At 44.2% G+C, this 144179-nt stretch overlaps 1 long non-coding RNA gene across 1 annotated transcript; it reads left to right on the forward strand.

Annotated features, from left to right (window-relative positions):
* Window positions 1-3409: 3409 nt before the first annotated feature.
* Window positions 3410-81613, forward strand: LOC144767488 (uncharacterized). Its single transcript, XR_013598231.1, has 4 exons — window positions 3410-6918; window positions 51550-51636; window positions 51932-51952; window positions 81533-81613. It is a non-coding gene; the product is annotated as an uncharacterized LOC144767488 (long non-coding RNA).
* Window positions 81614-144179: the final 62566 nt, after the last annotated feature.

The raw sequence follows: 144179 nt of genomic DNA on the forward strand, positions 1-144179 counted from the left end.
AAGAGGCATGGAGACCACCTTCTTCTCAGACTATGCCAGCAAGGAATACGTTGGGCTAATTGGTGAGGGAAAACAGCTTGGAATTTATAATCTAGGTTTATAGAAGGGGTCCCTGCATGCACTGATACATATTAGTAATAGTAGACGTCATCTCCTCCTTTATAAAGTAGATGGTTCAAACAGGCAGGCCTAGAGAGGTCTTAAGAAGCACCTTTACTCCACCCAAAGATACTCCGCCACCCAGCTGTCACAGAATACAGACAGTTACCCACCCATCAATTCACAACCTTGTATATCAAGCTCCAGAGAGCAGTCTTGCCGTGAGTAGCCATACCACACAGACAGACCAAGTATACGCACACATCAGAACTAGGATTAGATGGAACACACATGTTTTGTTTTTCTTGAACGATGGATGAAAACATTTTTTAAAACAAAAAAACTATTCAGTTTCCTGCATTTTTCCACTAAAATATTTTCTTTTTTTTTAAAGGTGAGGCTATTCTTTTAACAGGTCGTAACATTGAATTTGAACTAAAATGTCTCCCTAAATTTCAACTAACAATTCAAGTTTTGATCAAACTTCAGAAATAAGTGTGGATCTTTGTAAGTTATCAATCACACTTGTTTTAAAATCCTGAATAACGTCGTACATTATGAAATCTCCACTTACAGAAAACGGAAACTGCACATTTGTAAGTAACAAGTTGAAGAGTAAATAGTAATGGGCAATATCTACTGTAGAGTGAAAGTAGGAGGGGCACCTAGAGGGACATGCAAATAAAAAAACACACCCACAAAAGAGTAAGTTGCAATTCATTAAAGTTATACCCACATCTCTCCAGGTCCTACAACATCCCTAATAGATTCCAATCTACCCCAGCCAAGTCTGGAAGTAAATTGCATACCACACATGGCCACTCACAGAAAGCACAATAGAATAACATAACAATTCATGAAGGCAGTGAATGAAACTACCAGCAAAATGAGAAACATGAAAATAAAATGAAAAAGACAAATATGCTTTGGACATTACTGGCACTAGTGCAAATCACATGTTGACATTTTTAAAGAAATAACATTTCCTCAATTTTTTTTTCTTCATTTTATTTTACAAAAATCAACTACCTTTTGACAATGCAGACCCCATACACATCACATTGTAAACATGGAAAGAATAACTGACCTGTCATTTTAAACGTCAAACGCCAGAAAAGAGAGTGTTTGTGTCAATATGGTGCCCTACAACCACACTTGTCAAAGCAAATAGCATTTTACATCCATAGTTTAGCGCAATAAATGCTTAAGGCTTTTCCTTATTCCAATTAAAATGATCCGACGGTTTAATGATTGTGCGAAAGGATTGTGGGTATGCAGGTATCCCACAAAGGGTTATTTGGATGTCCAAACTGTTGACACTTGTGTACGTTCACATCCATTGCTACCCGTCTGTTCCCAGGGTGCCCCACGCTTTCTTTCAATCTGAACATGATCCTTTAGAAAGATTTATTAGTATATCTAATCACTGCCTGCAGTGACTCGGCCGGTATACATTCCGAAACAGGGTCATATAGTGCATCTGGGTACATGCAATGCATGCATTCTTGCATGCCTATAGTGTAAAGTGTGCTACAGTTGTGGACGGTTAATGCACTGTGATGTAATGTTCTTTAGAGATAAGTCTTCAACCCTTTTCTAAATGGAGCATCGTTGGGGCAGTCCTGATTGATACAGGGATGTTGTTCCAGATCCTGGATACGTAGACGGAAAAGGCCTGTTGTTTATTTTTTTTATTTTTTTTTGCACTTCCTGGTCTGCAGTCTGATGGTGTCCTGGCTCCGGGTGTGCCGAGATCCACCATGGGTGAGGAGCTTCCCTGCAAGATAAAAGGGGGGTGCTGGTTGTGATGGCTTTGTAAACAATGCAACTAGTTTTGAATTTGGTGCAGACTGGCAAGGGGAGCTAATGGAGTTCCATCAGGGTGTGGGTAATGTGATCATATTTCCTCTGACTCTGGATGAGACGTGCTACGCAATGAAGGAAGCCCTTTAAGGTTACCAAACTTCAGCAGTGCATGTACAAATTCACCCATTTATCTTTCTATGAACTCATTCATCCATGCACTCACCCTCTCATCCATCCAATCTTTGATTCATTATTATATTCACCCACTAACCCGCCACATAACCGCATCCACAAATGCATGAATCAATAAAGAATCAATTCCACAGGAGTGCTTCCTTTCTGAAGTGTTCGTACAAACAAAGGGATTTTGTTCTACACGTTGACTATAGGCTAGAAGATCTCAAGATTACTTGTGATTCAGTATTTCTGTTTCATTCTCCAAAATGTCATCTATGTATGTGAATTAGGAGACGCAGGAGTTGCAGCTACTACCCAAGTTTGCTATTTTTGATCCCTGGAACTACTCCTGCTCACCATGGCCCGAGGGGTCATGAGGAACTTTCCTTGCTACCTAAAGTTTCATGAGTCATGAAGGCAGCAACAGGGGCAAAAAATAACCAAACTTCCCGGAACAAGCACACCATATGCACACATAAATAAACATAGATATACCAACACCCTCGACAACCTCTCCAATCTGGAAGCACTCCATTCAGCATACAACTCTCTTATCACCGCAACCAAAGCCTCTTTCTACAAGACTACGATTAATGAAGTGAATGATAGAAACAAAACACTCTTCAATGCCGTCAGACACATCAGTCCAACGCAGAACTCCCAATTTCACACTCAGATGACAAATTCAAAAACATCAATCATTTCTCCCCAGACCAGTCCGACCCCACTATGGGTGGGGACTCACTGAGAGAGGTAGCCTCATTAAGTGGTTTCAGGGGTTGGCAGATGGGAGGTATCGAACACCAAGGGGACGTTTGGAGGTGCGGGCCCCTTTCCCCTTTGAAGACTTACAACAGGAGTATACCTTCAATCCAGTGCAGAGATACCACTACTTGAGGCTGACGCGCACCCTACAGGGACACATCTCGCTAGGTACTTCTGTCCCTGATTATTCCCCCTTGGAAGATAGACTGTTAATAGATCCCATTGCTGAAAAGGCGATCTCCACGATATACCGCAAACCAATAAATAACATACCAGACCCCTTGGTGACCCTGTGCGCGACATGGATTGATGACCTCGGGAATACAGAGGACGAGGAGCGGCTGGAGGCCATACAGAGCCCCAGAGAAATCGCAATCCAGACAAGATTTTGTCTGGTTCTGCTTAAAATACTCCATCGCTCCTATTATCCCCACACACACCTACACAAATGGGGCAGGGCACAGACAGCACTATCTGTAAGGGGATGCCAGAGGGAGGGGACTTTCTTCCACATTATATGGGAGTGCCAGATGGTTGTCCGGTTGTGGCGGAAAGTCACAGATGTAATGTCCAAAGTCTCCGGTGTGACATTTCCAATGGACACTAAATGGCTCCTCTTGATGATCAAGGGAAGTATTGACCGCTCCAGAAACATCAGTCTATGGTTGGCCCTTGAAGCACGGATCGCAAAGAGAAACATTGCAAGGCGGTGGGGGGTGCCCCAACCACCATCGATGATGGAATGGGAAAGAGACCTAGACTGGTGTCAACGAGCTGAAGAGACAGTATATAAAAGCAGGGGGTGCACTAAAAAGTGGGAAAAGATATGGGCATCATGGCGCAAATACAGAACGACTATGGGGGAAATGTGAATCACACCAGCCACATTCAGGTGAGATAGGGCGGGGGACTTATAAATTATATCCTTATTTGTATTTGGGGATTGGGCTCTGTTGCGATTCCGCGCCCTTGTGAACCACGGGAAATGGAACGTCTCAAACCTCCCTCGAACGATATTAATGTGATGATGAAACTTAATGTATATGTATATGTGACTTTTGTATTGTATGGTCTTCTGAGCAAAGTTAATAAAAAGAGTTTTAAAAAACATTCTTCACCGGAACATAAAATTTGATTCCATATAGCCAAACAGAACAGGCGTGGGGAATCTGCCTCCAATCACCCAGCTTTTATCCTAAAGTAAACATATTTCAATACCCCCTAAAAATCACCAGCATTCCAGACTGCCCCAAGATTACCTCCTACAATCACTTCATACCATCATTAATCAGGAAGACTTTTCAATGAGATGACCCTACCACCCTTTTCAACATTATTCAGTTCTCTGTCGGTGAAGGAACCTTCCTCGTGGACGTCAAACTAGGACAGATCATCCAACCTCTACTGGACTCAGACTTCATTAACAACTGTACTATCATCCACTTATCTTTCATCAGACAGTCCCTGAAAACGTAGTCTCCACTCAACTGCAGGATTACATCCACAAGAATAATTTTCTATAATACAACCAATCTGACACCCAGCTGATGACAGCACTTTGTAGCTATACAGCCCTTGTAAAAATATATAAATATTAAAAAATAAAATTGAAATTGAAACAAAGTGGGTAAAGGAGCAGGTTAGGACTAGGAAAAGAGAGAGAGAGGGAGAACAGGAAGGAGCTCACAAGGAAAGAGGAACAAGTGGGGGAGAGCAAACAAACGTGCACCTTCTAGGAGAGTTGGATGATAAATAAGCACTCCCAAGTTAGCAGTGGACGGATGCAACTCATCCAGTCGGAACACTATGAGACGGGCATGCTCAATGGTGGGACAAAAACAGGAATCATGAGGAAAGCCACTCAATCAAGAGCTGAGACCTGGGACAAGCTACAAAGTCATCCATTCATAAAGAAGGGGCTCACCTAATGCCCGTTCTAAGTATATTTATAGACTGGATATAATACGGCTGGATACTGAAAGGTAAAGTTGTCTGTGGCTAAGCCCTAAACGTTTAGACTTTCAGTGAATGTGAATGTAGGAGACGTCAGCTCTTCCTCGCAGCCCATACGTGTTAAGCCGGTCACCCCAGAATCATTGCAACTGAAGGTTACTGGAAGCCCTTCACAGTAACTCTATGTAGGACAGCATAGGGTAGGCAAACATAGCTTTTTTTATGCAAAGAAAGGGGTTGGTTTCACCTCCTTCAGTTGCATGTGCACTTTATTATGCTATTGGAAACCTCCTTGTTCACTTATACTTCCATGCATCATGCTTTTCTGCATAAAAAAAACTTTTTTTTCCGAACACGTCATGAGTGCGAGGGCCTAACTTCGCTGTTATAACAGCCCAAGGCCAAGCACCTTAGTCTTCTGCGATTAGGCTTACACAAACACAGGTTTATCAATTGAGGCATAGATTTCCATCTGCAGAAGTCACAGAGGGCTAATGGGTGACGTCAGAGTCTTTATTTGTATACTTTTACTTTTAACACAGAGACCTCCTAAGAAGCGATCGGAGCACCTCACAGCTGTCTTTTAATACACTGACAGCTGTTCTTAACCTATGGTCCTATTCTGGTGGTCCACAGACTCATTAACCTCTATCCTTAATTCTATCCCAGTATTCTCAAGCATTTTGAGCTAAATAATTGTATAAAGTTGGTTTCTCTCTGAAGGATTATAGTTTCATTAAGTAACAATAATACTTTGAGTCTAATGTATTGACTTCCTAATATATTTGATATGTTTATTATTAAAACCAATAAATATATGTTTAAAAAATAATTATAAGCATTGTAAACCTGCTTTCTTTAAGTCAGACACTAATTGTTAGTTCAGGACAAAGCATATGTGAAGGTGCAAAGTCAATGTTCGCATTCAAAAATGCTCTTCTGACTAAAAATACTTTTCGTTTTGCTTATGAGTTTCTAGAAAACCATATGCATCTGCACAACAGAAGAGATAGTTGTTTAAGGGTTCAGTGGTCTCTGCGATGTACAGACTGCCAAAAATGCCCATCCAGGCTACCTGTTCTCCCATCCAGCTGGCAGCTGCAGACTCCAAGCACCCACACTTCTTGTAATGGACGGGGGGGGGGGCGTATCTTCACTTTCCAGCAGCACTAAAATAACCCCACTGACACTTCCCAGTAAGCAGCACCTATTCTGGAATAATAAGCATCTGGTGTTGTTATGCAATCACTGTCTTTTTCAACTTTTGACATAAAGAATCAACATAACCCCTAGTTTTATCCATGCCAAGCTCACTTGTGCCCTGTGTTGGTCCAATATCAATCCAATGACTCCTCCTGTCCCACCACTTCTGCTCAGAGCCCTAATTTCACATGATTACCAATTGATTTGTGAATGCAACATGGGTCTTATACTAGTGTGTGGCCACTCACATATTTAAACATGCAGTTGCAGAGGAAATTTGATGTGCTGTGTTCTGATAATGTGTTCTTGTGTGTGTCTATTTTATGTGTATTAATGTTGAGTTACAAATCCTAAAAATGGCTTGGGGATCCTTGGCTTCCAGTCGTGAATGAATGGGATCTGCAGAAGTCAACAGGTTAAGAACCATTGCATTATGCTACTTCTAGAGGTAACAACAGGAACCATGGACATGTAGTGAACTAGGCATTTAAGTCTTTTCTAAGGTAATTTGCACGGTTTGGTACCTAGATTGACTGGCAAGTCACCACCAAATAAGCGTGCCTTTCTTTATTCATTCTGGTTCCCTTAACAACATGCCTGTAGTTGCTTTTGTATTATGCAAGGTGTTTTATGTGGACAGACTTACATTTCATTCTTGCTTTCTAGGTAACTGTGCAGTTTGTTTAGGCTGGGTGACTAGCCGGGCTGTAGTTTTGGATAAGGAGGTTTCTGAAACATCTAATGAAGAAACATGGAGAGTGGGCGATGGACTTCAGTACGTAAATCATGCCCACCTTTTGCATGGCTTGTTGTAATCTTCCTCTTTGTCTCATTCCACAGAGACCAATGACTTTGCAGATGTTGCAGAAGAAGCTAAAATGAAAACAAAAGCCCTTCAGAATAAGCCATCCTCAGGTGAGAGCATACCCTTCATCTTCTCACCATTAATATCCTGGTCACACACAACCTTCTTCATCATGAGTCTTTTATATGGGTTACCTCATGCTGGAGGTGTGGTCTACTCATTAAGGTGTACATTTTGGAACTGGTACACCTGAGTTCTGGTGACAGCTTCACTACTTTTGTGATCCTAGGAGACTCACTTATTCTGTTTATGGCTTGGTTCTCTTGTGTGGCAAAATTTGCAGAACCTAGAAATAGGCTAAAAGGGAGTATCAGATTCTTTTAAATGAAAGGGACATTTTTACCCCAGATGTAGTGATCCTGTGATAGAAGAAGGATACTGCAATAAAAAATATTTCTGATTCGGTCAGTTGTAGAGAAAGCTTTAGATATCTGCTAGAGGCCGTGACAAAGCACACACGCATATGGATATACCCATATATACAGAGAAGCTGAGCCCCCTTCAGACGTTGGTGGCTGGAAGACTCATTCATGTTTGGGAACAACCCACAATTTCACACATTTGTAAGTGTTGGTCAATGACATTTGCCCCTTAGCTGGTTTAAAGGCCGGTCTGTTGGTGGGATAGTTGTTTTATCTGATTTGGAAAAGGCGAGCACTGCATGGCAAGTGAGTCTTGTTCCAACCATAGCATTTCATGTGCTAAAGATGTTGTATGACCGAGGCATGCACGGCTAAACCATGCATGCCTCTTCCACGCAGCCGAAACCACAAATGCGTCTTAACCACGCATTCCTTTACCATGCATGCCTTTCCCACGCAATTTTGTTGTAAAGGCATGTTTGGTAAGGGATATGCATGGACGAAATCGCCACTACTTCAACCCCTCCCCAATATTCTATTCCCCTACCCCGCCCCCCTGCCCTGAGGACGAAAACCTACTTTGCCCCGCACTTTAAACTACACCACCCCGCCCTGAAACTTATCCCAGAGATGCCCTTCAAATTACCACAACACCCTTCCACTTCCCTGAGTCCTAAAACCCCCCCCTGCCCTGAACCCTATATCCGACCCTCAACTTTAAAATATAAAATGCCCAACCCACCCGGTAGTTCACCCCCTCGCTGACCTTAAAATTACCCTAATCCCCTCCCCCAACCTGAGCCCTAAAACCCTGCCCCCTTTAAAAAAAATGGCTTGCCCCCCCAGATTGGAACCCTAAATCCGACCCCAACCTTTGAAAAAACTACCCACAGAATGAAACGTATTCCCGCACTGTTGGGAAAATTACCCCAAACCCCTCCAGCCTGTATGAGCCCTAAAACCCTGACCCCTTAAAATAAAACTGCCCGACTCCTCCCCCCCTGAAGCCTAAAACCGACCCCCAACCCTTAAAAACTACTCCCCACAAACCCGGCCCTATCCCCATTTACTTGTCTGGACCTTCCTCTTCAGAAGCTTTCTCTTCCTCTCCCCGTCCATCCGGACACTAGACTGTGCTATCTGCCTTAACCATGCATATGAGTGGTTAAGGTAGATGTGGGGTTCAGGCAAGCATAGTTGTGCTTGCGAAGGAACGGCACACGTGGTTCTCCCACTTTGTTCTGGCCATTCCCGCCTAAAGCAGGGACGCTTTAGTGGTAGTTGCAGATCTGTAGAGCACACTATCACCCAGTCTAGCCAAAACTAGGGTCTAGTGGAACTGATCGAAAAGCCAGATTTTCAGCATCTTGCACAATTCAAGAAGTGGGGAGGAAGCTCTTTTGTGTAGTGGCAAGTCGTTCCATACTTTAGGAGTGATGTAAGGAGAATGCTCGACTCCCGGATTTGTTTTTTCGTATGCGTGGGATATGTGCAAGTAGAAGTCCGGGTGAGTGAAGGGGTCTGGAATGTTTGGGAAACAGGATGTGATTCTTGAGGTATGCTCGACAAGTATTATGTAGCTCCTCGAAAGTGTGGGTGAGCAGTTGGTATTGTGCTCCTTTGTATATGGGGAGCCAGTTGAGCTGCTTCCGGTGTGGTGTGATGTGAGCAAAGGGAGGGAGGTTGACAGTGATTCTGGCCATGAGTTCTGAGTGGGCCATCCGGTGAGCTTTTTGTTGATCCTGGCATAGAGCGTGTTACAGTAGTCCAGCTTGCTTGTGACCAGGGTATGCACAACAGTTTTGTGGATGCTGATTGGGAGCGGAGCCATTTGAAAAACTGTTAGAAGACAATTTGCAACTCACCCTGATTTTATAATGAAATGTTAGCTTCAGTGGGCCTCGGGTACCTGGCATTTTTTGTAATTGTGAAGTATGAACCTCTCTCTAAAGATCAGAACTTATGTCTTATTGAAATTGAGCTTCAAGCAGTTTGATCTTATCCGGTCAGCTACCAGGGTCATGCAGGTGGTGAATTTAGACCTGGAAGTTGTTGTGATGTCTGTCAGGGAGAGGATAAGTTGGGTGTTATCGGCATACAAGATGATGACAATGCCTTGGGATCGGATGGTGTTGGCTAGTGGGGACATGTAGATGTTGAACAGGGTGGGGCTGAGGGAAGATCCTTGGTGGACTCCTCAGATCAGACTCTTCATCTCTGATGTGAATGGTGACATTAAAAAGTTTTGGCTTCTTCCTGTGAGGATGGAGCAGATTAATTGGAGTGTGGGCCCTTGAATTCCTCTGTTGTGGAGTCTTCTGAGCAGAGAGTTGTAAGAGACAGTGATAAAGGCCACGGATAGGTCTCCGTAGTCTAGGATGGTCCTGATGTTGTCGGTGTCTGCATTGAGTACTGTTTTGGTGCTGTAGTTCTTTCTGAAACCTGATTGGGTGTTGTCCAGTAGGTGGTGAAGCTCGAGGTGGGCTGATAGTTGCTAGTTTATAGCCTTTCCCATCACTTTGGATGGGTACGGGAGCAGGGATATTGGCCGGAAGTTGAACAGTTGGTTTGGGTCAGCTGATGTTTATGGATTGAGATATGCATTCTCTGGATAAAAATATATAGCAGTACTGCTATGATATTATCCCTGCTCAATGGCCTACACAGTGAAGGAATTTCAGAACAAAGTTTTTATTTTGTAATAAATAAGAAGTCGAATTAAGGATGAAAGTGTTTTTATAATTTATCATCATTATAAATATCATCTTTGGCATTATACTTGCATAGGATGGAGAATGACAGGCTCATCCAGGCTTTTACAAGAAAGAAGAACAAGCATTCACAAGTGTGTATTGGGTGAATGCAAGATTAAGTCAATGGTTGTATCAATAGGTGGGTGAGAGGGTGCATGAATTAATGAATGGGTGAATGGCTGAGTTGATGGATGGATGAATGGACAAGTGACTGAGTGCAGGCAAAGATTAACAGATTAGCAAATAACAGCATGAGTGATGTAGCAATGGATGGTGCATGGGAGTGTGAGAACACAGATGGAGGGCTTAGTGGATGGGAACGTTACTTAGTGTGTGCATTGATGGATGAATGCTACTTGTGATGAATTGGGTTATTGGTTGAGGGGATAATAACCCCACTCAAGCAACAACCACAATCCTTGTCAGGTTGAAACACAAAAGTCACTAAATTAACCTGTTCAAACTGTAAAAGGCAAATTGTAAAGTATTATTTAGCACACAAACAGCAATAAACTGACAACACAACACCTGAAAAATCTCTAACCACTTCAGACAAATATAGACAATTTTAATAAATAAAATGATTCCAGAAAGACAAGAATCCAGTCAGTAGAAGCAGAGATATTCAATTTTAAAGTTTTATGTAAAAATAACGCCTAGAAGCACGTAGCCCCGCTCACGGTCTTCTGGTTAAACTAAAATGGGGGAAAGTCACCAGTTCAAGCCAACTGCAATGGAGCACAGGTCAGATACAGGGACCAGGTTAGACCTGCTTAAGAGGGACCTTCTGAGTCCAACTTGAAGAATTCCGTTCACGGGTAAAGGGGCTGGGCATCTTGGACTGTTGTTGGTGTACCAAAAGTACAGTTCCTTGTCGCTGTGGACTGTCATTTTCAGCACAAAGAGCTGGTCTCACTAGTACTTCGCATTGGCAGTCGTCGTGGGCAGAAGAGTTTTGGCGTGTTATCGGTCGTGAGGACCCCAAACGTCCGGATTCTTAAAGTTCCTTTAGGAGGTGTACACTCTGATGCCAGCCAAGGGTCCAGGACCTGTCCAGCAGGGCAAAGGCAGGTCCAGTGGCAGCAGGTGAGATAGGCAGTCGCATGGAGGCCTCTATAGCTTGTTGTGTCCCTGTAGCTCACACAAGAGGTCAGCCATATGACCCTAGGAGCCAATCTGGTTAGCCTAACATGAAAGCAAGCAGGTTCAGCCTTTCTTCTCAGACAGTAAGGTAGTCCTTCAAGCAGCAGGGTAGTCCTCTGGCAGCATGGTAGTTCTTCTTGTATAACAGGTCCAGGAGTGTTCTGAATGGTTGCACTGGAGGTCCAATCTTTATACTTGGCTCAAGCCAATGTGTAGGGGGACTCCCTGTCCTACCCCCACATTTGATCCTGGAAGGTACTCTCCCTGTGTAGGCTCCAAACTGTCTGGGTGTGACAAAAAAGAGGGCAGGCCTGCTGTAAGGTTCCTTTGTGTGCAGAAGGTAAAACTCTTTGAAGTGTAAGTTTGGCTGATTACAGACCCTACCCAGACCCTCCCCAGCTAAGCACCCTTTATCTTACTCTCTGGACCCCAACCCCAACAGTAGAGCTATTCAGTCATGTGACTCTGGACACATCACTGAGTTAACTTATTACATTTAATAAGTGAAAACTTACCAGAAGGCACAAATGGGTGGGACAAGAAAATTCCAACTTTTTAAAAGTGGCATTTCAAAATTATGTATTAGAATCCAACTTTACAGTTAAAGAGGATTTAAAATTACAATAATTTGTGTGTAAACAGCATATCTTTGTCTGATCCCAATCCAAAGTTATCACTTATTAAATGTAATAAGTTAACTCAGTGATAGTCCATGGGAGATATAGGCCCTGCAACAGTAAAAAAATAACCTTAGGAGTTTTCCACTGTTAGAACATATAAAACGTAAACACACATATCCTACTTTTTAAATACAATACAGCCTGTTCTATGAGCCTTTAGGGCTTACCTTAGGGTTGACTTTTAAATATTAAAGGCTTGTGCCTTTTATGCCTTGCGAAAGGGTTTTTTGCCAGATGAAATGGCAGTTTAAAACTGCACTATGGGTTGTGTGGCAGGACAGAGTCATGTTTTAAAAGGCTACTTTTAGTGGGCGGCACGAGTGCTGCAGGTCCACTAGTAACATTTAGTTTATAGGCCCAGGGTACAAGTAATACTTTTTACCAGGGACTTGCAAGTAAATTAAATGCACCAATTAGGTGTAGACCAATTTTACCAGCTGTGAAGGTGAGAGTGCAAGCACGTTAGCACTAGTTAGCAGTAGTAAAGTTCATAGTCCCAATGCCTACAAAAACGAATTCAGCAAAACAGGAGGTGTGAAGGCACAATGTTTGCGGAGATACCACACCTAGGATGTCAAGTCTAACATTACTTGTTAGAAATATGTACATAAATTGCATGCTTAATGATACAGAAGCATATAGAAACTATGTCACTAGTGGAAGGAGCCAATCCAGGAACATGAATAAGCTGAAGCCAAAACGCTAATTGAGCGATAGAGTTAAAACACACGGCAGGGGGTAAAAACATACTTAAATATCTTGTTAATTGCCATAATAAATAATCAAGGAAGGCAAGGAAGGATGGATTTTATAGCCTGGGATAAGCCTTCAAAGCTCTCAAACCCCTAGTGCAACCAAAATCCCTTGGAACAAGTTTTCGTGTGCATTTGCTCAGGGACCCATGAGGAGGCTGTGTCCCAGATTTGCATTATATGAAAACATGGTGACAAGCTTGCTTATCCTCTCATGAACTTCTACCATTGAGAACTTGCAGCAGTTTTGGAGAAAAGGCTGCCACAGGTAAACTGGCTGCAGTTGCAATATGACTTCCAAACCACATTCATTTATTTATGTGCACATTCTTATCGAGAGCATTCAGCTCAAAAGGTATCAGGATACTGTACAGCAGAACAACAGAATACATAGCATCATTACATATAACCAAAGTAAGCAACCATGTAACTGGCAACAATTATGTACATCTAAGCATCAACACCACACCATGACACATCTGGAGGGGGTGAAACAGGACACAAGAGATAAAGATGTGTAAACTGGTTTTGGCAGGCCAGGGGCGAAACCTTAGATCGAAAGATGCAGAGGTGATCAATAAATAGAATATCCATAGCTATAGAGACCAAACAATACTCTAGATATAGTTCGAACAAGAACATATTAAAATTTGTATTTTAAATTGGAGTTGTGTTTTTGCCCATCTCAATTAACTCGCGAGAGAGTTATATTGTATTCCAGAGTAACCCTTGCAGTAATTCCATCTTTGCCCCAAGAAAAACAGCTGGTATTACAGAATGAAATGCAGAAAGCAGTATGATAAAACATATTTCTGCATATTAATGTTTTTCCATTGTGAGCTATAAGGGATACCTTGTATTCCCCGGTTATTATTGTAACCGAGAATGGAGGCCAGGGTGCTGATGGCAACCTGCCGAGAGACCATCCAAAAAGTAATATGGCACTATTGGCAACCGAGCAGTGGCCTTTTTCTGTAGCTCAAGCAGAAGGGGAGGTAGAATTTCCCATAATATTCATTCATATCTATACATCCATCGAGCCACCTGGGTCCTTGACTATGACTACTGGTAACTCAGATTAAACCTACGGAAAGAGTAGAAGTCTGGAAAAAACATACAGGCAGACATCCCAAACCAAATAGAAAGGAGCATATCAAGGGGGTTACAGACTAAGGGCCAGATGTACGACCCTTTCATTTAGCGCCTTGCAATTTGCGACTCATTGCAAGTCGCAAATTGTGAGGTGCTAAATGAAATATACAACAGTGTTATTACACTGTTTTGCGATTCCCAATGAGGTCGCAAATTGAGAGGCTCATTAATATTAATGAGCCTCTTGCAATTTACAAACCCATTGGGAATGCCAGCCCTCCCATGGATGGTGGACTGCTGGGCTCAGTAGACCACAATGTCTGGGACTGCTTTTTAATAAAGCAGTTTTTTTTAATCCAGCCCGTTTTCCTTAAAATAAAACGGGATGCATTTAAAAAAAAAAAAAAGTAAACTTTTTCGTTTCATTTTTTTAAGGGCAGGCAGTGGTTCCCCCTCTCCTTAAAAATTATTTATAGAGACAGTCACAAAATGGAAGGGATCCCCTGGGGAACCCTTCCAAATTGCAACTGCATTACCACCCTCTTGAAGAGGGTGGTCATTTGCGACTGTTTTCCGACCGCAATTACGGTCACACAACATACACACATAGTTTTGCAGACACAATTAGGAAGGGAAAGCCCTTTCCTAATTGCAACTCGCAGTTCCTAAATAGCGAGTCGCAAATGAATTGTGACTCTATATCTAGGAATTGTACATAGCCAACAGTGATTTTGCATAGGCAAACGGATCTGAAAACTCATTTGCACATGAAAAATCACGTTGTACATCTGGCCCCTAGTGAATGTAAAACAATTAAACCACAAGCAAAGTATACCCATTCTGATAAGTGCTGTTCTCATTATCCACAGGACTAAGGCCCACATGCATCAAGCTATTTTGCATTCGCAAACGGTGCAAATCGCAAAATTCGGCCGTTTGCGAATGCAAAAACCTTTTTTGGGATGCATCATTTTTTTTCATTTTTCGCAATTTAAGAAATCGCAATTTTTTGCAATTTCTTGAATTGCTATAGCATTTAAGAAATCGCAAATTTTGCGATTTCTTAAATGCTATGCATGATTTTTTTTAAATTGCAAATTCGCAATTAGGAAGGGGAAAATTATCATGAAGTAAACCTTCATGGTAATTTGTGAAAAGTTTCAAAAATGCACAAAAGTGCATTTTTGAAACTTATATTTTACACATACACATGCCCTTGGGACATGTGTGTGAGTAAAATGTACTTGCGTGACATTTCAGGGGTGCAGGGGGGGTCCTTTGGACCCCCCCTGCACCCTTGAAATTGCATTCTCATTTTGCGATTCCTTAATTGCGAATTCGCAAAATGAGAATGCCTTCCCATTGATTCCTATGGGCCTGTAGGCCCATAGGAATCAATGTAAAGCGATTCCTTAATTGCGATTCGCAATTAAGGAATCCCAATTAAGGAAAATTAAGAAATCGCAAAAACTTTTGCAATTTCTTGATGCATTGGAATTTGCGATTCCTAAATTGCGATTCCTTAATTTTCGCAATTTAGGAATCGCAAATTACTACAATGATGCATGTGGCCCTAAGGCCACAGCAGATGTTGAGACCGATACTTTGAAGATAGGAGGAGAATCAAGCAGACTACCACATGAGTGAGCTCACTTCGGAGGAGAACCTCTGGTGAGGGACAAGTCTGATAATGGGACTTGAAACCTACTGGTAAAAGGGAAGAAAGGGAAGAGATAAAAAGATTTTTTTTTAAAAACATATCAATAAGAAACTTGAAGGGCCACTGAAAAGTGACGTTCTTTCGACAGTTGAAACATGGGGGATGGGCCTGCTAGGCTTCTCGGCTGAAACTATAATAGCCATGAGGGTCTCCAAGCCCTTCCACAAATAATTCCAGCCATTGAATATATTGAAGCAGAGACTCCTAATAAGAACACAAATGTACGAGAACAGATATATACCACACTTAGACAAACAGGAAACAATGCACATAAGTGATATTCCAAATTCATTGGTCAAAAGCATATGAAATAATATTAGAGGAGGAGGGCTGGACTCTGCAGTTTATCATAGATATTCCTAATGGTGAAGATGTTTTAGTTGAAGCTTTTTCTCCAGTAGAACCCAATGTACTTCTGTATAGGTGAGTGGATTAGGAAGCAAACCCTAAATCAAGAAAAATTGAACAGGTTGGGATAAAGAAGGTACTTTACAGAAATGTGTCATCAGGGATGAACGAAAGATTGAGGCACACAATTTCCTTAAACTTAGACTCAGCAGTGTAATTAATGTACTAACTGAGCTCCAGTGATTGTTTCTTTGTTTCACTGTTTTTCGAAAACTGTATTTTTTCCAGTAGTCAAACCCACAGCTATACCTCTTCCCATGCTGTACAGAATACAAATAAAATTGGACTCGTGGCCAGTCTTGCACACAAAAAATCTAAAGCATCTCTTGGCATCACTAATATTTTTTCAGCCAAAGTAAAGTGCCAGAACTACAATACTTGACCACCTCTTCACCTGTCCCCAATTTGTGTTTATGTGTTTATGTATATCCCACAAAGATATAAGAAATAGTTCATATGTGTTTGCCTCAAGAACGACAGAACTCTTATCAGAGGACTCAGGTGTAGGGCCTGATTTTGATCTTGGCAGACAGGTTACTTCATCACAAAAGTGACAGATATCCCGTCTGCCAAAATAAACATCCCATAGGATAGAATGAGATTCATTTTTTGGCGGACAGATAACCGTCACCGATGTAACAGAGTGACTCCTCCACCAAGATCTAAATCAGGCCTGTAGTCTAGTAATTTGATGGACTTTGTGTCACAGATGATTTAAAAGAGTACTTGCAATAGGTAGGCAAGGTACCTACCATTGCTGCCTACGCTGATGATAAATTTCAATCTAGAAAATCTAAACTTGCATTCCCAGGTATCTTTTTCTTGGGCTATCTACTGCCAAAATGTCCGGGAAATATGCTACACTCAGCAAGTATAATAAAGATTGCTGATTATATAATTGTGGTAGTCATTTACTTCTAAGAACCAAAGTGGTGTATCTAAGTATAAATACTACCATGCAAGAGGTTTTAGTAGGTCTCCAGCAGTCCCAATAATAATGACTGTCTCTTTGTTTAGCAAGACTACTCTCTGTTTTCCAAGCCCTGAGGACCTATAGGCTTTCCACACAAGTTCAAGGGGCATGCAAAATCCAATTGAGGGAGCAGAGGACAACATTCCTTTTGGTTCATAAAAGCCCAGGAACCTCTTAGTCACAGACAGGTAAATATAAGCTTATGGGAAACCATCTTAAATATTTTATTGCAAACCAATACCATTGTGTATGTAAACAATAGCTTACACATCGATCTACCTAAATAGGACCTTTCTCCCATTGACAAAGTCTTTAAGTTTGCAATCTGAGTGCTTTCCATTATTCCTTATTACTCCATACTACCCAAAAGCTTATTGACTCCATCAGCATACTGGCCCAATTTAAATCCCTTAGCCTTGACTTCAAAGCAACCATTTGCAACCCTCCCTTTACCTCACTGTTAGACTTGGCATCTTTGGTGTGATTTCCCCAGACCTTTTGCCTCTACCTCCTGTATTTTTGATGCTGTGCTGGATTTCGTGTTTGCTGGCTTAGATGCTTTGGGCACCTTGCCACTGCTGATCAGTGTCAAAGTGCAAGTGCTCCCTGTGTAAATTATTATTATGATTGGTTCTCCCTGATTGGTATATTTGATTTACTGGTCAGTCCCTAGTAGAGTGCACTGAGTGTGCCAGGGCTGGTAAATCAACTACTACTAGTGGGCCTGCAGCACTGATTGTGCCACCACACGAGTAGTCCTGAAACGGTAACTTAGACTTGCCACCAGTGTCTGTGCGCAGTTGTTAACTGCCATGTCGACTGTGGAGTGGTGTGGCTCACTGGTTAGAGGCGGCAGACCCGGAAGCAGAGGACGGCCCGGGACCAGGGTTCAATTCCCGACGCGGCAGGGTCGTGGACCAGGGTCAGCGGACTCGATAATTCTCGCTTCGGTGGCTACTCTAACCAGGGATCACAATCGGCAACTCTGGGCATTAGCTTGCCTCATCTCCACAACGGCCCCCCACATACACCGGGGATGCCTGGTTTCACCTTGGAGATACCCAGCAGGGATCATCTCACAGGGAAAGCCAGGGCGGGTTCCCCAGTGGTCTACAGCGCTGGGACGCCCCATTTCTGGGGTAGCCATGCGCTTTACAAGACAACATAACATAACAAGTGCACCCACTTGCCAGGCCCTAACCTTCCCTTTTCTTACATGTCAGTCACCCCTAAAGTAGGCCCAAGGTACCCCTGTGGGCAGGCTGCGGTGTATGTGAAAGGTAGGACATGCCCTAATGTGTGTGGCATGTCCTAACAGTCAAATGCTGCCAATTTTGTTTTTCACTATTGTGAGGCTATCTGTCCCCATAGGAAAGCATGGGAGTCAATTTATAACACCTTATAAATATAAAGTACCACTGGGACCAGATAGGAAAATACAGTTTAGCATGCCTGAACTCAGAATCCAAAGCTGCATCTTTTAGGAAAGTTGATTTTTACATTTTGAATTTGAAAATACCACTTTTAGAAAGTGGCTATTTTCTTGTTCAACCATCCTGTGTGCCTCTGCCTTTTTGTGGATTGCCATTGTAGCAGGGTTTCTGTTCTCCCACAGAACTGTGCACAGAGGATTGGAACCTCAGCGAATTAGGGTGACCCAAAACTCACCTTAGTACCCAACAAACCCCTTACCGAGCTAGCTACAGTGTCTCATTGGTCATAACCTATTCCCAATGTTTAGACAAACCAGAACATGAACTCACCAACCTCAGGTTACGTGGAACACATGAGCACTCTTTCGTTATACAATCATTACAAACCAGAACATGGAGTAAAGAAGAACACGTGAGCATTTGAAATGTTTATTTACTAATGCCGTCTTCTCAGGCGCAGTATCTTAGATAATACAAGTAAACATATTATCAACAACAAAGCTACAAGCATAGTTACTAGTCCATAGAAAGCGAATGGTGACAGCATGTTACCATGCTGTAAATCAATAAGGGTATAACAACACTTATTTATCACCCTCCCTAACTCGCATATTATATTAATAGCTAAGAAGGTCTCTTTGGGTTGAATTAGGGCGGGCCCATACCTCAGTGTCCTAGTATGAATAGATCACATCAGCATACACCAGCTCTCTCTGCATGCGAACAGCATCAAGTCTCTTTGTGCCTCCAGCAAAGCAATATAAAAACCCGCCTCAAGCCCAAAGTTTGAGTAATAAAGGGGTAGGCCCTTATAACTCAAGGACCTGGGTCCATGTAGCAGTACAAATAAAATGTGGTCCGAGTTACCATATAACTAATATAATAAATCAATGTTATATCACATAGTAATTCACCATATATACATTTGTCAAGGATTTAAACACAATTATCGAGAAAAAAATCATGGAAATTACATTTATTAGTGCAATATTTGTTTAGGCGCAATATTGATATTTGCGTATATAAATCCGCCTATTGTATCCAATTTTTCAGAACAAACAAAACTTGAATGCAATTGTAAAATCATTACATTTGAAGTGCTCTCAGTGAAAGGGAGGGGGAAGTGTGGAGGTTGTGAGGGACCGGGTAAAGGTGGTGTGACTTTTTCAAGACATCACGTTAAAATCAAAACGCCTTTACAAGAAATGTACAGAAGGTTCCAGAATAGCATCACACATAGGTTAAATTAATAGTTTTTCTTTATGTCCTATGGTGTGTTCAAATGGCGTAGTCTACGTTTCGACCCCCAGTGTACGCTAGAAGGGTAATTAATGCCTCATGTTGGGGTCTTCATCAGGACAGTGGTGTGGAGAGCCTGAAAAAATTAATGGAGAGGCTGGAATTTAATTTGAAATGGTGAACAAACTAAGTGGCAATGAAATTGCAGGAATGATTTACATACATCAATAGACGGTCGACATCTGCGCCGTCTTAGCGTGGGCCTGGGCAGGGCTCCTATTAATTCTGTGAATACATAATGGATGGAGATAATGTTTCAGTGGGTTGTGTGGCAAAATTGCCCGAGGAAATAAATAGAATGGAGCGGGGAACTTACTTGGACTCCTTTCCTTAATGACGTCTGAGCATCGTGTCAGGGAAAAATCTTGGTGTTCTCACAAAAGTTTGACGCACTTTGAAAGAGATTCCCAGAGAGCGCCGATTAGAGAGATTGTGACTCGAAAGTATATCAGTTTAGGGCGAGAGAAGTTAAGAACAATAGGCAATTAAGAGAGGTGCATTCTGGTCCCATGGGTTCCGAGTGCACATTGAAGTTTAATGGCATTGCTCGTGAAACCTTACATGAAAGCATTTTGTGCACGAGCGTCACATGGGATTAAAAACGGGACTGTGGCATGTTAAAAATCCCTATGGCTCGTAAAGCAGGGTACTGGGCTCGATTCCCAAAGTTCATGCCATCACTTACTTGGGCTTTTCAAGGGCCGAGAATGCTCCTTGCTCGCTCGAGGTGCAGACGCCGAGTGCTGACAGGAAAAATGGGCTTGTCAGTGTAGACCAATCGCATTCCACCTCTTTGGACAGACTCTGGCACCGCGCGAAGCGAGAGCAGGGGAGCGTCTAAAAAGTAGAGATTGACTAACTCAGGGTTAAGGGAGTGTATGGAGGCTAGCGCATAACACCTCAATGGTTGCTTGGAAAATACCGATAGTATGTACGGATACCATATGCGTGTGATATAAGTTGGAACATTTATGTGTCTCATACCTGGATGGATTTGGACTGATAACCACATACAAAATGTCTTTGATCAAATATCATACATGTCATAACTGTATTGGAAGGAGAAAAAATACAAACATAATCATCATATGGTATTTATATACAATACAAGCACGGGTATCACTGGACATCTATGCATGATAGTATAATCTGTATGCTATAAGTGTGTAAGCAGCATCATTATTGGTGTCCATTGTATAATGTCAAACTGCAGTTTTAAATGTTAAGGGATCAGGTTACTGCATGCAGGATGTTCATTCTGGGTTTATGCCAGCCATTTGGGCAAAGTTGGCATCTAGTTCATTGAGCCCACGGGTGATGGTTTTGAGTAAATACATCCATTTACATTCCCTGATATTTAGTATGGTGTTCAAATTTCCACCACGTGGTCCCAATGAGATCTTTTCCAGTACTAACCATCTGATGGACTCTGGAGTGTGGTTTTGTTCACTGAAGTGTTCCACTAAGGGGGCTCCCACCGTGGAACAGCGAATTTTGCTGCAGTGTTGAAATATCCGATTTTTTATTTTCTGCTTTGTCTGCCCAACATACATCAAGTTGCATGGGCACATGATGGCGTAGATAACACCACTCGTGTTACAATTTGTGAAAGATTTCAAGTCTATAGTGAGATCATTATACACTAGTTGTTTTGTTTCCCAGCATGTGAGACATGCTTTGCATGTTGTGCATTTGAAGTGGCCGACCACCTCGGGTAGATTCCATAGTCGTTGAATGGTTGGAGCCTGTGGAATGTCCAGCATTGAATGTACCACATGATCCCTTACGCTTTTGGCCTTTCTGAAGGCATGCATCGGTGGGTCCGGGCTCTCAAGGGTGTCTGCAACCAACCCCCAGTGTTTGTTGACTATTTTGCGTATTTCGTTGCTCTTAGTGCAAAATGTTGTGACACAGATCATGCGTTCCAGAGAGGTAGTACGTGTTTTGGGTTCTAGTAGAGTTGATCTGTCTTGGAACCAGGCTCGCTTGCGTGATCTTTTTACCAAACGCTTAGGGTATCCTCTGTCTATTAAGCGATTGATCAGGTCCTCAGATTCCTTGAAGAAATCCTCCTTCAGGGAGCAGTTTTTCCGTGTGCGGAGAAACTGGCCGAAGGGTAAATTGTCCCTTAAACCCCTCGTGTGGTGGCTTGTGTATCTCAAAAGAGAATTTCTTTCCGACGGTTTTCTAAAGAGAGTGGTGTGAAGGTGGCCATCATCCGCTTTGATAGTAATATCCAGGAAGTCGATGGACTCTTTGCTCATGTTCATTGTGAATTTTATATCTTCCGATTGGTTGTTCAGCCAATTCATAAAGGCGTGGAGTGCTTCTTCGTCACCTGTCCATATCACAAGGACGTCATCTATATAGCGATGCCAGGTGGAAATCATGTTACGGTATGGGTTCTCCTCTGTCAGTATGCAGTGATGTTCATATTCAGACATATAGAGGATGGCCAGGTCTGGAGCAAATGCAGCGCCCATAGCAACTCCTTTGCTTTGGATGAAGAATTTGTTCTGGAACATAAAGAAGTTCTTTGACATCGCAATTTCTAGTAGATCCACTATAAATTCTGTGGGAACTCCCGCTGGTTGTTCACGTCTGTTGAGAACTCTTTTGATACACTCTAATGCTGGTCTCTGGGGGATGCTTGTGTATAATGAGACAATGTCCATCGTGACCAAGATTTGACTATTTTTATTGAAGGGAGTTTGTTCTATGAGGTTGATGACCTGCATAGTGTCTCTGAGGTACGTCGGTGTGGCTTCTGCAAGTGGTTTCAAGAAGACATCAACATATTTACATAGTGGTTCTAGAAGTGAACCACAACCTGAAATGATCGGGCGTCCCGGTGGCTTTGTTGGATTCTTATGTACTTTGGGTAGTACATATATGGTAGGTGTCCTGGGTTGTTCAACGTTAAGGTATTGTTGCTCCTTGGTCGTCAGGAACCCCATCTCCAGGGCTTTGCGAGTAAGGGATACAATCTCCTTCCGTATCTCATGTGTGGGATCTCGTGCCACTGGTCTATAACTGATGCCATCCGTTAGTTGCGAATAGATCTCTTTCTTGTAGTCTTCTACGTTCAGCATGACAATGGATCCCCCCTTGTCCGCTGGTTTAATAACCACCAATTTGTTATTTTTGAGCGAATTCAAAGCTGCCCTTTCTCCTGCTGATATATTATGTTTCACATAAGACCTGTTTCCAAGTGTTTTGAGAACATCCCGTAGCACCACACTTTTGTAGGTTAGTATTTTATGGGAGACAGATGCCATGGTCGGCATGAAAGTAGAAGGAGGTCGTAGATTAGTAAAAGCCGTCATAGTTGTTGGTGGCTTGTTGGTGAAAAAGTTTTTTAGTCTTAACTTTCTGAAGAACCTGGTGAGTTCAGCTTGTATGTTGAATCTGTTGGGTTGGGAAGTGGGTACGAATGATAATCCTTTGCAGAGTATGCTTGTCTCATCCGGTGTGAGTGTGTGATTGGACAGATTTATAATTGGGCTAGTATTTGGCCTTGTTCTCGGGGGTTCCCCTGTTACCATCTGTAGGTCTTCCTCCTGGTACTCCTCTCTCCATGATCCTCTGGTTGGAATCGGACCTGTTTCGGATTATTATTATTATTATTATGTTTCTTATATAGCGCCTGAATCGACCCCCGAAGGGGTATCTCCGCGCTTGCCTTGGGAACCCGTCCTGGCTTTTCCCTGTGAGATAGCCCCTACAGGGCATCCCCAAGGTGAAAGCCAGGCATCCCGCCGCGGGGGGCCGTTGTGGAGATTAAGCAAGCTTAATGCCCAGAGTTGCAGAGTGTGAACCCATGATTAGGTCAGGCACCGAAGCGAGAATTATCGAGTCCATGGACATTTGAGCTCAAGACCCTGCCGCGTCGGGAATTGAACCCTGGTCCCGGGTCTGACCTGTGCTTCAGGGTCTGCCTGCTCTAACCAGTGAGCCACACTTCTCCACCTGGCCTTGTTGTCTGCCGCCATCCCAATTCTGCTGATTCTGACCTCGATTGGGGCGGCCGCTCCAGGAACCTCCTCTGCCTCGTCCTCTCGGTGGTCTCCATTGGGTATCCCCTAAAAAAGGCGATTGGGGTCCGCTCATATGTTGGTTCGATGGTTGGTACCATTGGTCTGGTTGTTGATAACTGCCACCCGGTATGTTCTGTTCGTTCTCACTTTCTCCGCTGTAGGAGGAATCTGAGAAGTTGGTATATCTACGTGCACATCTATAGCCGCCTCTCCCTCTGTTGGAGAACCGGCCCTGGTTGTCTTGTCTGTAGTAGTCTGGTTGTAAGTAGGGATAAGTCTTCTTTCTGTCGTAGTACTGAATGTCTCTCGCTAATTTGTCCAATTTTTTGGTTTGGGTTTCGACATCAAAGTCTTTCAGAGTTTTTTTCAGCTTATCCAAGGTATCCCTGGCATCTGCAAAAGCCGAATGACTTGCAATCTCAGCCTTGAGTTCATCAATTTCCTTGGTAAGCTGTTCGACCTGATCTTTAGCTGTCTCCACTCCCAGCACCATCCAGTGCCGGGAGCAGTTGTTTGCCACAAAACTAAAACCCTCTTTGAATTTAGGATTGTCAACAAAAATGGCAGGTTCGTTGTGTACTTGTAGTCCAGTGGGGATGATATTGGATCTCAAGTACCCTGTTAACAAATGTCCATGTAATTTGGTTCTTACCAATTTTTTCTCTAAACGTTCGAGTTTATTTATTTTCTCATTTAGGGAATAGTCTACACTGACACTGTTGGTTGTAAGGAAAGCAGTCCCTGTGTCCCCTTCAATCAAATTCTTTATATAATCTTCTTTATAGGAAAGGGTCTCAAGTTCCATCCTGGTGAAACCCTGACTATACACAAATAGAATTAATCAAACATGTAAAACTAAATTGGAAAAGGAAAGAAAAACCCTCGCAAGAGTGCTCTTGCTCAGAGAGTATGAGTAATAAAGGGGTAGGCCCTTATAACTCAAGGACCTGGGTCCATGTAGCAGTACAAATAAAATGTGGTCCGAGTTACCATATAACTAATATAATAAATCAATGTTATATCACATAGAAATTCACCATATATACATTTGTCAAGGATTTAAACACAATTATCGAGAAAAAAATCATGGAAATTGCATTTATTAGTGAAATATTTGTTTAGGCGCAATATTGATATTTGCGTATATAAATCCGCCTATTGTATCCAATTTTTCAAAACAAACAAAACTTGAATGCAATTGTAAAATCATTACATTTGAAGTGCTCTCAGTGAAAGGGAGGGGGAAGTGCCCAAAGTTGGCAGAAGCTGCACTTATGTTATGTCTATAAAGGCGCGAAGATCAGACCTCATAACAATTCTGTATCGTGTTGTTCCTGAGGCTTCAGCACTCTATGTGCAGACATAGTTTATTAAGCAAAGCTGATATCAGAGTAATAACATATTATTCTCATGTAAACCACAACTAACTACTAGGTTGAAAGCTAAATCAACAATTAAGTGTCGTGTGCAGAAGCAGCAAAAGGAAAAATGGCGTTTAAACATTTAATGAGCATATGCTAACTTAACAAATTATAAAGATATACAGTAGCTATATGACACCCCCCCATGATCCGACGACGGATAAGATAAGATAAGATAAGGGCAACTTCATGAAAGCAGAGTTCAAGAACTGTGAGCCATGAATGTACAGTAAAAAATGGCAAACATTCGCTCAAGTCAATAGGACTGGGAAATTGTTCGATGTACGAAAAATCGCAAAAAATGCAAGCTGAAAGTCAAATATCCGGAAAGAAATTATGGAAAAGTATTTAGGGCAAGACCGTATAAGCAAAATATGCAGCAACAGCCTCCAGCATGAAATCACCGTCTTCATCAGAAAACAGTTCAGCCATCCAATTCAAAAGTGGAAAAGAACAGACGTGTTCCCCAAGTATCGGAGTCTCTATTACCATCAGAGGACAACTCGGTGGGTTCTCCAGAAAGCTCAGTTCCAAGAAATCCTGCGCTGCCGTGAATATATCCCAGGGACCCATTCGTCCATGCACCGCTGCTATGGCCATAATCCTTTCGTCAGAACAAACCAACTCGTGAGTAGTGATAGGACTCATCAGCTGATTAAAATCGACGCCAGGAGAAACCGGTCCGCAGAGACACAAATCAATGGCCCAATCAAAATCACAGCTCAGGCAGTGAAACACAGGCTGGACACAGGTGAAGTAGGAAAATCGAAACGATAATCCATATGCCGTGCTTAAAATCGCAAGCGGCAGTGTGCCAAAATATTCAAGCATTCGGTTGCGAAACAGCGGCAGCAGAGGCTGGGCCGCTTCTTCCACACGTGGGGCATCCATATTTAAGGAAGCAGAGAACAACTAGGACGCCTGCCGCTAGTGCCAGTAAAACCGGGAATCCACCAAACAGACTCGAGAAAATGGAATGAAAGAAACTAGGGATTACTCCAAATATTTTTTCAAATGAAGTCACAAGGCCGCTGCTAACTGCTTTAAAAAAATGCGCTAGCCCAGATGTCGAGGACGCGTTAAAGATAGCATGTATCATTTCGCCAAAATGCAACGGCAAATCAGTATTTAAAAGGGCCTGAACCTCGGTCCGGGTGTTAGCAATGTGAAGCACGAAAGTTTCCCGAGCCGAACTCAAGGCCACTTCTTTCTGGGACAATAGAGCCCTCAGTCTAGTCATGCCGTTGAACTCTGCCTTCAAGGTTGGTATGCGTGGCCAAATGGAAACCTCCCTATTTTCATGTGTGGGTGGGTATAAGACATTTCTGCAGCAAACGACACGTTCACTTACTGTTACCACATAAGCTACACCTTTAATTAACCCGCAACAATCTTCATTATTCAAAAGTAAATAACTTCCATTCCCTAACAAGGTAAAAGTCGGGATAATTGCTGGTACAGGAGTGCCTTTTAAAACACAGGCTAAGTTTGGTCGGTCCTGATTGCAAGAACTGTGTAATTGTATGTGTCTACACATTAACGAATGATCTGGAGTTTCTGTACATTCCTCCCCATTAAGATAAACTTCTTGGCCATCCCTCAAACATCTATAAGTGAAAGGAAGGGACCATACTTCATGGAGAAAACCACTACCCAAAGGCTCATAGCGACCTATGGCAACATATTTCATACAGTTAGTAAATTTATACAAAGCAAAAGGTAATGTTAGCAGACCGTGGATAAGCCACGTTGCAGCTGAGGCTTCCGCCACAGAAAAAGGCAAGGATTCCAATTTTTCAATATGTAACATAGAAAAAGAAGCATCACGCATAGAAAGCAAGCGTTGTTTGTCAGTCAAATTAAAGGGTGCAAAAAGAGAGGACACGTTCATGTATCCCCATGGCACCTTGCCAGATTTAAGTGTTTGCAGGGTCCATGCAAACTGCATGATAGAACGCAATTGATTCTGACCATGGTACAACACAGATACCTCATCATGCACAATATCCACTACAGAAGACACAATGTTATCTAAAGTGTAAATGCGTGAAGAAAGCATGTTAATACTATTGTCCACCACTGCAAGTACCTTCTCTAGATTTGCCTGATCTATAGCCCTAAGTCGTGTTGCAGCCTCAATCTGCGATGTTTTCCAAATTTCATTGTACACAGCATATATCCACCTTTTCGACCTACCACTAGCCGGGCCTTTTACGAAATCATTTAAATCTACATCATCATTTAGTTTTGCAAGATGTAATTTAACTGCAGACAATTTAGAATGTTTCAGCCAGGTTTGACATAATTTACCCACAGAGTAAGTTGTGACAGAATGCTCATTTTCAAAACGTGAATCAGGTTTAAGCTGAGCAAAGCCGTCAGACAAACCTAAAAGACGGCGCTGGCAAGAATCAGCACTCCTGTGCCACACCAGCCAACCTTTTGGGTCTATACTGGAGATGTTAAAGGAAGAATTCAGCAACAGGGCCTGTAATTCTCTAATCGAAAATTGAGTATGATTACTCCAGCCTGAATATTCCTCTAACTCAGGGATAGAAGGAACATTTAGTTTTTTAGCAGTAGCCAATCCAAAGCATGTTGTTTGTGAAATAGTAGAATTAAAAAAAAAATGTGATTAGGGATGAGACATGCACGGTGCAAAGCCTCAGTGCCTTGTACCTGCCAGTCCTTAGAACCCCAAACTGATTTTAAGTCAATTAATTCCTTCCAGACTTCATAACCGCCAATAGCCAGCTGATCTAGAAAGGACTTCGAATACAATAGTTTGGTATCGGTAAGTCTAACCTTGGACATAGGCTTCTGTGTCATTTTAAAATAAAAGGACTCGGGATTAGACTGATTGAAGTCAGTAAAATAAGTGTATTTTTTCAAAAAAGTACTAGAACTGCCTTGTATAGGAGCTGGGCAATGCTCCCATTGTGTATAATTCACAGTATTCCTTCTGGATGTTGTTTTATGTAAGAAGTGATTGCCAAAATGTTGAAAGCAAAATAAATCACCATAATTAGCAGATTCTAAATATAAATCTTCAGCATCAAAGGCAGCATAATATTTCAAATCAGAAAATAAAGACTCTACGGCCTGAACATCCCAATCATCAGAACGTATGTTCTGTTTCACCACATCCCCCATATTAACTCTAAGCACGTTAGGGACATTAACAACTTCCGTAGGGCCATGAATTTGAAATCGAACGGCATCCCACACGATCCCATCAAGGACAGGCCAAGCAGTGATGTTAACAAATGTCAAGTCTCTTTTCAGTCTGTGTGCAGAATGTGATGAGGAAAGGGGAGCCATAGTTCCATTGAGATGGCGAATGCATGTTCTTTCCTCGACATAGTGTCCATTTACCAATCGGAAAAAATAAAACACAAAACCAATTGACATAAAAAGATATATCGAAAAAAGCACCAGCCAGATATATGTCCAAGGGGGAATCAAAAAATGTTTTTTAAATAAGGTAGCATAAACTGCAAAACGAGAGGGTTTCTTCGAGGCAAGGGAAACAGAGTCAAATGAAAATCTGGATTCCGTGGCTAAACGTGCTTGCAGGTCAGGCATGGACAAATCAGTGGGATATGCATAGTCTATTTCATTTTGATCGGCACCTGGCAAAGTACTCAATAAAGGACTGGAAATTGCAGGTAATTCAATGGCCACTTCTGAATCATGATTAAAAGCAGTGGGCACAACCGAATGTCTCACAATGGAAGGACAGGAAACTGCTGGTGTCATACTAAGAAGAATCGGCCACTCTGTGTATCTTGACATTGTCAATTGAAATAAACCTGTTTTCCTTACGACCAGGAAGCGGTGGTAAAATGACTGTTCTCGTGCCCTTCATTCCAAGGACTGGAACCGGAGCTCGATAGGACGGACCAAATTCTTTCTTGTTATCGATCTTCTCTCGAACCAGTTCTCCAACTTGTGGTAGCCAGCCGACTACCGGGATCTGCAACGCAACATCCGACGTGGAGGGCAAATGTTCCCTTGCAAGACCGTCTCTGGTCTTTTGTAGATTCTGTAAAACATTGCAATGTTCATCTGCGTCAAAGGAAGTGGCGCGAACCACACAGTCTAGACCGTCAAGGTCAGGGACGTACATCTTGATGCCAAAGAGCATTTCGTATGGGGTCCGCCCACCCAGAGACCTTCTAGGGAGATTATTAAGAGCACGCTGCATGCCATAGAGGTGGGCTAGCCAGCTTCTGCCAGTGCCTATAACTCGAGCTGTCAAAGATTGCTTTAAATCACGGTTCATTCGTACCACTACACTGTTACCCTCAGGTCTGTAGGGAGACGAAAACTTGACTTGGACCCCCATCGAATGCATGGCATCCTTATACGCCTTAGAGGCGAAAGCCGGACCCTGATCCGAATGGAAGGTACCACAGGCAAAAATCCCTACAAAGATGCGCAAATCTCTAATGACAGTCCGTGAATCAGCGCTGCGATGGGGCCAGACCCACACAAAGCGTGTGCATGAATCAACTGCAACTAAGATGTACTTATATGCAGTATCAGAAGAAAAGGGACCGCAGTGATCTAAGTAAACACAACCAAGTGGTTTATTAGAAATGTACAACTGAGTCTGTGGCGGACGCGCAGCAGTCGAAGGTTTAATCTGCTGACATATGTCACAAAGAAGGACATAATCACGCGTCTGTTTGTACAGTCCCCGCCACCAGAAACGTTGTTGTAATTGAGTTACAGTGGCTGAGACGCCCGCATGCGCAGACGCCACACCTTCATGAGCGGCTGTAATCAAGTCAGCTCTGCGATCCGAGTTGGGAATCAAACGTTCACCAACATCAGGTATTTTCACAAAAGGAACCTTTTCGGGACTTAAGTGGTATGTGTACTTCGAAGGGAATCCCGAAGGATGTTTACCTCCCTTCTCAGTGGCAGCAACAGCTGCCAAGATGTCACTATCAATCTTACTTTTGGACCGTGTAACTGCTGCAACTAAGTATGTAGACACTGCTGATTTCGCTGCTTCATCAGCAAGCGAGTTACCGACAGCGTGGACTCCCACACGCTGATGGCCAAGAGTATGAATTACAAAAACGAGCGGCAACGAAGCCTTAAGCTCTGCCACTCGAACCCAGATCAATTTATGTTTTATTGTGCTACCCTTGGAATCACGAAAGTCATTCTGAATCCAAAAGAACAAGTTTTCATTGTAAGACTGGACACAGTAGAAAGAATCACTTACAATAAGAGTAGTAACACTAGGATCTGCGTACTCCAACGCAAGTAAAAGAGCACGAAGCTCTGCCAATTGTGCGGTGCAATCACCAAGCGGCAACGTGTGCACTTCCCTTGATATGAACTCATCGTTCAACATAGCACCGACCACAATGGCGCATGCGGAAACGTAGGCATGTTTAGAGCCATGCGCAACCTGCGCCGAACCATCAGTGTAAATGATGCAATGGAAGTCCTCCAAAGGTCGCATAGCTAGAGGAGCAGGGTGAACAAACTCATACTGCAAGTACTCCTGCGACCGCAACGAGGCGTCAAAAATAAACGTGACATCCGTGGACGTCAAGGACGCAGCCCACTGAATCCACCGAGGGTGCAAAGCTTTTGAATTTGGTACACTGGCTTTCGTGACTGCCTCCAAGTGAGGACAGGGTGTTACATCCAACATGCGTTTCCCTTGTGACAGAGCCCGTTCTTTAAGAATAGCCATCTGTACAGCTGTTAAAACCTTTTCCACAGTGGGAAACCGCATCTCAGCCGAAGTGTACAAGTGTGACTTGTAAGCAATAGGTACTGTGTCTCCTTCATTAAAAGTGAGGTACGTGAAACCCACTGTCCCTGGTATTATTCTTATCACCAGGTTGGTATGGTTGTCACGAGTCAGTAAGAACTTAGAAGTGAGCAAATCAGCCTGCAAGGATTGCAAAATGGCTGAGTGCTCAGGCAGCCAGCATGATTTCGAAAAATTTGGTTGTATCAAAGCATACAAAGGCTTGATACGCTGGGCATATTCCGGAATGTATGTTCTTCCGAAATTTAAGAAACCCAGCAAGGACTGTAATTTTTTCAGTGTAGTAGGAGCGCGCAACTGTGCGCACTTCTCTAAGAAGTGAGGAGCCAAACCTCTACCTTCATTGTTGAGCTCATAGCCCAAAAACAACACTGTGTGTTCAGCAATGTGCGATTTTGCAAAGTTAAATTTGTAACCCATGTCAGCAAAGTTACAAATAACAGAATTTACACGACACAGATGCTCCCAAATATCGTCGTCTGTGAGATATATGTCATCCACATACGAACAAGCATCTGGGTCGAGTGCCTCCAGAATAGAGACAATGCGAGCGGTAAATATACCAGGACTATTCTTATAGCCCATTGGGAGACGCCGGAATTGTTTTTGGACCCCAGCGCACCTAAAACTGGTCCATTGGGAGCTAAAGCTGTCCAATCTGTGGGCATAAAAACCGTTGGATATGTCAAGCGTTGTCTTGAAACGCTTTTGCACGAGACTATCCACAAGGGCAGAGCCGTGAGTATTCTGTACTGCACAGTTACGGCAATGCGAGTTCAAATGCCGGTAATCCAATACCAAACGATATGATCCGTCAGGCTTGGTCACAGTAAAAAGAGGATTATTCATTGGTGACACACAAGTTTCTATAACTCCCTGATATTCTAATTGTTCAAGGATTTCCGCGACGGAAGTTTTGGCTTCACGCCGAATGGGATATTGAGGTTGAGGCTGAGGCTGAGACCGCAACGGAATTTCGTGGCAAGGCGACAATTTATCCCAACCACATTGGTTACGGTACAGAGCCGGTGCGAGAGCCCGAGCCCACTCTTCTGCAAAATGCTGCGCATGCTCTTTCGAGACAGTGTTCGTGAAACTGGGGAGGATTACCTCCTCCCCTCGCGGCGCCGCGAGCACAAAAGGTGGGGGCCAGTCAGCCTCCGAAAGCAAAATATCATACGTAGAAGACAGATTTTCCCCAAATACCCCTTTAACGGTACGCTGTATGTCACCTTCAATTAACAGGACAATTTCATAAAGTCTTTCAGGGGGAGCAAGTCTCGTATCTGCTGTTTCAATTACAACGTAGACATCAGTCGCTGTCACCCTCAGTAGTGGACGCAGCGCCTCTCTGACTATGGTAATCTCCGCCGCGCTGTCCAGCAAGGTCAGAGCCCACGTCAGATTCCGAAGCCGCGTTCTCACTATCTGTGGCATATCTATGCGCTGTTAAGGCCGCGACTTTCTTTTTCGCAAACTGTGGTCTTTTTGGCATAGAATCCTCCTGCTTCGCCGCGCCGTCTGTCTGGCGGGACTGGCCACGTCCCTGTTGGCCACCACGTCCCCTACCGCCTCCTCCTCCACCGGTTTTCGGGGCCGATGAGTCCTGAAAGGAACGAGGAGAGCGTTGATCAGAAACCTGAAAACGATCAGGCGATTTAATCATCTCGAGATCGCGCAAATCATAAACTTTTTCAGTCGGCGCAGGAACCTGTGTTGTAGGAAAAGAATCCTGAGTCTGCATTTGTTGCTTCCCCTGTGTCTGTTTTTTAGGCCAATTTTGTTTTTTGGACTTGGGCTGGACATCTGCCGCAGCAGACTGTCCTTTTGGTTGTTTTTTCTCCTTGACAGGAAAATATTTCAGACCTCTACTTGTGCGGCCAATCGTCTTATAGGCGGCCACAACTATCTTCGCTAACTGTCGGGGTTTATCGGCATCGGGCAGAGCAGCCAAAGCATTCGACACCTGAAAGTTCACCGCATCTCCTTTAATATTGGAGAGTATGAGATCACTTACTATCTCAAACGAACCACACAGGCGCATACCCAATTCAACCGCTGCCTCCGGTCCGTGATCATCCTGAACACGTTTAACGATCTCAGGCAGTGCGGTCATAGACGGGGTGCCGAAACACCTCGTATAAACGGCCGCAAACGTTTTTCCCCAGCTTTCACAGTCAACAAGCTCAGGAGTTAAATCCTTTGGTAAAGTAATCGTCAACATTCTATGTTTATCAGCAGGAGTAGAATTCGGAAACACAGCCTCCAGTTGGTCAAACTTCTCGGCAAGCCAGAAAGGGAAGTCATCATTATCAACGGGACGCTGACCAAAAACTGAATTTACCATAACCGGATTCAGGCGTAAACCGCCACGTTCCGTTTGAACGGCCGCACCCCCGGGTGGACCACCCGGGAGATGACGACCTATGTATTGCACTAATGCACGAATCACAGCAATCGAGACAACGTGTAGTCTGCGAATATCAGCAAGGGGACAAGCGCCGTGATTCGGGTGCGGGGTAAATCCACCCAAAGCAGGCCAATTTGTACCTGGAATGGAAAGTGGACCTAACCTCGCAGCTGACAAAGAGTGGGGGAGGGCGCCATCAAACCAAACGCGATGCTGCCAATGATCAATAGGTATTTCCAGTGCCCTGTACGGTGTATACTCAGCCGGTACAGGGGAGGGTGTGTAGTGGAGGAACACTTGAGAATTCGCGTCCACCTCCGGAAATGTGACCCACGAGTAAAAGAGCTCGAAAGGGTACGCCGGATCTGCACACACCACCAAAATCACCGCCATGCCTTCCAAAGGGACTTGGTAAGTTTGTAAATGGTTGCGCACCGCAATGCGACTATGCTGCGCAATGGCTACAGCCATGATTTCACCGGAACCACAGAAAAACAAAGTCAACTTTGTAGCACAACTGGGTAGTAAGTCAAGGAAACCGTTTTAGATAGATTCAAGCTTGAAAAGACCTATTTAAAAAAAATAGGTAGGTTTCACCGACACCCCCGTTTTCCGGAAACGACAGTGAAGGGGTTAAGGTTTGAATGATATACTACTCGAGTGTCATGATATAAGGCCTCCAACGTACGGGTGCCATGTAGCAGGGTTTCTGTTTTCCCACAGAACTGTGCACAGAGGATTGGAACCTCAGCGAATTAGGGTGACCCAAAACTCACCTTAGTACCCAACAAACCCCTTACCAAGCTAGCTACAGTGTCTCATTGGTCATAACCTATTCCCAATGTTTAGATAAACCAGAACATGAACTCACCAACCTCAGGTTACGTGGAACACATGAGCACTCTTTCGTTATACAATCATTACAAACCAGAACATGGAGTAAAGAAGAACACGTGAGCATTTGAAATGTTTATTTACTAATGCCGTCTTCTCGGGCGCAGTATCTTAGATAATACAAGTAAACATATTATCAACAACAAAGCTACAAGCATAGTTACTAGTCCATAGAAAGCGAATGGTGACAGCATGTTACCATGCTGTAAATCAATAAGGGTATAACAACACTTATTTATCACCCTCCCTAACTCGCATATTATATTAATAGCTAAGAAGTTCTCTTTGGGTTGAATTAGGGCGGGCCCATACCTCAGTGTCCTAGTATGAAGGGATCACATCAGCATACACCAGCTCTCTCTGCATGCGAACAGCATCAAGTGTCTTTGTGCCTCCAGCAAAGCAATATAAAAACCCGCCTCAAGCCCAAAGTTGGCAGAAGCTGCACTTATGTTATGTCTATAAAGGCGCGAAGATCAGACCTCATAACAATTCTGTATCGTGTTGTTCCTGAGGCTTCAGCACTCTATGTGCAGACATAGTTTATTAAGCAAAGCTGATATCAGAGTAATAACATATTATTCTCATGTAAACCACAACGAACTACTAGGTTGAAAGCTAAATCAACAATTAAGTGTCGTGTGCAGAAGCAGCAAAAGGAAAAATGGCGTTTAAACATTTAATGAGCCTATGCTAACTTAACACATTATAAAGATATACAGTAGCTATATGACACCATTCTGGCTTTGGAGTGACAGGGTCTGGGGAGGTGCCGTGGCTCCAGGAGTCTGGATGAGTCAGCACTAGGTTGAATAGGCCTGATCGGCATTTGGAGTGGTGGGAGGAGTAGCACCTGTACCTGAATAGAGTTGTGCCTGCCTTACACAATTCTGGCTCCGCCCCCATGTGGTGGTTCTGGAGCCAAGGCTCACACTGACAATGGATGTTGTTGTGCACTTGCAGAGTGCCCCCCAGAATTGGTTTGAACTGGGCTCAGAGCCCGTTGCACAAAGAGAATAAAGATATTTTGTGGTATAAGTATCCGACCCAAAACCCCAGACTTTTAGACTACTTCTGGAATCAAGAGGAACCTTTGCTGATGAGAAGAGCTGTATAAACTGAGGAAAAGTACTGCCCTTGCTGTGTGTCTGGGATTGGCCTGCAGTTGCTGTTTCTACCAAAGAAAGGAGAAGGACTTTGCTGTGTGTTGTGTCCCTTGCTTGAGGAAAGTCTCCAAAGGCTTGAGTAGAGCTTGCCTCCTGTTTTGAAGTCTCAGGAACACAAAGACTTCACCCCAGCTCCCCTGAACTTCCTTGCTGGAAGTTCTGATCTGCCAGGAGTGCCTGTGACTGTGTGTGGCCTCTGGAGGTTGTTTCTGCTGCTGGAAAGCAACGCAACATCCCGAAAATTGATGCATCGCTCTTCTTGCGACAGTTTTTCCGATGCAACACCATGGTGTGAGAAGAATCTCCCCGCACCACCGCGCAGCTGCTGAAACTGACGCAGCCCCTGTCGCCGCTGCAAGAATTGACGCATCGAGGGATTGTGGCTGAGGAAATCGACGCAGCGCCACTCGACGCCGCCGCATCGTTTGCCGACACATCCTGGATTTCCTAGCATCGTCCCTGTGCGGCAAGCATCACCCTCGGATCATAGTCGTCTCAGAATCGACTCATTGCTTCCCCCTACAGAACGGACCCGAGGCACCGCTCCCGTGTCCAGCGGAACTGTTGCATCGCATTCACAAAGGTATCAGGAATCAACACATGTCTTTGTTTTTCTACGCTTCTCATTGCTGCGGCTGTTTGGTTTGGTGAATTTTGTCGCAACAACAGGTACTTTGTAACAAATCACGCATATATATTTTTCTATGGACTCAGTTGCTAAAACCTTAGGAAAGTCATTTTCTTAATACTTGTTTGTTGGATTTTTGTCATTTGGGTCTTGTTAAGTTTAGATAAAAATACTTTATTTTTCTAAACCAGTTTGTGATGTTATCACTGTGTTACTGGGAATGTTGGTACAAATACTTTACACATTGCCTTTGGGATAAGCCTGTCTGCTCGTGCCAAGCTACCAAGGGGGTGAGCAGGGGTTATCTAAAGTGTGTACCCCCCTTACCCTGACTAGAATCAAGGGTCCCTATTTGGACAAAGGTACCTACCTATGCCACTAGAGACCCCCATTTCTCACACTCCCCAATACCCTATCCTGGCACACTATAATCAATACTCTGAGATCTTCTAACAGACCTAGTTACTGTACACAATGCCACTCAGCTGTGCCCAATCCTGCCTTCACTCATTCACCATACTGGGAACCTTCTAATGGAACCACGTCTCTTGATCATAGGGTCATTCCTTTGGTACCAACTCTTAAGACAACCTTAAACCACCTCTTAAATCAAGAATCTCACTGGCATTCCTTAGCAGCAAACCTCCATGAAGCTACTGCTAACATACATTTTGTTGATGTTGTGTTGATATGTATATTAGTAATGTGCATAATCAATCCATCGATTTCACACTTTTGGTTTGTGTTAGCACTGGAACTATATCTTGTATTCAATGTACTGGAAATCATGTAGCTGTGAAATGAATAAACAGAATATTGATTCTGTTTATTGGGCACCGCTATGCTAGGTAACAATATATATATATATATATATATATATATATATATATATATATATATATATATATATACATATATCGATATCTCCACTCCTCTCTGCGGTGCCCAGCCGGAACACCACCAAAGGATGAATGACAGACTCCAAATGTCGTGGAAAATGCAGGTCTTTTTTATTTTCTCAAAAGGTCAGACGCGTTTCGAATACCTCCGTATTCTTTCTCCCTTTTTTATTTTCTCAAAAGGTCAGACGCGTTTCGAATACCTCCGTATTCTATATATATGTTATCTGTGAATACCATAAGGAGACCTCTACAAATACATCATCTTAAAGTATGTTATGTTATATCTAGTTATTGTTAATTCCTACCACATTAATTATAAATGACTCCAAATATGTGGCATAATGAAAAACAAATAAATAATCAACTATGAAACTTATAGTCAAGAAGTTTATCATTGTCTACCGAAGCTCAAGATGGCATTGTAGGTTAAACTGACCACCACTTCCCCATGGCTTTAATTTTACCAAAGAAGGGGTTCTGCACTCTTTAAAGTGGGAGGGGGCCATGTTGCCCCCTCCCTGGGCCAATTTGGGGCCTGGAGACCCCATCCCTGGGGCCCGACCTCTTCATTGTGGGTGCCCCGGAGCCCACCCAGGGCACCCAGTCACCACCGTTGGGGACTGCGGTGGGAGCTTCAAGGCCCCCACGGTCCCTGCCGGCTCCCCGTCTCCAGCGGGAGCTGGCATTGCTCTCACAGTCAGGGAGCTACTAATTATGAAGCTCCCTGTCTCTGAGAGCAATCCTTTTGTCTGTGTCCCTGCCAGCAGGGAAACAGATGAAAACTCTGCTCTCACCAAGGGAGAGCGGTTTCACAGCTCTTGCTTGCTGAGTGCAGCGTTCATGTTTGCTCTGACTTGGCGAGAGCTGTTAAATCTCCTGTCAAGTCAGAGGAAACAGTTATGTCCCTGGAGTTGGCACCTCAGGACTTAGCAGGAGCTGGCTCTTGGGGGGTGGCAGTCCCCAGGGCCATATATGGCTCTAGAAGCTTGGCTCAGTGGCCCCCCTCCTTCTCTGAGCACGGACTAGCCCCGGGGCGGTGGTGGTCCCCAGGGCCGTATATGGCCTGGGAGGCGGCCACTCAGCCCCCAACCAGTAGTTTGTATTGTGTAGGCCCCTGGGTAGGTGGTGGTTGCCGGGGCTCAGGTGGGTGTGAGCGCCCCCGCAAATTAGTATTATTGCCCCTGGGAGGTTGTGGTCCTACAAGCTCAGTAAGGGGTTCCATGTGGTCCACCTCCTTTATTTAAAACAAAACCTCAGGGCTTATACAAGTCCAAAAGGGGCGTGCTTGTGGCCCCCCTTCTTTATTCAAAACAAAGCTCCGGGCAGGTGGTGGTCCCCAGGGCTTCTAAGAGCCCAGGAGAGGGTCCACGTGGCCCTTCTCCTTTATTTAAAATAAAGTCCCGGGGAAGTGGTGATCCCAGGGCTCTAAGAGCCTTAGGAGAGGGGCCCATGCTCCCCCCTCCTTTTAATTTTTTTTTTATAAAATGCTCTTGGGACCTGGCCATTCCGGGGGCCCTTTTGAAAACACGCATGGGAGCCCTTGGTTTCTTTAATTAATTTTGCTGTGATTTTCATGAATTTGTGGCCAACATACATATTACTATCCTGCCCACTTTACTTTTTTTGTTTTTTGGGTCTTGGATGAAACCGAGTCCCAATATGGCTGCCAACAATTCCTCTTTGAAGTGTTTGCAGCCAATCAGAGCTCTGCAGATTTCTGCACAAGCTTATTATTGTTCACAAATTAGCCACAATCGCAGATATCCAAATTTGAATTTCCTTATATTTCTCAATGATTACTGAAAAGATTTACACCAAAGAACTGAAAGCGTGATCTGGGACACAAAAACATACCTTTCTGCCAAATTCAGTGTAATTCCGTCCAGCGGTTCAGGCCGTACTCGTGTCTAAAGTTCCTATAGAATTTAACATGGGAAACACACTTTTTTGACCCCCACTTTTTCTTGGACACCACTTGACGGAACACCCCGAAACTTTCCAAATGCAACAAGAATCACCAGCACATTTATGGGGAAAATTTTGTGAAGATTTGTCAAGCGATGCTAAAGATATAGACAAGTAAAAAAAAAACTTTTCCTACATACTTGTGACCGCCAGTAGGTTATATATATCCTATAGCTTTTTCCCCCATGCTATGTTTTCACCAGTTTATTGAAGAAAAACTAGGGGTTGACGGAGTTTGGAAAAGAATCTTTCTGAGTTGCTGTACTTCTAGGAGGTTACATCGTTGGCAAGTACCACGCATCAGGGGTTAGACAGACGCATTTTATTGATGGTGTCCGCTTTACTGCTCTAAAATGCATTAGTCATGAATTCTAGCCCCCCTGAATCACCCCACGAGGTGTTCTCTTCGAGGAGCTGCATTTAAGCAGTGAGCGTATTCGCAGTGAGTGCACAGTGCTCACCCAGAGAAGAGCATGCCCTATCTCGCAAATACATTACTGTCTTTCTCTTATTTACTTCTTTAATAAAACTTCACACAACAACAAACTCTGCATGTTCTGCAAGACCAGGAAGGATTGTCATCAAGCCAAGCCCGGGCTCCGTGAGTGAACAAATATACCATGTGATCTTCTACCATTCTCAACCCAGCAGACATTGTGAATCTGGGGGCGGTGTCTTTATTTGTCTGGCCTTGGGTTAATATCTTGATGCTCGGTGTTGGGCCATTTCTTCCTCTATTTCATATTTCGAGCGAACTCAGTCCGAAGCAATTGGCGCCCTGCTTTGAAAACAGATGAGCCTCTAAAGCACGCTCACTGAAGGCTGTATTTCATCTTGTACAATTTTAAGTTGAATTGTTGGACATCGGATTGATTAGAAAGAAGCTACTCACAAATCGGAAGCAGGAGTACTTGTAGCTCTTTTCCCAAAAAGCTTTCTTCAAGCTGGGGATTGAGTGCTCAGAATGCCCATCTCCGAGAAAAGGGTAGGTTGTTTTTAGGGTGAGCCTAGACAGTGCTTGCGCAGCGTTTCCAATACATGTTGTACATACTTTATGAGCTTTCCCCCCACCCAATGCTTTTCATTTATTTCTTTCAGTGTCCTTTAAAAATCCTTGCTTCCAAGTGGGTAATCTTTTCTATTTGTCCCTCCTTTTCATCTATTGTTCACTCCCAAGGAGCCTTCCACCTGTTTCCATTTTAACAACCGTAAAAGGGACTACTTTTTCCTTTGCCCACCTTCTGCTCCTGGTGTACCCAATTGATACCAAAAAGGGTGCACGTTGCCTGGAAGATGGTCTCCTTGGGAGTCTGTAATGTTTGAGCTGAAGGATGCGCTGTTGCAGGGGCCGTGTTCTGCTTCTCATTTCTTCCCTGAAAAAGCTGAGAGGGAGCCAGCGTGGCATTCCTGGGTGTTCAGACCACAGCCCAGTTCCTGAGCTTTCTGCTTCAGACTAATTAAGCCCCCACCTACTCCTCTCCATGAACCTTGTCAGCAGCACTCACAGGCCTGGGCCGAGTCTCAGCATTGAGGCTCCAGTTGTGATGACCTCGCACTGCATCTTCTTCCTAATTATCGTCCTCCTGTACTGCACACTGTGAACCACGTAGAATAAAAGAGAGGTTTTTACAGCACAAGCACTCCCTCCCGACATGCCCACACTCAGGAACTAGGCCCTGGGCCACAGCTCTTACCATGCAATCTATCACTCACAAAGCAAATTTTTATTCTTTCTTCCTTCCCAGCCTGTATGTTATTGCATAGCTGTAAAGCACGGTAGTAAAAGGCATGTTTCCGCTGTTTTATACAGTCTCAACTGAGGGCACTAACAGCGAAACTGTTCAGTGCAATCCAGCACCACATTTAGGGAAATAATTGGCGTTTCTATGTGTAAATATGCTTGGAGGCAATGAAAGCCTGCGCTTTCCCCCAGGTCACCACTGAGGTTAACCTCTACCGCGCTACCGCGTTTTCCCGCTGTGCGCTGATTTTTGAAAATCGCGCGGTTTATGACACAGCCAGCTCGTCATCCGCGTAGCGCAGGTAACGCCAATGACGAGCTGGCTTTGTCATTAGCATCAAAGGGGTTAAAAAAAACTTGTAATTCACAGAACGGCGTGGTCCACTGTCATCATTGATATATGTGATCTGTATTTATGGGCATTGAGGGAATGAAATAGGCTGTGGCAGAGTTCGCTAAATACCCGCGGACACACCGCACTTAAATCCCCATCTGTCTAAAGGTGTCGCTCGGATATTACTGGGACGACAGAGCTGTTTAACCAGAGTCTGCTTAATTTGCACTAAATGTGCCCGCACTTTATGGGATACTGCAAAAATGTTTAATTTCCTTTTTGCTTGTTCAAGATATTTAAAACAATTATTTGAGTTTAAATGTTGAAGAACTTGCCTTGATTGGAAAGACTTCCAGCCTTGTAAAAAGAATTCAGAAGCTGTCAGAGGGGTTCTGAAAACACGCACAAGCTTGCCCCAACAGATATTGCCCATCCTGGACACGAACCAAAAACTGTGCTGACAGCAAAGTTAATATTCAGCTCTATTTGCTCAAGATATTTAATTGTCTTTGAAAACTGTGTCAAAACATTGAATGTATATGCAGTACATTAAATTGAATCCTAAAAAATGAAGCAGGCATTTTTTTCTTAAAATGTAAGTGGCTATAAAGTCAGCACCAAAAAATGAGCCCTATTTCTCACTCTGCGGCTTCTACCCATAAGCATTTTGTGTCAGAGTGTTATTGCTTGCAAAATTTCTTTACTATTGGCGATCAAATATCGCAAGTTTTTTCTTCATGCAGTGTTTGCATCATTATATAAATTCATTGTTTTAATGGCTATAGATAAAAAATAATTGGTCGACTTTATTTCCAAGCATTTTATAAGCATTAATTCCAAGCAAACTCTGGTCATGGAAAAATGAACCGTAATGTGCAGTCAAAATAAACCTGTGCCCATAGTAAAAGAGAGTTCCTCTGTTTGCCAGTTCCATGCATGAGTAGTACAGTGATAGAGCGCGCAGGTCACCCGACTATAATTTTTTTCACCAATAAGCATACCTGGGCCCATAAATTCAATTTACCATATTTATAAATCGTGGTAACCTACACGCTACTACCAGTAACCCTTGTTCATTCCTATTTATTTCCAATGTACCTGACTTACCAATCCTTGTCACAGGTACCTATGATCACAATGGATCAGGGAGCTAGCTGTAAAAGATAAGCAGTCACCAAAATGCAATAACTTTTATTATATTTGCACTCTTTATAATAACCACAGACTCAGGAAGTTTTGAAAACCTTTATCTAGTTCTCATTATCATCAGAAAGCATAAAATTCACAGTGAGTAAGCTATCAATAACTAAAATCATAAAAATAGTGTAGCCATGAAGGAAATAGATTAGGCCAACCATTTAGAACGATAAAGGGAAGGTAAGAACAGGGAACACGTTAATGATTCAGAGCAATCACTTTAATTCGGCTAAAAGGAGGGTAAAGAAAAGGAACATCTATATTTCATGAACGATATGTCATAATTCGCTCAAGGGATGGGGAAAAATGGAACATGCTAATAAACAGCTAAAGAGTAAAACTTTATAATTGGTCAGCACAGGGAAGGTAAGAAAAGGAATACATTGCAAATAAGACTTTTAGCAGTTTCGGAAAGCAAGAAAGCACGTAAGTGTATTTCCCGTCACAGATGTATATTTACCTAGAACAGTGTGGAGACCAACCCTGGCCACGGGTCAGTTAAGGACAATAGGAACCCCAAGGAATGCAGTCACCAGTAGGCCAGCAGGTGCAGAATGGAAACCCAGGACAGGAAAACCAGATTAGGATCAGGACAGGACCACCAAGGTAAGACCTGCACCCGCAGTTCAGTTGCAAAACCTGCGCTACACCTTCTCTGCAGCTATCAGTCAGAACCCAGATTGGGTTATCGAATTCCCCAGCAAAGCGCTTCGCCAGCACTTAAGGTTCTCAAAACCCCGAATGGGTCTGTGAGTCGGTCGGACAGAGTGCTCCGCAGCACCTCTGTTTCTGGATCAGCTATTGAGTGCGTTGGGTCAGTGACAGGTCAGCTATTCGGACAAGTCGGACAAATTTTCTAGCTAAACTAGGCTAGTTATACTGTTTTCAGGTCAGTGTACCACCCCCCAAATGTTGCAAGTGTAAGGATCCCCAATTTCGATTGGACAAAAGAAAGGACAGGTCGTCACACCTCCTAGGATTTGACTTCCTCAAGCCCCTCATTTGAATCTTTCATACCCGCCCATTGAATTTCGGGTTCCCATGACATGTTCCATACATATAACAATGGTGAATTTGATAATTATTACAATGTAATACATTTAGTACAAATCAGCATCTTCTACTAGGTGAAGGTGCCTCTTTCCCAGGCGCATCTTGGCTGGGACTTCTGTGTTGGCACGTATTCTGGCGGAAGACTGTCATGCGCAGAAAGGGTTTTCAAGATGGAGTATCCCCGTCCCTCATGCCCAAGGTTTACGATACATGAAAAGTAAATAGAAACAGTTTTAGAACACAGAATAAACGTATGCACTGTATACCATGAATCCCTACATTACTTCCCTTATTTCATAATAATTATAGCATTAGGGTTAATGCAAAACAAACAGCATAGTTAAAACAGCGAGGCAAGCTTCGAGCATGTAGGAACACAAAGCAGCCATTTTATATTGACTGCGCAAGTGCCAAAGGATTCCCACCAGAACTGCGAGTACGTCACATCACATGGGTATCACCGACGCATGCGCAGAAGAAATTCCCGTGTAGCAGCAGCCATTTTAGTAGCAAGCGTATTAGACTTAGTAAACACATAGGCAAGCGTCTCTGGGACACCCAAAATGTCAGAATAAGGGCAAATTAGTAAGACAAACAGGTTGATTATTACTATTAGGGTTATTCGAGGTTCATGAGTTCAAGCAAGTCGCTGTACGTGCGAATCCTTGCTCCATCAACAGCAAGGATGAAATGTGTCCCTCCTCGTGATGTCACAGATTGTCCCCTGTAGAACTAAGCTTGACCAAATTTTATTTTGTGTGTTTGATAAAGCACGAGTGTAGAGATGCAAAAGAACAGTGTATGTAGGTAATAAGGAGGAATACGGTAGAAAGGTGAATTTCCAGGTTTAGCATTGTAAACAGGAGTTTTGCATTATTGAGAAAGGGAGGGATGAGGGTTACGATTTTGGGAGTATGATTTGAGGTAACTCCCAACCTTTGCATGTATGCGTACACTTATCCGTTTATCTTGCGTTCCCTCCCTAACAGTATTGGTGGGCGGGGCTGGGCTGCTCTGCTCACAGAGCAAGGGGAGAAGTGGTGGGCACTCTGTAAGTGCGCATGACGGTTTGGCCTGCCTGCTTGGGCCGGCCAAACAGTCATGCACACCTAGCATGTTCTCCAGCCTGGACAAGAACATGCACAGGGTCATAGTCTCCGTCTGTGCGCTGAACCACGGAGCTCAGACCAATTACGATGCTGCTGACATCATCATCATGATTGCCTTAGGCGAGCCTGTATGCCTCCTGCTTATGTTTTGGCCAGACGCAGAGAGACGACAGAGGACAGACGGGGTGACGAGGTACATTTAGTTTTAGTTTTCTACACCCATCACCACCCCTGATCCGTGCTTCTCTCTTGTGCTCTTTTCTCCATATCATTATATTCAATCCTTTGGTGATTTTATAATGACATTAAGGTCTTCTCTAAATTGTTGGGTTGACATTCTCTCTAGTTATTTTGTCTTTGTTCCCAAATCTCATCTTAGCGTTGATATTGACTGACAGATGAGAACTGATACAAAATAATTGAAAAGCTGTACATACAAACTAGTATTCGATCGCAGAGAGAAACATATATTATTTAAACCTAATTCAAAAATGTAATTAAAAAGATTTTAATTATATTGAATCATTGGAAACTAAGATTGCCGCCATGCAAATGTGAAGTATTTATTTCATGTCCATGGATAGGTGCTATTACGTGACAATATAACATGACATGCAAAATAACTCTGTTTTGAGAAAAAAATGTAAATATATTAACCCGCTATTTCTTCAAGAAATTGGTGAAAGCAATTGAGCCGTGTTGCAGGTCAGTTATTATAGAACGATAGCTGGTCTTCACTGCTGTGCCAACGCTTCATGGGCATTGATCTCCATTGAAGTTAAGCGCAAAAAGAAAGGAAGATTATGTAAAAACTTTTTTCCAGACTTCACACTTCATTCATCCAGTCCGCAATTCACATTTTCCATCCCCCCCATCCAAACGTACAGCATGGGGAGCAGGGTCAGTCCACACTAGCCATGTGTTACGTTCACTGTGAGAGATGGCATTGTAATCATGCACACTGATTGGGTTATTTACGAGCCCATTGCACCGCCGGTGCGTCACTTTTTTTGGTGCACCAGCAGTGCTGTTTGCCTGCCCATATTTACAAACCGGTCTCCGGAAGCTTGTTTCCTTCCCAGTGTAAGAATTGGCTTTTGTAGTCTGGTCTGCCCTGTTCCCATGATGCACTGGGCCAGGGACAGACTAATTTGCATACAGCCAGGTTCTGAAACTGGGATGGTGCAATGAGCTAAAAAACGGTGTTGGATCTAGCCCTGATCTCTTGACTGGGTGAGAGTACTCTGCTTAATTCAGAGACTCTGTCCATCACCACCCCTTGTTGTAAATTATTTTGTCCACCCTAAGCGTGGAAGGGTATACTCAGATGTGAGTCCCTTGCTCATTGCACCATCAGGATTCAAGCAAGCCGGGCCGAAGACGCCTGAAATGGCAGAAACCGGTCCCCGGAAGCTTGTTTCCTTCCCAGTGTAAGAATTGGCTTTTGTAGTCTGGTCTGCCCTGTTCCCATGATGCACTGGGCCAGGGACAGACTAATTTGCATACAGCCAGGTTCTGAAACTGGGATGGTGCAATGAGCTAAAAAACGGTGTTGGATCTAGCCCTGATCTCTTGACTGGGTGAGAGTACTCTGCTTAATTCAGAGACTCTGTCCATCACCACCCCTTGTTGTAAATTATTTTGTCCACCCTAAGCGTGGAAGGGTATACTCAGATGTGAGTCCCTTGCTCATTGCACCATCAGGATTCAAGCAAGCCGGGCCGAAGACGCCTGAAATGGCAGAAACCGGTCCCCGGAAGCTTGTTTCCTTCCCAGTGTAAGAATTGGCTTTTGTAGTCTGGTCTGCCCTGTTCCCATGATGCACTGGGCCAGGGACAGACTAATTTGCATACAGCCAGGTTCTGAAACTGGGATGGTGCAATGAGCTAAAAAACGGTGTTGGATCTAGCCCTGATCTCTTGACTGGGTGAGAGTACTCTGCTTAATTCAGAGACTCTGTCCATCACCACCCCTTGTTGTAAATTATTTTGTCCACCCTAAGCGTGGAAGGGTATACTCAGATGTGAGTCCCTTGCTCATTGCACCATCAGGATTCAAGCAAGCCGGGCCGAAGACGCCTGAAATGGCAGAAACCGGTCCCCGGAAGCTTGTTTCCTTCCCAGTGTAAGAATTGGCTTTTGTAGTCTGGTCTGCCCTGTTCCCATGAGGCACTGGGCCAGGGACAGACTAATTTGCATACAGCCAGGTTCTGAAACTGGGATGGTGCAATGAGCTAAAAAACGGTGTTGGATCTAGCCCTGATCTCTTGACTGGGTGAGAGTACTCTGCTTAATTCAGAGACTCTGTCCATCACCACCCCTTGTTGTAAATTATTTTGTCCACCCTACGTGTGGAAGGGTATACTCAGATGTGAGTCCCTTGCTCATTGCACCATCAGGATTCAAGCAAGCCGGGCCGAAGACGCCTGAAATGGCAGAAACCGGTCCCCGGAAGCTTGTTTCCTTCCCAGTGTAAGAATTGGCTTTTGTAGTCTGGTCTGCCCTGTTCCCATGATGCACTGGGCCAGGGACAGACTAATTTGCATACAGCCAGGTTCTGAAACTGGGATGGTGCAATGAGCTAAAAAACGGTGTTGGATCTAGCCCTGATCTCTTGACTGGGTGAGAGTACTCTGCTTAATTCAGAGACTCTGTCCATCACCACCCCTTGTTGTAAATTATTTTGTCCACCCTAAGCGTGGAAGGGTATACTCAGATGTGAGTCCCTTGCTCATTGCACCATCAGGATTCAAGCAAGCCGGGCCGAAGACGCCTGAAATGGCAGAAACCGGTCCCCGGAAGCTTGTTTCCTTCCCAGTGTAAGAATTGGCTTTTGTAGTCTGGTCTGCCCTGTTCCCATGATGCACTGGGCCAGGGACAGACTAATTTGCATACAGCCAGGTTCTGAAACTGGGATGGTGCAATGAGCTAAAAAACGGTGTTGGATCTAGCCCTGATCTCTTGACTGGGTGAGAGTACTCTGCTTAATTCAGAGACTCTGTCCATCACCACCCCTTGTTGTAAATTATTTTGCCCATATTTACAAGGCCACGTAAAGACACCCTGTGTGGCTTTTCATTCGCTTGTAAAGATGTGCCCCTTTCACGCATTGCTCTGCGGGCGTTCCCACGCAACATCTATGGAACTTAATTCATTCCCAGATTTACAGCATTTTGTAAAACTGGGAATACTTCAGAATTCTACCTCTTCCCAGGGGAGTCTTAGGAATGGTGCTATGAGGAGAATTACTTTTATTTCTCCTTGTTTTTTACTCTTTATATGTGTGCTGCATTTTGCAGCACGCATAGAAAGAGGAAAATGCCATTCATTGTTTTTGTGCAGGAAGGTGTCCCGTCTTGCATAACAACAAGCCTCCCCGCAGCGCAGGCACTCTTGCAAAATGACGCAACGGTGCCTGCTCTGGTGCATGGCAGCCAATTGTGCGCCAGCAAAGGGTAAAGCACAGGGATGCGTCATATTGTTAATACGATGCATCACTGTGTTTAAAAATGATAGAGCACGGTACAGCTAAATGGCTTGCGGCCCCGTGCTGCATCATTTTCTTGTATCTGAGGCCCTGAGTACTTCCACAGACAAGTCCTATTCACTCCCAAGTACTGGTTCATCAAGTGCATATTCATTTGTATTTTGTTTTGATTTTTAATGTTTTTTAAATAATACTTTGTAGGAGGGCCGGGCCACCGCTGAGGCACCCAAGACAAGGAAAAATAACAATTAAAGGTAAACTGTGTTACATAGGTAATCTAGAATCAACACCTAAGGGTGTACAGCTTTCTTGTTTCGACATCCACCAAGCCTGTGTGAATCAGCCAAGCAGCAGGCAAAGTTTTCAATGCGATTTGGGAGTGATTGTTCCCCAACTATTTGGCGTTGTTTTTTAAATGTGTTCACATTAATTTCGTATCACCTACTGGCTTCTAAATTTGAAATTCATTTGAGTTGCCTTTCTTAAAAATGCATTACATAGTATCATACCATACATAACAATTTGTAGTGGTTTGGGAGGTTACAATGAGTGATAAGTGTGCTATTTGATGGGTGGTGAGCGGGACAATAAGAAGACCTACTTAGGCACAGATTAGAGATATGCATATTGATGAATATTCATAACATGGGTAGGGTGGGCAAATATAGTCAGGAGTACTCATGCAACCTCCAATCAGATTTCAAGACTGTTTCGTATGCTAATAGAGAGCAGCGGCAGGATGTCCATTGGGGCTGAGGGGCCATGCCCCTTCACCTTTTGCCCCTCATGAACAGTGTCTGACAGCCTGAGCAAATACTGTTCATTTTCAGGTCCGGCAGCCAGGAGATAGACATGCACTTAAAGCACAAACTCCTGGCAACCTGAGCTGAACTTTGCTGGACTGAGGAGGTCACAGCTCCTGTGGTCATCACCTACTCAGCTCAGCAAAGGTCCCTAAGGCCCTACCCTTAGTGACGAGGGGTAGCGTCACTGATTCCCTCGCACCTGGGTGCTTCAGTTTTAAGCCCTGAAGCGCCCAAAGTCAAGTGTCAATTAGTGACACTTGGTCACAGAATGGGGTGGGGTCAGCAGTCTCACTGACCTCATCCTACTCTGTGGCGACGTTGGGACTGCGGCCGTCCCACATTGGAAGTAGTCCCAAGCCTCCTGGGACATCCTGTGACCTCATTGGAAGAGCGGCAGGTGTGATTTTGTTTTTTGTATTAATATTTGGTGCATGCGTGTATGTTTGAATATCTAGTAATGAGTGTTGCGAATGGATGTGTGTGTGTGCGCGCACACATGCGTGGTTGGGAGTTTGTATGTGGTCCGGCTGCCCCCCTCCCTCCTACAATTACCGGCCATCACTGATAGAGAGGTCTTTCTACATCCATGGAAAGGGGTTTCAGTGTAGGGGGCCGAGCAGAATGGTTGAGCGAAATCTAAATGAAGTGCACGTGGTTTTTGGGTAACCAAAGTTACATTTGATGACCTCAGGTTGCAAGAGCAAGTGTATTTGGCCAAAGTTTGTGATAGGTATGGAGGGTAGAAACCAATACTGATTTGACGACTGAAATGGGTTGTTTGCCAGGGGCCAGGGGTTTCTTGAAAAAACAGAGGACTTAGACTCTGTAGGGCAGTAATGTGCCTTGGAAAATTGAATAATGTGCGTGTGGCAAACATTAGGGGGCTTATTTACAAGCCTATAGAACCACCAGTGCATCCTTCATTTTGATGCACCAGTGGTACAATTGGCTTGTCCATATTTACAAGGCCATGTAAAATCACCCTGTATGACTTTTTATGGCATTGTAAATTGGGCCTCTTTCACTCATTTCTCTGCATGAAAGGAGCATTCCATGGGTGTTGCTGTGATTTTTCCCATGCAACATCCATGGAACTCGACGCATTCCCAGTTTGACAACATCCTGTAAAACTGGGTATGCGTCAGAATCCTACGCCTCCCCAGAGGAGGCGTAGGAATGGCGCAACGAGGAGAAATACTTTTATTACTCCTTGTTTTTTGCTTATTCTATCTGTGCTGGATTCCTGTGCTTTACAAATGATGCAGCATGGCGCAGCTAAATGGCTTGCGGAGATGCGCTGCATCAATTTCTTCCGCAAATTCCTGTCTGCCACTGGATCAGCAGAACCACCAGGCACAGACCTCGAGCACTCCAAAAAAATAAGATTTAAAATGTGATGTTGGTGGAGAGAGCAGTGAATTTAATCTTAAACAGTCCACAAAAATCCAACAAGTATAATGCCTGCCATTGTTGGGAGTGTGTCTGTGTGTCCCGGCTGCCCCCCGTTCCGCCTACAATTACCGGCCATCACTGAGAGAGAGGTATTTCTACATCCATGAAAAGGAGTTTTAGTGTAGGGGGCCGAGCAGAATGGTTGAGCGAAATCTAAATGAAGTGCACGTGGTTTTTGGGTAACCAAAGTTACGTTTGATGACCTCAGGTTGCAAGAGCAAGTGTATTTGGCCAATGTTTGTGATAGGTAAGGAGGGCAGAAACCAATACTGATTTGACGACTGAAATGGGTTGTTTGTCGGGGTCCATGGGTTTCTTGAAAAACCAGAGGACTTGGACTCTGTAAGACAGTAATGTGCCTTGGAAAATTGAATGATGTGCGTGTGGCAAACATTAGGGGGGCTTATTTACAAGCCTATAGCACCGCCAGTGCATCCTTCATTTTGACGCACCGGTGGTGCAATGGGCTTGCCCATATTTACAAGGCCATGTAAAGTCACCCTGTATGACTTTTTATGGCATTGTAAATATGGGCCCCTTTCACTCAATACTCTGCATGAAAGGAGCATTCCATGGGTGTTGCTGTGAGTGTTCCCATGCAACATCCATGGAACTCGACGCATTCCCAGTTTGACAACATCCTGCAAAACTGGGTATGCATCAGAATCCTACGCCTCCCCAGAGGAGGCGTAGGAATGGCGCAACGAGGAGAAATACTTTTATTACTGCTTGTTTTGTCCTTATTCTATGCGTGCTGGATTCCTGTGCTTTACAAATGATGCAGCATGGCGCAGCTAAATGGCCTGTGGAAATGCGCTGCATCAATTTCTTGTAGATGAGGCCCTGTGACTTCATCGAGAGATGAGAGAGTATTTTAGAAATCCCATGTGTTGACTGTTGTGTATTACATTATGCTGGAGACAAGGCTAGTAAGGAAGTGGGATGTGTGAAATGTTCAATAGTTCAAAGTGCTCACCAGGTGCTGAACGGATCTGGATCAGTCCAAGTGCATGTTAGAGTTAAAGTCCATGCCAGTGGTTCTGCAGGTGGAAGATAGAGTTAAGGTATAAGGAGGAAGTGGTTGTGCCCAGGTAAAGTGGTGCATGCTGATGATGCTGGGCAGTAGTTTATCTCAACAAGATTGGGTAGCCTTCAGACATCTAGCAGCAGGGTACAAGAGGGAAGGAGTGATAAAAATGACCAAGCTGTGTCATCGGACTATAAATGATATGAAAAACCGGAGGAGGATAGTGTCCCCAAAGGGTATGCATATAGGAAGAAATGGTGGTGGATAAGGACGGCACCTAGGAGGATGTGCATAGACATGAATCTAGTAGCAGGTAATAATGCCAAGGGGAGAGAGAAAGAACAGAAGGAGCCATTCCAAGGCTGGAAATTACAAAACAAGACCAATGAGAAACCTTCAGGTTTTTACATTTAAAAATCTATTTTTAAATATTTTATTGAAGAATAGAGTTCATTAAACAATAGCATTAATAGACAATACAGTAGGGTTAATATGCAATTGCAGATTGTTTTTATTTAACTGAAACACCATTCATTTAAACATTCTCAATTTCCTTTAATTATGGATACCCTCCATATTTTCTTTCAAATATCTAATAATTACTTTCATGCTTCCCTAACTCTCTCCTCTTATTTTAGGTGAAACTCTCTTAGATGCCCTTGTAAGCCTCAGGGGATCCCTTATTCGACTACTGGAGACAGGTCTGAAAGCTTACAAGGCGAAAGGTACTGTAATTTATCTCATTTATGAATTGGTGTCTTTTTGTCCTTTTTCCTTTCAGTTTTTTCTTTGCTTCACTCTTTTGGGCCTTTTTTGGAAGTTTATACTTTTGTGTTTGTTGCTGTAAAAATATTGAGGCCCATATTTACAAACGATTTGCATTGGATTTAGATTACTTTTCTAACGTAAACTTGTTTTTCCGACTTTCGATAAGAAAGAATGCTTGTTTGCCTGCGTTGTCTTCAATTTCAAATGCACCTCTCTCAGTAAGGTCCAAACATATCTTCTTTTTCTTTGCAGCCTGTTCTCCAGCAAAGTGTGGTAAGTGACTGCCTTTCGAACACTACAATATAACACAAGTTACAGAAAACATAGGAAAGGTGTGAACATCTCTGTTGTCTAACTACTTAAGCTGCCTACAGTTAAAACATGTAGAAATAAAGGCATCATTGTACATGGTACCTGAAAATGTATTAAAGCTACGTGTATTGAAGTCGATGGGTCAACTGATTCCACCCATACCCTCTACCCTACTTCTAGAAGCATACCTTGCATGCCTCACCACTAAGTTTCTTAAACATTAGCAACCAGCACCTATCTTTAACCCCTTCGGCGCTGATGACGAGCTGAGCTCGTCATCAGTTGCGCCGCTCGCACGCTGATGACGAGCTGAGCTCGTCATCTAACGTGGCTTATTGAAAAAAGCCGCGTAGCGCGAAAATCGCCGCAGCGCGCATGCGGTTATCTTTGCCAGGTCTGTGAGGACACACAATGGCTCTCTGTTTAAAAATAAAATCAGGGGGGCGTGGCTGGCCGGGCAGCGAGATGGCCGCTTAGACAGCGAGCTCTGCTGCCCGCACCGTTAATCCTGTCTAAATCCTACCTGCTCCCGCTCGCACAGGCTCGTGGACGACACGATCTGACACCGGATGATCTGGGGCATGATTGACGGCAACTCCGGTGTCCTGGCATAATCGGGAACCCGTCTTGGACTCCTCACTGCCCGGCCGTGACGGAGTCGGGCTGCGTGCGGAGATGCTGGAGGTCGGCGCCGGCTACCGCTGCTAATTGAGGACGTGGCTGTGTGGGCCGGGTCGATTGCCGGATGGAACTGCGGGGGACGACACAGTACCCGCGCTGGTGGAGGTGGGATGAGAGCGCTGTCCCGGCCACGGCTGACATACTTCAGGAATCCCTCGTTGCGAGCCCGCACGATTTTATCCTGTTTTTGATCCTGCTGGTGTGGATCGGTGGAGAAAGGGGCCGCCATATTGGGCTGGGCACGGCACCACCGTTCATGTCGGAATTGGAACAGACCTGTGAACCCTGCTTCTCCAGTTGTCAGTGCAGCGGAGGTTGCTGATTTACACGCGCTTGGAGGGTTCACAACTGAAACAGTCTCCTGTGTCACACAGCGCCACTTTTGCCAGCGCCTCGCACAAGGCATCAGAGACTGCGTGGTCTGTGCACGTTCATGGTGGCTATGGCGGCTTGCCCTTATTTATTGAGGATAATGATGGCCCCTGCCTAGTGGATCTACCACAGCTCTTCTACCAGCTACAATTGACCGGGCTTCTGATGCCGTTCTGAGTGAGGAGCTGCATCCCGAGAGACAGAGATTGGCCCAGAAACACATGACGGAGCCCACGGTTCGGGACCTCTTTGTTGCTCTTGGCTCCCTCCATGCTGCCTGGGTGGGAGGAGTCAGAGGGCTTGGACTGAAGCTGGACGCCATTGTTGCCCCTCCGACGGGTGGGAGTCACGTTGATCCTGTGATTATTAGCGCCGCTCACGGCTCTGCGCCAGCACCAGTGTTTACTGTTGCACGCCTAGAGATGGTCAATTGTGGGGCTCCGTCAGGTGTGGAGTATAAGTCCCGCACGGCCGATCACATGAGTAGCGCAGGGGGGCCTGGAACTCCACTGCGGGCGGAACACTTCCACAGAACAGCGCCTTTGCCCATTCGAGTTGCACCGCCTTTGCGCCCGGCTGACATGGCCTTCTCTTCTTTATTGCCCTGGCGGCGTCGTGATCTGGAAGGCTGGCTTGGTACTTTGTTGCTGAACTCAGACGATCGTTGGTTGTGTCTTGATGGTTCCCTGTTGCAGGAATCTCGCATGGTGTTGGCTTTGCCTTGCTTTCCTGTTAACTCTGATCATTGGACATGGTACTGTGGGGCGAATGTTCGGTCGTCACGCACCAACGGGCGTGTTAAAGCGGGGCAGGGTTGAATTTTTCCGTATGATGTGGGACGGATTCCCCGGCCAGCTACTGATAGGGAGTTGCTTTAATGCTCTGTCTTTCTAATGCCACATTCGTTTGTCAGTACGTGGACCTGTTTGTATTCGATTTTGTGTTGCTTAGTGCGAGCGGGGCAGGGGAAGTTGCATTCTCCTCCATCTTTTTCCCTTCCTTGGGGTGTAGTTTAGGGGGCGACAGACACGCTGCTAGTGGGGTTGGGTCGTAGCCATCGGCAGGGATGTAGGGTGGGGGGGGGTTTATTTTTCTTTGTTATTTTCTATGACCTTCTATTCCCCTTTCCTCTCTTCACAAGAGCTGTGGCGTACTCTCCTGATTCTTATTTATAGCATATTCGGGTGTCCATGTTTGCTCCGTGTATCCTGTACTTCTGGTGGGCGGGTGTAGGTGGGAGGTGATTGCTGTCATTACTCTCTACTTACTTACTTTTGGTTCACGCTTCATTTGAACCACTGTGGCTTATGCTGTGTATTGTTTCGTCACTTATTTGCCCGTCCACGAAAGTTTTCAAAAAAAAAAATATATAAAATCAGGACAAGAAGCACGGAGGGACAGATTTTTCCAAGGAATGCATTGCCCTTGCGTCACGCAGGGAGTTGCACTAGCAGCGCAATCCTTAAGTCAAATTTACCAAGTGGCACCATGGACACCCTGCGTGGCCCTGCGTTGCTTGGTAAATCTGGAGTAATGCAAGGCAGTGTAAGTTGTGGCCTGGTGTTGCGCTGAGCCGTGAGGCTTTACGTGGATGGAGCGTGGGTGTTCCCACGCATCCACTCTTGCTTCTTGCCTCATTCACAGATTTACCATAACCAATAAACCTGGGGATGCGTCAAAATGGTACACCTTCCCGATAGAGGCGCAACAAGGAGAAATATTTTTTATTTCTCCTCGTTGTGTCCTCTTTCTGCGTGTGCTGCTTTGTGCAACACACATAGAAAGAGGAAAAAGACTCTAAGGATTGCTTATGTTTTTATAGAATTTTATGTATAGGGTATACTTTTAAGGTTGTAACTAACCAAATAAAGTTTTCTTACTGACTGCTTTTATGAATTAAGGTGTCCCTTTCTGCACAAAAACAATCCTGCCTAAAACGCAGGTACCCTTGCACCATGGCATAAGAGGGCCTGCCTTGGCGGTAGGCAGCACATTGTGCGCCAGCACTGGGAGATGACAGGAATGCACCGTATAATGTTAAGTACGGCACATTGCTGCCCTGGCAATTTGACGCTGCGCAGAAAGTTATCTTGCTGCATTGTGCTACGTCCAATAATTATAAATCTGCAATTTCATACCCACGTGAGTAACATTTTCATACACCTCTCCCCATTCGTAATATGTGGAAAGATTTTAAATCAAAAACCAAATGGAAGGATAGCAGCAGGGACAACAAGCAAGGACCCATGCAAAGAGAATCCTGATAATTAATTGGCCACAATTCTTGCTTGGCTTGTAATTTCCATTCTAGAAAGTGAACCGGTCTGGAATGAAAGCAAGGGAAACCCGCCATAGTAGCCATTCCCTCCACGAGCAACAACTGCATGATGCATTAGTAAAAACTAAGGCTTTTTTCCGTGACAAAATAGCTTGGACCAGATACACAGATTTTTTTACTTGTAAAAAGTAGTCGCAAATTGCAAACTGACTTTTTACGATTGTAAATGAATGTTACTACTTGACCTGTTTGGTAATAGGTCAGTTCAGAAACCTCTGACTCACAGTGGGTAGCAATTTGACCTACCTCATTAATATGTATGTGGCAGGTGGGAAATTGCGACATACTACCATTGGCTCGAGTCACGGACACGGTGGCCTGCTGAGGTCAGCAGACCACGATGTCTGTGATTGCTTTTAATTAAAACATTTTTTTTAATGCAGCTCGTTTTCCTAAAAGGAAAGCAGGATGCATAAAAACAATAAAATGAAAAGTTAAACAAACCTTTTTTAACAGAAGGTAGGGGTCCCATGGACCACTGCCTACTCCTAAAAAACGATTTTGTCAACATTGTCAGAGAGGAAGGGCTCCCTTGGGGACCCCTCCCTGTTTGTGAATGGCTTACCATCAACTTTTGGTTGGTGATAAAATAGACATCTTTTTCAACCAGGTTTTGGTTGCAAAATATTAACATATCTCTTAAGAAATCCTTATAGGAAATAGATGCCCTTAACAAACCGCTTCCAAATGGTGGTTCCCTAATGTTTACTTAGCAATTCAGAATTCCTTTTCTGAACGTTAATTGTGTTTAGTAAATTACAAAATGCATTTAAGTGGCCGCAAGCCCTCGGATTTCCTCACTCTGAGGGTTTGCAACCATTAAAACATTTAGTAAATCTGACACCTTGAGTGGTAAATTACCCCTCTGCCAGGTGGTAAATTTGACTTTATTAATATTAGGGTGGTGTCCATATTCCTCTGTCAAACCCTGAATGTATAATAATCATACCTAGTCTACAGTTCAGGTACTAGTAGCTGGTGATTATTTCAGCACAATTTAAGAACAGCTCAAATCTAGTCTTTTATGGTATATACTGTAATTTATTAACAATCTTATGGCCTATTTTCTTTTCCAAACCAAGGATATGCAATTTGCACACAGACTAACTGGTGAATGGGATGGCAATATGGCATATGTCATGTGACCAAGTTCTAGTAAGTCTCACTGAAAATTACCCAATCGCTTGGGGCTGCAAATTGATCTGTCTAATGAATATTAACTAGGCAGGTTGCAGTTTCTGACCCACTGTTATTAAATGAGATTGCGGGAATGAGAGCCCCATGACTGACTGGACTGATATTCACAAAAGGGAACAATTTTTTTTTAAGTAGCCCAAAACAAGGACTCTACCGCACTACACAACATTCTACTCTATGACCCTTTACTCAACTCTCACCCCTCCAATCTGCACCCCTCCAGTCTAAGCCCGCCACTCTATGGCACTCTGCTCCACTCTACTCCACTTTATGCTATGACACTCTACGACACTCTATTCCACTCTGTCCCTCCACTCTATGCATCTCCATGCTATACATCTCCACAATGCACCCCTCCACACTACTTCACTTCACCCTACTCAACGACACTCCACTCTCCGGCACTCCACTCTACGAGCCTCCATGCCACTCCACCACACTGCACACTACGCCACTGCACTCCACGCCACTCCACGCTACTCGTTGCCACTCCCTGCCACTCTTCGCCACTCCACTCTACTCCACTCCCCTCCATGCCACTCCACGCCACTCTCATTTACGCCACTAACTATTAACAATGCCGAACTGCAGCCACGCTGGTGTACAACATAGCTAAAACGCATTGGCAAAGCCATCGGTTCTTGCATAGGTGAGAACTACTGACTTTGCCAAGGCTTGTTTACATTTGTCCTGCAGTTCCTTTAATAATGTTAATGGTAATGACTTTACTGCTATCTGTTATTTTACTACAGATGGTAACCTTGTAAAGTGTAAAGTTTTAACAGCAGGCAGTACCTTCGCCGTCTGCCATGGGCATTATTCTACTGTTGTCAGTATTTACTATTTACTTCCTTGAGAACTTTTATCACTATTTATAGATTGAGGCTCCTGAGCTCTTCGGATATCTGAGTTGTGAAATACCTTTAAGACCCTTAGTGCATGAGGTCGAGGGAAAAAGATTTGGGGGTTTATCTCTTTGTTAAATTGTAAATCAGAAAGAATGTTAAAGAAAGGGTTTCAAGTACCACGTTACCTTTAATAAAAACACTCCATATGGCTCAAATGTTAAAAGAAAATGCAGCGCATCAACTCAACAAGTTGTGGTGCTTATTTAATTAAACAACTGTTTCCCGTATAATCGATTCAGTGTTGTTGAGTGCTACTGTTTTTATTTTTTATTTTTTTATTTTGCTTTTACAATAAAAAATAATGTCTGAAATTCACTGTATGTCGTTCCCTTATGGGGAAATAGTTAGGTGATTTGTTGACCATTTCAGATAGAGCAGCCCTGCTGCAGCAAGTTGATTTCATATGATTTACCTTGAATACTGGTTAAAAAACAAGCATACACATGAAAGAGTTGGCAATGTTCCTCCCAAGTAACATAAGCTAACCCCCCCATCTCTTCCCTAATGGAGTTTTATCTGGTCGCTCTGATAACAGTAATGTTGACATTGTCTAACTGTAAAATTGTACCTTTGGAAATAAGGGCTTAAATTCTGCAATGGAGATGAAAGATAGGGTATTAAATTGTTTTGAAATCGAATTTACATAGCGTTTACTGCCTCTGGTGTGTCATTGAAGCACTTTATGGCAAATAGCACACTACTCCAGAGCCTAAAGTTAGTGGTCAGCCCAGTAGTTATTGGTTATTGTTGGTTACTGGGATTATTCTTGCGGACTCTACGAAACCATTTCATGCATTTTCTCTAATTTCTTTGTGGTAATTAATACATTAAATGAGCTAGGTGTAATCAGTAGGGGTTTATGTGAGAAGCAAATGGTTGACGGAATTTATAGTTAACTTGTTAGGTTGAAGGGATATGGTTTAAAAAAGGAGAGATTAAGACAGACAGTAATCCGATTTAGAGCAGTCTATATACGTAGGAGGCTTGCAGGAGGTGGAAGAGAAGGAAAGGATCATTCAAATGAAATTACGATGTGGACATTGAAACTGTTTGTCAAGGTCAATTTTTTCATACAGGGTTTTAGCTCGAGGAGGTTTTTTTTTTTTTCTTTTTAAAAGACCTTTATTGTACAATTGAAAATCTGTTTTTATTGGCATATTTCACATAAGAAGACGCATTATATATTATGCAACTTTTCATAAACATTTTGCATGTCTTGTACATAAATGTATCCTAACGATAGTAAACATTTTCTTTTTGAATCGAACATCCCCATGAACAATCCCTCCTCCCCGTCTCCGACCTCTTCCGGCACTTATATCCCCGCACTTCAACCATTATTAAACAAATTAGAAAGAAAACCTGGTCCAGCCGGCAATGGTCAACATACAGTTCGTACCTGCCGCATCCTTACTGTGAACTACACATAATTCTCATCAAGTATTAACGTCCCACTGTGCACCTAGCATTGCATACGTCCTCCGACGCATGAGGTAGTACCATCCAGAATGCGCTCCACCCCCACCCATTATGACACATCACATCCTAAGTAGCAGTTATCGAAGCATTAGATGTGGAGTCTTCACCGGACTCAAATGACCCCAGTAGTGTGTTCCACTCCAAAGATATCGGGGTCTTCCTAATTCCCTTACGTTCTTCGCGCTGCAATGTCGTGCTTTCCGCCTTCCCCCACCGTACCACCTCCGCCCTCCACGCCTCCGGGTCTGGTGGTCTAGCTGATTTCCATTTCATTGTGATGGTGCGTTTAGCAAGTAGCAGGGCCAGGTCAGTGAAACATATGGCCACGCTTTTTTTACGTTCCACAGGTCCCAGCCCCAGTATTACATATTCCAATGCAGTGTATGGTTTGGATGGGGCCAGCCTAGTTAGGGTATCCTGCACTGACTTCCAATAATATCCTAATTTTGGGCACCCCCACACCATATGTATGAAGCGCGCGTCATCCGCGCCACAACGGGGGCATGTGTCAACCGTGTCGGGGAACATGGCGTGTAGTCGGTGAGGTGTTAGATACGCTCTATGCAATAGCATAAGCTGTATACATTTAAATTTTGGGTTTCTCGACACTGCCTTCGGGAACCTAAGAATCCTCTCCCATTCCTTGTCCCTGATTTGTCTCCCCAGGTCTTCCTCCCACTTATATCGCAATGGCCGTAATGTTATCGCTCTCCCTTCTCTAATGCCACTCGTGAGCCACCTAGTCGGGTGACTGCCAGTTCACATCAGGTATTGCATTGTTAGTAGCGGGTTCGTAACAGGCTCTTCTCCATGCGGTGCCCAGGTCTGCGCTATATAACGGCATATCCTTGCATGTGTTAAGAATGTTCCCCTTGAGGTGTGGTGTGTGTTTCTAAAGTCCTCGAAAGACAGAACTCGGCCCTCTACGAAGAAGTCCCCTATGTGTGACACACCCGCTTCGTGCCATGTGGCGAGTGCCCGATTCAATAGTGTTCCCGATCTCAGAGGAAGTCCCAGTAGCGGTATCATGGGGGCATAGGAAGTCGCAGACGAAGTGTATTTCACTGCTCTCCTCCAATAAGTAACCGCCAATTTCAACAGTGGGGGTGCCGTGTCTGGCACCTCCGCCCTCGGCAGCAACAGAGTATGAACCTTCCCCTTATTCCATTCCGCCTCTGACATGTCAATTTCATGCAAGTTGCGGCCCGCCAGCCAGTAGGCCAACCACTGTATTTGGCAAGCGTAGCTGTACGCCCGTAAGTCCGGGACCCCCATTCCGCCCGCCGTCGTGGGAAGCTGCAGTTTTGACAGGCTAATTCGTCGTCTCCCCGTCCCCCACACCAGTTCCGTTAGCAAAGTATTCAACCTCTTGAACAATGGGGCAGGGATTAGGAATGGCAAGCTCGTGAAGTAATAAATAAGGCGGGGGAGGACCACCATTTTAGAGATGGCCACTCTGCCCGCTACCGTCAATGGCAACGCAGTCCAGAATTGTACTTACGATTTCAGCACCGAAACTGCCCTACCCAGGTTGCCATCTAGCATGTCCCTCGCCTCCCTGTACACTTGGATGCCCAGGTAGCGGAATGTCATCTCCGCCATCTGAAAGGCGTGTGGCGCAAAGGGCAGTTGGGTGTTCGCTCCAGAGGCGGCGAAACAGAACCCGTATGATTTATTTTCATTAATGGTGAGACCCGACAGTGCTCTAAAGTTTTCAAAGATTGCAGGGATGGGGTTCAGCTCCCCCCTTAAATCATGTAGGTATAGAATGATATCATCTGCATACGCCGATACCACGTGACTTGTCCCAGCCCTTCGTATGCCTCTATGGCGTGCTGATCTACGGAGCTTGCAGAGCAGAGCCTCCAGTGCTAGAATAAACAATAGAGGGGATAGTGGGCATCCTTGTCTCGTCCCCTTCGCTATGTCCAGCGGCGCTGAAATGCATCTGTTCGTGCGGACCCGGGCCGACGGTCGGGTATATAATAACTGGACCCATGCAATATATTCGGGCGGGATCCCGAATTTCCGGAATGTTGCTAACATATAGTCCCATCTGAGGGAATCAAATGCCTGCTTCAAATCCAGAGAAATACATCCCTCCGTTCCCATCAGTACTTGTTCGCCGAGCATGAGTTGGCCAAGCCTCCGCAGGTTCATAGCCGTACTCCTGCCGGGTACAAAGCCACATTGGTCAGGGTGGATCAGTTGTGGGATATACAGGGCCAGTCTCATCGCAAGAATTTTACTCAATATCTTATAATCCGTATTTAGTAATGACAGAGGCCTATAGTTAGCAAGGTGTAAGCCGTTTCTTCCCGGCTTCAACAGTGAGACTATCAGTGCTTGAAATGAAGATTGTGGTAACCCCCTCGTCTTCAGCGCTTCCTGATACATTACTTGTAAACTTGGGGCCAGCAAATCGGGAAAGGCCCCATAGAACTCTGCCGGTACCTTTATTGTACAATTATGTAAATATACATCTCAAAGCCTACAACCCCAAGGCCGGCCACGTTGCGGATAGTTTCTGTCTCACAATTTTTAGAATAACACAGCCTTTCTGCCGACAACCCTGGGGCCTGGCGGCGTGGTTTGATAAGATGTACACCGTTCAATCAGTGCGTGTCCCGGATAAGTCACAGGTCTAAGGTTTTATACTTTTTATTCCTAAAACTTGAGAACCGTTTTCATTAACTATTCTAAATAATAAACATATACGGTAGGCACACCTTTAGGCAATCACGGCAGCGTGTCCATAACAACAGTTCGATTATGCAAATAGTGTAGATCCAGTGTTTCCAGACACGCATTTGGTCACCCCATCACTCATCTGTATTGTCTAAAGAAATCTCCCCCCACCCCCCCTAGACATCATCATCCTCTTCGTCGTCTGAGTGTACAGTCTCATCCTCCGGTAGAGGGTCACATATCTCCCCCCTGTATACGTTTCACAGGGTCCATATCTTATTCCACCTACGTGGACTAGCCCTAGCTGTGCGCGCTCAATAATCATCACCATATCCATATTTCTACACCATTGTGCTAATGTGGGGGTTTCTGCTGCCCCCCATTTCTGTGCAATATCTCTCTTTGCTACTTTTATGCCGACAGTGGCCCATGTCAGCCCATGTCTGGACATGTCATTGGGGTCCCATATGTTCAGTAGACATTTGCTCGGCTCGGGTACCAAAGATATCTCCAGCGTCTGTGAGATGGTTCGCATGACCTGTCTCCAGTAGTCAGTTATGAGTGGGCATTCCCAGATAGTGTGGAGAAATGTGCCCTCCTCCCCACAGTGGCGGAGACAGTAGGGGGTCTGCGCCCGATGAATTTTATGAAGTATAGTTCTGGTGTAGTATACCCTGTGTAGGATTTTAAGTTGCACTAGGCGGAGTTTGGCCGAGATACCCACTTCTTTCGGGGACGCTAATGCTTCGTTCCAGTCTGAGTAGTCCATGTCGCCTAATTCTTCCACCCATGTTTCTCTTAGTTTTAGTGTAGGGTCTGCTAACTTGTTTATCAGTTTCCGATACGTAAGGGAAGTGGCGCTACATTGCATGTAATCTGTGAGAAGTCGGTCCTCCAACGGAGAGGCCTCTGGGACTACTGAATCCGTCGGTATCGCCGTCAATAGCGTGTGACGAATTTGTATGTATCTATAGGTCTCGGTCGCTCCCAACTCATACTGTTGCTGGAGTTGGGTGAATGGAATCACTGTTCTCTTATCCCATAAGTCACCCACCGTAGATATACCAATGTTATCCCACTGTGTGAAGCCCTTGCAGCTTCTCAGATGTCCTAACACCTTGGTGTCCCATAATGGGGTTAGTTTAGTGATTTTGTCTTTCCAACCCAGTTTAGCCTGAGCTGTGTGCCATAGTGTGGTCGTGTGTTTTGTGGGTCCTACCAGTTTTGCTGCCAGTCTTCTGTCATAGAGCATTGCAAGCATATTGTCCGAGTTCATCTGTTCCCTATCGGCCTTATAGGCTGGGTCATCCTGGGGTGCGTGTAGCCATTGATTAATGGTCTTAAGTTGTGCCGCCCAATAGTACATTTGTAAATTCGGCAGCGCTATCTCCCCCTCATACCAACTTCTGTTCATCTTGGTGTGTGCTATTCGCGCCGGACGATTGTTCCATAGCAGATTAGACACCAGTGCCGTTACTTGCCGGAAGTACCTCAGCGGTACCGGATATGGTGTGTTGTCAAGGGCATAAAGAAATCTCGGCAGGGCCATCATTTTATATAGGGCTACTCTGCCTAGGAGTGTCAGGGGCAGTGTCGCCCAGTGTTTTACATCGTGTCTCAGGCGATCTAGTGGCGGTTTTAGGTTTTTATCAAAGAAGTCGGACGGGTTCCTCGTGATGTGGATGCCCAGGTATTTGAAGGAGTCGTCTGCAAGTCTGAGGGGGCACTCAGCGTGAAGTGAGGGAGTAGGACCCCGTATGATAAACAGTACTGACTTAGTCCAGTTTATTGTGTACCCTGAGGTCTTCCCATTTGAGGAGGTTTTTGAGATATCAAACAATCTGTGGATTTAAAACAGTAGAAAAAACAACAAACCAGCAATCGAGAGACCCATCTACAGTTTGAATTTTGAAGGAACGAATGTGACTTACAGCATTATTACAAAAGACAATTTATATTTCAAAAAGGTGTCAGATACTTACCTCGCCATGAAAAGCAACCCCCTTGTTTGTTGACATATCCCTTTATGATCGATCAACAAGAAGTGTGACATTTAAGCACACCCCACTTCATGCAATTACCATTTGACAACACCGTCAAGATAGTTAAGGCCTAAAGTAACTCAAGGCGTGTGGTATGTTACTTGTAGTCCTTGTGCACATTGTGCCACTAAATAGAATGCTTTCTATACTTAAAGGCCCACAAAGGACCCGTGTGTAATTTTATTTGGGTAAACTAAACATAGAAACATGTTAAAAAAATTAAACACCACCAACTTGAAATATATCAAGGCAATCGGCAAATACATCACAGTAATCATCATTAGTAAATTCGGGGCATGTTTATCTGCCCTTTTCATTACATGGTCGGAAGGGCCCCTTCAATACAGGCAGGCGGTGTCCTTTGTCTCTGAAAAATAGATGTGTCTAAGTTCACCCTAACACTACAGTATCCATATTATCTCGTTGTGGTAGATGGATGGTACATGCGTATGAGGTTAGAGATAAAGATGTCCCACTAGTTTCCGAACATAGAGTCTGCCCGGCTGGCCATGAAGTTGTTGCTCATCACTGACCCCTTCTCAGGTGAAATGCGCATCTGGGTAGTTTTATTCATGGATTTTTGGGGCACCCAAAGTGTGGATAATCTAGATTGAATATCAGGATATCTTTTGCCATTCTCAAGGAGTCTGATGCGGTATGTCTGCTGGCATGATTTGCAATCCACCAGGTAGGCGATCTCATGGCTAGCCAAAATAGAGGGGATCTGTTGCCCCCTGATTATATAGTATGACTTTGCATTAGTGTTGTTGATGTTAATGGTATACCTAGACTTGACTCAGATTTTTGAAGGGTAACATAGAATGAGGGTCTCATGGGAAGGATCCTAAAATAAGATATTATGATAATTAACTGCTGATTAACAGTACTCTCCCCTCTGATAACAATTAACATTAATCTCCATGTTCCTGTTCCTTTTGCATGGAGCTGTAGACTGAAGTCTACCCAGATTTAGGGTGTAGTTATGAATCTTTTCGCTTTGCCTACTTTATACCTAACTTCTTTCATACATTTTTGGTGGTATTGCTCTTGTTATAATGTGATAATTGAAGAACCGGGTTTTCTTAGAACCCAGCGGTGCCAGGGACACACCCGAAGTCTTCGGATTCTCCTGTCTTGGAATACAGAGACACGGAATACTTCTGGATGGCGTCAGAGATCAAATTTATTAGCTGCAGCTAGTAACAGTAAACCAAGCAATACAACACGGTGTACAACTCAGGAAACTGCTCAATTTTCATAGAGCAAGACATCGCTTTTTATACACCATATTCTCATTATAAATGTACACCCACTGCGCAAAATTCTGACCAATAGGACACATTTTCTAACTGAGTATCACATTAACAAAAACCCAATTTACAGTAACCCAACCCAAAAGTTAATTATTAGGACTGTCCCAAATTCAAGCCGGACAAACCCATAATTGAAAGCACTACCCATGTAATGAACAGTCGTAAGGAAAGAAACAATTCAGATGCTGATTAGGATAAGATATGTGCAAGGAAACTAAAAGTTAACGATATCCTGAACATTGATTGGCAATTTTAGACAAGAATCAAACCAAGGGAAATTGGCCTCACGAAGGGTCAGTTTCAGGTGAAGAGGTCAGCGTCCTGCAGTTCACTCACAAGTCGGAAAAGGGCCTGTTAATGCATACATGAATAATGAGGCCCATGCAACTTTGTTCGTTCGGTTACCTCCACGGCCTACGTGAGGGCAACACAAAAATGGCGTCACGAACAACTCAAACAAAATGGAGTCTGGTTCGAAATCACAGAACCTCAGACCCTTAAAGAAGTCTCCAGCTTCTTGTGCGACAGTATCTTTGGCATCGATAACACCTCTACCATATCTTGTCTTATGGTAATTGAAAGCAGCTGTATACATAGGGGGAAGCAAAAATGCCACATAACATGTGCCTGAAAAATCAGAAGGCAACCATGTATATGCTCTGTCGTAACAAACAAAATACGTGCCTTTAGTTGGCACGAACGGTGGAGATTTCTGGGATGTCTAGACATAGGTGTGAACACACACACTCTTACCAAGCTGAGCTCTCGGATTCTGACCATTACTTTGCAGACAAAAATGACCTCGGTGGGGTACAATCCAAATAGGAGGAGACCTTTTCTGTCTCTCCTTTTCTGTCAGACTGATACTATATCTCGTCTTGTTCCAACCAACATATGCTCGTACCTCATCTTTAGGGATAGCATTATACGCATCAATATCTCTGATCATATCTACTATTCCCTGTATCAAGGCATTATTACTCGCATTATCTTTAACGGAACGTACAGGAGATGCTTCATTCGCATAGATAAACATTGCTTGGAGTGCCCATACTGACCCATTAGGCGAAAAAGGCAAAACCAAATATGGCATCCCCTTATCTGTCGTATATGGCATAAGACCACAAACCCAGCAGTTCGTAGTATTTACGACTAACTGATGCTGATGCAACATCTGTATAAACAAATTATTAACAAATTCTGATCTTCGTGTCTGCTCATGTTCAGGCAATGTATAAAATTCATGTGGAGAAACAGTAGAAAAAGAAAGAGTAGGTTGGGACGTAGATGCAAACGTCTGTTGTATGGCATAAACAATCCAACCCACACATCCCAATATAATATTCAAAAGCATCAAGAAACACAATATTAAAAAACATTTGCTACGGACCAATGTACACATTTTCATTTTAAAATCAACTTTCTCAACACTCTTATCAGACCCGAAAGACTCCATCCTCTAACGTGCTGCTCACGGCAATCTTCCTTCTTCACTCAAGTGTGCGTCAAGATCGTACTAACGAACATGAACCACAGACCTTTCGTCAATTCGCGGCTCACCCCTTAAGAACTTATACCGTGACCCTGCAGCTCAGTCCGGATGGTGACTCGAAAAAGAAAAAAGTAAAAAAGTCTCTTGATCTGACAAGGTGTAATTCACTATATAAAAAAATTCAGATTTTATTTGTCCATGAGAACAGTCTTTCTTGGTCTCAAATTGTAGCGTTCTTTACCAAGCACAGTTGGGTCTTTAAAAAGGAGCTCCGGATTCGTCGTGTCGAGCTTCAGGTGTGGAGGCACAGCAGCTTGCAGAACATCATCATCCTCGCGTTCTGACTGAGTCTATATCAAATGTGCATTACTAAAAGGTACAAATCTAGGAATCCTTTCACATTCGGAATCAGCTATTCCATCCTTCACCCACTTATCATACGGTAAAGGCAAAGGAACTTTTTTAGTATGGGTGACATGCACCCAATTTTTTTTTACCAGCTACTCTAACAGCAGTTCTAGTGGCCAAGAGGACCAAATGTGGTCCAGTCCATCTCGGCTCCAAGTTTTTGGTTCGTTGAAAATTCTTCGTCAAGACAAAATCACCAGGTTGAATCGTATGGCCTGGATCTGCAGTAGCTGTCGGCAAACTGTCATAGACCTGTTGGTGGAGAACACGTAATTTAGCAGTCAAGTCATGTAAGTAATCCACCAACATAGGGTACTCAATCTCGCTGTATTTCTTAGGACGAGGCACATCAGAACATTCGCTGGACGACCAAAAACTATTTCGTATGGGCTAAGTCCCACACGAGAATGCACTGTCGTCCTTGTTGACAAAAGAGCCAACGGCAAGGCATTCGGCCATGTAAGACCAGTGCTCGCTTGTATCTTAGCTAATTTCAGCTTCAAAGTGCCGTTATAGCACTCGACAAGTCCAGCAGACTGGGGGTGATTCGCAGCATGTAATTTCTGTTTTATTCCCAAACCAGCACATACTTTCTTCATGATTTGACCCACAAATTCACTCCCATTGTCGCTCTATACAATTCTCGGCAATCCATACCTAGTGAAATACTCTTTGAGCAAAACCTTGGCTGAAGACAAGGCAGTATTATCCTTTAGGGGGTAGGCCTCTATCCATCTGGAAAAGGCACAAACAACCACAAGGACATACTTCAGATTGTTGCATCACTCCATGTGAATGTAATCTAGCTGTATCACTTCAAACGGATAAGTTGGGGGAGCAAAATGACCAGCTGGAGTTGGGGTTCCCTTGCCAGGATTATGCATCAAGCAAATCATACAATGCTTCACCAAATTCTCAGCACATTTAGGAATTCCAGCATTCTGCCATACTGGAGCCAACAACTTGCATATTCCTTTCGAACTAATGTGAGCTATTCCATGAGCCATAGTAACCACTGGGAGCACATACGCGTCAGGCAACAACCATCGCTGGTGTTCCGACAACTCAACCCAACTGCCCGTCGAATCCAACATACCCGTACTTTCTCTCCACGTACTCACTTCCTTTTCCGTAGCTTCAGCCTGAATTGACTTCACACTTTCTATTGTGTCTTCACACGTTCCACCAGCCATAACCCAATTAGCAGGGCCTGCAACATACATACGGCTCATCATGTCAACTTCATCCGCAAACGCATTTCCTCGACCTACATCATCCACAACCTTCTTATGCGCACTACCCTTCACAATTGCAATCTGCTTTGGGAGAGTAAGTGATTCCAGAAGTTCATTCACTAACTGCCCATGCTGAATTTTCGCACCATGAGAAGTAAGGAATCCTCTTTCTCTCCATAAACGTCCAAAACTATGGGCAACACCAAACACATACTGGCTATCAGTATAGACATTCACTCGCTTTCCTTCTGACAACACACACGCTCTAGTCAATGCAATCAATTCTGCTGCTTGTGCAGAATTCTGTGCTATGCGTGCTGTTTCAACAACTGTATGTAAAGTTGTGACAGCATACGCCGCAGTCGTCTCACCATTCGGAAGCTTGAAACACGAACCATCTACCCATAAGGTACCATCAACTTTCGTGAGAGGAGTATCTTTTAAATCAACTCTAGCCTTTGTTTCCTCCTCTGTCCAGAGAACACAATCATGCTGTTCCTGAGCATCTGTCTCTACAGAAATCGGCAACAACGTAGCTGGATTCAACACATTACATCTTTTGATGTGGACATGGCTAGCCAAAAGTGTCAGCTCATAACCTGACAGACGTGCACTAGTAAGGTGCTGAGTCTTAGTCCTATTCAATAAGGTATCCACTGCATGTGGGACCATCACAATCAACGTATTATCCAATACCAAACCAGCAGACTGTCGGATAGAAACAGCCGCTGCCGCTGTAGCTCTCAAACAGCTCAGCAACGCTTTAGCTACCGGATCTAACGTAGCTGAAAAATACGCACATGGGCGTTGCTTGTCTCGAAACTGTTGAGTCAACACTGACAATGCACAACCTTCTCTCTCGTGAACATACAACGTGAAAGGTTTACTGTAGTCAGGAGTACCCAACACCGGAGCAGAACACAATGCATCACGTAATTCAGAAAAACTTTTCTGACAATAATCAGACCAAGGGAGAGGATACGGAGTATCTTTAAGAGTCAATGCCAACAGAGGTTTCGCTAGCAAGGAAAAGTTGGGGATCCATTGCCTACAATACGAGGTGATACCTAAGAAAGCACGCACTTCTCTCTGTGTGGATGGTACACTCATTTGCGCAATCGCTTGAATTCGTTCTGGGGTCAACCTTCTTCCCTCCTTCGCCAAGAGATGACCTAAATAGGTTACTTCTTGTCGGCAATACTGTAACTTGGAAGGTGACACTTTATGATGAAGGTCAGACAAATGTCGTAACAAAGAAAGAGTAGCCTCTTTACAAATCTCTTCGTCATCAGCAGTAATCAACAGATCATCAACGTACTGAATAAGAGTAGCACCAGAAGGCAACACAAAATCATCAAGCTGAGTTTTCAACGCCTGACTATAGATGGAGGGACTTTCACAATAACCTTGAGGAGCTCTCTTAAACCGGAAGCTGCGGCCTCCTAAAGCGAAGCCGAAAATATCTCTACTCTCCTCGGCAATCGGAATACTGAAGAAAGCATTCTTCAAGTCGATAACAGAAAACCAGGCTGCTGAAGCAGGAATCAGAGTCAACAAAGCAGTGATATCAGGGACAACAGGAAACTGTGGCACCACAATCTTATTCACTTCTCGAAGATCGATCACAAACCAATACACAGGTGGCTGAGAAGCATCAGTACGCTCAAGGACAGGCAAAACAGGACTGTTGCACAAGTTACCTCACGTTTCTTCAATTACACCCTTCTCAACTAAAATCATAAATAATTGCTAGAAGAGCTCTCTCGCCATCGTTCGATATTTTATATTGCGGAATACGAGGTAGCCTAGCATTCGACTTAAGGGTAACAACATAGGGTGGAATCTGCAAAAGACCAACATCATTGGGACCTGTAGCCCAAAGTGTATCAGGAAGAGAACGCAATTCCAGTGGAAGACAATCTTTGGACAAATACATCGGAGAAATCACTTTCTTACCCAAGGTAAGATGTACTCCCGCAGGAGAGCAATGTAATGTCGCATGCAGTCTTTTCAGCAAGTCCAAACCCAACAGATTCTCACCACAACCAGTGGTCAGAATAAGTGGAGCTTCCAATGCACAAGGACCAATAGAAAGGGACAAAGGGCTAGAAACTGGATTACGAACTGTGGCGCCTGAAAATCCTACGGAAACATTGGTCAAGCCAGACAAAGGTGCGTCAGGAAGTTTAGAGTGCATAATAGAACTCTTCGTCGCACCAGTATCCAAAAGAAAAGGTTCTGCCACACCTGATCTAATCACTTCAACATAAGGTCCACTCTGGTCTACTGGAACTGACACTACTCCCTTTCTTTGCCCATGGCTGTCCTAACTGTCATCATAACCAGCACTTTCACTCTCGACATAGTAATCATCAACATAGTACTGTGCAGACTGACCACTCGGAACATTCTGTCTGTCAAAATAATTCGCAGAATTCTGAAGGGAAGAGGAACGCTCATTCTGGGGTAACACATCACGTCCCCTACCCCTAGGAGCTTGCTGGAAACCACCACGACCTCTCTGACCAGATACGCCATTCGCACGCTGTAACAAAGCCGGGCAACTATTCTTAAAATGACCTTCCTCTCTACAGTAAGCACACTGATTAGGACCATGAAAGAATTGCGGAGCATAAGGCTCAGGCTCCTGTAACAATCTCTGAAACTTTGCCCACAAAGGTTGAGGAACTACATTACCCATCAACATACCTATGTCAGCTAAATTCATAATACACGCTTCAACTGTCTGAGACAACTCCTTGTAATAACCGGCAGGATTCTTACGGGGGTCAGGTAAGGTGTGCTTAAGAGCCAAGACCTCTGCTCTTTTCCAAGGGACATGTACCCATACTCGCTGAAAATGTGCCAGTACACCCTGAATACCCTGATTAACATTAGCAACAACTTCCTCTCTCCATACAGGGGGAACCTCTCTCATAGGATACTGCTTCACTTTCCCCCTAACAGAGGGATCAGGTTCATACAATGGCTGAGGCGGTAGTCTAGACCTGCAAGCAAGTATTGTCTGTACGGCATCTGTAACATCAGATTCCACTATCGTCCCTTTAGCTAATTCGGACTGAACATCAAGCACTTCCTGCGGAATCGGACCCAACTCATTATCTTCCCATTCCTGACAGAGAAAAGTACACATTACATCAAAAACATACCTTTGCTTAGGCGGCTCCCACTGAAAGAAAACATCCATAACTGCTGGCAAATTATACCTGAAAGCATTTAAAATCCATCTACGAGCCAACAAATCCAACACTGTCCGTTCCTCGGAACTAGGAAGCTGACTACGACTCTGCTTACGTTCCGAAACAGGGGTCATATTTAGTGACCCAAACAATGGAGACAACAGATTAGCAACAGTCTCAGTCGTTCGTTTTCGAGCAGAAGGGGAAGAAGTAGGCGTAAAAACAGGAAAATGAATATCTTGAGGCAAAGTAGGAACAAGAGCAGTAGGAGTCGGAGATACAGAAGTAGAAGGCAAAGGAGTTTAAAGCAAAGCTGGTAGCAAAGCTTGCGACCCTAGAGTGGGTTGCGCAGTAGGAGGCAAAACCATCTGTGGAGCACCGGGTGCCTGAACAACAGCAGGAGGTTGAACAACAAAGGGTGGAACAACCGGGGGTAATGGAGGCACAGTAGCACCCTGCACATAAGGGGGTGGCAATCTCAGTAGATGAGAGATCAAAGGATATTTTTCAGAATCTTCAATCACTTTTGGAGGAGAAGACGGCATGGCCGGATAACATTTATCGATGGCCATGCAACGTTGTCTATCTGAGACTTCACTCGCACGCTCTTCTCCATCTTCCTTAAACTGCCTAGCAGCTTGTAGTACTGACATATTCTTATCTTTCCTATCTCTCTTTGCTTGCTTAATTTCTCGCTGTTTGGCTTCCTTTCGCCAAAGGCGGAAAGAGTCAAACATTGTCGGCCGGGCATTCTTCCTAAATAGCGCAACTTCCAGATTATCTAAAATATTTAATTTGAAGCTACCATGTTGGGGCCATCGTAAAACACCATATTTCCTTGTATAGCGGACCTACACTTCATTATACACTTCATTATAAGTGATAGGACCCACTCCTTGTTTTGAATAGAGCTCATAAGTTGGAGTTCCAACCGGAGGTATCGGACACGAATCCTCCAATCGGGAATCCCTGTTACAACCACAACTAAAACATTTCCTAATTCTGCTAAGACCAGGCATCTTATAGCTCACTAATCTAGCTTCAAACTTCAAGGGGTTATCAGCTATCGATACACTCGCAAATATACGAGCCCCTCGGCTTCGATTGTTGCAGCAACCGAATCAAACAAAACCAAGAACCAAAACAAAATCGTGGGAGCGACCAACTTATACTTAACCAAAATATCTGTCACGCCACCAGAAGACCGTCTATCGTCTCGCTTTACAAAGGATCAATCAAGGGTCCAAGACAGGGCGACAGTCAGGTCAGCAGTCCTTCGTAGCCGTTGGAAAGCGGGAAGCCTCGCAGAAAAGACCTTCGGTCCACGTCGACATGCAGGGGTCAATGAAGTGGCGGCCTTCCTCCAGAATTTCCTCACGTGGCTCCTCACGATCCTCAGGCTTGGACCGGTACCGCTGAAGTCGCCCCACCGTTGGGCGCCAACTGAAGAACCGGGTTTTCTTAGAACCCAGCGGTGCCAGGGACACACACGAAGTCTTCGGGTTCTCCTGTCTTGGAATACAGGGACACGGAATACTTCTGGATGGCGCCAGAGACCAAATTTATTAGCTGCAGCTAATAACAGTAAACCAAGCAATACAACACGGTGTACAACTCAGGAAACTGCTCAATTTTCATACAGCAAGACATCGCTTTTTATACACCATATTCTCATTATAAATGTACACCCACTGCGCAAAATTCTGACCAATAGGACACATTTTCTAACTGAGTATCACATTAACAAAAACCCAATTTACAGTAACCCAACCCAAAAGTTAATTATTAGGACTGTCCCAAATTCAATTTCCACAAGCCGGACAAACCCATAATTGAAAGCACTACCCATGTAATGAAAAGTCGTAAGGAAAGAAACAATTCAGATGCTGATTAGGATAAGATATGTGCAAGGAAACTAAAAGTTAACGATATCCTGAACATTGATTGGCAATTTTAGACAAGAATCAAACCAAGGGAAATTGGCCTCATGAAGGGTCAGTTTCAGGTGAAGAGGTCAGCGTCCTGCAGTTCACTCACAAGTCAGAAAAGGGCCTGTTAATGCATACATGAATAATGAGGCCCATGCAACTTTGTTCGTTCGGTTCCCTCCACGGCCTACATGAGGGCAACACAAAACTGGCGTCACGAACAACTCAAACAAAATGGAGTCTGGTTCAAAATCACGGAACCTCATAATGCACACTAATTGCAGGTCAGTTTCGCTCCAACAGATTGCATGATGTTTTTACAAACTTTTATATAGCGCGAACTTGACCCGGTACCGGGTATCAGAGCGCTTTACATAGCACCAGTTGCGTTACATGAGGACACATTCATTCTTGTTAGGCACAGGGAGATTAAGTGATTTGCCCAGAATCACAGGATTTTCAGCATCATTGCCGAGACTCGAACCCTGTTCCCCAGATTCTAGGTTGACCGCCCTAGCCGTTAGGCCAACTCCTCCTCACAATTTCTTCTATTTTTGTCAAGAGGATTTTCTGTTTATTAAAGAAGGTTAAAGATTATACTACATTACCTGGGCTCAAATCCGAGTAATTTACATTTGTGATAATCTATCAATCATAATTGCACTTACTCCTGCATGATCACAGAACAGAGTAATAATAAGCAGGAGTAAATGCCAACCAATAGGTGGGAGGGTAAAGGCATGTTCAGGCTTGAACAGTGGCGTAGCTAGGGGCTCGGGTGGCACTCTTTTTGGGGGTTGCGGAGGGGAGCAAGTCATCTGTCGACTACCACCACCCCTCCCCTGTGAACAAGTTATATGTCGACAGCCCATCCCCCCATTTTCCCCAGGGACAAGTCGTCTGTCGACCAACATCCCCCCGCGCTCTTACGTGCACCAGGTGGCAAACTCGGGTATCATCCCGGTCAGCAACAATAGGTCTAGCTATGCCACTGGCTTTGGAAGTTTTTGAAAGCTAACAAACATGTTTGTTTGTGGCCAAACACAAACCTTTCTCCAACGCTTTCCCGCCATGGAAATGGTTGGTTGGGAATTTGTTCCGTCCCACAGTTGGAAGGGGAATGGAGTATTCCTACTTAAATTGCAGTATTGCACACAAATATAGACCTTTGGCAGTGCGTGCACAGCTAAGCCCTGTGCAACAACTATTTAATTGACAGCCTCTCTGATCAAAACAGAATTCAAAAACATTCCCAGATATTGAACCAAGCGTCTAGTGACCAACTGACCGCAACATTGTGGGAAACGGCAGTGGTGGACCTTAGAGAAAACGTAGCCACAAATACGACTAAAAGGCCTTATAAATCCACTTCAAACACACTCCAATTTAGTGAGCACAATCAAACTACAATGAACATCAAATACAAATGAAACAACTTATTGCGCAGGCGTGCCTACAACGATACTGAACATAAATTCCTATGAGAGAAAACACTCACAAGGAGTACAGGAAGGCTAGATTCACCTCCCAAAGGATGAAAGAACATCGCTGGGCAATCGCTCACGAAATTATAAAATCAAAGGATCAAAGGAGATTCTGGAAGTGGGTAAACAAGGGTGCCAGACCTGCCCAACTACCAACTGTAACAAACATTTATCCTGCCGAATGGGAGGCCCACATTGTAGCACTCTACGTAGAGCCCAATAGAAACAACTGGCCTAGCCATCACAGCTCTTGCCATATTAACTCCTACATCGGACTGGAGCCCACCGTCAAGAGCACACCAACCCAAGTCGCACTTATTATCAAACAAATGCACCCCAGAGGGGCGCCTGGCCCAAATTGCATACCAACAAAGATGTACAAAGCATCTATTCACAAGTGGGCCGCACTCTTAGCCACCCTATTCGAGTCAAGCAGAATGGGTGGGCATATTCCTGACTCCTGTCGAGGCTCTCTCCTCATCTCTATCCATTAAAAAAGCCTGCGGTCCGGCCCAGATAACTACTGGGTGATTGCCCTCCTCGATGTTGAAGGGAAGGCCTATGCAAGTGCTCTTGTGGTATCCTGCTGCTCAGCCAGAATGACTGCCTGATGGAATGTTAGTGTTTGGAATGTGTGCGTGCGTGAATAAGTTGGATGAAGGGCTGAGCAGCAGGGAAGCTGCTCCTCGTGGGGCTCATACTTAGACTCTGACTTTACCTCTTTGTATCTGACTTACCACCTCAATAAATCTACGCGGTAAACTACCTGGCTTGGAGCGTCCTTTCTTCCAGACTACAGCTTTACTTCAAGAACTGACTACCAGGGTGGAAGACCGTAAAAAATACTCTCTACTCAAACCGGCTTCCAAAAGGGCTACCACTTTGAAGACAATTTGATCTGTCTAACTCACATGATTGAGGGCACACTCGCTACAAAAGGAAAATCGCTATATTTGGGGTTTATCGATTTCTGAAAAGCTTTTGATAGCGTTGTTCGTACCAGACTCTGGGAAAAATAAATGAAATGGGGCATCCTGCAATCCCTCATGAATGCTCTATCACCCTGTACACTGACATCTGGATAAAAATAAGAGTCTCCTCTGGATGGTCAACAACCAATAAAATCATGACCAACAGAGGCTTAAAGCAAGGATACATATTGGCCCCTCTACTGTTTAATTTGTACCTAGCAGACCTGCCTGAGTGGCTGACTTTCCCTCGAGCATTTCCACCCAGAATCGCATCTATTAAAAATCAATCAATGCAATATGCACCCAACACGATTCTCCTCAATCAAACCCAGGTGGGCCTTCAGAGACTCTTCAATTCCTTGGCATTGTACTGTAAAACAACCGCTTTAGAGATTAACACCCCCAAAACCAAGGTGATGATAGTCTCGAGGCAACGAGCAAGAAAGCGCTTCTGGTATATTGAAGGGAAATCAATAGAGGTAGTGGCCGCATATAAGTACCTGGGAAACTGGATAGATCACAGAGGAAGACCGGCTCTGCACATTGCTGCAATGCAAAGAGTGGTTCGCTGCCTTGAGGGGGCCTTCTCAAGAACCAAGCAAGCCCTTCATTCTCCCGATTTCTCGCCGTTAATCTGAGTGATAGGTCCCAAACTTCTACCGACCTTTGCCTCACTAACCTTCAAAGATAAAATGTTCACCTGGTTACACAGAGCGCAATCATCCTATTTTCGCAGGGTTATCCATCTACCCAACCCGACCCCTCACACCCAAATCCGTATGGAGTTTAGCTTGTCATCCCAACTCTGGATTATGAAAGCAAGATTTATTGCCAACTGCTCAAAAACTAAAAAGGACTGTGACCTTACACTAAAGAGTTGCATTGCATCTGGTCCCTGCTAAAGAATCCTAGAACACCCAGGAGTCAATTTTTAACACGCTGCTTGGACGCACCAGAAGCTCACGATATATGGGCCAGTTCGCTGCCCACAGGGGTTGTCGCAAAAGTACTGACCGAACAAGCGAAGATCTTGTCAGCGGAACCTGATGCACTTGCCGTGAAAAATTTCTCTCATGGTAGCTAGGTGTCAAAACTCTATGATCGGGAAACTCTACCACACTATTTGTCATCCCCCATGAAGCCATCAGTGAATCATCATCTAATGAGACTACGTTTTGTCCTAATCCCCCTGATGGCGTACAAGTATGGCCAGAGGTATAAGGCTCATACACCCTCTCAGTGCCATTTTTGCGGCAACGTGGAAGAAAACTTAATTCACGTCTTATGCATTTGCAGGATCTTGCACTCCTGGTGAACCTTTTGGCTGCATCCAATCTGGCGGATCCTCAATGTGCGGACATGTCAAGAGGCCCTAGAGGAGTGCATGAAAGGTGATTCAGCTCAGATGGCCGCCCGTTTTGTAAAATACATGTCTGAGATCAAATTTATTTTACCAGTAGACGACCGCCATGAACTTCAGCCATGCCAGTCATGAACTTTCTTTTAATATGAATTCCTTTTTCAATAGAGAACGGAAATTGGTTTTAAGCTTTTTTGTATGAATTGCAATGATTTTCATGAATAATGTATCGTTAACTTTAACTTATCCCAGAAGTAGGCCTCTAACGCTGTGCCAGTCACAGGTGTACTTTGGAAAGGTTTTTTGTCTACTGAACGTGCGTTAATGGGAAAGCTAAAAAGCTCTGCATATTCTTTTCTTGGTGAATTGAATCCTCTGCAGATTGGAAAGGGGGGGAATCATGCAACACTACTGCATTATCCTTGATTCTGAGGATCGGTTTTCAGAATAGGGAGATAATATTGTATATTGTAAATACCAGCCCCATTGTTGTTGGTGCCTACATGGTTTGATATTACCTCCAAAAATATAGTGATACTTGGAATGAGACCTCTAGGCACGTTAGGGAAATTACTAACGTACAGCTGTCTAATCATCCCAGAGGCGTAGTTTAGTCTGGAAAATTTGGTGGGTGTGAATTTCAAATTTTCTAACTATAAAGCAATGGGCCACAGATTGGATGTGTGAGGTCACTACGGTTCTGGATGGATTGTTGCCATGATGAACCGGGTCAGTGCTGATTTGCATTAGGTGGGCTTCTTGGGCTGATTCAGCATTTGGTGGACAGGTAGTCTGTTACAATGACAACAGAGTACCCTATGCCCAAACTCAAAGTCCACCCGCCCCATTTTGGGTCAATCAAACCTCAAGTTTTATGCTGAAGGTGTAAAATTTACTCTGTGAGGGTAAAACGTTCTTCAATAGTACCACAGAGTTGCTACCATTGGAAGTAAGCCATCCAACTGTACGCCCTATTTGAAGTGGAAGGTCAGATAGCTTATTATTTTTTTTACTATCCATCACCCTCAGATATATCCTGGCAGTAAGGAACAGTACATGATACAAAAAAAGAAACATAGGGGGTCTAAAGCAACACAACGTGTGGCTAGCTATCCACAACTCTAATAAACCTTATGAGTTAGTGCCCTAATCACCCTAGATAGCCTCTAAAGTGGAGTACAAATTAACAATGGGTCAGTGTGCATGGAATCACGTACATACAGTGCCAATTTACTCTATCCCAATTGCTCAAGAGTGGATAACCATCAAAATGAACTAAGTGATCAGTCCTATCATCTCGTTCACCAGTATCACATGGTTGATCCCTTGATCATCGAGACCATTTCACCACGAAGTTGATAGTGGAGCAAAATCAAGTCCATAGGCACTTATGGACAACCATACGACAGCCAATCATTGATGGTAGGGATAGTGAAAACGCAGTGCAAACCCTTGAGCAATTGGGATTGAGTAAATTGGCACTGTATGTACGTGATTCCATGCACACTGACCCATTAGGGCACTAACTCATAAGGTTTATTAGAGTTGTGGATAGCTAGCCACACGTTGTGTTGCTTTAGACCCCCTGTGTTTCTGTTTGTGTATCATGTACTGAGCTGGGGACCTGAACCAGGAGTGGTCTCTAAATATTTGTATGTCCCTGTGACCCTCTCCCCCTGTATGTTATGAGAGTAAGGAACAGTAACCATAAGAAAAATTACCCCCACACTATGGAAGAAAATTTGTGAATGGATCATTAGTTTTTTATTTTGAAAAGCAAACTACCGCTTTGGAAAATGTTGATGCGAGCTACCGTGTTTGACAGAGCCATCCATTAACCTTTTCCTGCAATGACAAGAACCACCATGATGGGGGTTCCTGCCAATGAATAGAGAGGCCTGCTGGGTTGACAGACATCTCTGAATATGGCAGCTCGAGTAAAGTCAGTAAAGTGCTCAGCCAGCTTGTCTACCTCGACTGCATCTGCTAAATCATGCTCTCAATCTAGAGTGGCACAGTGGGTGATTACCCATGGTTCGCAATATTACCAGAAGGAATTACAAGTGGTTAAACTATTAGCAAGCATTCGTCTATAGTATGCCTGGAAATCTGGGACTGGTGTACCTTTCCAAGCCTACAACGTCCAATATTTGTAAATTCCTAAAAATAGTAAATTTGCAAGCATTTAAGGAGTACTTCTTTGGGTGCATATTTGCCACTTGTTTGGTAAATAGGCCATTAAGGGGCATATTTACAAATAAGTGGTGCAATGCAATGCAGGAAGCAGAGTTGCTGCGCTGCATTGGGCCACCTGAAGAGAGCAGAACTGCACTGTCGCTTCAAAGAAATGGTGCTATTCTGCTCTTCCCCTGTGCTGGTGCAATTCAGGTTGTCTATCGCCATCCCAGGCACCCTTGTGCCATAGTGCACTATCCTTGGAGGCTTTTTTCTCTTTGTATGCATACTGCAGAAAGGAGTACACATGCAAAGAGGCAATGTCACGGAGGAATACAAATATTTCTCCTTGTTATGATTGCCTCAGGCAAGCACACCATTTTTGCACAAACGCTTGTCTACAACTCTTTATAAATATTGGTTTGCGTCAAAATTTTATGCACCACATATGGAATGCCTAGCTAAGGCAAAGTGACTCAAGGCAGCACATTGTGCTCCAGTGGCAGCTGGTCATTTTTACAGGGTGTGGGGGCACACACACACATATACACTCACTCACACCTATGCATCACAAACACGCGCACACACACACACCCATTTACAATGCTCACTCACAATAAATTAATACATTTATACTTACATAAACGCACAAAACATTCAGAAACAGAAAACCTACCTGTCCTGCAACTCCAGCATAGGAAAGCCTCAGAGGTCCCAGGAGAGTTCGGACTGCTGTCTTAGGTCAGCCAATAAGGGAAGGAAGCAGTCCCACTAAGGCAGCAGTCCCACACTCATCACAGACGGGATGGGTTCAGTGAGAACCGCTGACCCCATGCCACTCTGTAATGAGGTGTCACTGATTGACACTCGGCCCTGGGCACTTCAGGGCTTAAAACTGAAGCGCCTAGGTCCCAGGTAATGAGTGACATTCTCCCTCGTCATGATGGGGAGAGCCTAAAGGTACTTTTGCCAGGCTGAGGTGATCACGATCACAGGGCTGTGAAATGCTCAACCTGGCAAAGTTCAGCTCAGGCAACCAGGAGCCTGTGCATTTACCGCATGTCTAGCTCCTGGCTGCCTGACCGGAACAAGCAGAGTGTATGTCAAGCTGACTTTAGCCCAGCCTGACAGACATTTTTGCTTTCTGGAAAAAGGTGAGGGGGCGTGCCCATATTGGCAGGCAGCGGCTGATGTGCTCATTGCATTACTTTTTCTTACAAAGCCACGCAAATTGACATTTGTGTGGCTTTGTAAATAACAGAAATGGTTTTGCATTTGAGCAGCCTCAAAAAAGTCTCGCAATCTAGACGAAAAATCTTAGTTAACCTGGGCCTATGTAAATGCACCATGTCTATAATAAGTATGGGTTTGCGTCGAAATTTATTGGTGGATGCACAGGACAGCCCATGCAACACCTATGGAACCTGACGCAAAGTAACACAAGGCAGCACAATGCTCTGTATTGCATTGTTTTTTCTTACAAAGTCACGCAAATCAACATTTTGCTTGGCTTAATAAATACCAAAAAGGATTTACATTGCGGTTGTGTCAAAATACTGATGCAACCCAGACTCAAAATCTTTGTAAATCTGGGCCTAAATATATTTAAGGTTCTGATCCAAAAGTGAACAAGTTGAAGCAACACAGACTTAGCAGTCCCGACTCAGAGTTCTGATACTCAATTACCAAGCCAAAAATGTATTTATTATTGAGGGGTGTCACATCATACCTACCGCCACAACCCCCCTCCCAAAGGTAGGCCCCTGCACCATACAGCTGTACATACTACATCCCTGTGGAGACCGGAATATAAGATCTGACCAGCGAAGGAAGAAACAATTTAAAGTCATGCTTCTGATGAATCCACCCACAAAAAAATACAGAGGCAGTCCTGAAAAAAACTGCTACTCACTGCAAATGCAATATCTCTGGAAAAGTGGAAAAATAAAATTGAGGAGCAATGTGTGTAGGGTAAATGGCAGGTTGATGCGATGTGGAAAGAATGCAAATGTGCTCTGTGCCTTATATAGCGCTTCCTTTACCGAATGGCACAGATTTTAAGGAGTACCCTGGGAAAGCCAGGTACCGAAATCATGTCACCTCACCAGAAATGTGACTCATCAGCTTTAGTCTCCATGCCACATAGGATCTGTGGTAACCTTTGTTACAACATGTGCAGCCTGCAGTAATTTATGTAATATTAAAACAAAATAAAACTGTGTGCCAGCCATGACAACAGCCTTAATTCAGTTTCCCTCCTTTCTCCTTAGCCTCACTGCCACCAAAAGTATACGACTGTGTTAAGTGCACAGAGGTGGCCTCCGGGTGCATCGATCCGAAGCTCTGCAAGGGTGAGAATCAACAGGAAATGCTGGTGCATGGTAAAAGATGCAGTGGTGTAGCTTGGTCAGTAAGATTGGGGGTTGAGGTGGAGCTTCAAATTTCCCACCAATCACGCTGGCATATAATGTTAAAATACATTAGCCAACAAGCAGAGCGCTTGAAAGAGGCTGAAGGGGCAGTGAAAAGGGAGACAATTGCGGATTGGTAGGGGTGCTAAGTGAGAGAAAGCACATCATTTTGTAAAATAATTAACATTTTCTAAGACTTTGAAAACAGATGAGTATGTGTGTGTGTTTGTGTGCACTTGTCAGTGTGTGCATGCGAAAATCACAGGTGAATTCCAACAGACACCTCACCCTACCCAATTGAAGGCACCTTTACTCAACTATTCATCAGAAAATACATTTATTAGGGGAGTATAACACCCCAAACACCCCCCCCCCGCCCCAAAGTAACGCGCCTGAAAAGAAGGCCCATGCATGGGTCGACCTTGCTGCCTAACTGGTTATGAACTGGGCTCACACAGCATGCGCCATCTGCTGCATGTTCTCTTCTCGTCTTCTTCTGCATCTCAGACTCCCCCTAGTGGATAACTGAGAGTTTCTCTCATTTTCACACTTGCGCTCTCATCCTCATTGATTGGCAGTGGTTTGTGACAGACAATGATTCTTTTCTTTGCTTATTTCTTAGAAAAACTGGTGGAGAGAGTTTCTGTGAATGATGCTTTGGTGACCGATACTTCAGTGACCGATGCTTCAGTGACCGATACTTCAGTGAGCCATGCTTCAGTGAGCGATGCTTCAGTGAGCGATGCTTCAGTGACCGATGCTTCCGTGACCGATGTTCCAGTGCCTGATACTTCAGTGAGCGATACTTCGGTAAACGATGCTTCAGTGAACGATGCTACAGGGAACGAAGCTTCAGTGAACGATGCTACAGGGAACGAAGCTTCAGTGAACGATGCTTCGGTGACCGATGCTTCAGTGACCGATGCTTCATTGACCAATGCTACAGTGACCAATACTTCAGTGACCGATACTTCAGTGAGCGATGCTTCAGTGAGCGATGCTTCAGTGAGCGATGCTTCAGTGAGCGATGCTTCAGTGACCGATGCTTCATTGACCAATGCTACAGTGACCAATACTTCAGTGAACGATGCTTCATTGAGCGATGCTTTAGTGAGCGATGCTTTAGTGAACGATGCTTCGGTTAACGATGCTTTAGTGAACGATGCTTCGGTTAACGATGCTTCAGTGAGCGATGCTTCAGTGAGCGATGCTTTAGTGAACGATGCTTCATCGGTGAACCATGCGCCCATGGACAGTGATACGTTGAACCATGCGCCCATGCACAGTGATAAGGTGGAAGAGCAGGATAGCTGGCTCCTGACTGTAGGCTTGATAGCTGTGGGAGCAGCAGGGCTCGTGCTGTTATTGGCGATGATCATAAGGTGAGTAACAATGCATGCCTGGGGCACTACAGAAGAGTCTGTGCAGCTTAAAGCAATGGGCACTTCCATTGTATGTGTGTGTGCTACTAACACGTCCATTAGGTATGTTTTTGTCTGGCTCACGTTTTATTCTTTTCCGTACTTTGAAAGATGGACTCTCCTCTTCATTGTTTCACTGGGGTAAAGAGTGCTGCCATGGCATGCTGCCGGGGTTCTGCATTGTATTTTAGCAAAATGTAATGTAAGAATGCACAGCAAAACCTCCAGTCACAGTCAGAAGCTTTCCACCAAATTACCATTTTCAGAATGGCTCCAGTGCTCCAGCTGCCCTGGGACCATGATCTTCTGTTCTCTTCTGTTTCAACCCATTCAATTGCATTTGACTTTGCCATGATAAGTGACTTTTTCTGTACATGGCAATGCAGAGATCCCATAAACGTCACTCTTATTCTTGTGCTTTTGGTTAAAAGGCATAAGATTAGTCCTCCTTGTCTCACAGAGAGAAGTTGTACTATTAACCCACGCCATTCTATCTCCCATCTAGCGTTCAAGTGTTTTTCTTGCTGCCCAGTGCAGCTGCACTTGCTGTCCAGCCGGACTTGCATCTTCTTTTTGCAGTATCTGCTATACAATGCTGTCAAGTCCTTGTACATTGCCATTTCCTTCCCATTTCTGATACATCCCGGTCTCATCTCGCTGACTCATGCAACTTTATGGACCATAAACCTCAGACACAGTTTTGGATTTGATAAAGTTTTGCATTTTTGCAAACGCAGGATAAAATCTAGCAAAGTGAAGCCTTGACTCAATTTGCCACAAACACTATTAGATGCTTACCATCAAACTAATCAATAATACCTATAACTTCTTTCCCATCCCCCTGAATAATTGTATTCTTAAATTTAATGTAATGTAATATCGCGTACCAGACAATCATGGCACACTAATATCGTGGTCAAACAATTGAGGTACAAAATATCAAAAGGTAAGGGCACAGCGTGAAACATAGATTTATTATTTGTAACCAGTGTCTAATTTGTAAAAGAATGAGTGCTAGTGTCCAAAGCTCTGTTTAGAAGCCCGCTCCCAGTGCAATTAATAGTCCATGCACCGAACGTCAATGCTCATTGGCCCTAAATCCATGTCATGGCTCTTTAATCCACTACCAGACTCTCCCTGCCCCTTTATCTCACCTTTGCAGGTTCCTACTTTCTCCACTTTTTCCATGTCTCTTGCTTCGTCTTTCCGCTTTGCTTCTTTTTTCCTCTCATCCATATCGTTGAGGTACATAGATGTGGAGTTAGGTATCTACACATACTCACCTTTCAGTACTTTGTCCCTCAATTTCTTGTCCATGATATTAGTGTACCACGATATTCTGGACTTAATATTCAGGAGCCACACCTAAATAAATCAACCCACCTCCGTATTGTCTCGAGCGCCTCCACACTGACTCCTGGTCCTTCAGTTTTTCCCGACCTACTGACCATGTGTCATGCATTGTGACCTACCTGTCGCTTGGCACCTGCTCATACTTGGACCAGGGTTGATGATACACACACCAATCTCTCTGCACATCTACCCAATTCATTGACATCACATCAGTGGTGGCTCCTCCACTATGGCAGAGGAGCATCACCCCCCACCAGCAGCAGCAAAAGCTGAAAAATAAAATAATAAAGCAGGTTTATTATCATTTTATTTTTCTCTCCTGAGCGAGTCTTGGGGACGGTCCATCACGGGTGGGGGGGGGGCAGTCACGGAGTGAGAGTGGTGGTCACTGTGATCAGTGCGCATGTCGGTTTCGCTGGCTTTCTCAGGCACATTGAAGCTCTCTCTAACCCCAGCTACATTGCTGGGTTGGAGATAGCAGTCACAGGCTCCTAGTCTCCCTTGGAGCTCACATCCTTGATGCTCAGGCCAAACCAAATGCTGCTCTCATAAATGAGAGCAGCATCAGGTTTGGCTGCAGGGGATTTGGTAGTCTATGTTTGTGAGGAGGATAGGAGCGGCGATGCGGCAGGATGGACAGATAAGTTATTTTTAACTGTGTTATTTTTCTCCCCTTCCTCGGCTCGTCACTCAGCCCGGGGGCCAGCAGCTACCGCATCACATAACTTTTAATAAACAAGCCAATTTTATGTCCTCCTCAGAATTATATTGTTCCCAGAAAAACCCTCCTCTGATGGCATTCTTTCTGCACCCTTTTTCATTTAGTCATTCCACCCTTCTAACAAATCCATGCTTTCACGACATATGTCTCGGTGTTCAACAATACCAGAGTACCCCAACCTGCTTAAACAACGCATGATGTGTAGTGCCTCCCTCCCATCATTATTATTTCCTCTTTCCATTGACCATCATTTCAGAATTTGGTACTTTCCTTCTTCTCCTGAAGACTGAAAACTTCAAAAGCATTTTTCATAAAAAGTAATATATTCTAGTTTCACAGAAATTGAAGCAAGTGCCAGCTCTTTCTATATCATGTCTAACTGGAAATTGGCATCAACTGTCTTTTTCCAAATCCTTCCAGATTAGCTTCTCTTTTTTCCGCTCTGCTGTTTATGAAGCCTTTCCATGTCTGTAAGTATTTTTTATTGATGGTACTCGTGATCCCTCAGGTAGTCATAGTGCCACCATTCTCAGCTATTGCTGGTGTCTCATGCTCTTTTTCAGGAATGCTCAGAGGCATTCAACAATGTTGACACTCTTACGGACACTAGTGTGCATCCCATTACAACCCAAATCCACCTGTCCCTCTCACTTTCAAGAGTATCTCAAACTTCCATATCACTGGGTTATCAGGAAGCCACATTGACTCACTGGTGTAGCCTTCCAAGAGTGTCTCCCTTGTTGCCATAGCTCTCGTTACCCTGTGCTTAACTCTTATTCCACAAGGACATGGCATTGCCCATGTAAATTTGTCCTTCATATTGTATACCCAACAGATAGACATTCCATGTGTACTGGCAGTTACCAAAAGCTAACACACCAGTTGCACGAACCAGCGATACAGACTCCTTTTGAAGGTTTTGGAAGCCACATCGAGTGCCTGCGTCGAGAGTGAGTTAGCCATTTGCGCTCCCGAAAATACGGGGATGACAGCAGAATTCTTCAATGGATGCATCAACCTATTAGTTGGTTATATCCTTTTCTCCACCGCCATACTCAGTATGGTGGTATGATTCACACATCTCACATTTCACCTGGTCCTGAAGAAAGCCACAGCACCTCTACGGAGGGCATTTAGGCTGAAATATGTCAACCTATTGACCACTTTTGAGACCATGTTAGGTTGAATTTTTCTGCCTTGGCCCACATATATAGTTTTAATCCTGACCCCTAATCTTTCACACACCATGTAGTCAGTTTTATTTTCACTATCAATCTCACATACTCCCTCCTCGCCAAGCTCATCTGAAGGTTTTAGGATACCTCACTACCATGACAAACAAAACATCCCTGAGGTCCTCCCTCTCAGTAAGGGGGTTGTAGCCCTCACTGTGACCAGGTTCCAGTGCGAGGAGATTCCCAATGATGATGCATGCCACCTACGGGTTGGTGAGAGTATTCGTCCTTTAAAAAGGGACCCCCCCTGCACTCCACTGTCACTAGTCTGACCCAGGGTGGCTTTGTTGTGTGGTCCAGTTACCAAAGGCCAACATGTCACATTTTGCTAGTCCTTGACCAATAACACTTCTCAACCATCTCAACTAAATTATCGTGGTTGTATTATGTCACAGAGTATTCCTTTCCAATATGATTATTCACTGACCATCCGGCTGATTGTGATAATTTGTGTAGGACCTGAACTCACCGTTTTCTGGAGAACAAATGATCAGACCTCACAATGGGCCCTATCTGGACCAGGACTGCCATCCTCACTTTTTTCATCTCTTTTCTTTTAGATTCAATTTCAACTTCTCCTCCTTTGTTAACCCGCTCTCTTGTTTCTTTGCTCTTGGTAAGTCATACTGTATCCAAACTTGAAGCATTTCATAATACATATAGCCCTGTCTCTGTCTGGGTGGTGTGCTCGTCACCCTTCCACCCTTTCTAGCCTAGCCAGAGTACCAACTTTTCCAGCTTTTTCTCAAGACCCTTCTTCCATTTCTCCTTCCTCTGCCTTTTTTTGGGAGTGCCTCTATTTGCACACTGTAATAATAATAATAATCCACATTTGTAAAGTGCACAATCACCCGTAAGGGTCTCTAGGCGCTGGGGGCAGTCGGGAAGATTAAGCGAGCTATTGCCCAGAGTCACATGGTGCTGGGCTAACCTGCCGCCGGAGCCGGGGATCGAACCCTGATCCCTAGATTCCAGCGTCAGTCGCCCTGGCCACGGCGCCACACCTCTACTACACTGTAGCACTGTACCAGACGATGATTTCTCCAGCCCTCAGTACACTTGTTTTTAAATTTACAGTAGTATCAGATACACAAATCGTTGTTAAGCACCCAGCAGGGTTTTCCTCCTGCAGTTGTTTTCATCTGTTGTACCACCCACACCCTTAGACATGGGATGTCCTGAAAAGCACTGACAAGCTGTGGTCTGTGGTGGTGACTGGTATTGGACTTTTTTAGTGCCATCTCCTGGAGCCACAAATCAGTGTTCACCTCTCCACATACCACTGTCTGATCTTAACTCTATATCTACATTATTCGTCATAAGGAAGCCATGCCATCCTCCACCCTAAACTGAAATCTGCTTCTTCAATCCCGCCTGCGTACTTTTCTTTTTTGTAATTCTGAAGTGTGATGGAAATAAAGATTTTAATAGAATCAGAACAAATCAAGACACTTTACTTGATGATGTACAAATTATACATATTCACTGATACCCAGTTTCCACATAATATCATTTGTGTGTAATATAGTTTAATCAGTAAAACTGTATCTCCATGCAACTTTAGTGGCCATTTCAATGGAAAATGTTCTGTCTGAAAATGACAGTGCTCTACCACAATATGCTTTAGTTACATTAAACAATTGTGTGCCTCATGTCCATTAAAGATGGTGGATCGCAAAATGTTGTTATTCTAAGAATTTAGTTGGGGATCTAAAAAGTTTGGGAAGCACAGAATAGAATAAAATGATTTTTGTAAATCGCTTGGCTACCCGAGAGCATCCCAGCCATGAGTGAACACTAGAGTAAGGCCTGCATTTTATGGAAAGAGCCAGGTTTTAAGTTCTTTGCGGAAGGCTAGGTGTTTGGATTGTCTGCGCAGCTGTACCAGCAGGCTGTTCTACAATTTGGAGGCATTGTACAAGAAACGCCGGCCTCCACTTCTGGCCTTCCTTATCCTTGGTACCTCAGCAAAGTACATCTCAACCAAGCGAAGGTTTTCTGTTGGCCTTGTATGGGCAAATCATTGATTTGATGATGGGAAGCCCATTTCCGCCTAGGGATTTGTGGGCAACACACAGGGTCTTAAACTTAATTATTTCCTGCACCGGTAGCCAGTGTAGCATGCGTAGTGCCGGTTTTGCTGAACATCGATTCTGGGTTCCTGTGAGCAGTCTTGCAGCTGAGTTCTGCACAATCTGCAGTTTAGAGATGACATGGTTAGGGGCGCCAGAATAAAGGGCATTACCATAGTCTATTGCCACATAGCATAAGAGTGGCCTCCTGGAACGTAAATGGCCTAGGAGATGACGTAAAGCAAAAAAATATAAAGGAATTAGGTAAAAATACAGAGATTATATGTATCCAGGAGACCTGGCTGTGTGGCAGGACCCCGACAATAGATGGCTTCTTCCAGCTAAATAGAATGGCTAAGAAACAGAGGTTTGGCCGTCCTGCGGGGGGAATAATGACCTTGGTGTCAACAAAAATCATGAAAAAGGTGACAGAAATTACTGTAAAATGTAATGTAAATGGCTACTTGTCTGTAGAATAATGTTATCAGGATGTATGGAAAAGAACACGTTATTGCTAATAAATGTATATATGCAATGGGATACGGCAGAGGAATATGCTGCGGAAATGGGGTTATTTACAGAAGACATTAATACGATCTGTGAAAAGTATGGTAAGGATGTGATCATGTTAATGGGCGACTTTAACCATAAAATGCACCCCAAAAACGTAGATTGCTGGTTTCAAGAATTACTAGAGGCCTATGAGATACCGCAAGCTATTTTTCCAGACTGCATAACAAGTGCTAAGGATATCCAGTTGGGAAACTTTTTGGGAACAAAAAATCTTTTCTGTCTAAATGGAAGATCCCCCTCAGACTGTCCAGCAAAAAAAACGTTCAAAGTGGGCACTCAAAATTGCCCAATTGATTACGTATTTGTGTCCCCCAGGAGTTTCCAACTAATAACAGGGTTTAGGATTCTAAATAGAGAAGGGAGCGACCATAATATTGTAGTCCTGGAGATTCCAGGTGTACAACTAGAAACCGGAACCCAAGCAATGGAACAAAGAATGGATTATCCTAAACGACGTACAACTAGGTTAACCGAAGAATATATGGCCAAACTAATGCAACTACAACAGAACTTAGATCTGGATGCAGAAAATGGCCAGGGCCTAGACTGGTATGTAGGGAAAATTGAGAAGGTAGTCCAAATCCTTAGTGAAGGACTGAGAATCAGTCAAAAAAACCCTAAAGGAAACAACTTAAAAGTGGACAAACAAAGAGGTTGGTTCACAATGGAATGCAGGGAAAAGAAAAGAGAAGTGAGGAGAATGGCACGACGTAAACTGATAAAAGGTGGGCATGGCAGTGGAAATGCATTAGCATCCCTAAAAAGAGAATACAATATGTTAATCAGGAGGACAAAAAGGGAATTTAAGGAAAGTAATTGGCAGAAGCTATTAGAGGCCATAGAGGCAAAAAACTTACGACAGTTCTGGAAACTGGTTCATTCAGCAACAGACCATCAGCCAGCAGGAATGAACTGTGTAGTGGAGGAAGCAGCCTGGGAGGACTACCTTCAGGAATTATATAGTCAGGGGAGGAACCGGGAAGCAAATCAGCACACAGATTGGAGCGGTCTGGTAGCTGATATAAAACCTGACTTCACGGCCTCTATAGTTAAAAAAACGATAGAGGGCCTGAAATTAACAAGGGCAGCTGGTCCAGATAACCTCCCTGCACTAATAATTAAAATTCAAATAGACTGGTGGGCGGAATTTTTTGCTAATATGTTCCGAGTAATTTTAGATACTGGAAAGATCTCCGAGAACTGGAAAGGGGCAATAATAAGACCAATACACAAGAAAGGAGATAAGCACACCCCAAAAAACTACAGGTTAATTAACCTGTTAGACATTGGGGAAAAGTTATTTACTAAGATAGTGCTGGCCAAACTAAAGACTTGGGTAGAAGGTAAGTCAATTATCCCGGTAGAACAGGGGGGATTTAAAGCAGGGCACTCCACAGTGGATCACTGTTATGCCCTTTGGGCACTTGCACGGAAGTCGACGGAGCAAACGGGGAACATGTTCTGTTGCTTCGTAGACTTCTGGGCAGCCTTTGATTTGGTGGACCGCGGGAAGCTATGGGAATGCCTGACTAAATATGAAATCCCAGCGGGTCTACTAGCAATCCTAAAAGAATTGCACAGAGAGAATTGGGCGCAAGTGATTAAAGATACTCAAGGGGCACTGACAAGGAAGATTGACATAGCAAATGGGTTAAGACAGGGCTGTGTCCTGGCCCCACTCCTCTTCTCGATTTTTCTAGCAGATCTGCCAGCAGCACTGGAAATAGAAAGAAGTGCTAGCCCGAGAATGAGCGGCAGGAAGGTGGCAAGCATGCTTTACGCGGACGACCTAGTAATAATCGACCAAACAGAGCTAGGGTTACAGAGAAAACTAAACGTTTTTAATGACTACTGTAAGGCAAAACTTTTAGTAGTAAATATGGATAAAACGAAGATTCTGTGTTTTGGTAAAAGGTCTAAAAGTTTTAGCTGGTACCTAGGCAAAACTAAATTGGAAACGGTAAAGGAATATAAATACCTAGGCTTATGGTTCAAAAGCTCCTTAAATTGGGATAGACATATTGAAGCCCAAATGGCAAAAGCATCATCCTCTATTTGTGGGTTGAAAAAATTCAATAGAGATTACGGGGACCGGTCTCATAAACCCATGCTAAAGGCTTATGAAGCAATGATCCCTCCCCAAGTATTGTATGGGATGGAAGTTCTTTACTTCTGCGGCAAAGTGGGTTGGGATCGGGAGGAAGGTAAGGTGTTGAAAATGCTTCTGTCCTTGCCAAAGTCAGCGATGATACAGGCAATTAGATTAGAGTCCGGAACAATAGCATGGAGTATTCAGGCTAAAATGGCTGTGGCAAGGTTCTGGAAACGACAATTACAAGAGGAAACCCAGAAGGTGTCCCTTTGGTGTAGTAATGAAATCCAGCATAGCAACCTAAAATGGGCAGTGGAGGCAAAAAGGAAAATAAAGGAGGTAACTGGTAGCTTAAAGGTGAGAGTTAATCAGAATCCAGTAGAAATCTCCTTCACCAAAGGCGTACTAAGAGCACAAGGAAGGGAGCTATCAAGACATCAGGACATAGAATACCTGAGAAAGAAAAAGTCGGATCACTGTATGATAGAAGCATGGGAAAATGATGCATGGTATCCATACCTAGAAACCCTGCCGAACTATGGATTGAGGTGGGAGATTTTGAAAATCCGAATTGGAACTAATCCTTGGCTACTGGAGGGGAGATTAAAAGCAGAAATGATGTATCCAGATGGGTTATGTAAGTGTGGACTGGAGACGAAGTGTGATATTTTGCACATATTGTTGGATTGCCTAACTGGTTTAGGAGTGAGGAAACAGTTCTTACGACCGCTATTTATAAAATATGGCATTAATTCAAGAGGGCAAGCAGCTACATTACTAATAAAAATGGAAAAATTGGATACTGCAATTGCACTAGGTAACTACCTGAAAGGTATAAACCGTTTGTCATGGGAAAAGCTCAAGAAAGGATTGTAACTTATTTTATTACCCACCCTTGCAGGAGACATTATTAAAGCCCGATGCAGGTGGGGTCAGAGAGCCTTTACACGAGCATACCTCAGGATGACACTCTGAAGGTATTAGAAGGAGCATTGGAAAAAGAAACTTGGACTTAACAAAACTCCTAGGAACTTCATTCTTGAATGCGCCAGATTGGCACTAAAAAAGAACTATTTTGAGTTCGAGGGTACCCTGTACCTCCAAATAGGAGGGACCTCGATGGGAAGCACATTTGCTCCCAGCGTGGCAGGTCTTTATGTGTACCACTTTGAGGAACAATTCATCTTAAATGACCAGAATCCATTTTTGTCACACATCCTTCTCTGGAAGCGCTATATAGATGATGTCCTGACGATATGGCAAGGGCCAGAAGAAATGCTGCTAGATTTCTTTAAGTGGATCAATACCCTGGACAACAACCTGAGATTCACATACACACAAGACCCCACCACTCTGACCTTTCTCGATCTAACAATCACAAAGGAAGGAAGACGCTTGGAAACAAAGACCCACTTTAAACCTACGGCTAAGAACAATCTTTTACGATTCGAGAGTTTCCATCCCAGACCATTGAGAGAAAATCTGCCCTATGGTCAATATTTAAGGATCAGGAGGAATTGTAGTAATATCAGCGACTACCGTGAACAATCAGGAGACCTAACCCACAAACTCCAAGCAAGGGGCTACCCAGACAGCATCCTGAATAAGTGCCAAAAACGTGCAAGGAACCAGCCAAGAGAAGCCCTTCTGGAAGACACTCCTAGAGAAAAAGCAGACACACCTCTGACATGTGTGACTACTTTTTGCTCCGCGTCCAACCTAATGTCAAAATCCATCAATAAACATTGGAAGATCATTAACACTGGCAATCTGAAATGGGAAAACCCATTATTTGCCTACAAAAGGGCAAGGAGTATACGCGACAGTCTGGTGAACACTAGACCTAGAAGACAAGCTGAAGAAGAACCCACAGTGCTCAATATTTGGGGCCTACCTAAGGTTTTGGGTCACTACAAATGCGGGAATTGCAGTGTCTGCCCCCTAACAGAGAACACCAAGACATTACAGCTGGAGGAAGGCAAGATCTGGACCATCAGATCCCACACTAATTGCAATAGCTCGCTGGTGGTGTACCTTATCACTTGCCCTTGTAACCTCAGATATGTGGGCATGACCAGTAGGAAGGTCAAACAACGCATATGTGAACACCGCAGCACGATCCGCTGCCAAAAAACAATGACCAAACTCACAGAACATTTTCTGTCCATGAAACATGGCCCCAATGACTTCAAATGGACCATTATTGAGAAAGTTGAAAAGGAAACCAACCTTTTCGAAAAGGAACAGCGTTGGATTTACAGATTGGCCACTCACAAACGGGGCCTGAACGATAATATTCCCTGGAATTCAGTAAAAAACTAACCACTCTCTGTGAAAACTCTTGTGTACCTCCTATTCTGCTGCATGCTTTGAGAACTCACTTAGCTGCAAAATAATTGCGCTATTTTTCACTTCCCCACATTTCGTTTTGTAAGGTATCAGTCACATTCCCGGTATGCCTGCATGGTTTTGAATTTTTCACGACCAGACAGTCACTAGTCACGAGATCACAAAAATAAATAAAGAATATCACTTTAACGCTGTTGACAGCTACCGGCACGGCATAACGTGCAGTGACGTCCAACTGTACAGCACCCCTTTCTATTGGTTATTCAGCCGCTCACACGCCCTGCGTCGATCACGTCCTACCCGCCTAACCACGCCCAACCCGGAAACGGCACACTGATTTATCTCGCCGACCCGGCAGCCCAGTAACCCACGGAGCACTCGCGGTGACGGTCTAGGTGTGAACGGCGCCTCATTTTCCTCGTACAAGTAAGATTGTTCCTGTGAAGCGTAGCCTCTAACCCCCATGACAAGAACGATATTATTATTATTTTTCCAATACTCTGTATTCTCTACCTAGATCGTAACGAGAATACACGCCGATCCCGGAGTGGCTCATGGAGCATTGAATATAAAAGCTCCTAGTAAGAGGATCATTCCGAATCATTGTTCACTATAATCGTGCATGTTAATCACTACCGGACTCCGTCGCTTCATGTGTGGTCGTTGTGCTAGGTCCAGAATCAGGTTTTAATTTAGTCTCTAATTCACGTATTTGTCATTTTAGTCCTGCGCAGTCGCCTTCACTTGCACGACGACTCCGCTATCTCTCAGCTTCTGAGACACAAACACCCAGCACTTCGCCGTTATGTGTCCAGTGCCTTTTCCACAACTAGCGCTGACACTCAGTGATTTCAGTATCTTTGATACATTGGTTGTGCCTCCACGTGGTATATGGCATTATTGGGACTTATCTCACACGTCCCTCACATCAAGGTTATGATGTATGTTGATGCACATCACCATTGACCAATTGTGTGTTATGTCTGTGGTTTTATATGTATTTGTTCGTTATCCACAACCCTTTTTCCCTTATTTCTTCCAACAGGTTTTTTCAACAGACTAAAGAAGAAACCATTTTTATTGGAGACTCATTTTGTTTCTCCCATTGATACCTACAAGGATAGGGTGCGCCTTAGCGTGCGCATACCGTCCCGTAAGTACCCCACGGTCCTGACGAATACCTGTTAATCTGACACATAGGTAGAAACATGTAGACCTTTTTATCCCACACGCCATTTAGTTTTCACCGACAGCTCTCCTAATCGGGCAACAGGTGCTTTTTTCTTTTAATTATATCCGCTACACCCCAGAATTAATTACGTAAGTGGGCAGTTCCGGATATTTTTAATAACACTTAGTTTTTTTTCCCTTTCACACATAAAAAGCAAAACCAGCTCCACTGTAATCAGGTGTCGCAGCACACCTGGATGGCATTCGGCTGTCCGGGTGGGACCCCGATGATGAAGCATGTCACCAACTAGGTTGGTGAGTGAGGGGTCTTCTTAAGGACAAAGGACGTCCTCACTTTGGATTGTGGCTAACACACAGACTCGCCTCTACTGAGACTGAGTGTATCCCCCAGGTGTAACTCCCTCTTTGTTGTTTATTGAAAAGAAAAAGCTAACATTATTCCAGCAGCATTGTTCTTAAACCTCACATGCAATGGAAACTTTGGGGCATGTTTGTCATTATATCACGTAGAGCAGCAAGTCCCTTTGCTGCGCTGCGAGATAGAGAAAGGACAGGAATTCGCTGTATTAACATTGTATGGCGCATTCCTCTCTTTTCCAAGTGCTGGTGCACAATGTGCTGCCTAGCACCAACGCAGGCACTCTTGCACAAACGTTTTTTGTTATATATATTTTTTATTGAGCAGAGCATTAGGTACATAAATGATATAGTATACTTAAGTTGTGGGCGTAGCCAAATTCCTGGGGTGGACATGGGTGATTAGAGCAAGATATCTGCAGGTACCTTGATTTTGTCTCCGTCTCTTAACTTTTAAACAGGTTTTTCCTTTTTTACTTGTATTAGGTCTTTATTATACTGTTTAATTCTAATATTAGTGTTTTTGTTATATATATTTTTTATTGAGCAGAGCATTAGGTACATAAATTATATAGTATACTTAAGTTGTGGGCGTAGCCAAATTCCTGGGGTGGACATGGGTGATTAGAGCAAGATATCTGCAGGTACCTTGATTTTGTCTCCGTCTCTTAACTTTTAAACAGGTTTTTCCTTTTTTACTTGTATTAGGTCTTTATTATACTGTTTAATTCTAATATTAGTGTTGAAATGCTCTTCGGAATCTATGAAATTGTAAATTGTAACTGTGATGGTTTTAAATAAAATTTTAACTATATCATGTATGTTCAATTTCTACTGCTTTTAATTGTCTTTTATGATGCAAAAATCGAAATAAAGACTTTAAAACCTAAACCTAGTATACTTAATATCGTTATTAAAAACCATTTGTACAAAAAAATACGATAGCTTCTTATTTCATAACATTTTAGACAAAATATAGCTGTAGCAGCTGATAGCATCATCGACCAAAACTAGCAATGTGCAAATTATCTAATTAAGTGCAGCAACAGGAAATGTTGCTAATGCTTCTAAAGTGCAATACCAAATAAAGTGCTAGTGCATTTTTATCACAAGTAGCAGCTACAACTACAACTTCATAATCAAATTTTAGACAAAATATGTCTGTAGCAGCTAGTAACATCAACGACCAAAAATAGCAATGTGCAAATCGTCTAATAAAGTGCATCAACAAGAAAGGTGCTAATGCTTCTAAAGTGCAATAACAAAGAAAGTGCTAGTGCTTTTTCTCACAAATAGCAGCTACAACCACAACATCAATATTGAAAACGAGTGATAAAGTCCCTCTTTTAACTTTTCTAAATCATTTAAAAATTTCGAGTCCTTTTCATTTTATTAAACCATTTCAAATGAGAGGGAGCTTCACTAGATTTCCAATTCTGAAGAATTAAAGAACGGGCTAAAATACAAGAAATAAATAGAGAAACTTTCTCAGCCTCTGTTAACTTCATTCTATCTCTGCAAAGTCCAAACAGAGCAGCCTCGGCCTCAATACAAAACTCTCTTCCCAATGACTTGCTCAATATCTATAAAAATTCCCTCCCAGAAGGGCCTCAACCGTGGGCATGCAAAGAAAATATGGTGACATCCACCTTCCCCATCCGCCTGACAGCGAAAGCACTCATTTTAAACTTCCGGAAATCTTTTTTTAGGGCGGCCGGGGTTAAATAGCAAAGCCAACGTGATAGGAAGGCCATCCTTTTAAAATTCGCAGTGCACAGGGATTTGCTTCCTAGGTGGCTAAGGCCTCCCATTCATTCAGGGAAAGAATACATTGTGTCTCACTAGCTATCTTAGCCAAATGGCTCTTTATCACGGGAGCTTGACCCTGTTGATGTAATAACCGGTACCAGTTCCCTACACCACTAACTCTTGCACAAACTTGATGGCTAACCTGTCCGCCTTATTGCAAGTGCATTATAATCCTCTGCTCCTTGTAACATACATGCCAACAGACCCGAGACTACTGATTTGTTAATCAAAAAATTGCTTTATTTTGGCTGTCTCCCGATGTAATTGCCTTGTCTTCAATAGAGGTCAACGGGGGAATACATTCTACTATTCTTTTTTAAATCTCCCACTTTCCTCTTCAAATGCTGTGCATGTATGTTGTAATACGGTGGGCGGGATATCTGTCAGATTTGTGAGGAGCATGCCTTTCGCTAAACTCTAAATCAAGAGCCTAGACTCTCTTCGCCCTCTATAATGTTCATCTTTCTCTGGTGTTTTATGTGCTCACCATTCTTTTTTCCTTCTCTAGCGCTGTAGCATACAAGAGAAACACAAAGCGCCTATGAGCACCAAGAAGCCACCTGTGGCGGAGAGAAGCAAGCGTGAGGAGCACTGAGCACAGAGCGAAAAAAAACAATGAGAGGGAGCGCCTTCAAGTGAGCGCACCGAGGAGAGGGCGAAAGAGAGAGGCTCGAAGAGGGCAGGGAGAAAGAAAAGATGGCGATAGAGTCTCGTCAAGCAAGAGCACCAACTACAGAGTGAAAGAAACGATAGAGTCTCTTCATGTTAGCACGGCACGCCAAGGAAAGAGGCAAAGAAAAGGTAGACAGTCTCTTCAGGCAAGCGCACTGACAAGAGAGTGAAAGAAAGGAGAGACAGTCTCTTCAAGAGAGCACACTGAAGACCAGGTGAAAGAAGATATCAGAGAAAGTCTCTCTTCACGCAAGCGCGCTGACGAGAGACTGAAGGAAAAGATAGAGATAGGGTCTCTTCTGAAAGAAAAGGGAGAGAGAATCTCCTCAAAGGGGCACACTGAAAACCAGCTGAAAGAAGAGAGAGACTTCAAACGAGTGACAGCGGTCAGGGCGAAAGAAAGACAGAGAGTAATAAAGGGATAAGAGTAAAGAGACAAGAGTAAAAAAAGACAGGTAGTTGACGACCCGTGTAAATGGAGGTATTGAATATAAGAAAAGAGTAGAAAAAGAAATGAAGAGAGCGAATAGAAGCAGAGTAGAGAAGACAGCAGTGGTTGGAGAGGAATTGATTAAAAAGAAACAGTGGAAGACAACAGGCTCTGCAGAGAATAAATAGAACAACTGGGAAGAGAAGGAGAAATGTAGGAGGGAAGGCGCCAGTGTGGAAAAATGGATGAGAGAGAGTGGACTTAATATAACAGGATAGGACGGGGCGATGGCCAGGTAATAAAGGATAAGGGAGAAAAACTGTAGAGTGAGAAAATAAGTGATGAGATACTACTGGCCATTAAGAGAGGATGAATGAGCAGGGAAAGAACAGGAACATAGGATTAAAGAGAAGTGATTGGAAAGAAAGAGATGACAGGGGAGCAGGTACTTGAATGTAAGAATCGAAAAATCAGCATGGACAGCAGAGGAAGAAAGTTACTGATGGAGGATTGGAGATTGCGAAGGTAAAAGGACAGCAACTGAAGAGAGGAAGAAAAGATAAATTAGGAATAGAGAATAAGAAGACAGGCAGTAGAGAAGGCAGGATAAGTGGGACCTGGAAAGGAGATAAGTATAAGAGAGAATGAAGGACTGTAGCGAAAAAAGGCTGAGTGTGAGTGGATGTACAACTGGTACACATGAGACGCACCTTAGCTCACCTCTACCCTTCTGTACAAAAAAATAGTTTGGAGGGCACTCTTGAGAGGGCACCATGCCTGGTAGGTTCTTATCCTGCTCACATACTAAGATCCGAAAACTGAGATGTTCTTTAGTGCCTCTAAATACCATTATACCTTTAAAAATACAAACCTTGAGTTAGGAACAATGATAAATTCAATGGAAACGTAAACCAGTTTTGACCAATTAAAATGTTTTTTATTATGCATGATCCAGTAATAATTACAACTTGAATATATTTTGTAGGTTGATTCACAAGAACTAGATATAACTGCTAATCACAGAAACCTGGCTAGAAGAGGCTAGTGGATCAGTCCTCGTGGTAGGAGTGGCTATTATTTTCAGGACGGATTTCAAAAAGCATCATTCATAAGGTTTCTAATTCAGCTTTTGGGGCAATTTGTACTTTGTTTTCTCTACCTCCATCTTCCTTTACTTGATTGCTGTCATCTGTCACCCTCATGGTAATTATTCCCCATTAAGTGATAATCTCGTCGATTGGATACTGCAGTTGTCAATCAAATCTAGCAGACCAATCATTGAAGGTGAGTTTAATCCCTGGATAGACTAATCAGCAGCATCTGCCGCACAACCCTAGTTGCCTCGTTCTCTTCTTTTGCTCTGATACAGCTACAGATAGGCTCAACTGATAGTAAGGGCCATGCTATAGACATGGGGTAGGAGTGTCCCACACATGTATAATGAAGCATACAGACTACATAAATAAATTACATTGGAATACAATTTAATGCAAGAATATTTCCCTCAGTTAAATCGACTGAGGTTTATTTGGCTTCAAATCCAACTAGATCTTGGTCTAGGGTTAAAAACTAGTTCATTTAGACTAAACATTTCAATCGTGTATTCTTCATGTTAGTCAAGAGACATTTATAGATGCTGGGGTCGGGGGGCTTCCTCTTTGCAGCGTATGGAAATTACAGAAATGAGTGGAATAACAAGAAATTATCAATACTTGATTCCATGAAGTTATATGTAGCTTCTCGGATAGATCAGGTCATTAGTGGACATTAAGAGAGCTTAAGGCTTTTCAGTGGTAATCTTTCAACAAGTTATATTTACATTTTGTAATGGACTTGCTGGTTTCTTTCATGGCATAGTTCTTTTCATTTCAAATATGATTCTTGAGATGCCCTCAGGTCAAATAAATCCTCCTGAGTTATTGTCAGACTCTGTAACTACAACTCTATCTGTTTTCACACGCTTGTTTTCATGCCCTTAGCAGCTGCTAGACACAAGTGAAGAGCATCATTCTCCAATAGGCTCCATTTCTACAAAAATAAATAAAATCTCAATAATGGATGCCCAAATGTCTGGAGATTTTAGGAAAACAGTTGTCAACCCTCTGTTAAAAAACCAATCACTCGATCCAACTGGTTTTGCCAGTTACTGCCTATTCTCAACCCCCATTGTTAGACAGGGACCCAGAGGGTCGGCCGAATACTGGGGGAGAGGCCTCCGATGAGGGCCGTGTCCGGCGATCGTACAGACAAGTCACTACCCTCCCCACAGATAGACACCACACCAGGATGAGATCGACACTCTTTATATAGGGTTCTTGCGGCAAGGTTATCAGCGGTACAGGAGATTCAGGACTCGAGGGTCCTCTCAATTTAGTCTCTGCAGGGAAAGGGGTAGCGGGGCAGTCTTGGTACCGGGTCAGTACAGGGGGTGGTAAGAGAGAAGCTCACAATCCTCGAGCTTAGCAGTCTGCAAGGTCGGGCCGCGGCAGCGCCAGCCGGCTAAGATGAAGGTCGACAACGAAGGGGCCGCGGCAGCGCCAGCAGGCCAAGGCGATGGTTCAAGTACAGAGGGCCGCGGCAGCGCCAGCAGGCTAAGGCGATGGTTCAATGGGCAGAGGGCCGCGGCAGCGCCAGCAGGCCAAGGTGGTAGTCCACGTTGCAGAGGGCCGCGGCAGCTCCAGCAGGCCAAGGTGGTAGTTCACGTTGCAGAGGGCCGCGGCAGCGCCAGCAGGCCAAGATGATGGTTTCACGAGGGTGGGCCGCGGCAGCGCCAGCAGGCCAAGACGAAGGGTTCACAGGGCAGGGCTGCGGCAGCGCCAGCAGTCCGTCAAGGATGAGTTCTTCTCGGTGTCTCTCGACTCCAGGATACAACTACCCTCCTGGTCTGGGGCTTCCCCAGTTATAGGTCTGGATCCCTTTGATGTCCGGACCCTCGCGCCTTGAGGTCGGGATGTCCGGAATGAGGGGGTCCCGACACCCAGCAGGGGGTTGGAGCCAGCGCCCAGGGAGGCCGGGGGTGATCGACACCCGGCGGAGGAGAGCCGTTGACGCCTTCTTCTTTCATTGACCTGCCAAGTGGTCTCTTTACCTCCTGTGTGGAGGTTGGTGCCTCGATGTCGGGGCCGGGCCAGGCCCAGGGTTGGGGTCGAGTCGAGGCCACGCGTCCTCGTGCTGTAGTGTCCAAAGATGGCGGCTGGGCCGGGGCCATGGTGCTGACGGGGACCAGGGCCAGCCGGTACGGGGGGGTTCAGGAGCTGGCGTCCCGTTGTGGACGGGTTGTGGGTTGCCTCGAGGGGTTGCCGGGGTGGCCCTGGCTGGGGATTCAGGGAGAGCCGGGGTCCGGGCCCCGTTGTGCGGAGGGGGGACGGCCCAGCCACGAGGCCTGTCCAACACCCATCATCCTAGAAAGAGGAGTGACTTCTCGGCTCCAACCATACCCAGAGGAAATGATAATTTTCACGGTGAGTTCAGGGTAAGCAAGGGAACAGCGCGGTGCCCATGCAGACCTAGATGAGCACAGTCCTGGGACTTGGCTCTTCTCGCCCTATCAACATTTAACCACAACATCTATCTACACAACCGAGAACAAGTCAGCATACCAAATCTCCCCTTAGACTTGATTCTGTCGTTTTTCCCAGACAGGATGAAAATCCACTTTTAGCATCTGTCTCCCACCCTGTCCCCTCTGGGGTCATGCAAGGCCCTACCTTGAGTCAGCTATTATTTAAGTGCATTGTTTTAACCTTTGCCCAACCTCATCTCAGCATGTGGTCTACATGTCTTTACTTATATTGATGATGCTTGAATTCTGGTCCAGCTGTATGACAGTGCTGTCAATAAAGTTTACCTTAAAGCATGCCTTTTGAACTCATGGACACAGACTAACATGTCTTAAGGTGAACAATGAGGAGTTGGAAGTCCTTGTCATTGAAGATGTGGAAGGGAAATTAAAACCTGCCCAGGGTGCCTTTCTCTTGGGTGAAAGTGTAGAAGTGATAATTACTAACAGAATATGGCAGTCAAGACATGTCATTTTCCCTTTAAGTTGTAACATTGCTGCCAGAATAACACTGTCCAACTAGGACTCGCTCACTCATCTCGATTGGACTACCACAGCCCAGAAAGGAATTTAAGAACATTTATTGCTATGTTATGTTTGTTTTTGTATAACAACATTCACATGGAGAGGTATCTTGTGGCTCTAGGAGGAAAAAAAACACCAATATACTTTCCTTTCTTATACTTTTCAGTTCTTGTCTCCTTTTCAATATGAAACTAGTAATAACAATACTCTCTCTCCCCTTTAATTGTCACCTCAACAGATGCACATGCCCCACTACAAGCTCCCACTCCATGGGGGGAGTCCAGTACAGCAGTAAACATGCATCTATACGCCTGGTTGCCCTATGCACTCTTTGCAGCCTGTATGTGTACCATGACCTGCTTCACAGAATACGTTGCAAGTATCTCTATCAGGAAATGCTGAATAAGTGAAGACAGGGGCCCAGTATTTTCACCCCAACCATGGGTGTTGTAGCCTATTATTTCTGAGGTCCCAGGGCCCAACCTACAATGGGCCCTGGCCAACTGGGCCAAGTACTACCCCTTCGGTAGCATGGGTCAAGCAGTCCAAGGCTTTTCAGGGGAGGCTGGTCTAAAGCAAACACAGGAACAAGACTCAAAGTAAACACAGTAACCACAATAACTGATTGTCCAGTCAAATACTGCCTTTTGTGATAAAAGTAGTATTTAAAATAAACACAGAAAGCATAAAAACTACACACTAAATAATATTCACAATCTCATAGGGTCAGCACACTAGCGTTGTCCAGGGTGGTTTCCCCAAGACCCTCTTTTATTTTTAGTGGGCATGTTAATCCCCATTTGATGACTGAGGCAACTTTCAGATGTGGCCCATGCAACCACATGACAAAGTCTAAGTTTGGCTACCTTTGAGAACCTACCGAGGGAATTGGGGCACTCCAGAGCCCCAGAGAGGTTGCCATAAGATCCTGCCGCCATCTATTAGAGCTACGGATATTGTAAAGATCAGATTACTTCAGGTCTCTGTTACATCGACTGGGGCGTTGCTGTGACATGGCACTCTCCGCTACAGGTTGTTGAATGATTGGTTAATCTTTTCACATCGTCTGGGAATGCACTGTGATCCAGCAATACTTGAAGGGGGTGGTGGAAACTATGGCCAAAGTCAAGGGTCTCACAGTCCCATTGGAGGCCAGATGGCATTTATTACCATTTATTACACATAACGGGAAACGATGCCTGGCCCAGATATTTGGGGATCTAGTTGATGTTAGCGGCCGGGGTGACTAAAAGGAACATCGCGAGGACATGCATCTATCGCAGCTCCTCTCACAGACTGTATGTGTGCCATCTTTCATTAGATGGAGAGCATCCAACTGAAATGCATTGCAGAGAAGACTGAAATTATCTCTTTTAGGTCACATTTGTCCAACTGTTGGGAAGATCTTTGGCCCTTTACATTGCCTGCCCTGACACCTCCTTCTCTATTGGTACAGCATTTGCGAGTAAAACTGGACAAGACCCTCTCTATGAAAGCTCAGTTTTCTGCAGTAGTAGGTGAATGTTTTGTGCTGCTCTGTAACATTACGAAATGTATTTCCCTCCTGCCTTTTGAGGCAAGAGTAGTGATTCATGCCATGATCACTTTGTGTCTTGACTATGTGAATGCTCTGTTTTTGGGAGCTGCTAAAGCCATGGTGAAGCACCTGCAGGTGGTTCAAAATGATGCAGCCAGGTTACTTCTCCGTCTGCCTAGGCGTTCCTCAACAACAGCTGCTCTCTAGGTGTTGCATTGGCTGTCTGTTAAGAAACGCATCATCTTGAAAGCATTAGTGAGGATCCAAAGAGCACTGTTCTCCTGTAGCCATCAATATTTGGCCAATAGATTCACTCGGTATATTCCCCCCAGAATGCTGCACTCCACTTCCACTTCTCTTTTGGTTATTCCATGCTTCAATCAGGTTCGAAAGGGCAGTAAGGCCTTTTTAGGTCGAGCAGAGTCTGCTCTAGACCTATTGCTGCCCGTATCTGGGAATGTAGACACGAGTCTGACGCGCGCTTTTCCATTCTCAGTTTTCATCGCGGGAGCGCGCCTCTGAGACACGCTTGCGCAGACGCACACACAGCCCCTGCTTTCGCTTGGCTTGCATGCAAACACGGCGCACACACACACAGCCAGCCCCCACCTCCTGCACACACACACACACACACAGGCGCCCGCACACATACACACTCTGCCGCCCCCCACCCCCCTGCACACACACACACACACACGCATACAGACACGCACACACAGACACGCACGCATACACCCGCCGCAGCCCCCTACCCCCCTGCACACACACACACAGACACACACCCCGCCCCCCCTTACAACTAAGCCCCACTCACCGCATCGCCGCCACTCCTGACTTCGGCTGCCACCGCGGGGCTCTCCCTCAGGCATGGGAGCCCCGCCCGCATCACCAATGCTGCTCTCTGGCACTCCGTGGATGCGGGCTTCACGGAGAAGGCGGAAGTCCCGCCCCACGACCGGCTTCACGCTGCCGAACTTCCGGTTGCTAGGTTTTGTTTTTGGATTTCTTCTAACTGGGATTGTCTGTCATGGTTTTACTCTGCTGCTCAGGAAGTTGCTTTGTCGCACTCCAACACCTCCTCCTGCCGGGCTCTGGTGCCCTTCGTGGTCTGTGGGTTAACAGCCCGCAGTTGATTCGTTGGGTGTGGCTCTCTTTAAACAACCACAAGATAGAGCTACCCTGCAACCGTGCCTCTCCGCCAGTCTTCGGACTCATGCCTAATCAAGGTGCCTGTTTTCACTCAGCTGTCCGTGAGCCCCAGCTCTGCTCAACTCGCAGGAAAATAAATTACATGCATCCCCAGACACATGTAAATAAAAAAATAGACATTTCTAATATGCAGCTGCTGCCTTCAAACTCTGTCGCTGAGCTTGAGAAGGGCCCGCAGCTGGGTCGTCACATGTGGCTCTTTAATAAACCGCGAGAGAGTGACCGCAGCAGCCGCGCCTCCCCATGTGTCTTTGGACTCATGCCTAATGAAGACGCCTGTTTTCACTCCGCTGTCATTCAGCCCACAGCGCGGCTTGTTTCCTCTTGTAACGTATCATTTGCTACCTCTTGTATTTTGTTTGATCTTGATACATGCACATTTGCCACTATTGCCTTATGTAACGTAACGTTTGCTTTTGTAACATGCTGACTTGTAATTTTTCCTCATGTTTCACTACTATTGTGAAGCGCTCTGACACCTTCGGGTAAAGTCCGCACTATAAAAAAAACGCATAAAATAAATAAATAAATTAAATAATACCCCTCCCATTGTTCCTTAACAGACTGGATGTCCCTACCGCGAGTGTGCCCACTGGTCGCCCCTTGCACAGGACAGGAGTACTGCCCCAAGGCCCCCCACTGCTCCTGTCCGGCACAGGAGCTTGAGGTGGAGTCTGTCAGACACGCCCCACTCCAGCGGTGGCTCCATCCAGATGTGCACGGCAGTAGTCCACAGCTGCAGGCCTGTGCCCTGCCTCTGGTGCCTCCTGGGGGATGAGGCTCTGATGGGGCTGGGGCGCACTGGCAGAGGAAATATCGCGAGGCGACTTCCTGGGGGCGATGCTGCGGCTGACGAATAGGCGCCCGGGTAAAGCAAAGCCGGAAAGGCGGAAGGGCACTCCTCTGTTTAGGTTTGTTTCAGATTACAGCCCATGTTTTGATGCTTCTCAGCCTCCCCCGTACATTGCCAGTAAGGTGAGGAGAAACCTGGAAAGATGGACAGGAAGCTCGGTGTGCAAGTGCACCTACTGCTGAGAGCTGCGGCAGACTCACCCAGCGGCCCCTCATTCAAAGGTATAAAACAAGGAAAGAGGTCAGCGGAGCTGGGAAGCGTCTCTCTGAGAACACTATTTAATGCAGGCGTCTAAATCCAAAACAATGGGAAGCAAGCAGGCTGCCGACTGAAAATTTTACAAAGTATGCTGAGCTGCTTTAAGGCCACGAGGCTGAGCTCCCAGACAGTCCTTTCTCCCTAGCCTCTTAAAAAAATCACCCTACCTGATAAACATATACTTTCAAATTCCTTACCTCAAAATTCCCCAATGAAGTAAAGTCTCTCGTTTGAATTTTTTTTTTTTTACACAACACAAACTTTCCCCCACCTTTCTTATAAAGTGGTCGTATTATAATAGCACACCATCTGACCAGACCCATTACAAATCGTACTAATTATTAATTTTCTGACCATCATTAACAAACAGACTGATAGACTGCCCCCTTAAATTAGATAGGTGGCTTACTAAAGCACTGTCCTTGCTTGCTACCAACAAGCATTGCCATAGCCAGTAGGACTCGCATTAGGATAGTGTAAGCTATTGGCTTTGTGAATAACAATGCTATTAATTTATATATTTTCAAAGCCAACACATTTAAAAAAATTGTCATTTACAATACCAATAGCTCACACTTTCCTAATGCGAGACCTATTGCATTGCAAATGCTTGTTCTATTTGGCTTCCAAGGCTTTGAATGAGCTCTCCTGTGAGTAGCGATGGACTGCTTCTGAGCACGCCTTCCATAAAAAACGTAAGACTTGGTTTTTCTCTGGGGAGAAGTAGTTCTTCCGGTATGGGGCTGTGTACCTGGGCTCTCCTGCTAGTGCCGGGACCCTCCTCGGAGTAGCCATGCGCTTTATGAATCTATCAGTTATTGATTCATTTATTCATTCATGGGGAACGAGTAGACCACCATCTGTACAGGATTGGGAAATGACCCAGACTGGTGCCCACAAGCGGAGCGGGTGATTTATCAAAGTCATTGCTGTCCATGAAAATTTGAGAATGCTTGGAACCAATGGTGCATGTGTGGAAAACATGAAGGGTCACTGTGGGGAGGTTGGTTTTTTTTTTGGAGCTAGGTGGGTGAATGATAAAAATAGTACTTGCATTGAAGTTGAACCGTACCTATGTGATCTATACTGTTGTTTGTTATTGCTTTGAGACTGCAATCATATGCCTTTTCTTCACGAAGTGTCATGCTATTTGTACAAAACTGTATGAATTTCTGTGTACTGAGCAACTGTTTAATAAAAAGATTTTTTTTTTTTAAAGTCTAAGTTTGGCCTTAAAAGTCAACTTCAACAGTGCCACGTGCTTAGTTGGTGTAAGTCCCAGGGAGGCCTGGCGACCTAAAACAGTCTTACCCAACCTGATGGCAAGCAGCGAGTTTAGGTGGATTGGGGCGATTCTTCACTAGCTCCGGCCCCACGATGTTGGAGGATTGTGATCTCTTGTGGTCTTTTTGATGTATAGGGCCACCACAGTCTCTGGACGACCTCCATCAGTGCTGGACGTCTTCTCTGTGGCTCACTCGGCTGTCAGTAAGTGTTACAATGGCAGTAATCTTCTAGGTCAGTTTGCTCATGGCTGATTCCTGGCTGGGATCTTCCTGCCACGACGTACCAGGGTGATGGCCCTCCCAAGAGATCCGGGTGTTGCTGACTTCACATAGTAAGTATGACAGCCCTAACTTCACTGTGACCCCATCTGCCATATGGAGGTCACTGACTTTACACAGCAAAGGTGACAGCCCTAATTTCACTGTGGCCCCCACCTGGCATACAGGGTTCAACGACTTCATGCAGCGACAGCTCTAATTTGTGGCACACTGACTTCCAACATATAATGTCTACAAGTATGGACAATATGTGATTCCTACACCTTATAACCCTCATTGCGTTGTGTAACATTTCCTGGTCATTGATTTACACACTTGCATGATTTAGTGTGCCTGTGTGTGTGAAATCAAGCGCTCTCACATCCTACATTATATAAAAAATAGTAGATGTCTTTTAAATCATCCTTTGTGTAATTACTCTTTAACAGAGACAAATATTGCCTTCTTAGGCATGCACATCTTTTACATACGCGGTCCTACACTATATGAAAAATAGTAGCTGTCTTTTAAATCATCCTTTGTGTAATTACTCTTTAACAGAGAAAAATGTTGCCTTCTTAGACATGCACATCTTTTACATAGGTGGTTGAACTAAGACAAAAACCTGCACTAAAGTCATAGTTTATCCAAAGTACTTCTGAAGTGACAAGGTATGTGCCTGTTTCCTTGGCATCTCTAGGTGTTGGGCTCCAGTTGGCTCCCAGCCCGTGAGGGTATCCAGGAGCTTGAGTAAGGTAGGCCTGAGGGGGGAGGAGGAGATCTTGCCTGTTTCATCTGGTGGCTATGCTTTGTGTGTAGTCCGAACACTTCTAATGGTTGTCACCATCCGAGGAGTTGCCATGTCTTGAGTGGCTTCAGTTAAATATCTCGGGATCAGATGGGGATGTCAGGCATATGGTGGCTCCCACTAAGATAGGATAGATATTCCTTTCACGTGACTGCGATACATTAGCATGTGAGTCAGACTGTGTCTTTATGGAACCGCAGTACATATGGATCCTTAATGAAAATGAAAATGAGAAGCTGGTACTTTAGTGTAAAAATTTACTCTAGGAAACTGTACAATGTTTTACTTTGGTGAATTTGGTTTATTTAGCATATAAAAAACAGTGGATTTTGGAACATAATGTGATTTTTAGGTCGAGCAAGTCATTGCTCGAAACCTATTACATGTGACCAAACTCCCCTGAACAAGCCGGATTTCCTACAATGCATGTTGTGTACTGGAGCTGAAAAAGCTTCCTCAGGCGCGTGCTTGGCCTCACTCACACCCCATATGCCTGCTCCCCCTCCCCACCCCCCCACGCCTCGCACCAGACTTCATTGCAATGCGCTCCACTCGCTCGCTGCCCTGTCCCCCCCCACCAGGCTCTTGAAGCGCTCCGCTGGTCATAAACAGGACCATCTGCTCATTCCTTAGCCCTTCTCTCAACACCTCCCCCTTTCATGTTCTCACCCATCCACCTTCTCTCCCCGTGCGTCTCGTCACCCTTACTCTCCCCTATTCTTCCCTTCTTGCCTCTCCCCCGCCCCCCCGCCCCACCACAGCAATGCCGAGGGCTTGTTGTGTGTGCTGCGGATGAGTGCAGTTAGAACATGAAATAGATTTTTTTTGCAATGCTCCGTATTGCTGTTTTATTAGAATCTGCTGTACCATCAAAAACTGTTGCTTGTTTGAACTGTAATCTTGGTGATCGGTGATACCTCCTTTACCGATTCCATTCCCTCGGTGGATTTCGCTAGTTTAGAGTGACCGTCACTTTAAATATAGACCACACACCCAGCACTGTATGCAGCCCTGAAGTAGTAAACGGGAAGTCCTAGTTTCAGAAGCTCTCCCACATTTGTTTTGTAGTCTGCGAAGTACGTTATTTCTGTAGGACAGCGTGCTGAAAAGAAGTTCAATGTTTGTGCATTCTTCACTGGTTTACGGATTGGATACCAGATGTATAACAATCTGGTTTCGCTTTCTGGTTTGTGCGGCTGCCCTGCATTAGTTTGTTTACATTTTGCGTTACTACTTTCTGAAGAGTTTACAGACCAGGTGTTTGGGCTTCAATATACATACTGAGCGCGGGTGGAATGACTTGTTTTAAGTTGGCTATATTCGTAATATCCGCATTAGAAATACTATTGTCACGTTGTGTGTAGCTATTAAACATCACCCCGCTTTTAGATATATAATACACATTTTTGTATTGGGTTTCCTGAATCTCAATGTTTGGGGCCCACGCAAGCATTTGTTATTGAGATGTAGCACTTCACTAGTTTGCTTCATGGATGCGCCATATTTTGAATACGGCACACCAGGGCTTTAAGTGGGATGAAAAAACTGGGGGGTCAATGTACTTAAGGGCATGGCTTAAACACACGAAAGCTAAACAAATCTGTGCTTAGCATGATTGTGTGCTGTCCAACTTGTATTTTGCTGTTTCTGTCATTGCATCCAGATATATGATACAACAAGTAACATCATACCTACACCAAGTCAGGACTATTGGCTTTGTTAATGGTTGTTAGTTGTTAGTTCCATAAGATAAATAAACAGCAACCATGGCTTGTTGTTAGAAAGTGGTCTTGTAAAAGGATTTGTTTTGTTTACTCTGCTTCCTTTGGCCTGTGCAGACTCTTTCCTCACGACGCCGCACTTGTTGTTTACTCAAGGCGGCTGTCTGGTAACTGTCTCTGCTCTCTGTCAAACTGGCCGCTTTTAGAGGCCCAGCCTATTTTTATTTGTTGTACTCTTGTTTTTATTTTTAATTTCCCTTCGACCACTGGTGGAGTTGCTTTTTTTTGTTTGTGACACCCTGTAGAGAAATTATATACTTTCCCTCGTGTCTACTCTGTGGTTCATGCAAGGACACATCCAGTCCACCGTATTCTCATTCTTTGAAAACAGCAACGTTTAGCGCTCAGCCGGGTGACTGAAACCCCAGGCGCTATTCGCGACTGCAGCTGGAACCTTGACGTGAAACTTAGCACTGTGCGGTTGAAATAACAAGCACCGGCCCTGCTTCAGACAGGCATCTGGGTCGTCTCTGCCTGGGGAATATCTTTATTTACATCTTTTAAGTCCGCAGCCGGCACCCACGCCAGTCACGGACACACACTCAACGGATGACACACCACGCCACAAGGCGCACATCATCACTCATGGCACTCAGTTTCCAGCTCCACTGCATGCACACAGGCTTACACCACTGTATCAAAAACATGTCCCGCACACTAAAACCTCCTCCCTCCGAACACCCAGACTCCACAAAAAACATCTAATAATTGTGGCGCACAGCACTGCTCCTGTCACTCAGTCTGCATGCTCATAGCAACACACGGACACATACACTCTACGGATAACACCCCATGCCACAGGGCGCACAACAATGCTCCTGTTCCTTAGTCTGCAAACCCACTCATACAGTGGTACACTGGGGAATCTCACCTGCTATTAGTAGGTATCTATGCTGTGGAGTAATGCCTCTGCTTCACAAGTGTTTGACCTAATGGTCAAAGGTTCAAATCCCGGTGGGCCACTGTGCCTTTCATCCTTCTGGGGTCAATACACATGCACTGCAGTTAATAATAAACACGTCCTACTCAGCCATTAGGCACATACAAATGTGCGTGCATGTCACTAATTTTCCAGGTCCACTGCACGCACACAGGCACACACCACTGTATCAAAAACATGTCCTGCACACTAAAACCTCCTCCCCCTTGACCACCCAGACTTCACGAAAAACATCTAATAATTGTGGCGCACAGCACTGCTCCTGTCACTCAATCATTATAAATAACAATGCCTTTTATTTATATTTAAAGGGACACCACCACATCACTCAGGGACACCACCACATCACTCAGGGACACCACCACATCACTCAGGAACACCATCACATCACTCAGGAACACCACCACATCACTCAGGAACACCACCACATCACTCTGGGGCACCACCACATCACTCTGGGGCACCACCACATCACTCTGGGGCACAACCACATCACTCAGGAACACCATCACATCACTCAGCCCAACCACATCATCACTCAGCACCACAACAGCACTGTCTTTGCTTGCTACCAACAAGCATTGCCATAGCCAATAGGACTCGCATTAGGAAAGTGTAAGCTATTGGCTTTGTGAATAACAATGCTATTAATTTAGATATTTTCAAAGCCAACACATTAAAAAAATGTGTCATTTACAATACCAATAGCTCACACTTTCCTAATGCGAGACCTATTGCATTGTAAATGCTTGTTGGTTCAGCAAATGTCAATCTGGTATTTGAGGAGTCATTGTATTTCCGTTTAATGTTAGAAGAGGACATTTTACGGATAATTCCTGAGCTGGTGATATTTACTGTTGATGATAATTTTGATACCAACGGTCAAGGTGTCATTAGATGGTTTAGGCACAGATATTTCATAATTGAATTGAAAAGATATTTCAAGATATTTCCATGAGTACAACCTTAGCCAAATGTCCTGTGCACTGGGTCTGGTGCCTGAAGTTCTGTACAACTTGTTTTGTACTCACTCGGAATACCAGATCTGTCTAAATTTCCACTTTGCAAACCTGCTGCTTCAACTTAATTCAAAATTGTGATGTGACTGAAAATCTACCTTAACAAGCAGGATCGCAATATGAAGAAAGATGGAATGATGGTGAGGGATGAGACTATATAGGATTTACATCAGGAGACCATGGCAAATTGTGTAAGAGTTGAGATGAGATGAACTCCATCGAAATCATGGTGGAGGAAATCCCGCCTGAGTATTCTTCTCCAAATTCAGTTCTTGCTCACAAATCACCACATTTTCTTTTAACATCCAAGTCTAAATCAGGTATTTATTCATACAACGTTGTTGGTTTACCATAGGTACAAGCATGCAGTTACATTGTACTAGGACCTTTATTAATTTCTTCTCTATACCAGCTTCTTTCAGAAAAATAGGCATTTTCTTTGGGAAAAAGGGGAATGCTGAATACAAGGGTGTTGAATGGCACCTGGTGAAGGCTCGGTCATTCCTGAACTAACATCTACTTATAATGGATGCTCATGGTGGCCCCTCGTTGGTGAATGCTTCTGCTTTCTTCAGCTTCTTTGTCAGCACTTTCCTTCTGTGCAGCATCACCTCTACCTTCTTCTTGTGATACACAAAGACATACCACCTGGGGGAAAGAGCAGCAGATGGGGAAAGGTGAAATGATAAGAAGGCATGTTAGAAAGCCATTCCTGGTGTAGGTCCTTTTCACCAGGGCCGGACTGGCCATAGCGGGCACAAGGCATTTCCCCGGAGGGCTGGAAGGGTGGGTACCGTTTTGAGACCGGTGGATGCCGTTTTTAGGTTTCGCCTCGCCGAAAGCTGCACTTATGTTTACATGTATGGGGCTTCGTCCCGCCTCTCTGTCCCATTGGCTAGCTCCATAAATGGAGGCTAGCCATTGGAACAGAGATGCGTCACTCATTCCCCGAGCAGATTCGTGGGCGTTCCCGCGATTTTTACTCATCTCGCCCCCTTGCTATCGTCATGAGGCGGTGGGCGGTGTTTCTTTTAAAGCATTGTTTTTGCCATTTTGGAAGTGTCGTTTGTAGGGGTAGGTTGCGCGATGTCCATCTGTCCGTTCCCGTCCCCGTGTCCGTGAGCCCGTTCCTGCCCCCCCCTCCCGCTGTCCGTGAGCCGTTCCTGCCCCCCCTCCCGCTGTTCAATTTGATGCTGGCCGTATTTTTCCATGGGGGCGTGTGCCTGGTGCCCATGGATGTTACTGTTTTGACATTTGTAATGAGCGCACAGGATTCCACAAAGGGAGGGAGAAAGAGCGTGCGAGACTGCAGGTTTTGTGACCCGACTAGAGTGCGGAGACCTAAGGCTGTCTTCCAGTCATCCACACGAGTAAGAAGCGTCCTCTTCTGGTTGAAGAGTTGACGCACCTCAAGAAGACCGAACAGTCCACGCTTTTGCCCGGCGCCGACCAGCACGGGGTTAACCGGTCCCTGTGGGAGTAGCAGAAGGAGGGCCCTGCGGGGAGGAGGGGGGAGGGGGCGGGACAGACCTGAAAAGCACTTGCTGGAGTCTGAACCGGGTGACTTTGGCCAGGGAGGCAGATTCTCCACAAGACAGCTCCGGGGGACACACTGACTCTGGGAATAGCGACAGGGAGGGCGGGCAGACGGGAAAAACAGCCTGACGAGGGAGGACAGACTGACAGGCGGGAGAGACACCACAGACGCACACACTAACAGCAGGCAGACTGAGCGACAGACTGCCCGGAGAGCCAGAGAGAAAGTGACAGCTAGGATGTCACAACCCCGAAAAGTCTGCATTGTGGGCTCTGGAAACTGGTGAGTGGGGGGGGGGGCGAGATTTAAAGAAGAACGGGTTGTTTGAAAGGGTGGCAGGTGCTAGCACAGGGCCTGTGACTGGATTTGATATCGGATTTGTTGGGCGCTGCTACTCAAGCATTGTATTCATTAGTGACTCCTGTGAAGGGGCATTAACTGGTGCATTTAGGGATCCTGGTAAAGGTGGACCGTGGATAAATGAATGCTAGTTTATGAAAATGTCACACATGCCAACACTGCCGACTTGGGCCAAAGACGCCAAGTTTTCTATAGCGAAAATTGCTTTATTTAATCTTTTTACTTATTAGAAACTTCTTCACTTAAATGCAAGTGTACGGGTAAGTTAATTTCCCCGGATCTGTTTTTCTTAATTTTCTCTGTTAGAAAATGTTGGCTCGTACGGCTTGCATGCAATCATGTCTCCACCTCACCACTCCTCTTGCCTCTGTATCTCATTTCCCTCCCTACCTCACATCTCCTTCACTACATCACCTCTCTCGACTCCACTGCATTCTCCCACTACCTAAACTCAAAATTTAACTCACCATTAGATCACCACTCACAATCCACATTCCCTTTTTCTGTTATACCTCCGTTTCCATTCCATTTCCTTACTAAATATCTTACTCCTTTTTGACTGTCTGTTTCTCTGCCTCTACTTCCTTTTTTCTATCGTCGACTCCCCTCTCTCCCTCTCTCTCCCTCTCTCTCTCTCCCTCTCTCTCCCTCTCTCTCTCTCCCTCTCCCTCCCTCACACACACACAAACACATCTATCTCTGAACTTCCTCCTCAACACACCCATTCCACTTAAACTGTATCTCTCAATCTTTTTTTATAGGTCTCTGTACCTCACCATCTCTTCCTCCCATAACTCTCTATTCCTGTATAAACCTCACCTCTCTTTCACATCTGTCTCTCAACTTCCTTTTACTACATTTTTCTTTCTACCCTTCACCTCTCTCTACCTTTGTCTCTTCCTTACTACTCTCTTTAGCTGGCCGGTGCTGTGGCATATAGTTTAACATACAATTCAGTATTGCTTTTCACCATAGGCGTTGAATGAGCCGAGGGGCAATACATTCAAAGCTGTCCTAAACAGGGGGCCAGAAAATATAATTTGCTGGGGCCCTACACATCCTTGAGCTGTCACTGCCTAATAGATTAGATGGCTCTCTTTCAAGAGATGCAGTCACTATGGTACTGAAATACAAAATAGGCACCCGTCTCAAGATGTAGAATATTGACCGCGGTAACTTGTCCATCTACAGGCCAATTGCGACCGTAACATGCTTGGAAATAGTGACCACCTCCCATCTTTCATCACAGTTCGAGTACTTCAGCGTGCTCTGCGGCTGACAGTCAGGATTCCAGCCTCACTGTTGACAAACACCCACCAGAACATCAGGTCACCACACGTGAATGCTTAAATTATGGGACTTCTAAGTGAACTTTGACACGGTAGACCTTGGCTTTGCCTCAGAGTGACTAGGGAGTGCTAGGGGGTGCAGAGTGACTAGAGAGTGCTAGGGAGTGCAGAGTGACTGCAGAGTGCTAGGGAGTGCAGAGTGCGAGGGAGTGCAGAGTGACTAGGGAGTGCAGAGTGACTAGGGAGTGCAGAGTGACTAGGGAGTGCTAGGGAGTGCAGAGTGACTAGGGAGTGCTAGGGAGTGCAGAGTGCTAGGAAGTGCAAAGGAGTGCTAGGGAGTGCAGAGAGACTAGGGAGTGCTAGGGAGTGCAGAATGACTAGGGAGTGCAGAGTGACTAGGGAGTGCAGAGTGACTAGGGAGTGCTAGGGACTTCAGAGTGACTAGGGAGTGCTATGGAGTGCTAGGGACTGCAGAGTGACTGCAGAGATTAAGCTAATGGCAATGTAAATGACAATGCCATTTATTTATCTGTTTTCAAAAACAACACATAAATACAAATTTTGTCATTTACAATGCCAATAGCTCTAACTTTTCCAAAGGCGAAACCATTGCATTGTAAATGCTTGTTGTTACTTGGGGCCGGATTTGCAGCAGTGCTACAAAATCAGCCCCTTGTAACAAAATCACAGCAGCAATGTTCCTGCTACCCCCTCCCCCAAAGGCCGCTCGGACATAATTGCCAGCTCCCAGTCAGGCCCTGCTTTTCACATGACCGGGACGTCGGTAGCTACCAGGCCGTATTGTGGTGAATATTGTTGTTAATGTTATGTTAATGTTAATGAGACTTATTGAGCGAACGAATACCCGGAGGTGTCTTGGCGCTATTGACTGCAGTAATTCCTCCTAGTTACTCAGTTGTTGTCTATCACTTGTGTTTACCACTGTATACCACTGATACCCAAGTTACGCACTGGATTACCACCATATGAACTGCATTATCCAAGCTGTCTTATGAAACTGTGGTATTGTATTCTTTATTAGAGCTTGCTTTACAATAATCAGTCAAGCAGGCAAGTGTCATGCTTTGGTGCACTTATTCGTTGTGTGCTGCACACATTGCAGCATAGTATATCATTCAGTAAATGACTTCATTTTGGAGAAAAGTTTTTTTATTGGGTGTGGGTGTCATGCATTTGTCTTACTCATCCGGTGTGAATCACCAACTTGTGGAGTGCTGTCTTTATGTGAATCACACTTTTTGGAGAAAAGCCTCAACCTTGGCCATTCTGAATGGTCCTATTGACTTTAACAACGTTGTGCCCAAGGGAGTTTAATGTGAAACTCCTCAAATCTCACTTTAATGTACTCTTGGCCTGGAGCTCTCTGTTGATGCCTAACTCGGATCTTGAGGGCCATTATTTTACCTGTCGAGAAAATGGGCATAAACACGCCTTCTGGTGGTGCCTATCTCCAGGGTGAGAACTGTTGACTACAGCAAGTCAAAGATGGAATGATGAAAAGAGAGCCAATGTGGACACCAGAGGAGGCGGAATGGAACGAATGGACAGAGGAGCTCTGAGGGAATTCATAGCCTTTGTGAGGGAAGATTGAATGGATAAGAATGAGTAAAGACAGAAGAAGACACAGGAAAGGGAAGAATGAAGAGACAGTGGAATAGAACTAAGAGAAAGAGACTCAAAATGGCCACTGGGGAGCATAGATTGTGTAGGAATGATGACTATGATGAAGATTCTCATGATGTTAATCGCCTCTAGACATAAAAAAAATAAAAAGTAACGCAGAGGCCCCCAGGCCTGTATTTCACCAGCCTCAATCGGAGCCCAGTAGCCAGCAGCGTAGCATACATGGAGACGGCCCGGGTCAGGTGTATGGAAGAAGAGGGAAGGTTGAGAAGTGGCACCGATACAATATGGTGACAGCTGCAGCTTTCAGGAAGGAAGTGGAAGGAACAATGAAGAGAGTGAGGAGTAGTGGGAAACTGATGAAAAAAGCAGAAACAAATGAAAGAAAACCTTTGACTGCGGACATGGTGTGGTATTCAGGGCAGTAGCAAAACAAATTGCATTTGGTAGACCATGGCGAAGAGGGAACAAGGCTATGGCATGGTTAAAGGAAGCAGCCCGCAGGCTGTGACGTGGAATCTCCTGCTAGGATTTTACGGTAGAGCCTCTATGACACTGGGTGCCAGGGAGACCAGGAAGACGGGCCAATGGGCAGCAGCAAAGCAGGGTAACTAGGCTCTTGCTGGGGCCAGCATCTGCTCGCACTATGCTAACCAGTCTGCCCTTACCATTTACTAACAACCTGTGGGGCACGTTGATTCTTGTTCTGGCGGATCAACAATGCTCCCTGATTTTGCCCTATAACTCTACCAAGCGATTATGTGACGGGAGTAGGACGAAGGCAGGTGTGCGAGCCTTTGCAATAAATGAAAATATGTGATCCTTACCTAATTTTTGAATGACCACTATATGCTCTAGTATTTTGTGGAAACTTAATAAAGAAATGACTCAAAATGTAGTAGGCCTAAAGTGGTTGGATAAGGTTCAGTTCGAAAACAAATTGGAAAAGGTGCCGGTGCTTAGCGGTGTCCTCGTAACCGTGTCCGACAAAACCACTTAGTAACAGGGGATATTGTGACACAATTCATAATTTCATCCTTTCCAATCACGTCTCAAGCTCATTCTATCACTAGACAGCAGCCAGCTGTCAGTATCTTCAAGGTGAGTGCCAACTCCCCTGCAAGCCATGCCAAAAGGACCTGTCTATGCCAACCTGTGTCGCCCCACCCCATCCTAACCCACTCACACTCACAGGATAATGACTGACAACAGCATCACGATTTCACCAGTCAAGAAGAGGAACAAGAAGATCTCTTTTCTTTCGTGAGGCTGTATGTCTGTAAGAAAAAGAAAAGGGTGGGTGAGAGACAGCTCTGTTTTTTTCTTTGAAACATGCTCGCAGCTGTGAAATATTGTGTGTACTGGTGAGCAATGGAGACTAGATGCTACTGCACCTCCCAAAGCGTTCTTAGCTCATTTTTAGTTCTGGTGTACCCAAACACGTAATTGATGGGCAGAGGGCCTTTGGGTCATGCCCATTCAACCATTGGTTGTCCAATGCATCTTTCACACTTAGATTGCCCACAGAAATATTGGGCAGGTTTACATTTACTGCAGCAGTGGGGATTGGGTAAAAAGTAGTCAATCTCTGGGATCACACTGTCGACTCCAACCCATGCTCTCCTTACCCTCTCATACGAGTGCAAACCTAACACTCCTTGGCGCCACTACGTCCCATCAACAGAAGGCTGTGATTTATTTTGACATGCGCTGTCCTTCGTAAGATGGCAGACCCCACTGGACTGTGAAGGAAATTCCCTCATGTAAGAGGACCACTTTGCATTAGATTGAAATTTGCCTATCTTGCATTAGGGGATTCTCCCCGCGTTTCCATTGGGTACCATTGTTTTCTTGCTGGGCCAGATGGGTTTTATTTGGCGATTGAGTTTTGTGTTGACAGTGCTGTGCTTTACTTTTCTGTGATTCTGTTAGGCATGAGGAAAGTGTTATCATTCCTCTATTGTTTTGCCACTATGCCTTCTCTTTTCCTTGTTCCAGGCCTTCTCTCATACATGCAGACGCTTGCGGAATCAACCTTTGACTAAAGTCTCACATTCGCTCACACAGCAACACAACCACATGCTTGCCAACTAAAAAATAACCAATGTCCCTAATAGAATACGCAGAGCCAATGCTTGTTTTTTATATTCCGGTGGCAATGGCAAGCTCCCTCTCCAAAGGCCCCAGCCTTATAGAGACTGAGGAATGCAGCGACTCTCTGATTTCTGTATGTTAAAATTCAGGATTGAAATGCGTTGTGCAGTGTGTATGTGATGTGCATGGGAAGAAGACCATGGGAGACCGGCAGCATGCTCGAGTATGAAAAATCTCCAAGAAATAATTAAGATTTCAGCCCTTGGACCGGTGCAAAATGGGCCAGGAGTGCACAACAAAGGTTTTGTCATCGGTCATCAAAAATATGTGAGGTGCCCTGAATGCAGCAACTGAAAGACTGATCTTGTTTGGCTTACTTTGACTGGAGTTTAACATTAATTGCTTGTGGCTTCCACCTATCATTTCAATCATGAATGGTTCCCTATTACATAAAAGGTTTTACATCAAGAAAATGTGCAGACGCATTCATTTGATATCAGAGTTTATTGATTAACCTTTAGGTTACCAGATGAGTCCAAGGATGTAGTACTCCTGGTCTGGGTTTTTGTTCAACAACCCAATGCAGTTTGCGGCTTGTAGTTCCAGTTCACTTCAGTTGATCCATCCATTTCAACTAACACTCCTGGAAACACTGATTTGTAAAGAAAAACCCATACACGAAGTATTGCATCCTTGGCGAAATGGAGTCATCTGGTAACCATACAAGCAATTCACCAATGAGACTCACACAATTGGGGGTGGTAGGCCTCATATTGATGTACAGGATTTTGTTTCCTAGGATAGCGGTACAATTACAGCCTTGATGCATGGACATCGTTTGAGGGTAGGCGGCGTCGCAGATGTGACCTCTAGCTTGCTCCCTGCTACTCCTGGCACTTTCTTGCTACCCCTGAATACCCCCAAATGATGTCCAAGCCTGGATGTCAAGGTTACTTATCAGCTAGAATTAAAACAATACAACAAGAAAATAACAAGTGTGCATCATATATTTTGTGACTAGAATCGATGACGCCAAACATTCCACATAGGAGCTTTTCACAATGATAAAAACCTGTGAAATACCCCTCATTTAACTACCACCTTTATTTCTTCTCAATGACCATGTGATGAACTTTCAAGATATTTTTAAGAAAAGATAGCTAAACTTTCCATTCATGTTTCTAATATAGATATTATTGGAAATTACAATCGCTTGCATGATATTCTCCACATTTTTGCCTTCATTTCCTTATTTTTGTTGAAACCATTTTTGATGGCTTTTGGTACTCTACGCAATTTACTCCTAATAAAAAGTGGTAGAAAACTTGTGGTCTCCCTTCAAAACAAGGTAACATTTGTACACACCTGACTGGTACATTTAATGTATTCATAAGTCCCTAGTATATGCCACTACAAGTACCCTGGGACTGTAAATTGAATGCTACCAGTGGGCTCAAACACTCATTGTGCCTCTCACTCAAGTAGCGCTGTAAAAAATATCACCGGCCTGCCACGGCAGCCTGTAGTCCAGTTTTAAACTGCCATATCAACCTGTCAAGATAAACCTTTTGCCAGGCCTAAACCTTCCCTTTTAATAATTATAAGTCACCCATAAGTTAGGCCCTAAAGGCTTATAGGGCAGGGTGCATGGTATTTATAAAGTAAGAAATGTTTAATTAACTTTTGCATGTCCTGGCAGTGAAAAACCTCAAAAGCTGTTTTTTTCACTCTAGCAAGGTTGGCCTCCCATTGACTAATACTGGTTTACCTTATTACATTTAATAAATGCTACATTTGGGTTAGGAACTGATAGAGAAGTACTTCTTCCATTCATTTAAATTGTAATTTAAAACCCTCTTTGATGTTAAAGTAGGATTTTAAATTACTATTTTGAAAGTGCCACTTTTAGAAAATTGTAATTTTCCTGCCAGAGCCAAAATATGCATTTTTGCCAATGCTCAGTGAGATGTGAATACCCAAGACAGTCGACAAAAAGACCCAGGCTGTGGGGAATGATGCTCCTTCCCTGAGCAGGATGGCCTGGGGATTGTACCCATCCCTTTCCTGACTTTAGAAGATGCCTACCCTACCCCTGCCAAATGCAGCTCACCCCGCCTACCCTTTGTTTCACTAAGCAGACTGGAGCCAAACTCTGGGGATAAGGACCAGAACCAGTTTTATAGTTAGACAAATGGGTGGCCCGAACAACAGACTGGCATTGGGAACCAATGTGGCACCCTCAGAACCTGATATTTGAACACTCATGCACCTGAGAAGATTTAGAAGAAGGCCTGGCTACTTTCCTTGAACTCAGGACTCTAAAGGGACTCCAATAGTCAGTTGGCATACCTTCTGTTTGAACTACTGGGACACAGGGGCTTGTTATGTTATGTTACTGCAACTTGTAAAGCACACATACACCAAACTGTCTCTTGGTGCTAGGTAACTTTCCCAACACGGTTCAAGATACTTCTTAATAGCTTGCTTAAAGAGCCAAGTCTTCAGCATCTGTCTGAGTCTTGAAACCCAAGTGCTGTCCTCAAGGTCTTGGACCCTTATCTGGAGTCAGAGTGCACTCCTCCTTGCCTAATTGAAGGTTTCACCAAATCCAACTTAGGGCCTTGCATCACATTACTGCACAGCTCTGAATCCTGATCTGCTACTTCACCGGATTCGACGCAGAGCCTTGTATCACAGCACCATAAAGCCCCTGATCAGCAACTTTGCAGGATCCAATACAGAGCCTCACATCGCAGCACAGGCAACTCCTGACTTGCGACTTCACTGGATCTGATGCAGAGTGAAAAAGAGCCTTGCATCACAGCACCTTGCAGCTCCTGATTGATGGCTTTCTCTGAACCAATGCAGAGACTTGCATCACAGAACCCCCCAGCCCCACACCAACCACAGAAGGTACAATTCCCATCTGGCTGAATCCCGTCCCATAATCAGCCCATCTCGATTGCTGAACTTGTAACATGGTCCCAGTCTGGTGTGACCAAATACCCGCAGTTGCCACTTTGTGCCTCTTGAAGCTGTTTTTCAAAGTTTAAAACTCACAACTCCGGTTCTACTGGTTGTATTTTTGTCGTGCTGGTCTTGTTGAGATTGTTCTTGTGTTGTATTTTTTCACTTTATTACTGTTTGTGTGCTAGAAAAATACTTTACACATTGCCTCTAAATTAAGCCAGACTGTTTTGTGCCAAGCTATCAGAGTGTTAAGCACAGGTTTATTTAGGGACTTTTATGGATCACCCTGACAAGGATTGTGATTAGTTCTTGAAGTGGGTTTTCACCTCCTTCAACAAATAACCCAGTTTCTTACAGAAATAGTAACCCTTAATCCTTTTTTTTCAATTTGAGCAGTCTTATCCATTAGAACCCATAATTCAGTTTTGGCAACCTTCAGCAGAATCAATCGAAAAACTGTGCTACAAGTCAAATCTAGCTATACATTTGATCCGTGCCATCCTCAAATTCTTCACTTTGCTGCACAAGAAGTAGCTCTTTGATATATATAGCATTCCCTTGACCTTAGCTGTAGTTTCTACTAGTTGGAATCAGACATGTCTAATTCTAATACATTAATTGAAAACGAGGTCAATCAACAATTGTCCCAGTATATGGAATCATATAGGCAACTTGACCCTTTTCAAGCTGAGTTTCACACCTGCACAGTACAGAGTCTGGTTTATTATCAGATGTAGAAGCCTTGCAAGATGTATTAGACAGGGGAGAAGAGTTCTTTTAATTTTATTGGATCCGAGGGCTGCCATCAACACTGTTTCCTATCGGACTTTTTAAATCAATTGGAATTGGGCCGCATTCAAGGGAAAGCAGTAAACGACGTAGCCTTGTTTTTGACTTCTAGAACCTAAGCCATTCAGCTCTCCTGCTTCTCAACCTCTGATATGCAGTGCTCCACAGTGCTCATCTTTAAGCACTGCACTATATAATGCATTAGTGTTCCCCCTTGGCCAAGCTTATTTGATCTTATGGTTTTCAACTGGTGTCATCTGTAATGACGACACTCGATCTGTTTCAGATAACTTTAGGTGCTTCATGTTGGCGGTAGCCCTATGTATGTCGGCAAACTCTCTAAAGCTGAACGGAGATAAAACAGGGTGTTGATTTTCGGTGGTTTTGTCTCTATTTGGTCTTCTGGCTAGTTGCAGGCTGAACAGGGGCCATCGCCTACTTCTGCTGACACGGCTAAACGACTTGCAAGGATTTTCAACAGCAAGCTATCATTTCGGACTCAAATCAATAAAGTCTTTTTACTATGTACACCAGAGATATCCAACTTTCTGTAACAAGGGCTACTTCTGTTCCACAAAAACTAGCCTGAGCTACTAATATTATTAGAGTTGTAATAGTGACCCCATGAGACAAGATTGTAATAGCAGTCTCCGTGTATAAGATTACTGGCAGTTATCACCTCGGGTCATCAGGCATGGTAGCTAGCAAAAAGTTCTTGGTCAATTTGGAATTCTTCTTCATCTGTAAAACAGACCTACCATAGCCACAATGCAACTGGCATCAAGTTAATAATATTAGTAATAAGTTTCTTCAAGGCCACATGATTTAACACTGAAATATCTGCTTTGAATATATTCTGGAAAGGCAACCATTTTTCTTCAAACATGGAACTATGATTTCTGAAATGCATACATTTTGATCTCAAATGCCCTCTTTTCAATTTTTTAATATAGATCTATATATATATATATATATATATATATATATATATATATATATATTTATATATATATATATATATTTATTTATTTATTTTCGCCAAAACTTCCATCAATTTACAGAAAGCCAAACTTGAGCCCAATTCTTCAAGCGCGAATTTATTTATAATTTCAATATGAAGCAAGCAAAACGCCCGACGCGTTTCAGTGTAGCCGCACCTTGGTCACGCGTCAAAGGAACGTTTGTCCAATCATTAAACATATAGTGCACATACCACCAAAATAAATGTAGGACTACTTATCCACATGTCTTGGAAAACTGGTGTCCATTTTGAAATTATTAAATATAATGCAATTTTGGCAAAAATAACCACTTCACTTCCTGAGACTAAAAGGTATTGTGGTGAATATGATGAATATATGAACCATACTACAAGATGAGGGAGACCGCAACCCTGTACCAGGCTTTTTTCCTTGCAATTACTGTAAAGCCTGTAGACATAGCTCCAAACGCAAGGAAATTGAACTATCCAAAGATCAGAAACCCTTTGCCATAACAAAACATCTTACCTGCAAACCTGATTATTGTGTATATGCACTGAGTTGTCCATGCTCACTTGTATGTATATATATATATATAGGAAGTACGATTCATCAAGTAAAAAAACGTATTTTGGAACATAACAGGGCAATAGTTAATGAGGACAAACAATACCGTGTTGCAAGACACTTTAAAGAGTTCCACAATAAAAACGTAAATCTGCTGCAATTATGTGCTCTTGACAGAATTCCAAAATCAGAGAGAGGAGGGAACAGAGTGAAAGAACTGAGGTGTCTCGAAACCAAAATAATTATAAAATACGATACAGCACATCCAAAGGGATTGAACAAGGATGAGGAGATGTGGGTCCATTTGGGTTAAGATTTTCCAACTGATTGTCATGTAAACCAGGTCTGATCTACTATATAGGCAACAAATAGAATAGAAGTTATGTTTGTGTTTTTAACTCACATTTTGTAATATTGATTGCACTATTTTGAAATTTTTTGTAGAAGACGGAATTGTCAGATTGTCAGGTTGAAGAAATGCATCAGAGCGTTTAATACCACTATGGAAATTTAAAAGTCGCCCGAAATGATGTGAATGAGACATAATATGAAATATCTGTTTAATTAGACGGAATAAGGTTAAGAATGTGATTTAATAGATGAAGCTTTTAGATCTTAGCCCACTGGGGCAGAATTGAACAAGGACAGCGATGGTGAATTTGATTTAATTGTAAGAAAAACAATTGAATAGGAAAAGATGGGATGGGAAATTTAGAACTAGAAGCGAAGCTCCAGGGGAAATTTGAGAAGAAAGAAGTAGCTTACTGGTATTGGGCGCTTATCGATGAAGGACGAGATGAATGTACACTACCTAATGAGATCTGGGGGAAGATGCTGCCGTCGTTGGATGTAACAGCTCTGTGGCAAGTATCTGCAGCTGCATGTGGGTATGTTATCAAATCTGCACCTCTGAAAAATAACTATTTATTTACTCTGCATAGAGCATCTTGGACACCCAAGAAGGTATCGAAAAGAATAAAGGGAGAGCAAAGAGTTGCCCCAAATGCGGAGAATAGCGAGCTGATGACATCCACATGTTTTGGCAGTGCCCTCATCTTCAAACATTCTGGGAAAAAGTGGGTAAGATCCTCTCAGACATTCTCCATCAAGAAATACAGGTAAGTGCCCAAATTATATTGTTTGGGGTAAAGCTAGACGACATTGGGAGGTCCAGTCTTATTAAAAAACAAAGGAATGTATTATTTCTGCTGGTATTAGCCGCCAGACGCGAGATTTGTATAAAGTGGGTCAATTCCCTTCCCCCTACAGTAGAAGAATGGCTGAACTCAGTGTTTAGAAGAAATCTATTGGATAGAGCTGGATCATGCATTAAAGGATTAGAGTTTTGGAATAACTCGGAACAGTACTGGGCAGAGAAATTGTACTAATTTAGAATTCGGCGACCTGTTGAAGTCCAATGATTAAGCACAGTAATAGTTTTGGGTGTTGGGTACAGAGATTCCACTTATGAAAAGAGTGGGCAAGCCGCGCAAGAGATGCTTAAGGGCCAATAAGATACCCCCATGCAGGATATAGAATTGTTCAAGTGCCGGGGAAGGGCCATGGAAGGTACAGACCAGCAAGAAAAGCACTCTTTAAGTGGTTACTTTTGCTATAAACACTCTATTTCTCAAAACTCTGCGTGATGAGGACTAAAAAGAAAAACAATTGTCAAAAACCACTTGGGTATTATTGGACATTATGAGATATTTGCTTTATATGTGCAATTTGTTCGCCGTACAGCGTATGGTTACTCATGGTTCATATATTCATCCTATTCACCACAATACCTTTTAGTCTCAGGAAGTTATGTGGTTATTTTTGCCAAAATTACATTATATTTAACCATTTCAAAATGGACACCAGTTTTCCAAGACATGTGGATAAGTAGTTCTACATTAATTTTGGTGGTATGTGCGCTATATGTTTAATGATTGGACAAACGTTCCTTTGACCCGTGACCAAGGTGCGGCTGCACCGAAACGCTTCGGGCGTTTTGCTTGCTTCATGTTTAATAAATAAATAATTTCACGCTTGAAGAATTTGGGCTCAAGTTTAGCTCTCTGTGACTTGATGGAAGTTTTGGAGAAAAGTATTTGAGGTTCGCGACCTCACTTGAGCCCGCCGCCACTCAGTGGCAGAGAGACCCACAATCCTATTGGCAATATATATATATAGAGAGAGAGAGAGGGGGAGATATACATTGATTTAACCACGCTAAAGCTTCTAATTTAGTTGGCTGGGCTGCACACAGGAGAGCTACTTACAGGTAGCTGAAGAGCTAACAGTAACTTACGAGCTACTGGTGGAGCAGCTTGATCTAAGATCCTACCCTTCTTGTATCTGGGCCAAAGCAATAATGTAGTTCACTTAGGGGCATATGTATGAACAAGCCCTTTTGCGATTCCTTAATAGCCATTTTTAGATAATAGCTATTAAGGAATTGCGAAATGCTATATATGTAGGAATAGCTATAATGATTGTGATTCATTAATTGCGAATTGCGATTCGCAATTAAGGAATACCTTCCCATTCATTCCAATGGGCTACGAGGCCCATAGGAATGAATGGAAAGACATTCTCAATTTGCGATTCGCAATTAGAGAATCGCAAATTGAGAATGCAATTTCAAAGGGGCCAGGGTGTCAAAAGGACACCCTGTTGCACCCCTGAAATATGTATGTGTACACATGTGGTGCACATATGTACCCTAAAGGCATGTATGTGGGCCACATGGCACTTTGAAAAATGCAAAAAAGTGCATTTTTCAAAGAAATCGCAAATTACTACCAACTTGAAGTTGGGGGTAAGTTGCGATTTCTTAAGGCCAAATTGCACTTTTTCTGTGCTTCATACATCGCATTTAAGAAATCGCAATTTGCGATTCCTTAAATGCAATCGCAAAATGGAGAATTGCAAATTTTGCAATTCTCTAATTTGCAAAGCCCTTTTTGGATGATACATCCCAAAAGGCCTTTTCCTGTTCGCAAACGGGCCGATTCTGAGAATCGGACCGTTTGCGAATGGGAAAAGGGCTCGATACATATGCCCCAAAGTGATTCCGTCTAGATTGGATTACTGCAAATCTTTGTATGTTGGTCTCTCTGTGACTTTTATTAATAGACTGCTGCTCATTCAGAATAATGCAGCTCGACTTCTTTTAGGCATACAGTGACATAAACCCTTATCTTCACATTTATGCCGTCTTCATTGGCTTCGAGTGCTCAGAAAAGTGAACTTCTAAGCTAAGTGTACCTGATGCAAGGCGTGCTCTGAAAAGTGGCTGAAGGACAATTTCAGGTCATATCACACTTTACCTTTCTTCACGGATGCTTCGTTCCTCTTCAAGTTCATACTTACTGTTCCCAGAATTAAGAAAGCACAGATTAGAAGATGGTTTTTATACTTTCGCTCCACCACTCTCTGGAATGAACTCCCTATCTGACTTTCAGTAAGTAAATTAAAACATGGCTTTTCAATTGAATCTACAATCCGGCTTTTTCTGTCAGGTAGTGCCAAGGCACTCTGTACTAGGCATTTACTGTAATTTATAAATGGCATTCTAATTCAAATTCAGATCTGCTGCAGTGCACAGGCAGCAAGGCAGGAGTTAAGCATCTCCACGCCTGTGCATGCATACTAGCCTGTCACCTCTCCTCTGTAAATTAGGATGTTGGAACAGCGTGTCCTGCTTCACACACCATGCCCAGATCTGCCATCATGTGGATTGAAATATGTTCATATCTAGTTATAATTGATTTCCCGGTCCCTTATATAAGAAGCCCCTTTTCCCGATCCCATAATGGATCATGAGTTTAGCAGTTATTTCTTCATTCCCTGTAATTTTTTCAAAGTGAATTTTGACAGGTCAAACCTGCCAATATTTACCAGAGGAAAAAACCAAGTAAATACAGGTACATGCAGATTTATGTGCAGAAAATGCCCACATTTGAAAGTAATTTCCCATTTGAATGAGGAAACCATGTAGTATCAGTTATTTATCGGCCCAATAAATATTGATCCCAAGAACATCTGTTTTTTTCGGGTTCCATGACTAACTCATACCATACTAGATCATTTGTAAGCCATGATGAGGGATTCATGAAGATCTTTAGAACCTACCATTTTATTGACTGTGCCCTATTTTTTTTATTATTGTTGTCTATGTATGAATAATATGTCCTTAGGAAAGTCCAAAGTCCGAAAGTGATAATAAAATTAAAAATGTGTCTTTGTCCTATTGTTCATTCATTCCAATTACTTTTGATCAGGGGTGCCTAGCGTGGGTCCAGGACTACTCATTCCATGCCAGATTTTAAGGATGCCCACAAACTTTGTAATTTCGTTGTATTCAGTTCTATTGCATGTCACATCTTAGTATCTAAAAAATATGGTCTGGATCCTGCCCTCCAAGACAGCCCGATTTTAAATAGTTATAATCCTAAAGCCATATTATGAGCTTTGAACGTCCATTAATCTGTTTTCAATGCACAGAAAAATTATTTTCATTGTAAACTCTAACACAACCAACCACCAGCAAACTATGCATTCATATGCACAATTTCACTCTATATTTTAAAAATAGGCGCACCCTTTGTTCATATGTAATCTCTCTCAATTTGACACATCAATAAATCAATGTATGGATTTCAAATGCCCAGTTTTACAAACTATTTGAAAGGCCTTCTTCACTGAGCCCCAATGTTAAAGATGACATAAAATACAGAGGAAAAGGTAGGTCTGGTATTAGCTCTATCAGGTGTTTTGGGGGCAAAAACTGTCAGAATATTTCTGTTTGTCATTACGACATTACTACAAAACTCCCCCAGCAGCAAAGGTTTTACGGAGATATCACAGATATTTCTGTAAATAAGTAGGAGGTGTGCAGCAGTCGTGTGATAATACAGGCCCACCTCCTGGAAATGTTTGCAATGTTCCAGATAGGGAACCCTTTGTGGTTATCCGATTATTGCACATCTTTCCTATTCCCGGAGCATTGCCATCCTGTTAGAAAAGTTGGCCCAAGAAAGAAGGGTAGGATTCCCGAGGGTGAAGAAGAACATACCTCCACACGCTTTACCTTTGTAGCACTTCGCCTTCGTGGTGGAACATGTCCGTGCGTTGATTACGGTTCCCTCTATTATAGCTGTGTGGAGAAGAGAACATCTTGTCACCACATTAGACAATTCCAAGAGTTTACTTTAGAGTTCAGGGATCCGGGACCAACCCTAAGGTAAGATGGTTCTATGTAATCTAAGAAACAGACAAGATCCCCCCCCCCCCCCCACTTCCCTCGTACTTTGATTATTAGCATATATCTACTTCTGTTTACTGGCAACAACATGTATGTGTATGTATGCATGTGGTATGTTTATAGTTCAAACCTAGCCAAAAGGCAGTGGAGCGCTATACATGGTCAAAGACGAGCCTAAAGTCAATGAGTAATGAGAGAGGAAGCTGGGCTGTGGACAGTGACTGCACTATGATATAGGGTTCTTTAAATATGTGATTCTTCAACTCTTTCCTACATTGAAGCAGCATTGTGGTGATCCTGAAGGATAAACTTCTAACTCCAGCCAAACATTTACACCTGGTTATTTAAGGAAAGGGGAAGGGCAAGTAGCCTGAGTGCCCAAGTTACGTCTTTGATCCACCTTCACCAGAATTTTGTACATTTGTATTCCTTGGTGTGTGGAGTGGTGATTCAGGCAGACGCCGCCTTGGGGAAAGAACCGTAGTATTTGGTTCTCTGCAGAATCTGATTCATTATGGTTTATGGCTCTTACAGATGTTCCCTGAGTTGGGCTTTGGTTGCAGTTGGGTTGGCCATAACATCCTCTCAATGCCAATGAACCTGGGCCATCAGATGGAGTTAGGCAGCATTTCTGATATCACCTGTTAGTAACTAAGAACCAAGGGGAAAGCAACCAACATAGCACTGCTTGAACAATCATGGAAGCAAACAACAACAATCATCTTGCAACAGTGGGAGATTTCACTTACAGCAGTCCTCGGAACAAGCTGCAAGAGAAATGAGAGTTATATGAGAGGAGTTCTTCTGTCTTCCTAGTTTGTGTAACAGGATAAGCAGCTGCAGTAGATGAAGACCCCTCGTGGACAGTCTGAACAGCACATCTTACCTAGTTCTACAAATGCTTCTAAAGACCTTCCCATGGCTGATTTCACTTTGTCTTGAATCTGGTACATGTCCAGTAAGTGAATGTTGACACCTACAGCAAAAGAAGAAGAAGTGTGAAAAGAGCTTTGCGAAGGATGTATGTTAAAAGCAGCCAATGACATAGCAATGGAGGGTGCAGGAAAAAATATTGGTGCACTCCTCAATAAATGTGGTGAACCTCTTTACCCACCAAAGGCCACCCACAAGCAAATGTGTGTGTTTTGAGGTCATGTGGCAAAAATATCGCCCACCACATACTCCAACTATATTAGGATACTATAAGGTCTAAACTGTAGCAACTTTTTCTACCTCACCCCCATGGTTTTAGAATCTAACAGCGTGGACCCTGAAGCCGCCATGCTCAACCACTGTGACACTTGTATCTATAGCACCCTAAACTCTTCAGGCAGAACCAAGGAAGCCTGCTTGTGAATCAGGACATTTGTGGACTCGTTGGTAGCTTTGAAATAGGGCAGGACTGTGGGGAGTTGGTACCAACCTCGAAATGTTAGTTTGTTCTTATCTCACTAATAGAGAACTTTACATTTCAGCATATTATTCCATGAGAACCAAACTGTGAGTACAGACAGTTTGAAAAAGTCATCCTGCAAGGGTGCTTTATATCTTTAGTAGGCGAACATATTTATTTGGCTGACAGATTTCTTCCTCCGGAGGTTCTCATACAACTGCGGCATGTATTTCTTTCTATTTTACAATTGTGTAAAATAAGTTTTAAAGTAACACGTTTGTTTTGGAATCAAAACTAAATCTGGAGTGCAACCTCTAGTGAGAGAGGTAGTACACCCTAATGCCACAGGTTACCTAGGATAGACATCAGGCCATGGATACACCATTGGCATGGGAAATTATGAATGTGCCATTGGCCGTAAGCAGGAGTCAGTGCCCCCTGGCAGCTAAAGAAGGACTGGACACAAAGTACATTTTCTGTACTGCACTGAGTATGCAAGTCCAACACTATCTATGGAAGGCTGGGGGGGACCAGGAGAGGGATGGAGGATCTTCTCAAGTGGGTGTTTTTCCGAACTGGCGTTTTTACAAAAAAAAGTATATATATATATATATATATATATGTCTAGCAAAGAGCGCACCTGCGCTTTCAGCAGTCACCCTCAACGCTCCGTGCCTTCCAGCCTAATATTTCCTCGTGCTCTGAAAACCTTGTTTTCTCCTTCAATTATTTCATGCGCCCAACGCGTTTCGAGGCCAACGCCTCTTCTTCATGGGGCTGATGCAAGAAACAGGCAGTGCTTTCACCTCGAGGTTCCAACTTTATTTCATTAGAACAAACCGCCCTAAGTGGGCGTGGCTAAGTCGTCTTGTACCACCAAGAATGATGGTTAATGTAGTCCCAGGTGAAGGCGTCATTTCATCCCTTAAGTAGGTTTGCCGGTTTGGAGCAGATTTCGCCAAGTTAGTTATGCCCTTGAGTAGGGGGAGAGTTTAGGGATCGGAGAGCAGTCTTTATCCTCGGGCGTTGAACCTTTTTGCAGCGCTGCACAGTGCAGCGCTCAGGCCTCTCTACGCTGTGTTGCCGGTTTGTTTCAGCCAGGGATGGTGCTCTGCTGCACGGCCAGGGGCAGCCGTGTGGAATACAAGTCTAGCAAAGAGCGCACCTGCGCTTTCAGCAGTCACCCTCAACGCTCCGTGCCTTCCAGCCAAATATTTCCTCGTGCTCTGAAAACCCCGTTTTCTCCTTCAATTATTTCATGCGCCCAACGCGTTTCGAGGCCAACGCCTCTTCTTCATGGGGCTGATGCAAGAAACAGGCAGTGCTTTCACCTCGAGGTTCCAACTTTATTTCATTAGAACAAACCGCCCTAAGTGGGCGTGGCTAAGTCGTCTTGTACCACCAAGAATGATGGTTAATGTAGTCCCAGGTGAAGGCGTCATTTCATCCCTTAAGTAGGTTTGCCGGTTTGGAGCAGATTTCGCCAAGTTAGTTATGCCCTTGAGTAGGGGGAGAGTTTAGGGATCGGAGAGCAGTCTTTATCCTCGGGGCGTTGAACCTTTTTGCAGCGCTGCACAGTGCAGCGCTCAGGCCTCTCTGCGCTGTGTTGCCGGTTTGTTTCAGCCAGGGATGGTGCTCTGCTGCACGGCCAGGGGCACCCGTGTGGAATACAAGTCTAGCAAAGAGCGCACCTGCGCTTTCAGCAGTCACCCTCAACGCTCCGTGCCTTCCAGCCTAATATTTCCTCGTGCTCTGAAAACCCCGTTTTCTCCTTCAATTATTTCATGCGCCCAACGCGTTTCGAGGCCAACGCCTCTTCTTCATGGGGCTGATGCAAGAAACAGGCAGTGCTTTCACCTCGAGGTTCCAACTTTATTTCATTAGAACAAACCGCCCTAAGTGGGCGTGGCTAAGTCGTCTTGTACCACCAAGAATGATGGTTAATGTAGTCCCAGGTGAAGGCGTCATTTCATCCCTTAAGTAGGTTTGCCGGTTTGGAGCAGATTTCGCCAAGTTAGTTATGCCCTTGAGTAGGGGGAGAGTTCAGGGATCGGAGAGCAGTCTTTATCCTCGGGGCGTTGAACCTTTTTGCAGCGCTGCACAGTGCAGCGCTCAGGCCTGAACGGGAGTTCAGAGGCTGAGAGGCTACATCAAGCGGGATAGCATGGAGCGTGTGAGGGTGACTGCTGGAAGCGCAGGAGCGCATTTGCTAAACTTGGATAATACACGGCTGCCCCTGGCCGCGCAGCAGAGCACCATCCCTGGCTGTAGTGGAACGTAACACAGCGCAGGGAGGCCCCGCGTTGCACTCTGCATCGCGCCTGTGGTTCAAACGCCCCCGAGACATTGATGGCCCCTGAACCCTCGAGTTCTCCCCCTACTCAAGGGTATAATGACTGTGGCATAATCTTCAAACAAAGCAGGCAACCTACACAAGGTATGATTGTTATACTCACCAAGGACTACGACAACCATCATTCCTACAAGCCACGCCCACTTAGGGCGGTTCCCTCTAATTGAATTAAAGTTAGAAAAACGAAGGGTGAGAATACTGCCTGTTTCATGTTTTGAGCCCCATGAAGAAGAGGCGTTTTAGCCTCGAAACGCGTCGGGCACTTGATAAATTGCAGGAGAAACGTGAGTTCAGAGGCTGAGAGGCTACATCAAGCTGGATAGCATGGAGCGTGTGAGGGTGACTGCTGGAAAACTTGGATAATACACGGCTGCCCCTGGCCGTGCAGCAGAGCACCATCCCTGGCTGTAGTGGAACGTAACACAGCGCAGGGAGGCCCCGCGTTGCACTCTGCATCGCGCCTGTGGTTCAAACGCCCCCGAGACATTGATGGCCCCTGAACCCTCGAGTTCTCCTCCTACTCAAGGGTATAATGACTGTGGCATAATCTTCAAACAAAGCAGGCAACCTACTCAAGGTATGATTGTTATACTCACCAAGGACTACGACAACCATCATTCCTACAAGCCACGCCCACTTAGGGCGGTTCCCTCTAATTGAATTAAAGTTAGAAAAACGAAGGGTGAGAATACTGCCTGTTTCATGTTTTGAGCCCCATGAAGAAGAGGCGTTTTAGCCTTGAAACGCGTCGGGCACTCGATAAATTGCAGGAGAAACAGGAGTTCAGAGGCTGAAAGGCTACATCAAGCTGGATAGCATGGAGCGTGTGAGGGTGACTGCTGGAAGCGCAGGAGCGCATTTGCTAAACTTGGATAATACACGGCTGCCCCTGGCCGTGCAGCAGAGCACCATCCCTGGCTGTAGTGGAACGTAACACAGCGCAGAGAGGCCCCGCGTTGCACTCTGCATCGCGCCTGTGGTTCAAACGCCCCCGAGACATTGATGGCCCCTGAACCCTCGAGTTCTCCCCCTACTCAAGGGTATAATGACTGTGGCATAATCTTCAAACAAAGCAGGCAACCTACTCAAGGTATGATTGTTATACTCACCAAGGACTACGACAACCATCATTCCTACAAGCCACACCCACTTAGGGCGGTTCCCTCTAATTGAATTAAAGTTAGAAAAACGAAGGGTGAGAATACTGCCTGTTTCATGTTTTGAGCCCCATGAAGAAGAGGCGTTTTAGCCTCGAAACGCGTCGGGCACTTGATAAATTGCAGGAGAAACGGGAGTTCAGAGGCTGAGAGGCTACATCAAGCTGGATAGCATGGAGCGTGTGAGGGTGACTGCTGGAAGCGCAGGAGCGCATTTGCTAAACATATATATATATATATATATTCACAGAAAAAACCATAGGTTATAGACCATATATAGTTAGGAATTAGCATTTACAAAACCTTGAAAATTCACTGAAAAAACCATAGGTTATAGACCATATATAGTTAGGAATTAGCATTTAGAAAACCTTATTTTACTCACACAAAACCATTGAAATTCCATATATAGTTAGTTGCACTAACTATATATCGCGCACCCGCAATCCACTGCTGATGATGTCACATATTACATCATTCATGACATGGTCAGTGACATCACTGATGACATCACTGATGACATCTCAAATGACATCACTGATGACATCACTGATGACATCTCATTTGACATCATTCTTGTGCTAATACGATAAACCTCTTCAGACTCTAATATAACCTTAGATACACAGCTACGGCTCCATTGGGTTTGCTTCCTTATTTACATGAGCCGACGCATAATAGGGGGCACACCCTAGATCAGGTTTTCTCGACCTCTCTTTTAGAGGCGGTAGAGACTGTCCCGGTTATATGGTCTGACCACTCGCTGATTAAATTTTTGATCAAAGGCACAGCTAAATCGGCTGCTGCTGTCTCTCAGCGACATGGTCAACCCTATAGGGCGTACCATCGAGTGACCCCTGAGATGCTGGCTCAGGCTGCTCTGGATCACCCCTGCCCTCTTGCCGGTGATCTGACGAAGGATGTGGAGTCCTTGCAGGCGTGGTTGGTTGATAGGCTTAATGACCTGGCCCCGGAATTAGCCCCCCATCGTACCTCCAAGCGAGTCTCCGCCCCTTGGTTTACCGTTGCACTGTCGGCTAAGCGGCAGCAGTGCAAGGTAGCTGAAAGAACTTGGCGATCAAAATACGATGTGGAGGCAAAGGAGGCCTTTAAGAACTTGGTCAAGGAGTATCACCGAGATATTCGACTAGGTAAGAAAATCTACCTGGCAGGTAGGATTGATGCTGCCTCCAACTCCTGCAAGGAGATCTTCTCTATAGTGAGAGAGTTTACATCGCCCCGGATAAACACTACCGAGGAGAGGCCCTCTGACGTGTGGGCGGCAGATCTTGCTGTCTTTTTTACCAGCAAGATCCAATTGCTACAGGCCTCTTTCCCGGGGACCATTCCCGAGGAGCGGACTGTTAGTAAGGCCATTCGTTCGCCCCCGGCGTTGCCGGGCCCCACACTGGGCGCATTTCCATCTATTTCGGCGCCCGTTTCCTTAGCACTTCTGAGCAACTTGAAGTCCGGCTCGCCCCTGGATCCTTGCCCTGCTAAGATTCTGGCGAAACTGGCTGAGGTTATTAATCCTTTGGTTAATCCGCTGCTGAATCTGTCGTTGAGCCAGGGAGTGGTTCCGCAGGCTTGGAAGCAGGCGATGGTCATCCCGCTGCTTAAGAAGCCTGGTCTGGACCCTAAGGCCCCGGTCAACTATAGGCCTATCTCTCTGCTGCCGGCTCTGACGAAGGTTGTTGAGAAGCACGTGCAGACGGTGCTCTCCAACTTTTTAGAGTCGAACGAGATTCTGCATGCTACCCAGTCAGGTTTTCGCCCGGGTCTTAGTACGGAGACCGCGCTCCTCGAGGTCTCCGAAACAATCAAGGAGTCGTTGGATGCAGGGGGTAAAGCCATGCTGGTGATGTTGGACTTGTCGGCGGCTTTTGACACCGTTCCCCATGATGGTCTTCTCACAAGACTTTGTGAGATAGGACTTCGGGGAACGGTGCTCAGCTGGTTTTCTTCCTTTCTAGCCGGCCGCCGGCAAACGGTCTGGGCCGCTCCAGATTCCGCCGTGATGCCGCCTCTGGGAGTCGGGGTCCCTCAGGGCTCTATTTTGAGCCCGACCCTCTTTAATATCTTTATGACCCCTTTGGCGGCTTTGGCGGAGTCTTTCGGGGCCCGGATCGTATCGTACGCCGACGATACCCAGCTCCTCTTCTCTTGTAAGAGAGGAGTGGACTTTGAGGGGGAAAGTATCCGGGATTGCCTTGAGGCTGTGTTTCAATGGTTCCATCTACACAGCCTCAAGTGCAACCCCGATAAGTCTGAGGTACTTTTCTTCGGGTGTGATGTGGAACCAGAGTGGCAGGCCTGGTGGCCTATTAACATGGCCCCCCCTTCGTGCTCATCCCAATGGGCTAAGAACCTGGGAGTGAAGATGGACACGGGGCTAACAATGAAGGCCCAGATCCTCGGAGTGTCGGGTATGTGTTTCGGCCTCCTGAAGATGCTACGGAGGTTTCTTCCCCTACTATCGGAGGAGCACAGGAGGCTGACTGTGCAGGCCCTGATAGGGTCCAGGTTGGATTATTCCAACGTTCTATACCTGGGCCTGCCAGAATACCTGCTACAGCGGCTGCAAGTTGTGCAGAACGCTGCGGCGCGTGCAATTTATGGATTGAACAGACGGGCCAGTGCTACGGTTCTGTTACAGACCTTGCACTGGCTGCCAATCCGTAAGCGGATCGCCTTTAAGACCTTGACTCTGACGTACAAAGCGCTCCATGCGACGGGGGCTAAGTACCTCCAGAGGAGACTCACCTTTTATCAACCGGCGCGCTCCCTGAGGTCAGAATCGTTACTCTTGGCGACCGTTCCTCGAGTAAAGCGTGCACGCCTGGGAGGTCGCTCATTTAGTTTACTGGCGCCCCAATTGTGGAACTCTTTGCCCCTGTCTCTTCGGGGAGCATCTAGTTTATTAGCCTTCAGAAAGGACCTTAAAACGTGGCTATTCTCCCAGTAGGCCCTCGGTGTTTTATTTTTTTCTGTTGTTGATTGTGTAGCTGTTACTCTCTTTTTAATGTGTTATGTTAGTTTCACTGCAGCCTGTTAATTAAAAGCGCCGGGACACTCTTTTTGAGTAGCCGTGCGCTCTATAAAAGCCACTATAACATAACATAACATAACATAACACTCAGTGTATACAGACACTCACACACTGTCACTCATCCATGGAGTTACTCACACACCTAGTCAGTCATGCAAAGAAACAATCTCACCTCCATTTCCTCAACTATACAGTTATACACACCTTACTTATTCAAACATATACTAACACATATTTACTCTCTTATACAATCCCTGATACAAGTTCACAATGATCCATACAGCCACTCACACATTCAGTGGCTCTCATGCACAGTTATTTATATATGCCAACTCTCACATGTACTGTGTTTTACATATGTACTTACTATGACATGTAGCATTGAGATATCCATTCACTCATCAATACACTCATGCACACAGTCAACCGCCCATGTAGCTTTTTCCACATGCACTCTTGAACTCATACACCTAGTGAATCAACTGCTCACACATCTATGCACAGAGTCACACACCTCCCAGCCACCCCCACACAAACTCAATCTCCCATAGAAATACTTGGGCAACCAATTAATAACACATATAGCCTCTCGTATAGCTAATGATCAACACATGCAGCAGTTTACATCACAACAGACATAATGATGCACAAATTAAGACAGTTTAGTCACTAACCCATGCATTCAGTGAGACACATTTAATCACTCACTCATACAGTCAGTCACGCACCTACTAAATCCTTCATCCAGACACTTATACATCCACTCATTCTTCAATATCTAAGACATATTTTAACTTTACAGAAACATACAGTCACTGGATGTTGTCATCAGTGATGTCATTTGAGATGTCATCAGTGATGTCATCAGTGATGTCACTGACCATGTCATGAATGATGTAATATGTGACATCATCAGCAGTGGATTGCGGGTGCGCGATATATAGTTAGTGCAACTAACTATATATGGAATTTCAATGGTTTTGTGTGAGTAAAATAAGGTTTTCTAAATGCTAATTCCTAACTATATATGGTCTATAACCTATGGTTTTTTCAGTGAATTTTCAAGGTTTTGTAAATGCTAATTCCTAACTATATATGGTCTATAACCTATGGTTTTTTCTGTGAATTTCATTGGTTTTTTAACAGCTAATATCTGTAGCTGTAAAATGTATTCTTCTTTAAATCCAAAAATATATTTTATATGTTTATGAATAATTTTTTTTTTAAATATTTTTTTTTCTTCGTTCCCGCTTCGCGAATCGGGAAGCTTCCCGTTAGCTGACCTTGATGCCGCGAAATAGACCGTGAGCCGGTAAACGTTTCTTTACCGCAAGTGCCGCGTTAGAAAACAACATCGTGACGCCTCCCGTCCGCATGACGTTTCACGTTGTCGCGTGATACGTCATATGACGTGCTACGTTAGCGAACTGGTACGCGAAGCGAGTGCCAAAGCGCAGGTTTCTGGAAGCAAACCGGGAGGCCCTGCAAAGCGCTTACCGTAAACACAGCAAGTCATGTGACTTGGTAATAACACTTTTCATTGGTTCATTTCACTTTTGGTTTCCTAATGATGTAAGACTAGGTCATATAATCTAAAATGAACACTTTTGATTGGTTGAGAACTCTTGTTTTTCTCAAATGATGAAAATCCCTCCTTCTTTCCTCACTCTGACTTTCATCATTGTGAGAGAAAGACCCTTTGTGATCACTGAGCAATGGCTTCTTTAGTAGCTTCAGCTGGTGCTTCCCCACCACCTCCACCACATCCAAGGAAGAGTGGACCACCTGCTCAAGTTGTAATTCAACAAGAAGAAGAAGAAGAGGAACAGGAGGACGAGCACGAAGAGAGGCAGTTTTTGCCTGAGCAGCCCAAGACGTCTCACCGGAAAGAAAACTTCATTTGGCAATTTTTTAAAATTCCCAAAGGTCAGAAAAAAGTAAATGCAAGATACGTAACTTGCCTTATATGTCAAGATAGACTGTCCAGAGGGACCGACAAAAAATACAGTTTCGGAAACTACACAATGCATCGCCATATGACTAGGTGGCATCCTAACAACTACAGTGCTGCACAGTTTCGGAACGACCTAGATAATCTCCCTATTATGGCCAGAAGATCTGTTGTACCGGAAGTAACGGGACCAGAGGGCAGGGAGATGGTGCCAAATATACAAATGAGATTTGGTGAAGTAAAACACACCTGCGTATTTTGCGATGGATTCATTTCCTACGGAGAAAGAAGCATCACTCTGATCAACAGAGCTATTGACTATCATATGCAAGTTTGTCCGAAACGCCCAAAATAATAAATACTTCTTTTTTTTGTTTTGTTGCTCCTGTTGAGCCCTTTACAATGAATCGTTTTCATTGCCCCCTCCAAGAAAAACCCAAAAAAATATAAAACTGTTCCGAAAAATTCAAAAACAGTAAAAAAATGTTCAGAAAAATAAAAAAAAAAGTTCTTTTCAGAACTACCTCCCCGTTATTAAAAAATTGGTACAATATTTGGAACTGTGCCAACCTCTATTTCTCTTAGTTCGCTTCCTAGTTCGCTCGCTGGTACGCGAACTGGAAGCGAACCAAAAACAGTAAGTATAAGGGAAGGAAACACACACTTATGTTAAAAGAAAGACAGCTATAGGGGAGTAAACTAGAGATACTATTACCCATAATCCACTGCTGATGATGTCACATATTACATCATTCATGACATGCTCAGTGACATCATCAGCAGAGGATTGCGGGTTTTTTGGCAACATGCCTTATCCACGGTTTAATAACGCTGCCTTTTGCTTTATATAAGTTTTCAAATTGTATGAAATATATACCAATAGGTCTTTATGAACCTTTAGGTAGTGCTTTTGTTCATGAGGTCTGGTCGCTTCCATACACATACAGATGTTTCAAAGATGATCAAGAAGTTTATCTGAATGGAGAGGAATGCACTGAGACGCCAGATCATTCACTAATGTGTAGGCACATACAGTTACACGATTCATGCAACAAACACCGACCAAATATGGCTTGCGTGTTGCAAGGCACGCCAGTTCCTGCTATCATCCCCACGTTCAAGTTGTTGGAAAATGGTAGTTATTTGATGCTCAATAATGAAGATTGTTCTGAGTTAATTAAAAGTATTCCTTTTATCGTAACAGTAAGTGAACGGGTTATTTGCTGCAGAAATGTTCTATTTCCTCCCACACATGAACATAGGGAGTTTTCAATCTGGCCACAAATACCAACCTTGGGACACGTTTCAACGACATGGCAAGAATAAGAGCTCTTTTGTCTCAGAGAGAGGTGGCCTTGAGTTCGGCCCGTGAAACTTTCGTACTTCACATAGCGAACACCCGTACACAGGTTTGCCTTTCAATTTCAGCAACATGTTTCCGACTATCTTTAACGCATCCTCCACAAAATCCCTGGCACACTTTTTTAAAGTTGTTACCAGTGGTCTCGTGACTTCATTTGAGAAAATCTTTGGAGTCATCCCTGCTCCCTTTCATTGTATTTTCTGCACTCTGGTTCGTGGATTGGCATTTTTACTTGCATTACCAGCGGACGCTCTTGTGCTTTTTTACATTTTTAAATATGGATGTCCCTCCTATGCAACCTCCGACCCTGCAGCTGCTGACACTGTTCCGCAATCGCATGCTAGAATATTATGGCACAATGCCGTTGGCGATATTAAGCACGGCATATGGATTATCTTTTCGGTTCTCCTACTTCACCTGTGTCCAGCCTGTATTTCACTGCCTGACCTGTGATTTCGATTGGGCCATTGATTTGTGTCTCTGCGGACCGGTTTCTCCTGACGTCGACTTTAATCAGCTGATGACTCCTATCATTACTCACGAGTTGATTTGTCCTGGCGAAAGGATTATGGCTGTGGCATTGATGCATGGACTACTTGGTCCCTGGAATTTACTGGCGGCAGCACAGTCTTTCTTGGAACACAGCTTTCTTGAAAACCCACCGAGCTGTCCTCTGATGGTGATAGAGGATCCGGTGCTGGGAGAGCACGTATGTTCTTTTCCGCTTTTAAATTGGATGGCTGAACTGTTTTCGGATGAAGACGGTGACTTCCTATTGGAGGCTGTTGCAGCTTATTTTGCATACACAGTTATGTCATAGACCTTTTTCATGTTTGATATGCTGAGTACTAGCATTTCATTGACAATTCATTGACTTATTTGTCAAGTTTTTATTATTTACCTTGCCTATTGGCTTAAGACTCGATAAAGTACTTGGCTGTTTTATTTTTCTTTAGCATTGAATTTTCCTAGTTTTTAATGCTTTACCTTGCGGACCGTCCACATATAAACTTGCAATCTGCTCTCATGAGATGGCACTTCTATTATCTTATTCAGTTCGTTTCCGGATCATGAGGAGGTGTCATCTAGGTCCTGGATATCTTTACACCGTGTTAAGTTAGCATGGGCTCATTACCGGTTTAAACGCCATTTTTCCTTTTTTGCAACTTCTGCACACGACACTTAGTTGTTGCTTTAGCTTTCCACCTAGTAGTTCATCGTGGTTTACATGAGAATAATATGTTATTGGTCTACTATCTGCTTTACTTGTTAAACTATATCTGTACAGCGAGTGCTAAAGTTTCAAGAACAACACGATACAGAATTGTTATGAGGTCTGATCTCCACGACTTCATACTCATAACATAAGTGCAACTTCTGCCAATTCTGGGCATGAGGCGGGTTTTATATTGCTTTGCCGAACACACATACACAACAGTTGATGCGGTTCACATGAAGAGAGAGCTGGTGTATGCTGATGTGATTCCTTCAAATCTAAGACACTAAAGTATGGGCACGCCCTAAACCAACACAAAGAGACCTTCTTAGCAAATAATATAATATGTGTATTAGGGAGGGTGAGATATAAGCAGCCGCGGGCCGTGGAGGGAGTTACGATGGGGCAGGGAGGCGGGGAGGCGGAGAAGCAGGGTGGAGCCCTCTCTACCTTGCCCCTCCCCCTCCCCGCCTCCCTGCCCCACCGTAACTCCCTCCACGGCCCGCGGCTGCTTATAAGTGTTGCTAACTCTTATTCATTTACAGCATGTTAACATACTGTCACCATTCGCTTTTTATGTACTAGTAACTATGCTGGTAATTTTGCTACTGATAATATGTGTACTTGTATTCTCCACCCTGCTTCTCCCCCTCCCCGCCTCCCTGCCTCACCGTAACTCCCTCCACGGCCCGCGGCTGCTTATAAGTGTTGCTAACTCTTATTCATTTACAGCATGTTAACATACTATCACCATTCACTTTTTATGTACTAGTAACTATGCTGGTAATTTTGCTACTGATAATATGTGTACTTTTATTATCTAAGGTACTACGCCTGAGAAGACGGCATTAGTAAATAAACATTTCAAATACACATCTGTTCTTCTTAACTCCATGTTCTGGTTTCTAAGAAATCTATAACGACCGACTGTTCATGAGTTCCACGTATCCTGAGGTACTATAAGTTCATATTCTGGATTGTCTAAACATTGAGAGTTTGTTATATCCAATGTGACACTGTACCTAGCTTGCTAAATAGTTTTTGATTACTAACGTGAGTTTTGGGACACCCTAATTCGCCGAGGTTCCAATCCTCTGTCCACAGTTCTGTGTGAGAACAGAAACCCTGCGACAGGGGCACCCCCGACCCTTGCTGGAGCTTCATCACACTTGCGATACAACTCCAGCAATGCGCCACCTTTACGGCACAGATACATCACGCATCTGTGCTGTTTTTGCCCCATGATGCGCCGCATTGTAAATGCAGCACACCATAGGTGACGGAACAGCGGCACAGAATGACTAACACATCCCTGGTGATGCGCCAGTCATCATAAATCTATCCCTATGCTTCTTATCTTGTTAGAGATGAACCGCCATATGTATCATCAAAGTTATTTGCATTTCCTAAATAGCGAACTTTAAGGAATAAATAGCGATTCTTTACCATTCCTAGTTTGCGATGAGCTATTTGCTAATTAGCCGAATGTAGCCCAATGAAGCCCAATGTAGCCCAATGTAGCCCAAAGATGGCCGCCAGACACACAAAAAAACAAATGTAGCCCAAATATCAGCCAGATGTAGCCCAACTATAGCCCAGTGACAGAATAACCAATCAGCTTCGCAAACCTCCGTTACGCGAAGCGGAGCGCTGTTACAGATATATATCTTTTTTTGAACGTTAATTTCTCAAAATCCACTGGAGCACATATATTGAGACCTAGCAAAGGCACATCCGGCTACCAGTCCCTAATATTTTGCCAAGTTTCGTGCAAATCCATTCAGCCGTTCAATTATTATTATTTTTTTTTTTTTTTGCCCCGCGGGGCCCTTTTAAAACCTCCACATCAAACCTAGGGGGTCAGCGAGGATCTACTATGCCCCCTTATAGTTATTTCCCCCTTTGTTTTGACCTCCTCTTGTCTCTCGATCCTACCGAGAGACAAGATGGCGGCCGCTACGGACTGTTTGGAATGTTGACAGACGCCGGAGAACCAATCAGCTTCGCTTCACAAAGCTCCGTTGCGCGAAAAGTCCGCGAACCAGAGCGCTGCCTGGTCCGCGCTTACAGATATATATCTTTTTTTAAACGTTAATTTCTCAAAATCCACTGGAGCACATATATTGAGACCTACAAAAGGCACATCGGGCTACCAGTCCCTACAATTTTGCCAAGTTTCGTGCAAATCCATTCAGCCGTTCGGGCTAAAAGTGAGGCCAACCGCCCTATGGA

Source organism: Lissotriton helveticus, chromosome 7, assembly GCF_964261635.1.
Source record: "Lissotriton helveticus chromosome 7, aLisHel1.1, whole genome shotgun sequence".
Classification (NCBI taxonomy): Eukaryota; Metazoa; Chordata; class Amphibia; order Caudata; family Salamandridae; genus Lissotriton; species Lissotriton helveticus.